This window comes from Lathyrus oleraceus, chromosome 2 (assembly GCF_024323335.1).
Source record: "Lathyrus oleraceus cultivar Zhongwan6 chromosome 2, CAAS_Psat_ZW6_1.0, whole genome shotgun sequence".
Taxonomy (NCBI): domain Eukaryota; kingdom Viridiplantae; phylum Streptophyta; class Magnoliopsida; order Fabales; family Fabaceae; genus Lathyrus; species Lathyrus oleraceus.
In genome coordinates, this window is record NC_066580.1 from 187,615,662 (window position 1) to 187,759,840 (window position 144,179).

Sequence of the window (144,179 nt, forward strand, 5' to 3'; positions counted from 1 at the left end):
CAAAAAATTCCCTAATGAATGTAGTTGTGAAATTACTTCTCCTATAGGTACTACATTTATTTATTTTGTCTTGAGATAATGAAAATAGTCTTTTTTTTATGACATGTGTGAATTAGAAACTCTTCATTAGTCTCTCGAGGTTATATATATATATATATATATATATATATATATATATATATATATATATATATATATATATATATATATATATTATTTTCTTTCTTTCTTATATATTTTCGCCTTCTTGTTTTTCTATGAACATTGAAATTTATTCTCATTAAAATTTTTCCTTAATCACTCAATGTTTGCTTCTTTGTTGCTTGAGGTGATATATTCCTTCCGGTGAATTTCTTTTATCTTGTATTTTAAGCATGACATTGATTTTCTTCTTTTTCTTCTTCGTAAGAAAAATTGGTTTTTCTAAAGAATTTGGTATTTTATGTTTTTCCTATAATTAGGGTTTTAGATTTATGGGTAAATGTTCATGCTCCCTTTATTAGACTATGAGTGTGAAGTTGTTTGACTCATGAGAGATAATGTAAGAAACTTCATGAAATTTTTTTTATAAGAAATTTTCAATTGACATACTCTTTTTTGGGACAAAGATCATGGATGACTCTCTATGATTTCCTTATGATCGTTTCATCATCCTTGAAAAATTGGATCACTTAGGAGCTAGTATAAATAAAATATACATAGGGTGTTAGTGTATTTATTTAGGTCATGGTAGTTTGCGCCATTTTGACTCTCGGGTCTCATCGATGAGTCATAGTATGGGGCTATGGTGCTTCTCAATTCCATATGTATGATATAACTTTCAAGGATTATAGATTTCTCAACCCTTTTATCTTGTTTAAATGTTTGTTGTTGTCAAATCTGATATTGGATCCCTCTATGATCTTCTGTCCTTCCTGGAATTACATTTGATATTTTCAACATTTGTGTTTCTAAATTCAATTAAGGCCTAAGGTTGCGGTATTTTATTCAACCTTTCAAATTATGTGGGAATTCTTTGGTAACTGATAAGCCCTCTGAGAAAGAGACAACTTCGTGTCTGAAGCAGACTCGGATCAATGTGTAGGAGTAAGTTCATGACCATTGAGCTATTGGTTAACTCAACGTCAATAAAACCAGAGTTGCCACCGCGCTTTTATTGTTTCCAAAGGAAATGGGAAAAAGAACGAACAAACCCAAAGATAAGAAATTTTCGAATCAAAAATAATAAAATGTCAGAGATTACAGGTAAGGGGGTTGGTTACACAGAGGGAATGTATTAGCACCCAAAGTGTCTTAGGTACTCCTAGGGAGCCCTTTTTGTGTGTAAGTGTTTTGGTTGAAAAAGATGTTTGTTTTAAATCAGAATGAGGGGATGAGAAAATAATTCATTATTTACATTTTTTTGTTTGGTAAGACTTTTGGTCTTATGCCTACATGGCAACATAAAATGAGGGATAAAAACCTCGTAGTTCATGGTAAAAATTTCAAAGATGGGTGGATTGATTTCAAAAAAGCTTAAAGATCTTTTGTTATAAATGGGAGAATACTCAACCAAACATCCATCGATAATGAGGGCTTTACAACATTTAAGAGGGAGGACTCCAACTTGGATTAAATCAACAAGTATGCCACTAACCCCTAGTAAAAGGAAAGTCTTACACTCAACATATCAAGGAATGGGAGAATTATATCTCAACCAAGGATAACTCAAATCTAAATGCTTTCGTTTTGAAAAGTTTAAAGTAAAAAGGCACAAAGTGGCCAAAATGGTTAGATGAGGTTGTTAGTTCTTTTTGGGTATTTTTAAAAATAAAGTCAATATGGTTAAGTCTTTTTACAAATTTGATTAAGAAAATAGGTTGAAAATCAATGGCATAAGGCCAAAGTTTCTACTCATTAAAACAAGTCTATATTGAAAACAACAAGCAAAGAAGTTTTGAAAATGAGAGGGAAATTTTGAAATTAAAGAAGAGGGAGGAGATGAATGGACTATCCTATACAAGATTTAAAATTTCAAAGTTGAAAAGATCTAACCCACGGAAAGCAGTCACAAGACAATAATTTCATATAGAAACCCATTTCCTTTGGATTGACAAGCAAGCAACAAATTCATAATCATCCAAGCAATGATAAGAAACCCAATGGTATGAAATAAAGATAACCAAACATCCAAGCTAGCACTCCAAAGCAAGAAATCTCCAATTTCCTCTAGATGTATCAGGTGAAAAGTCCCTTGAAACACACTCAAAGAGAAACTATCAAATAGTGACAATAAGATCAAAATAACAGTTCAGACAAAGAGCAAGAATGTATCAGATAAACCCATAGGAATCTCTCTAGCTTGTATCAGATGAATGACATTGGCTAAGTTTCTTCCATAGCTTAGGGATGTTGCCTATTCTAAGTCCATTGGTCCAAATCAAGTCACAGACAAAGATCCAACAGTCCACCAATGTTTTTTTAATGTTTTTGTTTTTATTAAGTGTTTTAAGGTCCTAAGACCATAAACAAAACAATATCACAAGCACAAAAATATAACAAGCACCAAAGTAATGGCTCAAGTGAGAAAAGTGAAAATAACTAAAGCATAAACATAGGCCAAAGTGGGCAAAGAGCAAATATGATATGAGATGCTAAAATAAAAGCATAAAGTAAATAACAAGGAATAAAAACATGAAGTAAATGATATTAAAGTAAAGCTAATATAAAGTGATATTAGTGAATGTTAGTGGAGGAAGAACATATGTTTTAATCATTTTTGGGAGAACACTCAACCATCCACTCACAAGCATGAAATTATGAACCTATACATCATTTACGAGAAGGGATCCAACTTGGATAAAATCAACAAGTATGCCCTAGCTCTCACAAATGAAAAGGAGAAAAAAAATCACACAATACCATGAGGAATAAGAGACTTACAATCTCACTTACAAATACCATATTGCCTTTGGAATAAATTTTGCGCTATGTTAAGCAATCGTAATTGGACTTATGTAGAATTCACAACTAGAGACAAGGTATACAAGACCAAGCTCATAAAGCATACCACACACAAAAATAAGAGGGAATATGCTTAACTCAATCAAACTTATGTTGATTCATTTGACATAAGGTCATTGATGAATCAAGTAGCACATGATCCATGAGAAGTCATTGGCCAAGAAAGGATTGAGGAAGAAATGAGATGAAGATGGAGAGATGAAATGGAAGAGATCCCAAATTGATCAAGGGATGAACCTCACTTGATCAATACCATTCATTCATCTTGAGGGATGAAGTTCAAACTTCATCAACCCCCTAAACCTAGTGGTATTGACCATGTCAAGGTCCAATTGAACCAAGACCAAGGCCAAAGAAAAGTGAGGTCAACACAAAGTCATTACAAAAACTCAACAAAGCAATAAATCAATTAAAAAAATTTAAAGCATTTTAAAAATGAAGAAAACAAATTTTCAAACCATCAAAAACCTAAAATCCCTTCAAAACACCGAAGAAACGGCTAAGGGATTTATCGTAGGTCAAGTAAGGTCAAAGGACCATTGACTATTATTTTTGGCATTTTGAAAAAGTCAAAAGCAATTAAAAATCAATTAAAACAAGTTAAAAATCACAAAATTCACCAAAAATATCAAACTTAATCCAAAAATTAATTTTAAATCAAAAACGGGAAGAAGAAAATATTTGTGAATTTTTGGTGTTGGTCCCATAATTTTTGGATTAAAAATGAAATTATAATGAATTTTGGAAGAAAATGCTAATTAAAAATCAATTTAGAAAATAAAACAAATCAAAAATAAAAAGGGCCATAAGATCTCCCTCATTAATTGAGGTGGTAGGTCTGATGGCCACACATGTGCGCTCCACCAATGCCTCAGCCAATGCATACACACGCTTGGTAATTAAAAACAAGGGTCAAGATTAAAACATGGAATCAAGATCTGAAGGTGAGGGACACGCCACAACACCACCAGAGCCCTAGCTTCGGTCATCTTCTCTGACGAGGGCCACCGGACTAGTCAGACCAAAAGTCTCCAGAAATTCATGGATGATATATGAATTTAAAGAGAAAAATACAAGGATCACGATTATCACCTCCATTTCTTACGTCTCTCACTCTATGATCAGAAAAATGGAGATAAAAATTAAGGTGTTCAACCTGAGTTGCTTCGATTCAAGCTCTAAACAACTCAAGAACATCGCCTACATTAGTAAGACTTCAACCATCACAAAATTGAGTCCAGATCTTGAGAAATGGGGGAGAATCGATGAGATGAAAATTGAGAAAAATCACCTTCAGATAACTACTTTTGAGCTTGATTCTTGATGAAATTCCACTTGATTTCTCTTCCTCTTGCTTGCATAAGTCCAATGGAATGAAAATGGCAATGAATCCTTGGAGTTTTTATTCACAATCTTGAGTTGAATAAAAACTTGATTTCAAAGAAATCCTTAAGGTATTCTCTATTCTGAGGTTATGGAATTTATTGGCAAAGCTAGGGCAAGGTTCCTCCTCCATTCTGAGGCAATGTCAATGTATTTATAAGCCATGCATTTGATTTCCACACCTTTCCAATTTTGAACCAAAAATAGTAATTCATGGTGCATGGGTGCATGCGCACGTGTTCAGGCCCAAATAATCATTGCAATCCACTCCAAATCGTCCCAAAAAGCTACCGAGGTCATTAGATGAGGCCATGCAAAGCTGTACCAAGTTTGGAGTTTGATACTTGCTAAATTAAGCCAATGAAAGAACTCATGTGCAATTCCTTCAATTCTTGTCCAAATGGTGTGATATTGGACTTTTTAGAAATCCCTAAATATAAAGAACAACTTTGATGTTAGGACCGTCTCAATTTGAATCTTGGAACATGGTGAATTATGTCCTTCAAGTTGGTGGTATCAAACATACTTAGAGATTTTCTAAGTTATAAGTCAAATGACCCTCTTTTCCACCTTGAATAACTTTTGATGCGAGCTTCAAATGACTTTGGTTGCTTCTAAAAAGTTGTATCCATTTAATTATATTCACTTTGATAACAAATTTGACACCATTTGGAATTTGTATGATGGAGTTATGGATTTTAGAAGTTGAGGAAAATTGCTTGTTCAATGATGAGGACCAAAATGGACCTATAATGTTTCCTCATGGCACATGACCTTGGAAGTATAATTTGACCTTTCTAAAAGAATAAATGTTGAATAAGACATCTTGAAATTGATCATGAAACTTGGATCATTATCATATCATAAAAATTGAGTAAGTTATGACTCTTGGAAGTTAACCTTCTATCTAGGGCACAAAACAAAATGACCTATAATCCTTCACCATAAAAAATGACTTTCCAAGAAAAATTAGCTCTTGATGCCAACATGATAGTTGCTTATAATGTCATAAGGAGTAACGTTTCTATTGGAATAATTTTCATATGACAAAAATTATAGGAGATAGGGTCTAGGGAACCCTAGATTTGACTAGTTGACTTTTCTGGTCAACTTCCTTGAATCAACTTGAACACTTGAAGTAACTTTGCTCTTAGGGGCTCATGGAGGATCATATATGCTTATGATGATGTAAAATGAAGTATCTCTTGATATCTTTGACCATTTGTTTAAGAAACTTGTTGAGGAAGGCACACAAGATACCTAGATGAATTAGGGCTTCCTTGACAAACAAGCTTCAAACTTTTGATGAATTCTTGATCAAAATGACAAATAAAGAACATGGGGATCCATATATGATGTTTATAACCAATGTAGAAATTTGATTTCTTGATCTCTTGCATTTAGAGCCTTAAACCCTAGGTGTGGACTTGGTGAGGCATAAATGGACACACACACACTACCTACAAAAGAAACAAAGCTATAAAAGACATATTTTTGTATTTTGGTTAGTAAAAAAATAAAATAAAGTCTGATTCAATCAAATATACTTGGTGATATCTCTCAATTCAAACCCAATGAATGAAATGCGAGGAGAATACCAAAGTGTGATCTCAATGCCAATGCAAAGCTATAAGATGGCATGAGGGATCTTAGATGTCAAAATTGGGGTCTTACATAATGGTTCCATAGAAGCTGATAAGAGTTTTGAGATTTCCTCATTTGAAGAATGATTTTTCAGTTTAGTGCCTCATTGAACCCTACCCTTCCTCCATATCCATAACAATATGTGTTTTGGCCCCTGAAGTATATTCCTCTTAGGTTGCTGATTTATAGCCTCTCGTTCATTAATCAGTATTATAAAAATCTATTCCGATTATGGCCAAATTGATAATTTTTTATTTTTCATTTACTTGACCTTGATGGAACTCAAACATTGAGGAAGAATCAAGTTCATGTTTAGTTGGAGCAAACTAGGTCCAAAGTCTAGGTAAATATTGACACGATTCACCATCATTTTCAACTAAGCCTTTATGTATTAAGTTGATAAATTTGTTATTACTTCTTGGGGTAGATCAACATTGGTAACCAAAATCACGGTAGGAGATCATCATATAAAGGAGGAGGAGTGAGAGCCTTGATTTACGGGGGTCATTAGTGTAGTGGTAAATTCATGATCATCGAGTTATGGATAAGCTAGACATCAATTAAACAAGAGTCGCCACCGTGCTTTTCTTGTTACCAAGGGAAAAGAGAAAAGTACGAATAAAACCCAAGAATAAGAAGTTTTCAAATCAAAACTAATAAAATGTCAGAGATTATAAGTAAGGGGGTTGGTTACATAGAGAGAAGGTGTTAACACCCAAAGTGTCCTAGGTACTCCTAGGGAGCCCTTTTTTTGTGTGCATATGTATTTTTGTACAAATGATGTTTGCAATAAATAGAATGAGGGGATGAGAAAAGAATTCATTAATTACACTTTTGTGTTTGACAAGACCTTCAGACTTGTGCCTACGTACCAACATAAAAATGAGGGATCAAAACCTCGTAGTTCATGGTATCAATTTCAAAGTGAGTGCATTGCTTTTAACAAAAATTTAAGTTTGAAAGGCAAAAAGGCCTAAAAATGGTTTGAATGAGTGTTAGTTCTTTTTGGCTTTTGAAATTTTTTAAGTCAAGTATATTTAAGTTCATATACAACTTTGAATAAGAAAATGAGTTTGAAAATGCAATGGCATAAGGCCAAAGTTTATAGTTTGCAAAGATGGTCAAAGTTTAGAAATCAACAAACAACAAATAAGACTTTTAAAAGGAGGGAGAGATTTTGAAATTAAAGAAGCGGGGAGGAGATGAAGAGACTAATCCTAAGCATAAAATTTAAAAGTTGAGAGTTGAAAAGATCTGACCAATGGGCTGCAATCCAATAGACAAGAATGTCATATAGAAACCCAAATTTCCCTTGGACTTTTGAATCAAGCAACAAACAATATACAAATAGCAAGTTGATTATAAAGGCATCAAATAAAGATAGCAACATCCAAGCTTAGCAACTCCATGATCTTCATCAAGTTTGCCCATGTAACAGATGAATTTCAAGATGGCACAAATCACAGGTTCAATATAACAGCTTCACCATGATCATGTTGCAGATGAACTCAAATGGATCTTTAATGATGTATCAGATGGAGTTTCAAATTTCAAGCACTTGGTTACATGAAAATTGGCATTGGCGAAGTCCTTTGCATAGGGAGTGTTGCCTAAATTCTAAGTCCAATTCCATTAGATCAAACCAACTGTCTACACAAGATATTTTTTTAGGGTTTTTTGTTCTTATTATGTACATTAATGGTCAAAGACCACACAAAAAAATAAAATATACACAAACAAAATATATCACAAAATATGGTCCAAGTGGACAAAGGGAAAATGACATTAAAGTAAACAACTTGAATGGTATGAATAATGGCAAATGAGTAAGGCTTAAAATTAAAGTGCATTAAGAGTAAATGACTTGAAATTAAATGTTAGTTGTTAGTCGATTAGAAGTTAGTATTGCTTTTGCTTTGCTTTTGTTTTAAGTCATTCTTTGGAGAACACTCAACCCACTTATCACAAGCATGGATCCTTGAACCAAGACATCTTCCAAAGGAAGGAAAAATGCCAAGTTTCCACACAATACTATGAAAGAGGGGAGACTTATAATCTCACTAACTAGAATGTTATGCCTTTTGTGACAAAATTTAGAGCTATGTTAAGCAATCGTAATTGGACTTATGTAGAAGTCACAACTATTTGAGGTCGGGCAATAGAGTTTTGGTGTTAATGCATGTAAGAGACATAGTATAATTGACTATGCTCATGAAACATACCACACACAAAAATAATATGCAAAGTGGGGGAACTAATCTCATCCATACTTATGTTGATTTTGCAATCAACTAGCCTTAAGATATAGAGATATCGTAGGTCCATGACATGAATGAATAAAGAAGGGGAATGAGATGAAGAGGGAGGGGATATGGATCAAACACAAATTGGTCAAAGGAGGACTTTTACCAAATTAACATCATTCATTCATTTTGGGAGATGGAATGTACATTCCATCAATCCCCTAAATCCAATGATCTTAATCTAGCAAAGTCAAATCTACCTTGACCAAGGCCCAACAACACAAGTTAAACTCACAAAGTCAATTAAAATGGCTCTACACAATTAATTTGGTATTTAACCAATTAAAAATATTTAAAATAATGCATTAAATTAAATATGGTTGGTCAAATTCCTAAAACCTCATCAAAACACCAAAGAAATGGCAATGAGATTTATCATAGGTCAAATAAGGTCAAAGGACCTTGAAGAATTTTTTTCAGAATTTTTGGAAACTTAAAAGTATTTTTAAATAATTAAAAATATTCACAAAAGCAATTAAATCATGAAAAATGTTAATAATGATCCAAAAAATAATTTTAATTCAGAAAATGAAAGAGGATTTTATTTAAATTTTTTTGGTGAAACTCTCATATTGTTTTGGATTAATATTAAAATTAATATGAATTAATGAAAAACAAAGGAATAAAAATAAAAATCAGATAATCAAAAAAACATGGACCACTTGATCTCCCTCATTAATTGAGGTGGCAGATCAAGTGGTGGAGAGCGCGCGTTCCATGGTGCGTGCTAGTCAACATTCCACACGCTTGGTAATCACAATGAGCGCTTCAGATTAAAACGTTTTAAATCAAATGAATGGCTCTGAACACTTCCAACTAATCGCCGGGCCAAAGGCCGGTCATCTTCTCCGATGAACCTGGTCGGACTGGTTCACTCATCACCATATCATAAATGAAAAAGGAGGACATGATTTTAAAGAAAAAATGGCGTAGATCACGAATATCACCTCAATTTAACCTAACTCCAAATATATAGAGAGATACATGGAGATGAATTTTGAGGTGTTTCAACTGAGTTGCTTTGATTTAACCTCAAAGTAACTCAATCTTCTTGTCTACATTGGTAGGACTTCAAATAACCAAGGATCTAAGATAATTGATGAGAATTGAGAGAGAATCAAAGAGAAGAGAAATCTGAAAAAATACCTTCTATGTTGTGCAGAAATGGATCTCTCTTGCTTCAATTCTTGCTTGATCTTGCTTATGGAGCTTGGAGAAGTGGATTAAGAAGGATGCAAAGCTTTGGATCTTGGAGTTTTTGAATGTCCAAACAGTGAGATTCAAACTTAAATTTCAATTGAAATTTATCAGCTTTTCTTTTGAATGGTGAGGGTTTGGAGCTAGGGATTCAAAGTTGGCGCGCAAGGTCCTTGAAACTGAAGCATTAGACCTATATTTATAGCAAAAGATGTGTTTTATTTGCACACTTGAAAATACTTCCAAAATTGGCAATGCAATGTACATGCTTGCATGGGCGTGTGCAGGCCCATGAAGCAACTCTACTAGGTCCATAATCAACTGAAATGAGGTCTGAATGAAGCTTGGATTGCAAGACAAATAAATTTGAATGTTTGAAGCGTGATTCTTACCAACTGATACAACCCTGTTTAAGCCATGTGCAAACCCCTCAAACTTTATCCAAAATTAATGAATTAGAACTCTTTGGAAAGCTTAGATCAAGAGGAACACATCTTATGTTGAGCACTTTTCCATTTAGAACTTGTATCATGGTGAATTTTGAGGTGGAAGTTTGGAAATTTCAACATGTTAAAATATTTTCGAAGTGTCAAGCCACATGTTCAATTATTCCACCTTGCCTAACTTTTTATGTGAGCTCCAAATGAGAAAAGTGTCTCCATAAAAGTTGTAGCTCTTTCAAAAACCTTCAAAATGGTCACAAATTTGACATCATTTGGATTTGTTATGAGTGAGTTATGCATTTTTGAATTTGAGGAAAAACACTTGTACAATGGTATTGGTCCAAAATGACCTATAATGTATCCTCATATCACATGCTCATAAAAGTTGAATTAGCTCTTACTAAACATAAAAGTTGTAATAGACACATTGAATTTGATTGTGCAACTTGGAAATATTTAATCTCATAAAAGTTGAGCAAGTTATGGCCTTGGGAAATTGACTTTCAAATTAGAGTTTAGACAAAATGACCTATAATGTTTTAACATAGAAAATGACTTTCCAAGCAAAGTTATCTCTAGACTTCAACATGAAAGTTATTTGGAATGTCATTTAGAGTAACATTTTTATTGTAATCATTTTAATATGATAAAAATTGTAGGAGATAGGGTCTAGGGGGACCCAATTTTGATTAGTGAATTCATCTGGCCAACCACCATCAACCAACTTGCTAACTTGTATTTCTCTTGACTTTTTAGGCTCATGGTAGATCATATATGAATAAGATGATGAAATTTGAAGTTTCCCTTGATAAATTTGATCAATTGGTGAAGAAGCTTATTGACGAAGTTACTCAAGATACCCAGATGAACTAGGGTTTCCAAGGTAAACTAACTCAAAACTCTTGAAGAAATCTTGATCAAAATAACATGTAGAGATCATAGGGACTCATATATAATGCATAGAGCCATTATGGATCATTCCTTGGGTGTGCTCTTAGTAATGAGGGTCTTAAACCCTAAATGTGAACTTGATAGATCAATAGTGATCATGCCCTACCTACAAAAGAGTTAGGAAAATACAAAGACATATTTTTGGTTTTGTGGTCAGTGAAATGATAAAATGCAAGTACGATACAATCACATGGTGCTTGGTGATCTCTCACAAAACAAACCCAATGAAAGAGGGGTAAGGAGGATGCTAAGGTGTGATCCCAATGCTAATGCATATGATGAGATAGCATGAGGGATCTTAGGGTCAAAATTGGGGTCTTACAGCTGCTCCTATTTAAGGACATTCTAACTGAGGAGGTGAAGGTTAAAATCTTCGTATCGACTTAGTAGAATGGGCTTAAATAAAAATATATAGAAAAAATTTGGTCCCTATGAGACCTCATGATGCTTATGATATGGATCTAAAAGCAAATCTTTATGGAGAAATATTGCCACAGAGGAAAAAAAGTCAGGGAGACCGAAGGTCCGCAGGAGCATGTGATGCATTCCATAAGGAAAAACTCGCTGGAAAGACAAAGCCTTTTAGGGGATAAAAGAGGTTGTGCATAGGCCAGGCTACAACTTAAAAACTGTTGGGAGACTAGAGGAATTCCATGAAAATGGAAAGACTCAGCTAGAGAAACAAAAGACCTATGTAGGGGAAACATGTATATCAGAATAAAACTAAAATACTCGAATCATGCAGGAAAAGGGATTTCACCAAGGAAATACATACTCAACTCTTTTGGGGAAGTAATAAACTTCAACGCAGGAGGAGCAGAAACCTATTATCCACTACCTGTTATTGGGTAAGGAGATAATAAAATCTGATCAGAGAGGACACCCGTTACCGGTTAGGGTAAACATATCAAGGATGACTCACCGAGGGCCACCAGGAAGTGCATTCATTACCAGTTGCTGGGTAAGAATAAACTTGCTGGGGAAAAACTGCAGAAATAGGATTTACAACTACCTGTTACTAGGCAGAAGACCAAAGACGAGAATATCTGTCACCGGTTAAAGTGATCATATCAAGGATAGATTCAAAGGAAAGAGAATCCGTCATTGGTTAAGATGAACATATCAAGGATAATCTTGCCTGGGAATTATTAAGGAGGATATTCGTCATCGGTTAGGATGAACATATCAAGGATAAACCACTTGAACAAAAAGTAGGAATTACATCTATCGAACGCTGGATAGAATACCACAGAGAGGATATCCGTCACCGGTTAAAGTGAACATATCAAGGATAAACTCTGCAAAGGGAGAAAATTAGGATTTACATCTATCGGTTACTAGGACGAAGACCACAAAGAGAAGGAAACCTATCATCAGTTAGGATGAACATATCAAGGATTAACTCTCTGGGGAATAAGTAGGGATTACAACTACCTTTTACTGGGAAGAATACCAAAGATGAGAATATCCATCATCGGTTAGGATGAACATATCAAGGAGAGACTCAAAACAGGGGAAGAAAATATCTGTCACCAGTTAGGATGAACATATCAAGGATAATCTTCCTGGGGAAACATGAAAATGAATCCACTAGGAGAAAAAAATTACTTTTGCCGGGTATTGGGCAAAAAGTAGCAAACTACAACCTCAGAAGAACATTACCAGTTACTGGGTCATAAACTCTTAGAGGACCTAAAGCATCGATCTAGGTAAGATATAGAAAGAAAACAGTCAATCAAGACTCAACCAAATGAGGATATAACTCAAGGGGAGTAGTTCCATCTAGATAATCAACTAGGGAGGAAGTTGAAAAAAATCATCATCCACGAGGAAATAACTCAATGGGGAAAGGAGAAAGGTTAAAGTCTTTCTGCTTAAGGGGATGACACTCTACAATTGAAGGAGGACAGACACCAAACTTGTATGAGGATAAAGTACCACCGTAACAGAGAATTAAAATCACAAGAATGAATCAACAAGTGCGATGATGCAATAATAAAATTATATGAGTGTATATGTATATGTGTATGTATATATGATGATTATGCTGACAACACGATCACGAAGGATACAAAGATGTCGCAAATTTGAATCATCGATACAATTTTCGGCCAATCCACAAAAGAGGGAAAAAACTGCTGGAGAAAAGTGAAATCAATATCCCGAAGGCTCGACCCTAGCTGGGGAAGGAGGGGATCTGCTGAGGAAAACCATTATCAAGTCTGCGGGGAATTTTAGGTCAACATCATATCAAATAGGAGACAACTAAGAAGAGGATAAACACAACTAATTGCCCATAAACCAGGAGGAAACTCTGACTAGGAGCGAATCTGATGGCGACTGGTGGGGAAACCAAAGTCCTATCAGAACCACGCAAACTGCTGCGAAGAACCGTTCTTACTCTGCTGGAGACCAAATATAAACTCGGCTAGGGAATACATACCAAACTTCGCAGGGGATTAACCAACCAACTCAGCTGAGACGACGAAGAAGAAATAATCGTCTTGAGAAAACAACCAACACCAAGTGCTGAACAATGTTGTCAGGGATGAAAGAGAAATTGCGCTTACTATTCAGGGAGAACCATTAATGCTCCATACTTAGGGCTTACTACTTTCGAACCATTGTTGATATTCCTCTTAAATGAAATCGATTGCGTAAAATTCATGCTTTTATATGTTTAAGAAAAATGATTTTGATAAAAAAAATTAATTTCAAAAGTGAGCATAATAAAATTTAAATCTATTCGGCTGAATTAAACAAGATTAGAAACAATTGGATAAAAGTTCAACTTTATTTAATAGAATGATAGTCAGTAAATGACAAGACTCCATAGATCTTTACAAAGTTGAGAATTGTAATTTACATGAAAAGGCGTTACATCGAATACAATGATCACTAATCCTTCCACCAACTCTTGATATCCACTATGCTCTTGGCTGCTACTGGGGATCACAATTCAACCGTTGTTCTCAAGAACGTCCTTAAAACTAAAGATCAGCAGGATGCAGTTACTTGCCAGAATCCCTAATTTTGCATAAATTTCCCCAAAGCGGGGTACTCAATTTATCGGGATAATTCTTTCTGTTTTATGTCTCTAATTTTTGCCTGGATCGCCCTTTCAGGTATGCAATCCACCGAGACGCTCATTTTTGCCTAAGCCTCCCTTTCGGGTTTCTAACTTAGTGAGCTGTTCTTTTTTTAGGCGAAGTATTTCTTGACTGCATCTGCGTTCACAGGACGAGTGAACTCTTCACAATCCATAGTTGTAAGAATCAAAGCGCCGCCTGAAAAGGCTCTCTTAACAACATATGAGCCTTCATAATTAGGAGTTTATTTTCCCCTACAATCTGTTTTGAAAGATAGAATCTTCTTGAGCACAAGGTGACCTTCTATGAACACACGAGGTATAACCTTCTTTTCGTAAGATTTCTTTATTCTCTGCGGGTATAACTGACCATGACACATGGCAGTCAACCTCTTCTCTTCAATTAAATTCAGCTAGTTATATCTGGTCTGGCACCATTCAGCCTCAGTCAACTTGGCTTCAAACAAGACACGTAATGATGGGATATCAACCTCTACTTGGAGCACAACTTCCATACCATATACAAGAAAGAAAGGGGTTGCCCCAGTTGAAGTGCGGATGGATGTACGATACCCGTGCAAAGCAAATGAGAGCATCTCATACGAATCCTTATACGTTACAACCATCTTCTGAATAATCTTCTTTATTTTCTTGTTTGCAGCTTCAACAACCCCATTCATCTTGGGTCTGTAGGGAGAAGAATTATGAAGTGAAATCTTGAAGTCTTTGCAAAGAGATTCCACCATATTATTATTTAAGTTTGATTCATTATCAGTAATGGTCTTACTTGGCACACCATAACGACATATAATTTGGTTCTTGATAAACCTCACAACAACTTGCTTGGTTACATTTGCATACGATGCCGGTTCAGCCCACTTTGTGAAGTAATCAATAGCCACCAAATGAAACGATGTCCATTCGACACTTTAGACTCAATCATGCCAATAATATCAATTCACCACATGGATAAGGGCCATTGAGAGGAAATGATGTTCAATAGTCTCGAAGGAACATGAATCTTATCTGCATATATTTGACACTTGTGGAATTTCTTCATAAACTTGCAACAGTCAGATTCCATTGTCTGCCAATAGTAACCTGCTCGCAACATCTTTTCCGCCATTGCATGTCTAATGGAATGAGTACCAAAGGAACCTTCATGGACTTCAGTCATCAATAGGTCTGCTTCATGTCTATACACACAACTGAGTAGAACCATATCGAAATTTCTCTTATATAACACATCACCATTCATGTAGAAATTACCGGCTAATCTTCTCAAAGTCTTCTTATCTTTCAACGATGCCCAGACGGGTAAATCTGACTTTGGAGGAAACACTTGATATTATAATACCAAGGCTTTTCGTCTTTGATCTCTTCAATAACAAACACATGAGATGACCTATCAAGACGCCTCACAGTCAAATTGGGAACCTCATTCCAATATTTCACCATAATCATGGAAGCCAACGTTGCAAGAGAATCTGCCATCCGGTTTTCATCTCGAGGGATATGATGAAATTCAAACTTTGTAAAGAAAGTTGAAATCCTCCTCACATAATCTCTATATGGTATCAAACCGGGTTGATTCGTCTCCCATTCACCTTTGATCTGATTAACAACCAAAGCTGAATCTCCATAGACATCTAAATACTTGATTCTGAGATCAATGGCCTCTTCAAGCCCCATAATGCAAGCTTCATATTCTGCCATATTGTTTGTACACTTGAAGGTCAATCTAGCTGTAAATGGAAAATGTGTGTCTTGAGGAGTAATAATCACCGCCCCAATGCCATTACCATATTGATTAACAACTCCATCAAATACCATGGCCCAACGGGAACCAGGTTCTGGCCCTTCTTCAAGCAATGGTTCATCACAATCCTTCATTTTCAAGTACAAGATCTCTTCATTGAGAAAATCATGTTGCACTGACTGGTAATCTTCAATCGGTTGGTGAGCCAAATGGTCAGCCGAGATACTACCTTCATCATTTTCTGAGATCGGTATTCAATATCATACTCTGATAACAACATCTGCCAACGGGCAATCCTCCCAATGAAAGTAGGTTTCTCAAATATATACTTGATTGGATCCATTTTGGATATTAACCAAGTGGCATGATTCAACATGTGTTGACACAGACGCTTAGTAGCCCAAGCCAATGCGCAACGAGTCTTCTCTAGCATAGAATACCGAGTCTCACAGTCGGCGAATTTCTTACTAAGGTAGTAAATTGCCAATTCTTTCTTTCCAGTTTCATCTTGCTGACCAAGAACATAACCCATACTCTCTTCAAGCAGAAACAAATACATGATCAATGGTTTTCCTTCAACAGGTGGAGACAAAATCAGAGGCTCAAGCAGATATTCTTTGATACTATCAAAAGCTTTCTGGAAGTCTTCGGTCCAATCACAAGACTGATCTTTCCGAAGAAGCTTGAATATAGGCGCACATGTGGCAGTCATGTGTGAAATGAATCTTGAGATATAATTCAAGCGGCTAAGAAAACCTCTGACTTGCTTCTCAGTTTTGAGCGCATGCATCTCTTGTAATGATTTGACCTTGGTAGGATCAACTTCAATACCTTTCTCGCTGACAATAAAGCCCAACAACTTACCAGAACAAAAACCAAAAGTACATTTATTGGGATTCAAGCGGAGTTTATACTTCATCAAATGTTGGAATAGCTTCAACAAATGCTCAACACGTTCTTCTTCATCACTTGATTTGGCAATCATATCATCAACATAGACTTCAATCTCTTTATGCACCATATCATGAAAAAGAGTACTGATTGCTCTTTGGTAAGTTGCACCAGTATTCTTCAAACCGAAAGGAATCACTCTATAACAGAATGTTCCCTAAGGTGTAATGAATGTGGTCTTCTCCATATCTTTGGGTGCCATCTTGATCTGATTGTATCCGCAAAATCCGTCCATAAACGAAAAGGCTTTGAATTTAGTTGTATTGTCTACCAACATATCAATTCATGGCAGAGGGAAATCATATTTCCGACCGACTTTATTCAAATCTCGGTAATTAACACACATACAAACGTTTCCATCCTTCTTCAGAATAGGCACAATATTGGCCACCCATTACGCATACTCAGCAGTCACAAGAAAACCAACATCAATCTGTTTCTGCACTTCTTCCTTGATCTTCACTGCCATATCAGGATGAGTTCTTCTCAACTTCTGCTTGACTGCTGGGCATGCTGGCTTCAACGACAATCTATCAATGTAGGCAAGAAGATTGAGTTGCTTTGAGGTCAAATCGAAGCAACTCAGTTCATGATCCTCAAAATTCAAATCTCTGTATCTTTTTATATACATGGAATTGGACAAAATTGAGGCCATATTCGAGCTCCTGAGCATTTTTTCTTTAAATTCATGTCTTTTTTTTTCATTTTGGTGATGGTTGATGGTGGACCATTCCGGTGAGGTCCACCGGAGAAAAAGACCGAACCCCTAGCTCCGATGATATGTTGTCATGCATCTCAGCAATATGATCTAACTAAATTGTTCTAATCTTTTGCGTTGCTTTTGATTTCCACGTGTCTGGGATAGTTGACTGGTGCACATGTGGAACGCGTGTTTCCATCCATCTGATCTGCCACCTCAATTAATGAGGGAGATCAGATGGCTCTCCTTTTTTTGCATTTCTGAATATTTTATTTAATCCATTATTTTTAATTAATTCATATCAATTTCATTTTTAATCCAAAAAATATGGGACTTTCACCAAAAAATTTCAAACATTTTCCTCTTTCATATTTTGAATTTAAATTATTTTCTGGATTAATTTTGATATTTTTCAAGAATTAATTATTTTTATGCATATTTTTAATTGTTTAAAAATACTTCTGACTTTTAAAAATTATGAATTTTTTTATCCAAGGTCCTTTGACCTTGTTTGACCTATGATAAATCTCTTGGCCATTTATTTGTTGTTTTGAAGAGGTTTTAGGTTTTTGATCAAACATAATTTAAGTTAAATGCATTTTAATTTAATTTTTAATTGATTAATTGTGTAGAAATTGTGTTGAGCCATTTTTATTAGCTTGTGAAGTTTGACTATGTGTTTGGGCCTTGGTCAAGATTGATTTGACTTTTGTTGGATTAAAATCATTGGATTTAGGGGATTGATGAAATGTACATTTCATATTCCAAAATGAATGAATGATTTTAATTTGATAAAATTCCTCCCATGACCAATTTGTGTTTGTCTCATCTCCCTCCCCTCTTCACCTTCAATCCCATTCAATCCCATCCCTTTCATTGACCAATGAAGTCCCAATATCCTAAGGCTAATCGATTCATCAATAACTTCATGTTAGATGAACCAATACAAGTATGGATGAGATTAGGTCCATCCTTTAATCATTTTATTTTTTTGTGTGGTATGTTTTAGGAGTATCGTTCCTCATACCATATCTCTAACATGCATTAACACCAAAATTTCTATTAGCCGACCTCAGATAGTTTTGACTTCTACTCAAGTCCAATTACGATTGCTTAACATAGTGCTAAATTTTGACCCAAAGGCATAACATTCTAGTAATTGAGATTGTAAGTCTCCCCTTTTCATGGTATTATGTGGAAACTTGGCCTTTTTTCCTTCCTTTGGAAGATGTCTTGGTTCAAGGATTCATGCTTGTGAATAGAGGGTTAAGTGTTCTCCAAAGAATGACTTAATCAATTGAAAAGAAAAACTTCACAAACATCTAATAAACTAACATTTGAATAACCTTTATTACTTTTTTTTAATTTCAAGCCATTTACTTTATGCAATTTAAATTCAAGCCATTTACCATTCCATTTGCAATTTTACATATCATTTAACTTGTTTATGTTTATGCCATTTTCACATTGCTCACTTAAGCCATATTTTTGTGATTTTAGATATTTGTTTGTGTATCTTATTTGTGTTTGTGGTCTTAGGACCTTAAAATACCTAATAAACAACAAAAAGCCTAAAAAATGTTTGTGTGGACTGTTGGATTCCCTATGCAAAAGGACTTGGCCAATGCCAACATTTCTTAAACCAAGTTATTGTGATTAGAGCTTTCATCTAATACAAGTATTGGGATCCACTTGAGTTCATCTGCTACATGATCTTGATGCAAATGCTACCTTGAACATGTGTCTAATGTCTTATTCTGAGCCAATCAAGGAGTAGTTCATCTGATACATGGGAAGATCAAGAAGAAGACTATGGAGTTGCTAGCTTGGATGTAGCTATCTTTATTTGATGCCTTACTCTTCATCTTGATACTTGTTTATTGATATTTCTTGATTCTAAAATCCAAATATAAAGTGGGTTTCTATATGACATTTCTGTCTATTGGATTGCATCCCATTGGTCAGATCTTTTCAACTCTCAACTTTTAATTTTATGCTTAGGGTTAGTCTCTTCATCTCCTCCCATTTCTTAAATTTCAAATATCTCCCCCTTTTAAAAAACTTTCTTTGCTTGTGATTTCTAAACTTATACTTCATTGCAAATTAGAAACTTTGGCTTTATGCCATTGCATTTTTAAACTCTTTTCTTAAATCAAACTTGTAAATGAACTTAACCATATTGACTTAAAAATTTCAAAAGACAAAAGAAACTAACACTCATTCAAACTCTTTTAGGCCTTTTGTGCCTCTTTTTAAAATTTAAATTTTGTTAAAAGTAATTCACTCACTTTGAAATTGTTACCACGAACTACGAGGTTTTCATCCCTCATTCTTATGTTGGTACGTAGGCACAAGTCCGAAGATCTTGTTAAAAACAAAAAATATAATTAATGAATTCTTTTCTCATCCCCACACTCTATTTATGGCAAACATCATTTTATACCAAAAGACATGCACACATAAAAAAGGGCTCCCTAGGAGTACCTAGGAACTTTGGGTGCTAACACCTTCCCTCTGTGTAACCAACCCCCTTACCTGTAATCTCTGGCATTTTATTAGTTTTTGTTTGAAAACTTCTTATCTTTGGGTTTTGTTCGTACTTTTCCCTTTTTCTTTGGAAACAATAAAAGCGCAGTGGCGACTCTAGTCTTATTGACGTTAAGTTTACCCATAGCTTAATGGTCATGAATTTACTGCTACAGAAATTAAGTGGCGACTCTGCTGGGGAGTAGTCCTCCGTGGGTTTAGCCTACTTTTTTATGTGTATATAATTGTATGTTTGATGTTTGCATACTTGTTTGTATGATATAATCTGCTTGTTATGCTTGGTGATCTCTGAGTGGTGAGATAAGTTCTAACCTGAACTTGAGGGCAATTAAGATAGGAGGATGGTATAGTCATGTTTGACTTGTGTGGAGTAGTCCTTAACAAGTTGGCTTGAGATCCATCTGCTCAGTGGATACCTTTTTGAAGTTATGAATACCACACAAGTTATTTGTGGTTAGGCATTAATTTCTCTGATTTGGGGTCCGAGAAGCTGAGGACCATAAAACATTTAACCCAACTTGGCCTATTTAGGACGTAGTGCGAAGACTGCTCAAGTGTATACTTGATAACAGTTGTTATGCGATACTACACTCAGACGAGTTTCTCTTGAGAATATTATGGGTTGATGAGTCAGTCATCCTAACCTGTAATATTCGATAGATGAAATTAAGACTCTTGGAACTTTTTAGAACATGATCTACAGGTTTTTATCCTTAGTACACTCCTTTGGGATGGTTCTTAACCTGCCTCCATGCTCGTGACTCACAACAAACCCTTGATTCTTTGTTGATCCAATCAAGTCTTGTCAATATCAATGGAACTTGGGTGTTGAAAAGGTGAAAACCATAATCCACCAAAATGGGTGATTGATCTTGACAATGACTTGATTCATCCCTTGACCTTTGTTTGTTTTCCTTGTGTGTGATCCCTTATTTGTAATTGTTGCATTCATGCATTCATGCGCATCATGATATTTATCACACGAAAATAATTTCAAGGAACTGAGGTTTTATTTGCAAATATTTTTAGACCATGTGTAACGGTAAATTCATGATCATCAAGTTATGGATAAGCTAGACATCAAATAACTAGAGTCGCCACCGCGCTTTTATTGTTTCCAAGGGAAAAGGGAAAAAAGTACGAACAAAACCCAAAAGTAAGAAGTTTTCAAATCATAACTAATAAAATGTCAGAGATTACAGGTAAGGGGGTTGGTTACACAGAGGGAAGGTGTTAGCACCCAAAGTGTCCTAGGTACTCCCAGAGAGCCCTTTTTGTGTGCATATGTATTTGGTACAAAAATGATGTTTACAAACAAATAGAATGGGGGGATGAGAAAAGAATTCAATTAATTATATTTTTGTGTTTGACAAGACCTTCAGACTTGTGCCTACGTACCAACATAAAAATGAGGGATCAAAACCTCGTAGTTCGTGATACAAATTTCAAAGTAGATGCATTCCTTTTATCAAAAATTAAGTTTGAAAGGCACAAAGGCCTGAAAATGGTTTGAATGAGTTAGTTCTTTTTGGATTTTTGAAAGTTTAAGTCAAGTATACTTAAGTTTATTTACAAGTTTGATTTAAGAAAAGAAGTTTGAAAATGTAATGGCATAAGGCCAAAGTTTCTATCTTTTTGCAAAGTGGTCAAAGTTTAGAACAAAATAAGTTCAAACAAAGAAAATTATAAAAAGGAGGGAGATATTTTTAAATTAAAGAAATGGGAAGAAGATGAAGAGACTAATCCTTTGCATAAAATTAAAAGTTAAGAGTTGAAAAGATCTGACCGATGGGTAGCAATCAAATAGGCAAGAATGCCATATAGAAACCCCAAATTCCCTTGGACATTTAGATTTAAGCAACACACTGTAGTGGGGTATTCGTTACCATTAGAGATATTGACTAAATCCAAGGTAAATCATACAAGTCGAGTCGCCACCGCACTTTTATTTATCCAAAGGAATGGTTAGAAAGCGAACAAAAACCTAATAGTTTTAACAAATCAAAAGTTCCTCAATGTATCTTGTGTCTTTTACTTTGGATGAGCATGGCAATGGTCCTTCAATTAAGCTCAAGTTGGAACTCCTAGCACAAGGACACACACATCAAAAGTTCCATGAAGTAAATCAAGAATGGACAAGAGTGGGCTTAGAGATTTGGTCCTTCTAATCCATCTTCATCATTAAGATCCATTTACTCCAATTTTGCATAAGGAAGGTCCTAGAATCTAAGTCCAATTCTCCATTCTTTGGATAGGGAAAGTCCTAGAAACTAAGTCCATTTCTTTGCATTTGGTTCACAACAATCAAAACAAAACACAAGCATAACAATATATATATACAATTATGTGCTTCAGTGAGCAAAAGGCAAATGGCATTAACATAAACATGGGCTCAAGTGAGCAAAGAGAAAAGCAAATGGATAATATGTGCAAGAATAGTAAATTACATAAAAGTAAAGAGCAAAAAGTAAATGTTAATTGTCAATAGTTAGTGTTAGTAGTTAGTGTGCCGTGAGGCAAATTTAGCGCTATGTTAAGCAATCGTAATTGGACTTATGTAGAAGTCACAACTATCTAAGGCCAGTCAATAATAATGTAGGCAACAACACAAGTTAGAAGTCTTGATTAGTGAACCAAGTTCCAACAACTTGCCATGCCAAAAGAAAAAGAGAAATGATCTTGTATTGGTTTAAGCCTTTTGCATGATTTAGAAAACAACCTATCCTTAATGCAAAGCCATTCACTTGATCAATTGATCAAGATGAATTAGATTTGGATCAAGGAAGATTAAGTCTCCCTAATCAATGCTAACTTATCAACCTTCAACTCATTGATCAAAAAGAAAAATAGGAAGAAGAAGAAGGAGATGGAGAATGGATAATGAAAATGGAAAGATCAAAATGCCTAAAGTGAAATAAGATGTACCAATCCATATGTATTGACCAAATGACATTGAAAGTCAAAGTCAAACAATGAAAAATCAGAAGTGAGATGAAGATTGGAAATCAAACAATAAGCAAAATATTTTTGGTATTTTTAATATTAAAATAAACTTGAATTAAAAAGAAAAGAAAGGTCAAACTTCAAAATCACTTCAAATCAACCTTGAAAGGTCCAAGTGATTTATCCCAAGTTCAACAAGGTCAAACAAAGTTTGACAAAAAATTTCAGCATTTTTAAAAGTCAAAAACTATTTTTAATCAATTAAAAATGAATAAAAATAACCTAATTGAACTAAAATCTCAAATAAATCTCAAATCAATTTAAAAATTGATGAGAATATTTTTCATAGATCCATCATCATTCAAATAGGTTAGGAAAATATTTTTGTATTTTTTGAATATAAAAAACTATTTAAAATGAATTAAAAACAACCAGAAAAGAGAAAATTCAAAAAAAATATCAAATGATGAAATAAAAAATATTAAAAATCAGAAATAGAAACTAGAATTTATTTGGAGACTAATGCAATTGGTCCCATAATTTTTGGATTAAAAATGAGAGAGATATTGATTTTTGAAATAAAAGGGAATAAACAGAATAAAATCAGAAATTAGAAAATGTGGAAAATCCTGGCGCGTTAGATCTCCTTTCATTAAATGACGTGGACGATCTGAAGGCAATGGCATGCGCGCGCATCATAGGACCAAGTCAATGCAACCACACACAGATTAAATAGAAGTCATAACAATCAAAGGCCAAGATCAAATCTGGAAAATGAATCCAAGGGTCCACAATGCATCTGGCAATAGGACAGCCACCAGAGCCACCGTCTTCTCCGGTGAGCTTGGATTTTCCGGCCAAAATTGCAGAGATTCAAACCTTAATGAAAATGCACGATCCATACATCTTTAGAAAGCTGGGATGATGTACATCATCACTGTGCCACTCAATTCCACTCTAGATCTCTATATTGAGAGAAATCAGAGATGGAAGTTTTGTGGTGTTCATCATGAACTCAATGGATTTCAAAAATTAAATGCATAATCATGATGCCTCTATTGAGAGGACTTCAGCCAACACAAGATCCAAGCAAATAGGTCAATGGATGATGAGGTTCAAAGAAAATACCAGTTGAAGAGTAAGCTTGAATTCTGGAAACTTGAGCTCGATTTCTTGCTTGCTTTGCCAAAACAGAAGACCAATGAACTAAATGATGAAGGTTTAGAAGCTTTAGATCCAAAGATTCAACCAGATGTAGTCGAATTTTGGATCTGAAAAATTTGAAGAAAATGAAATTGCTTCTTTGGTGAGAGGTTAGGTTTTGATTTCTGCAGCAATTCAGGTTGAATCAGGTGTCCATTTTGAATGAATAGAAGCATATATTTATAGCTGAACTTGAAGCAAGGCAAGGCAAAACTCGTGTGCATGGAATTTGAACCCTTCATGCATGGGCCTGTACAGGCGCGTGCAAAGCCCAAAAGTTGATGCAAATGAATGCTGAACACCAACCAAGTTGAATTAGACGTGTAATTTGAATGGCAATTGCTTGTGTATCAAGATTTCATGTGCATTCCATAATTTGAACTAAACATTCACCTCTTCGAAAGTCCCAATTGGAAAGTCCAAACATGATCATGTGAGTAATGGTTGGAAAGGTCTTGATGTTAGGAAAAATTGTTATGTTGGGCAAAAATCCATTTGAAGTGTGGAAATTTATGAAATTTGAGTTTAAAGTGCAAGGTGCATGACATGTCAAAGCAAGGTTTCTAAATTTGGCCAATTTTCAAGCCCTTCTGTTTCGATGATGCAAGCCTCAAATGGAAAACCCTCCAAAATCAAAGTTGTAGATCTTTTCAAGACAATAAAAATGGACTTAAATTTTGAATCATTTGGATTTTTTTATGAAGAAGTTATGGGCACTTGAAGTTGGACTTTTTTGCCTTTTAATGCATTTGGCCCAAAATGACCTATAATGTCTTGCATTATCACATGTATTTCCTTTGAGATTTTGAAATTTTGTCCAACATAACATTTGAAGTAGACATATTAAGATTTCCAATTCATTTGATCCCACCTCAAAATCATAAAAAATGAATGAGTTATGTCCTTGGGAAGTTGACCCAAAATTAGGGTTTCAGTCAAAATGACCTATAATGTATTGGAATGGGAGATGGCCTTCCAAGCTTCAAATCAATTTTTGATGAACATGAAAGTTGTTCATATTGTCCTTAAGAACATATTTTCTTTTGGAACCATCTCCATTTGACCAACACATAAAACGTTAGGTCTCAGTGCATTTCAAAATAGTCAGATGAATTGACTGAGCAACTTCTCAAGTCCATGACTCATATCTTGATGAATTGATGATTGAGGATACTCAAATAAGTTCAAATATGCAGGAAATGATGAATTAAAGAACTTCCCTTGATTGTATTTGATCATGGGCTGAGGTTGCTTCAAGAGCAAGGCATTATAGTGCATAGATGAATTAGGGTTTCTTTGGGACACAAACCTCAATCCCTTTAACTTGATTTGATAAAAATGATGAATTGAGATGCTAGGGAGGCATATTTGATGGATGAGAGCTTTGGGAACCATTACCATGCTTGCTTTCATCTCCTCTTGGCCTTATCATTGCACAAATGACCTCCTATCACCTTTGACCTTGTGATTGCTTAAGCTATAAACAAAAGATGTTAGTGACATATTTTTGTAATTTTGGTTAGTAAACAAAATAAGAAGAGCAATGATATACAATTCAAGCATGCTTGGTAATCTCAAACCACTCACAAGAGGTCCCACCCAAAGGCAAAGGGAACCAAGATGCTAATGATCCTTGAGGCAATGCAAAATGCAATGTTATGATGCCATGAGGGATCTTAGGGACAAAATTGGGGTCTTATAGATGCCCCTATTTAAGGTCATTCTAGCCGGAGAAGTGAAGGTTAAAATCTTTGTCTCGACGGGGTAGAATGGGCTTAAATAATAACAAAGAGACGAATTTTGGTCCCTAAGAGACCTCAGGATGCAGATGTATGCATGCAAATGGTAAAACTCTGTGGGGATATGCGTCCACAAAAGAAAAGAAATCCGGAGAAACTAAAAAACCCAAAGGAGTAATACACTCACTAGGGAGACAGAGACTCTACCGGGGAGTAAAGGGCTGAAAATGCGTGAGCAGGTCACGACTTGAGACTTTTTGAGAGACACAGAGAGAATCCATGAAATAAATCAATGGAAGGACTCGAGCTGACTCGAAGATGCATGTATTGGGGAATATGCCAATACAGCAGAAAACGTATCCGCAACGGATACTTCGGATAAAAATACGGACTCAGGTGGAGAAATCCAGTAAGGACTCAGCTGAGAAGAGCTCCCAACATAACTCTCCTGGGGAAGCAACGGGGTGAGGTATTACTGGTTACTGGGTAATAAGCTCAAAGAGACGTGTGATCTGAACACCGGTATAAGGGTGAGAGAACAACATGCTCGGGAAGAATGAGTATCTAAGACCGGTATAAGGGTGAGAGATATCAATCAACCAAATCATCTGAGGAAGACCTAAAAAGGTACATTTAAACTCAGGAAAATCTGACTCCACAGGGGACAAAAAGTCATAATAAGGAGCAGAAGGAAGGAACACCAGGGATGCCGGTTACTGGGCATATAATAGGTGACCAACCAAAGCGTGAATTGGGGAATATTCCCAAAACACTCATCATCCGAAAGAGGGCAAAAAGCAAACTAGATTATGGGATGGACATTCTTTTCCAAAACAGGGATACCTATATTCATTTTTTTTTCATGTCTCTAACTTTTGCATGAACCGCCCTTTCGGGTTTTCAATCCACCGAGACACTCATTTTTGCCTAAGCCGCCCTTTAGGATTTTCAACTTAGCGAGCTATTGTGTTTTTATTATTAGGCGATGTATTTCTTGACTGCATCTGAATTCACAAGATGAGTGAAATCCTCCCCATCCATAGTTGTAAGTGTCAAAGCGCCGCCTGAAAAGGCTCTCTTAACAACATATGGACCTTCGTAGTTTGGAGTCCACTTGCCCCTGGAATCGGGCGCGAAAGACAAGACTTTCTTGAGCACAAGGTCACCTTCTCGGAACACACGAGGCTTGACCTTCTTATCAAAAGCTTTCTTCATTCTCTGCTGATATAACTGACCATGGCACATGGCAGTCAATCTTTTCTCTTCAATCAAATTCAGTTGGTCATAACGACTCTGAACCCATTCAGCGTCGGTCAACTTGGCCTCCATCAAGACTCTCATTGATGGGATCTCCACCTCTACTGGGAGTACAACTTCCATGCCATAAACAAGAGAGAAAGGGGTTGCCCCTGTTGAAGTGCGGACAGACGTGCGATATCCATGTAAAGCAAATGGCAACATCTCATGCCAATCCTTGTACGTGACAACCATCTTCTGGATAATTTTCTTGATATTCTTATTAGCAGCTTCAACAACCCCATTCATCTTGGGTCTGTAAGGAAAAGAATTATGATGGGCGATCTTGAACTCACTACACAGCTCTTTCATCATTTTGTTGTTCAAGTTAGATCCATTATCAGTAATGATCTTATCTGGCACACCATAACGGCATATGAGTTGATTCTTGATAAACTTCACGACCACCTGCCTTGTCACATTTGCATACGATGCCGCTTCAACCCACTTGGTGAAGTAATCAATTGTTACGAGAATAAATCTGTGTCCATTGGACGCTTTCGGTTTTATCATGCCAATCATGTCAATTTCCCACATAGAGAAAGGCCATGGTGATGAAATCACATTCAGAAGTGTCGGAGGAATATGGATCTTATCCGCATAAATCTGACACTTGTGGCATTTCTTCACATATTTGCAGCAGTCAGACTCCATTGTCAGCCAATAGTAGCCTGCTCTCAACATTTTTCTAGCCATGGCATGTCCATTGGAATGAGTACCAAATGAACCCTCGTGGATCTCAGTCATCAACAGGTCTGCTTCGTGTCTATCCACGCATCTGAGCAGCACCATGTCAAAATTTCTCTTATAAAGCACATCACCATTGAGGTAGAAACTTCCTGACAATCTCCTCAGAGTCTTCCTATCTTTCACAGATGCCCCAGGCGGATAAAGCTGGTTCTGAAGGAAGCACTTGATATCATGATACCATGGCTTATCATCTTTCACTTCTTCTACTGCAAACACATGTGTTGGTCTGTCCAAGCGCATCACAGTGATATTGGGAACTTCATTCCAAAGTTTAACCACAATCATCGAAGCCAGTGTAGCAAGAGCATCTGCCATCCGATTCTCATCTCGAGGAATATGATGGAAGTCAACCTCAGTAAAGAATGTTAAAATCCTCCTCGCATAATCCCTATATGGAATGAGACCAGGCTGATTCGTTTCCCATTCCCCTTAATCTGATTGACAACGAGGGCCGAATCACCATAAACATCAAGATGCTTGATCCTTAGATCAATGCATTCCTCCAATCCCATAATGCAGGCCTCATACTCAGCCATATTATTCGTGCACTTGAAAGTTAGCCTTGTTGTAAAAGGAATACGTGTGCCCTGAGGAGTAATAATCACTGCCCCAATACCATTTCCAAACTGATTTACAGTGCCATCAAATACCATACTCCATCTGAAACCAGGCTCTGGCCCTTCATCGAGTGTGGGCTCATAACAATCTTTCATTTTCAAATACAGAATCTCCTCATCTGGGAAATCATACTGAACTGACTGATAATCCTCGATTGGCTGATGTGCCAAGTGGTCAACCAAGATACTACCTTTAATAGCCTTCTGAGCTCGATACTCAATATCATACTCAGATAACAACATTTGCCAACGGGGAATTCTCCCTGTTAAAGCAGGCTTCTCGAAGATATACTTGATTGGATCCATTCTGGATATCAACCAAGTCGTATGATTTATCATATACTGGCGTAAACGCTTAGCAGCCCAAGCCAAAGCGCAACATGTCTTCTCAAGCATTGAGTATCGAGAATCACAATCAATGAACTTCTTGCTCAGGTAGTAAATATCATATTCTTTCTTTCCTGATTCGTCTTGCTGACCAAGGACACAACCCATTGAATCTTCAAGAACAGTTAAGTACATAATCAAAGGTCTCCCTTCCACAGGCGGAGACAGAATCGAAGGTTCGGACAGATACTCTTTAATACTATCAAAAGCTTTCTGGCAATCCTCGGCCCAATCATGGGACTGATCTTTCCGGAGGAGCTTGAATATCGGCGCACACGTGGCAGTCATGTGGGATATGAATCTGGAAATATAATTCAAGCGACCAAGAAAACCTCGGACTTTCTTCTCAGTTTTGGGTGCATGCATCTCTTGTATTGCTTTGACCTTTGCAGGATCAACTTCAATACCTCTTTCACTGACGATAAAGCTCAATAACTTGCCGGAACGGACTCCAAATGTACACTTGTTGGGATTCAGACGAAGCTTGTACTTTCTCAAACACCGAAAAAGCTTCAACAAATGCTCTACATGTTCAACTTTCGTTCTTGACTTGGCGATCATATCATCAACATATACCTCGATCTCTTTGTGCATCATACCATGAAACAAGGTGGTCATAGCGCGTTGATACGTGGCTCCGGCGTTCTTCAAACCGAAGAGCATCACTCGATAACAAAATGTTCCCCAAGGCGTGATGAATGTTGTCTTCTCCATATCCTCGGGTGCTATTCTGATCTGATTATATCCGGAAAATCCGTCCATAAATGAAAAGACATTGAATTTAGCTGTATTGTCTACCAACATATCAATGTGTGGTAGAGGAAAATCATCTTTCGGACTAGCTTTATTCAAGTCTCTATAGTCCACACACATCCGGACTTTTCCATCTTTCTTAGGCACGGGCACAATATTGGCCACCCATTGAGGATATGTAGAAGTCACCAGAAACCCTGCATCAATTTTCTTCTAAACCTCCTCTTTGATCTTTACTGCCATATTAGGATGAATTCTTCTGAGCTTCTGCTTCACAGGCACGCACTCAGGCTTCAAGGGTAAGAAATGTTGCACAATATCAGTATCTAGACCTGGCATATCTTCATACGACCAAGCAAAGACGTCGACATATTCTCGTAGCAATTCAATCAACCCCTTCTTAACAGACTCTTCAAGGAGTGCCCCAATCTTCACTTCTCGCACACAATCCTCGGACCCCAAGTTGACCGTTTCTAGATTCTCAAGATGCGGCTGAATGATCTTCTCTTCATGCTCAAGTAAACGAGTAATCTCATCAGGAATCTCTTCAACATCATCTTTTTCTGCCTCAAATACAGGGAAATCAAAATTGGGAGATGGTGTTGGATCATTATGTTCAATGGGTTTGATTAACCTGCATAATGATTTTGGATATGAAAAGCTTTAGAATTCAAACAAGGCAATCATTATGCAGATGAAATGATTGATTTTATTCTATTTTTTAGGTTTTATGTGATCACCAATTTCATGCAAAAAAGCGAAAAGGGAAAATAATTTGGAAAAACAAACATTTAACATGAATTTATTGAATGAAAATATCATCGTATTACTGCGCCAACAATGTCATCACTCCTCCTTTTGGCATGGGAGGAGGGTTTTCTAAACACAATGAACATTACTTTGACTTATGGATGACTGTTGGAATATCCACGGCGACCCAATTATTGCAGATTCCCCCAGGGATGACGAAGTTTCCAGAATCCTCTTCGTCCTCTTCCAGAATGGCAGTAGCTTCCTCATCTTGACCGGCGTGGATAAACCCTCCACTCTTGAACATCCCTTGCACATTGGAAACCCCAAAAGAATAACCTATGCCAGCCCGAGACTTGTTGTCTTCTAGCTCGATCAGCTTCCCTAAACCAGCAGTTGCACCACACTCAATGGCCAACTTCGCATCTTTATAGGAATCAAATGAAGGAGTTCTCTTCTCAAGAAGCTCAGCAATAGATAAAGCTTGGAAAGGAGTTCCAACTTCATCCTCAGCATCTATGTATGAGAAGGAAGACAAGTGGCTAACCAGGAGAGCCTTTTCTCCCCCTACCACCACCAGTTTCTTGTTCTTCACGAATTTTAGTTTTTGGTGTAGGGTGGATGTCACGGCGCCTGCCTCGTGAATCCATGGTCTGCCTAAGAGACAGCTATACGACGGGAAAATATCCATAACCTGGAAGGTAATTTGGAAATCACTTGGTCCGATTTTGACTGGGAGATCAACTTCCCCAATCACAGTTTTGCGAGACCCATCGAAAGCCTTCACAACTACTCTACTCTGCATCATGGGAAGCCCTTGATACGATAGTTTCGAGAGAGTGGACTTTGGAAATACGTTCAATGATAACCCAGTGTCCACCAGCACATTGGACATGGCGTCGTCTTTGCAATTTATAGATATATGTAATGCCAAGTTGTGGTCTCTTCCCTCCTCGGGGAGATCAGAGTCACAGAAACTCAGGTTGTTACAAGCGGTGATATTTGCAACAATACTATCAAATTGTTCTATCGTGACATCATGATCTACATATGCCACATCCAAAACCTTCTATAGAGCCTCTCGGTGTGGTTCTGAATTCAAAAGTAATGATAGCACGGATATTTTGGATGGCGTTTGTAGAAGCTGGTCTACAACATTGTACTCACTTCTCTTGATGAGCCTCAGCATCTCATCACAGTCTTCTTTCATATTGCCGCTTGGGCCAACAGAAGCAGGAGTTATCAATGTAGAGGAAGGCTTAACAACAGGTGCCGGATTCGGAGTGCTCACAGCATTCCCAATCGGGCGTTCAACAGAATCGACACTAGCTTGGGGCTTTGGAGGTGCTGAAAACACACGACCGCTGCGGGTCAAACCACTAACATCTGCAATGTTAACAACAGAGGAAGATGGTAAGGACACTTCTCTCCCATTTTCTACCGCAACAGCGTTGTAGCGATAGGGAATTGCTTTCTCAGAAGATTATGGCACTGGTCCGGCCGGCTTGATGGTCAGGGCAGGAGAAACCTTCTGCTTTCTACTGTCATACTTGATAATAACGGGCTCGGGGATTCGAAACACTGGAGAAATTACGTTGACCTCGTTAGCATCTTCGTCAACATTTCTGTTTTGAAGGATCTCAATAACTCCTTCATCCAGCATTTCCTGAACATCTTTGCGCACCTGGCGACAACCTCTTTGATTAACAGAACAAACTCGGCATCTATCATGGTCATGCTCATAATGACTATACTCACATAGCAATCGATGCATCTCGACCAGAGATTGTCGAATATGACTGACATATTTGACTTTGTATTTGCCAGGGCAGCCCTGGACCATGTTAACAGATTTCCCATGCTCGGTCAATGGGTTTTTCTTCACATTAGGACCTACGTCATCGAAACACAGAATGCCACACTTCACAAGGTCTTGAACCTTGGTCTTCAAAGGGTAACAATTCTCCACATCGTGGTCGGGAGCACCAGAATGGTAAACACAGTGTAATTCGGGCTTATACCACCACTGGGGGTTAGATGGTATAGCTGGTGGGTCTCTCGGAGTAATCAACTTCCTTTCTATCAAAGAGGGATATAATTCTGCATATGTCATTGGAATAGGATCGAAGGTGACCCTTTTCCTCTCGTAACTCGTGCTAGTTTGATTACTGTTTCAAGGCTGGTAGGCCTACTGTTACGGACGGTGCTGCTGATGTTGATATTGCGGATGTGGTTGCTGATTGTTGTTATGTTGCTGGTACTGCTGATTGTCTCTAAAGATAGGTGCTATGTGAGCCACCTGGTGCTATTTACCGGCAGGACGCACGGTCTTCCTCCTCACAGAGGGTCTTCTTGGTTTCACATGGGAGGTCACAGCATGTGCCTCTCCATCTTTCTTCTTCGCAAACGCCCCATATCGTTTGGCAGAAGAGCCTTCTTCTTTGGTTAGACGTCCTTCTCTAATCCCTTCTTCTAGACGCATCCCCATATTCACCATCTCGGTGAAGTCAGAAGGAGCGCTAGCATTCATCCGCTCATAAAAGAACTCAAGGTCTTCAAAAAGATCTTAGTCATTTCTTTCTCTTCTAGCGGAGGCACGATCTGTGTTGCTAGCTCTCGCCACCTCTGGGCGTACTCTTTAAACGTTTCCTTGTCCTTCTGGGACATGGCCCTCAAATGATCCCTATCGGGAGCCATATCCACATTATACTTGTATTTCTTGACGAAGGCCTCGCTAAGGTCGTTGAAGGATCAGATGTTTGCACTGTCTAAACCCATGTACCAACGCAGAGCGGCACCGGATAGACTGTCCTGAAAGTAGTGGATGAGTAATTGGTCATTATCGGTCTGAGTTGACATTTTCCTGGCATACATGACCAGGTGTCTGAGAGGACAAGTATTTCCCTTGTATTTTTCAAAGTCAGGGACCTTGAATTTCACAGGGATCTTCACATTAGGAACCAAGCAGAGTTCGGCATCAGACTTGCCGAAAAGATCCTTTCCTCTGAGAGTTTTCAATTCCTTGTGAAGCTCAAGAAATTGATCATTCATAGCGTCCATCTTCTCATAGACATCTGGGCCCTCAGACGGCTCAGAATGCTAGATGGTGTCGTCTACCCTGGGAAAAGTATGCACGACAGGAGGAGGAACATCAAGGACCGGGCTAGATGCCGGCATAGAAGCAAAGGTAGGAGCAGGACCCTCGGGCATAAAATTGGGAGGCATCCCCCACGGGAATCCGGCTGGCATGGTCGTTGGAGCAAAGTGCGCACTGGCTGCAGGCACAGTCGAGGAGACAATCTCAGAGATGACTGTCCTTTGGGGAGGAGTTGAAAGTGTTGGAGAAGACTGGCTCTGGGCAGCCAAGAATGATTTCATCAAGGCACTCAATCTGGCCACTTCCTCTTTCAGCTCGCGGTTCTCTTGTTCTAGATGATCCATCAGTCTTGAAATGTTGGTTCTGGTGTAGTACCAGTGAGTCAGCTTGTCTTCAAAATAAATGAAGAACACAGAGTTAGACCACAGGGCAAGAAGCCGGGAACAAAACCTGCTTATGCACATGATGCATGTAATGCTCGTGCATATGATTTGTTTTTTATTTTCAAAGTAACTTTTAGGGTTCTATTTGCAAATTTTGGAAATATTAAACATTTATCACATATGGAAATATCTTATCAAATACTATCGGGGAAGAGAAGTACAGCATTGTCAATCATATACAAGAGAAAATGAAAATAATCATCCTAAGGATCCCTAGAAACAATCATCCAAAGCTCGGGACACAGGAAGATAGGATGCACGAAGCCTCTTCACTTCCTTCTCGTAGGCTGCCTCCATATCTGCCTTCTCCTTGGCGAGTCGATCATACTTCCTCTTCCAAAACTTGGAAGACTGAGGAAGTAGAGAAGTCCATTCATCATCAGGATCATCGATAACCTGATGTTCGAGGAACTCTATCAAAGCATCCTTCTCCTTGATTTGCTGAAGCAACTCTTCTCGTTCACGGATCCAAGCACGTGAATGGTCTTCGTCTCTCAACTCCTCTACTCCTTGGTCAAGGAGGGTTGAAGGCCCAACCATAACCAAAGGTGTAGGTCTCGGATACTCGTAAGGCATGAGATACTCAGACGCTCTCTTCCTAACCCAAGCGGTGTAAGGCTCCATAGCAACACAATTCTTAGGACCTAACTCCTTCCTTCCTTTCCTATGAATCTTGCGCCAAGCGCGGACCATTCTGCTCTTCATGCCTTGGGGATCTTTACCCTCCTGAAAGAACACACCCACTAACAGAATGCTATTAGGTTTATCCTTTAGGGGGAACCCAAGCTAACAACGTGCCAAAACAGGGTTGTAGTTAATCCCACCACATGTACCAAGAAGAGGTACATTGGAGAATTCACCCCAAGAGTTGATAATCTGCACACCATTATACACACGGTTGTACCAAGAGATATCATCATTAGTGAGAGACATGAGTCTCGTGGACCACCGTAGACATCCCTTGTTCTCCTTGAAGGCGACCGTTTACGGTAAGTGAGAAATAAACCACTTATACAACAAAGGCAAACAACACACAATGGCACCACCACCCTTTGCATTCCTCATATGCAAAGAGAAATAGGCATCACCCAACAGAGTCGGAACGGGATTAAGAGTAGAGAAAATCCTAATAGTGTTCACGTCCACCAACTTGTCGATGTTGGGGAACAATACCAATCCGTAGATGAGAAGTACAAATATGGCCTCAAAGGCATCCTCACTCATGGCCTTCCCATACATAGTAGCTTGAGCAATGAGGAACTCAGAAGGGAGACCTTGAATTCCACCTTTGGTAGTCATATGAGCACCAACCAAAGATTCATCTATGTGTAACATGTCAGCTATCTCTTGAGAAGTAGGAATACTCTCCATGCCACTGAACGGCAACTGGTCTAGGATCGGTATACCCACAATATAGGCATATTCCTCGGGGGTAGGTAAAAGCTGAAAATCCGGAAACGTGAAGCAACGATACAAGGGATCATAAAACTGCACCAATACACTCATCAACCCTTCGTCCACATGAGTGGTCAGAAGAGGAAGGAGCTTCCCAAAACGAGCCTTGAAACCCAAAGGATCTAATACATAGGATGTCAAGTTCCTTAACTCTTTCAAATCTGATTGTCTGAAACTGTACTTCTTTGTATTTCTTCTTTGTCTTTCCATGTCTGAAAATTTTGCAAATAAACCCCTTAAGTTCCTTAAAAATTTTCTTCATTAATGATGATATGGATGCAAATGAGTGCATGAATGCATGAATGCAACAATCACACTCAAGGATCAAGCAAATCACACCAAACAAAGGTCATGGGATAGATCATATCATCCTTAATATCAATCATCCATTTTGGTGGATTATGGTTTACACCTTATCAACACCCAAGTTCCATTGATATTAAGGATATATGAACAGATCAACCATGAATCAAGGGTTTGTTGCAAGTCACGAGCATGGAGTCTCGGTTAAAAACCACCCAAAAGGGAAGGTACTAGGGTTTAAACCTGCCAAACATGTTCTACAAGAGGTTCCCATAGTCATCATCCCATCTTTCGGATATTATCGGAGAAACGACTACTCGTATTCCAAAAATATTCTCAAGAGAGACTCTTATGAGTGTAGTATCGCGTAACAATCGTATCAAATCTTACACTTGAACGACTTTCGCACTACATCCTAAAAATAGGCCAAGATGGGTTTGGTAAACTAAGGTCCTTGGCTTCTAAGGTCTATATTGGAAAGAGTAATGTCTAACCACAACTACTTGTGTGACATTATTGATCCCAACATGACCTCCACCAAGTGAATGGGCTTGCAAGTCAACTTGCTAAGGAATAACTCCACACAAGTGAACAAGACTACGCCATTCTCCTATCCTAAGTGCACTCGAGTCCGGGTATAGAACTCATCTCACAAAGATCACCATGCATACAAGGAATTAATATCAAGCAATTCAATCATTACATACAATACAGTAATCCCAAATTGCATAAAAATATGTCACAAAACAATGTAATACAACAAGCATGAAAAGTAGGCAAAACCCACTAGGCAGTTTATCCCCAGCAGAGTCGCCACTTTTCTGTAGCGGGGTATTCGTTACCATTAGAGATATTGACTAAATCCAAGGTAAATCATACAAGTCGAGTCGCCACCGCACTTCTATTTATCCAAAGGAATGGTTAGAAAGCAAACAAAAACCTAATAGTTTTAACAAAAACTAGTAAAAGAAAACATAGATCTGAGTAAGGGGGTTGGTTATGTAATGGGAAGGTGCCAAACCACAAATTTGTTTGTGTAAACATGATTGAAGAGATGAGAAGAGAATATACAAGTTATTTACATTTTTGTGTTTGGATGGATAAACCCATTGCCTACGTACCATCTTATAAAAAGATTAGGATCAAAACCTCGTAGTTCGGGGTAAAAATCTCAAAATAAGTTGGTGAATTAATTGGTCCAAAAGCCTTAAGGTCTTTTGTTATCAAAGGGAGAAAACTCAACCAAACCACAAATCCACCACGTGAGGATAGCTTCAACATGCTAGTGAGGGGGTTAACCCTATAATAAGCATGAAAGACTCATTGTCCATCACTAAGGATATAGGTGAGTATTATATCTACCACAAGGATAACTCAAACCTAATAGCTAAAGGTTATGAAAGATTTGATTAAGAAAGTGGCTATTGGAACCACAAAAGACATTTGACTGGGTTATATTTTCCAATTAGAAGTATGTACAGAAATGGTCAAAGTTGATTTAAAGGTTCAATTAAAAATAAGTGTTATGAAAAGAAACTTTGAAAATCAAAAGCATAAGGCTTAGGTTTCTAATGTTGAAAACAAATGTTAAATGTTTGCACAAAGAGTTTTGGCTTGGGTTAGAGTGGAGAGAAGAAGAAGAAGGGCTAAGTCCTAAGTAAAACAAAAAGAGAAAGGATGAAGAAACAAAACCACAATGGAGTCCCTCTCTTGATATCATATTGATGATCCAAGTAGCTCCCATCCTTTGGAATAAGCAATCACAATAAAGCATAAGCAATCATCAAACAAGCCTCTTAAGAGTTCCTCAATGAATCTTGTGTCTTTCACTTTGGATGAGCATGGCAATGGTCCTTCAATTAAGCTCAAGTTGGAACTCCTAGCACAAGGACACACACATCAAAAGTTCCATGAAGTAAATCAAGAATGGACAAGAGTGGGCTTAGATATTTGGTCCTTCTAATTCATCTTCATCATTAAGATCCATTTACTCCAATTTTGCACAAGGAAGGTCCTAGAATCTAAGTCCAATTCTCCATTCTTTGCATAGGGAAAGTCCTAGAAACTAAGTCCATTTCTTTGCATTTGGTTCACAACAATCAAAACAAAACACAAGTATAACAATATATATATACAATTATGTGCTCCAGTGAGCAAAAGGGAAATGGCATTAACATAAACATGGGCTCAAGTGAGCAAAGAGAAAAGCAAATGGATAATATGTGCAAGAATAGTAAATTGCATAAAAGTAAAGAGCAAAAAGTAAATGTTAATTGTCAATAGTTAGTGTTAGTAGTTAGTGTGCCATGAGGCAAATTTAGCGCTATGTTAAGCAATCGTAATTGGACTTATGTAGAAGTCACAACTATCTGAGGCCGGTCAATGATAATGTAGGCAACAACACAAGTTAGAAGTCTTGATTAGTGAACCAAGTTCCAATAACTTGCCATGCCAAAAGAAAAAGAGAAATGATCTTGTATTGGTTTAAGCCTTTTGCATGATTTAGAAAACAACCTATCCTTAATGCAAAGCCATTCACTTGATCAATTGATCAAGATGAATTAGATTTGGATCAAGGAAGATTAAGTCTCCCTAATCAATGCTAACTTATCAACCTTCAACTCATTGATCAAAAAGAAAAATAGGAAGAAGAAGAAGGAGATGGAGAATGGATAATGAAAATGGAAAGATCAAAATGCCTAAAGTGAAATAAGATGTACCAATCCATATGTATTGACCAAATGACATTGAAAGTCAAAGTCAAACAATGAAAAATCAGAAGTGAGATGAAGATTGGAAATCAAACAATAAGCAAAATATTTTTGGAATTTTAAATATTAAAATAAACTTGAATTAAAAATAAAAGAAAGGTCAAACTTCAAAATCACTTCAAATCAACCTTGAAAGGTCCAAGTGATTTATCCCAAGTTCAACAAGGTCAATAAAAAGTTTAACAAAAAATTTCAGCATTTTTAAAAGTCAGAAACTATTTTTAATCAATTAAAAATGAATAAAAATAACCTAATTGAACTAAAATCTCAAATAAATCTCAAATCAATTTAAAAATTGATGAGAATATTTTTCATAGATCCATCATCATTCAAATAGGTTAGGAAAATATTTTTGTATTTTTTGAATATCAAAAACTATTTAAAATGAATTAAAAACAACCCGAAAAGAGAAAATTCCTAAAAAATATCAAATGATGAAATAAAAAATATGAAAAATCAGAAATAGAAACTAGAATTTATTTGGAGACTAATGCAATTGGTCCCATAATTTTTGGATTAAAAATGAGAGAGATATTGATTTTTGAAATAAAAAGGAATAAACAAAATAAAATTAGAAATTAGAAAATGTGGAAAATCCTGGCGCGTTAGATCTCCTTTCATTAAATGACATGGACGATCTGAAGGCAATGGCATGCGCGCGCATCATAGGACCAAGTCAATGCAACCACACACATATTAAATAAAAGTCATAACAATCAAAGGCCAAGATCAAATCTGGAAAATGAATCCTAGGGTCCACAATGCATCTGGCAATAGGACAGCCACCGGAGCCACCATCTTCTCCGGTGAGCTTGGATTTTCTGGCCAAAATTGCAGAGATTCAAACCTTAATGAAAATGCACGATCCATACATCTTTAGAAAGCTGGGTTGATGTACATCATCCCTGTGCCACTCAATTCCACTCTAGATCTCTATATTGAGAGAAATCAGAGATGGAAGTTTTGTGGTGTTCATCATGAACTCAATGGATTTCAAAAATTAAATGCATAATCATGATGCCTCTATTGAGAGGAATTCAGCCAACACAAGATCCAAGCAAATAGGTCAATGGATGATGAGATTCGAAGAAAATACCAATTGAAGAGTAAGCATGAATTCTGGAAACTTGAGCTCGATTTCTTGCTTGCTTTGCCAAAACAGAAGACCAATGTGTAAGAAAAAAAATAGTTCTACAACAGATTCCAAGATTTTGATGATAACAAAGGATGAAACCAAAAATGGCACTCTAACGAAAAGTTCTAAAATGTGCAGGACTCTAAACAAGAAGAAAGGAATCTGATCACGTCATCAGATACAGAATCAAATCAGATACAAACTACAAGAAGATCAGAAGCATCTGAAGTAGAAACGCGCTCTAGAAGCTCTGACTCTGAGCAACAACATATCAGAATATCAGAAGCATCTGAAGAAGAAGCGCGCTCTAGAAGCTCTGACTCTGAGCAACGGTATATCAGAATTCCAGAAGTTCTCAATGTCATCTGAAGACAACATCAGAATTCAAAAGGGATCAGAACTCTCAGAAGCTCTGAAGCAATATCTCAAGATCTCAGATTAAGAGAGTAACACAGACTCTGTTAATGGATTTCCTTATCCAGAAAGAATAACGGCAACTTCAACTTCAAATGGAAAGAACTATATTTGGAAAGAAGTTATTCAGGGAGACAAACTTGTTTCGGCAAGAAACAACGAAGTAATGGCATTTAACTCTCATCAAGATAAAATCTCTGCCATCACTACAAACGGTCGTTTTTCACCTCTATATAAAGAACGGCAAACCTCTTTGAGAGAAACACCTGAACGCACAAAATTACTCTACTCTCTCTCTAATCTTTCACGAGCTTTTGCTCATAACGTGAAATTTCTTATCTGCTCTAATTGTTGTAATATTTGCTTTATCCTAGAAGCACTCTAGATTACAAATTCTGTTTTTACCTCAAGTGACTCTGCGCAGTTTGTATACTTGAGAGGACTAAGAGATCTTTCTCATAGACGTTGGTTGTAATAATCTTTCAAGATTAGTGGATTAAGTCCTTGTTGAAGGCGAAATCACCTTGGCCGGGTGGACTGGAGTAGCTTTGTGTCATAAGCGAACTAGTATAAAATCCTGTGTGATTTTATTTTGCAAAAACGCTTATTTTCCAAAACAATTCAAACCCCCATTTCTTGTTTTTCTCACCTTCAATTGGTATCAGAGCTTCGGCTCTGTTATTGATTTTCCAATCAAACACTTAACCGTGTAGAGAGATCCAGAACGAGAAAAACTATGGCCTAGACAAACGAAAGAGACAGTTACAATGCTAAGCCTCCTGTCTTTGATGGAGAGAAATTCGATTACTGGAAAGATAGAATTGAAAGTTTCTTTCTAGGCTATGACGCTGATCTCTGGGACATTGTCACAGATGGATACACACCTCTTGTAACTAATGCTGGAGTTAAAGTTCCCAGAAGTAAGATGACAGAGGATCAGAAGCGCGTATTCAAGAATCATCACAAAGCCAGAACGATACTTCTCAATGCCATATCCTATAATGAGTATGAAAAAATCACCAACAGGGAAACAACTAAAGATATACTTGATTCTCTAAAGATGACTCATGAAGGAAACTCTCAAGTCAAAGAAACAAAGGCTCTGGCTCTAATCCAGAAGTATGAAGCCTTCAAAATGGAGGATGACGAAGCCATATAGGTAATGTTCTCTAGATTCCAAACTCTTATTGCAGGTCTCAAAGTTCTAGACAAAGGATACACAACTGCAGACCACGTCAAAAAGATAGTCAGAAGCTTTCCAAAGAAGTGGAGACCCATGGTCACTGCTCTGAAGCTGTCAAAAGATCTGAACAACATCAGTCTTGAAGAGCTTGTCAGTTCCCTTAGAAGCCATGAGATAGAACTAGAGGAAGATGAGCCTCAGAAGAAGAACAAGTCTGTAGCATTAAAGTCCAGATCTGAAAGACGCAAATCTGACAGAAACAAAGCATTTCAGGCTGAAACAGAAGATGCGGATGACTCTGAACAGGAAGATTCTGATGATGAAGAAGAATTATCCCTCCTGACCAGAAGAGTTAAACAACTCTGGAAAAAGAGGAACAACAACTTCAGAAGACCAAGACCCAGAGGGGATCGATCAGAATCAACCTCAAAAGGTAAAACTAACAAAGATGTTACTTGTTATGAATGTAAAGAAACAGGTCACTACAGGAATGAATGCCCCAAGCTAAAGAAAGACAGCTCCAGAAAAGAAATCTTCAAGAAAAATTCCCTCAGAACCAAGAAGGGATTAATGGCTACCTGGGATGATAGTGAATCTGACTCATCAGAATCTGACGTTGATGAACAGGCCAATGTGGCGTTCATGGCCACCACATCCAGGAACAGTTCAGATGAAGAATCTGAATCAGAAGAGGTATTCACTGAACTCTCTCGATCTGATTTAGAATCATGCTTGTCTGAAACTCTTAACTCATATCAGAAACTAAAACAAAAATTTAAAGCAATAAAAGGCTGTCTTGAAGAAAAATTTGAAGAATGTGGCAAACTTGAGATGACAATTCTAGAACTCAAAGATGAAAACAAAGTTTTAACATCACTAAAAGAGGCAACAAAGAAAAATTGCTTAAAACTAGAAGAAGCGTTATCTCAAGCGCCACAAACTTTAAATACAATAATTTATAAATACGAAAAAGCCTTTCAAAAAATACTGAAAATGGGATAGGAAGGAGTGTAATGGCATCCATGATTTATGGAGTCAGTCAGAACAATATAAAAGGAATTGGGTATGATCCTAAAGAAGATAAAACTTCTACTAGTGACCAACTTAAATCTCCATTTTCATATCACTATACACACACACAAGAGCAAAAATTTGAAAATGCTAGAAAACCCAAAGTGATAAGAAACTTTGGGAAAACTAATCAGAAAGGACCCAAGAGACTCTGGGTACCAAAAGATAAGATTGTTTATGTTGCAGATATCTTATGCAGCAAAGTTCAAACACCAGTCATGGTACCTGGACTCTGGATGCTCGCGACACATGACGGGAAGAAAGTCTATGTTCCAAAGCCTGGAACTTAAAGACGCTGGATTCGTAGGCTTCGGAGGAGATCAGAAAGGAAGGATCAGAGGCTCCGGAACTATTGGTAATGGTACTCTTCCCTCTATATCTGATGTCCTTTACGTAGAAGGATTAATGCATAATCTGTTATCCATAAGTAAATTAAGTGATAATGGTTATGATGTAATCTTTAATCAAAAAACATGTAAAGCCATAAATCAAAACAATGGTTCTATCCTATTCACAGGCAAGAGGAAAAACAATATTTATAAAATTAATCTCTCTGATTTAAAAGAACAAAATGTGAAATGTCTGATGTCTGTTCACGAAGAGCAATGGGTATGGCATAGACGCTTGGGCCACATTAGCATGAGGAAACTATCTCATCTAAATAAACTCGAGTTAGTCAGAGGCCTACCTAAACTGAACTTCTCTTCAGATGATCTATGTGAAGCATGTCAGAAAGGAAAATTTTCAAAAACTTCTTTCAAAAAGAAAACTATTGTTACTACCTCTAAGCCTCTGGAACTTCTTCACATTGATTTATTTGGTCCTGTAAAAACAGCATCAGTCAATGGAAAGAAGTACGGACTAGTCATTGTTAATGATTTCAGTCGCTGGACATGGGTGAAATTCCTTAAACACAAGAGTGAGTCTCACTCTGTATTCACTAGTTTCTGCTCCAAAGTGCAAAAAGAATTTGACTCTAAAATCATCAGAGTCAGAAGTGATCATGGTGGGGAATTCGAAAATAAATCCTTTGAGGAATTATTTGACTCTAATGGAATATCCCATGATTTATCCTTCCCTAGAACTCCACAACAAAATGGAGTTGTAGAGAGGAAGAATAGGACACTCCAAGAGATGGCCAGAACTATGATCAACGAAACTAATGTGGCTAAGCACTTTTGGGCCGAAGCTGTAAATACAACGTGTTACATTCAGAATAGAATCTCCATAAGACCTATTCTGGAAAAGACTCCCTATGAACTGTGTAAAGGAAGAAAACCAAACATTTCATATTTCCATCCATTTGGATGTTCTTGCTTTATTTTAAACACTAAAGAACATCTGAACAAGTTTAATTCCAAAGCACAGAAAGGTATTATGTTAGGATACTCAGAACGCTCTAAAGGCTACAGAGTATACAATACAGAAACCAAAATTGTGGAAGAATCAATTCATGTCAGATTTGACGATAAGCTTGACCCTGAAAAGTCAAAGCTAGTTGAAAATTTTGCAGATTTAGAAATCACTCTTGCAGGATCTGACAAAGCTTCAGAAGCCACTACCACTCAGAATTCTGAGGAAATTAATCCTCCATTAATCCCCAAGAAAGCTAAAAGTCGCACCAACATATCTGAAGAATTGATTCTGGGCAACAAAGACGAACCTGTCAGAACCAGATCTACCTTCAAGACCTCTGAAGAGACTCCTCTGGGACTAGTGTACATCTCAGATTTTAGATTGAGCGATCTGCCAGAATCAGCTCCAGATTTTGTGAGGTTTAAAAGAAGTCCATCTGAGAAGGCATCCAAGGCGAAGAAAGCGAAGCTAGGGGAAACTTCTGAATCAAGACCTCCAGCACCTCTGCAAGAGTCTTCTGATAAGTCTGCCTCTACTGCTCCCTCTATACAGCAAGTTGCTTCTTCTACTCCTCTACCAACACCCATCTACACCACATCTGAAACCCCTCTTTCAACAACCAGAACCTCTCAACCACTACCAAAATTCAATCTTGCCAACACCTCACTACCACTATCCGAAGCTGATGAAATGAATCAAACCACTTCCTCATCCTCGGCCCTAGAATCACCTCCCTACTTTGTCATTTCCTCTGACACAGAACCCTCTGACCCCGCTTCTCCCACTCTAGCCCAACTCCAAACTCTGAACCATAATTCACAACAACCACAACAATCTCCACCTGAACCTGAAGTAACTTCACCACCCACAGAACAACCAACCGTCACTACATCTGAAATTCAACCCTCTGACATTTCCCCTCCAAACACTTCCGCTGAACCTCCAACTCTCAACCTAAGCCCTCCAAACTCTCCACCTCAACCATCTGAACCAGAACATTCCCTGCCAACCCTAGAGGAAGCAATTATGCTGTTTGCAGGAGCATCAGTTGAAAAGGTCAAGTCTCTGACCATCAACTCTGGTATCAATCATGATCCTGACTCTGTTAGGACACACTGGAACAGAGTCATTGGCTGGATGACATCTGAGGCCTTTAAGCTGAAGCACATCTCTGAGCAAGTCAAAAACGACTTCATCAGAGATGCTGAGGCAAGACTACAGGAGCGCTTGGCCAGAGAAGCTGAAGAAGAAGCCAGAAGGATAGAAGAAGAAAGAGCAAGACAAGAAGAACTTCAAAGAGTACGGGAAGCTGAAGCCAAAGCTCTAGCTGACGCTGCTGCTGCTGCTGCTGAAGCTGAAGTAAAGGCTGCTGCTGAAGCTAAAGCAAAGGCTGCTGCTGAAGCTGAAGCTAAAGCCGCTGAAGAACAGAATGCTCTGACTCAGGGGGAGTCCTCTACCTTTGCCCCTCTGGTTCTCAAGACCCTTGAAGAGCTTCAGAAAGAGCAGAAGGAAGTCCGAGCCAGATTGGATCAACAGGACTCAGTCAACGCCAACATTCAGAACCTGCTAACTCAATTGCTTCAGAGAATGCCTCCTCCTCCCAACCCTTAGGCACTTAGGATTTTTTGCTTGTTGTTTTTGCTTGGCTTTGTCTCTGATGTTTCTTTTCTCTTATCTGGATCTATATATATATATTTTTCTTCCTGCTTTATTTTCTATGTCTTTTTGATTCTGACAAAAAGGGGGAGAAATCAAATAGCTCTGATGAAAAATTGCCTAAAGCCTTAAGCACTCTGCAAACATATTATTCCATAAAATAAATCTATCTAATACTTGACTTAAGAAATTGCAGAAAGGTATCGAGAAACTTCATTGCTTGGAAGCTCTGGTAAGAACTTCTAAACTCTCTAGCCTATCTTAGGGGGGAGCTCACTTCTATCTGATCTGATAAACTCTTAATTTTTGAATGTTTCATCTGACATTTGAGTTTGTTTTGTCATCGTCTAAAAGGGGGAGATTGTAAGAACAAAAATAGTTCTACAACAGATTCCAAGATTTTGATGATAACAAAGGATGAAACCAAAAATGGCACTCTAACGAAAAGTTCTAAAATGTGCAGGACTCTAAACAAGAAGAAAGGAATCTGATCACGTCATCAGATACAGAATCAAATCAGATACAAATTACAAGAAGATCAGAAGCATCTGAAGTAGAAACGCGCTCTAGAAGCTCTGACTCTGAGCAACAGCATATCAGAATATCAGAAGCATCTGAAGAAGAAGCGCGCTTTAGAAGCTCTGACTTTGAGCAACGGTATATCAGAATTCCAGAAGTTCTCAATGTCATCTGAAGACAACATTAGAATTCAAAAGGGATCAGAACTCTCAGAAGCTCTGAAGCAATATCTCAAGATCTCAGATTAAGAGAGTAACACAGACTCTGTTAATGGATTTCCTTATCCAGAAAGAATAACGGCAACTTCAACTTCAAATGGAAAGAACTATATTTGGAAAGAAGTTATTCAGGGAGACAAACTTATTTTGGCAAGAAACAACGAAGTAATGGCATTTAACTCTCATCAAGACTAAATCTCTGCCATCACTACAAACGGTCGGTTTTCACCTCTATATAAAGAACGACAAACCTCTTTGAGAGAAACACCTGAACGCACAGAATTACTCTACTCTCTCTAATCTTTCACGAGCTTTTGCTCATAACGTGAAATTTCTTATCTGCTCTAATTGTTGTAATACTTGCTTTATCCTAGAAGCACTCTAGATTACAAATTATGTTTTTACCTCAATTGTTTAATTCCTCAAGTGACTCTGCGCAGTCTGTATACTTGAGAGGACTAAGAGATCTTTATCTTAGACGTTGGTTGTAATAATCTTTCAAGATTAGTGGATTAAGTCCTTGTTGAAGGCGAAATCACCTTGGTCGGGTGGACTGGAGTAGCTTTGTGTTATAAGCGAACCAGTATAAAATCCTGTGTGATTTTATTTTGCAAAAACGCTTATTTTCCAAAACAATTCAAACCCCCCTTTCTTGTTTTTCTCACCTTCACAATGAACTAAATGATGAAGGTTTAGAAGCTTTAGATCCAAAGATTCAACCAGATGTAGTCGAATTTTGGATCTGAAAAATTTGAAGAAAATGAAATTGCTTATTTGGTGAGAGGTTGGGTTTTGATTTCTGCAGCAATTCAGGTTGAATCAGGTGTCCATTTTGAATGAATAGAAGCATGTATTTATAGCTGAACTTGAAGCAAGGCAAGGCAAAACTCGTGTGCATGGAATTTGAACCCTTCATGCATGGGCCTGTACAGGTGCGTGCAAAGCCCAAAAGTTGATGCAAATGAATGTTGAACACCAACCAAGTTGAATTGGACGTGTAATTTGAATGGCAATTGCTTGTGTATCAAGATTTCATGTGCATTCCATAATTTGACCTAAACATTCACCTCTTCGAAAGTCCCAATTGGAAAGTCCAAACATGATCATGTGAGTAATGGTTGGAAAGGTCTTGATGTAAGGAACAATTGTTATGTTGGGCAAAAATCCATTTGAAGTGTGGAAATTTATGAAATTTGAGTTTAAAGTGCAAGGTGCATGACATGTCAAAGCAAGGTTTCTAAATTTGGCCAATTTTCAAGCCCTTCTGTTTCGATGATGCAAGCCTCAAATGGAAAAACCTCCAACATCAAAGTTGTAGAGATTTTGATGAAGAAGTTATGGGCACTTGAAGTTGGACTTTTTTGCCTTTTAATGCATTTGGCCCAAAATGACCTATAATGTCTTGCATTATCACATGTATTTCCTTCGAGATTTTGAAATTTTGTCCAACATAACATTTGAAGTAGACATCTTAAGCTTTCCAATGCATTTGATCCCACCTCAAAATCATAAAGAAATGAATGAGTTATGTCCTTGGGAAGTTGACCTAAAATTAGGGTTTCAGTCAAAATGACCTATAATGTATTAGAATGGGAGATGGCTTTCCAAGCTTCAAATCAATTTTTGATGAACATGAAAGTTGTTCATATTGTCCTTAAGAACATTTTTGATTTTGGAACCATCTCCATTTGACCAACACATAAAAATTTAGGTCTCAGTGCATTTCAAAATAGTCAGATGAATTGACTGATCAACTTCTCAAGTCCATGACCCATATCTTGATGAATTGATGATTGAGGATACTCAAATAAGTTCAAATATTCATGAAATGATGAATTAAAGAACTTCCCTTGATTGTATTTAATCATGGGCTGAGGTTGCTTCAAGAGCATGGCATTGTAGTGCACAGATGAATTAGGGTTTCTTTGGGACACAAACCTCAAACCCTTCAACTTGATTTGATCAAAATGATGAATTGAGATGCTAGGGAGGCATATTTGATGGATGAGAGCTTTGGGAACCATTACCATGCTTTCTTTCATCTCCTCTTGGCCTTATCATTGCACAGATGACCTCCTATCACCTTTGACCTTGTGATTGCTTAAGCTATAAACAAAAGATGTTAGTGACATATTTTTGTGCTTTTGGTTAGTAAACAAAATAAGAAGAGCAATGATATACAATTCAAGCATGCTTGGTAATCTCAAACCACTCACAAGAGGTCCCACCCAAAGGCAAAGGGAACCAAGATGCTAATGATCCTTGAGGCAATGCAAAATGCAATGTTATGATGCCATGAGGGATCTTAGGGAGAAAATTGGGGTCTTACAAATGCCCCTATTTAGGGACAAAAATAATTTTAATTCAGAATATGAAAGAGGAAATTATTTGAAATTTTTTGGTGAAACTCTCATATTTTTTGGATCAATATTAAAATTAATTAGAATTAATGAAAATAAAACATTTAAAATGAAATTCAAATAATAAAAAAAAAACGTGGACCACTTGATCTCCCTCATTAATTGAGGTGGTAGATCAAGTGCCCATCAGCGCTCTTTCCACCATATTCATGAGTCAATGCGTAACAAAAGTGGTAATTAGAAGCAACGCGTGAGATTAAAATGTTTCAAGTGAGACCAATGGCTCAGAACCTGTTTAGCACACCACCGGCGTTGGACCTCCGGTCACGTTCTCAGGTGAGGTCCACCAGACTAGTTCACTCATCACCATCAAGAAAATGAAAAAGGAGGACATGATCTGAAAGAAAAAATGGCGTAGCGCACGAATCTGACCTCAATTTCAACTAACTCCAAATATATAAAGAGATATGAGGAGTTTAATTTTGAGGTGTGTCAACTGAGTTGCTTTGATTTGACCTCTAAGCAACTCAATCTTCTTGCCTACATTGGTAGGACTTCACACAACCAAAGATCCAAGAGAATTGAGTAGAATTGTGTGAGAATCGAAGAGATGAAGTTTTCCGAAAATTACCTTCAATGCTATGCAGTTCTTGATGTGGCTCGCTCCAAACACGATATGATCACACTTGAGAAGCTAGCAGGAAGTGATTAAAGAGGTTGCAAGGCTTTGGATCCTATAGTTCTTGAATCTCCAACAGTTGAGATTCAAACTCAAATTTCAAATTGAAATTTCTCAGGTTTTCCTTTAGAATGAGAGGGTTTCAATGGGGGAAAAGCTGGCGCACAAAGTGTTGTTCAAATGAGCTCAGAGGCCTTCTATTTATAGCCAAAGGGAATGATATTTGCACACTTCAAAAATTTGTCCAAAATTAGCAATGTTGATGGCAGGAGTGCATGGGCATGTACATGCCCATGATGCAATGCAAAAAGGTCCAAAATGATTCCAAATGAAGGATGAATGGCAAGGCATTGTGAACTGAAATTTGTGCAATTGATTCTTTTCAATGATGCATCCCTGTTAAAGCCATGTGCAGACCTAGCAAACCTCATCCAAAATGCATGAACTTGGGTTCTTTGGAAATCTTGGATCAAGGGGAACAAGTTTGATGTTCAACACTTTTTCATTTGGAGCTTGGAACATGGGGAATTTTGAGGTGGAAGTTTGGAAATTTCAACATGTTGAAAATTTTATTAAGTGTTAAGCCATATATCTCAATATTCCACCTCACTTAACTTTTTATGTGAGCTTCAAATGAGAAAAGTGTATTCATCAAAGTTGTATCTCTTTCAAATAACTTCAAAATGGTCACCAATTTCATGTCATTTGGATTTAGAATGATAGAGTTATGCATTTTTGAAGTTTGGAAAAATCACTTATTCAATGGTATAGGTCAAAAATGACCTATAATGTAACCTCATATCACATGCTCATAAAAGTTGAATTAGCTATCACTCCAAACATAAAAGTTGAAGTAGATATCTTGAATTTGATTCTTCAACTTGGAAATATTTCATATCATATAAAATGAACAAGTTATGGCCTTGGGAAGTTGACTTTCAAATTAGGGTTCAAACAAAATGACCTATAATGTTTCAACATAGAAAATGATTTTTCAAGCAAAAATAGCTCTAGGTATCAACATGAAAGTTGTTTGGGATGTCATTTAGAGTAACGTTTCTCTTAGAGTCATTTTCATATGGTGAAAATTGTAGGAGATAGGGTCTTGGGAGACCCAATTTTGATCAGATGAATTCATCTGGCCAACCACCATCAACCAACTTGCTAACCTTCAATTATTTTGAATTTATTGGCTCATGGTAGATCATATATGCATAAGATGATGACTTTTGAAGTGTCCCTTGAAAAATTTGATCTTTTGTTGAGATAGCTTATTGGAGAAGTTACTCAAGATACCCAGTCAAACTAGGGTTTCTAAGGCAAATCACCCTCAAACACTTGAAGAAAACTTGATCAATATAACATGTAGGAATCAATGGAACTCATATATGATGCTCATAACCATTCTTGGATCAATTCATGGTTGTGCTATTTGTCACGAGGGTCTCAAACCCTAGATATGAACTTGATAGACCAATGGAGATCATGCCCTACCTACAAAGGAGTTATGCAAATGCAAAGACATATTTTTGTATTTTAGTTAGTAAAATGATGATATACAAGTATGATACAATCACATAGTGCTTGGTGATCTCTCCCAAAACAAACCCAATGAAAGAGGGGTATGGAGGATGCCAAGGTATGGTCCCAATGCTAATGCTTATGATGAAATTGCATGAGGGATCTTAGGGTCAAAATTGGGGTCTTACAGCTGCCCCTATTTAAGGAAATTCTAACTGAGGAGGCGAAGGTTAAAATCTTCATGTCGACTTAGTAGAATGGGCTTAAATAACAACATATATAAACAAATTTTGGTCCCTAAGAGACCTCAAGATGCATGACAGGAATGCATAAGTAAATTCTTTGTGGGGAAATACAGCCACAAAGGAAAAGAAATCAGAGACCGAAAGTCTGCAGGAGTATAATGCATTCCGTAAGGAACACTCACTGGGGAGACAGAGACTCTGGGGGATAAAGGGGTTATGCGTAGGCCAGGCTACGACTTAAAACTACTGAGGGACTAGAGGAATTCCATATAAAATGGAAAGACTCAGCCGGGAAAACAACAACATCTGCAGGGGATACGAGTAAGTCATGATAGAGAGGAGATAATAAAGATCTGATAGAGAGGACATCCGTCATCGATTAGGATGAACATATCAAGGATGACTCACTGGGAACTGCTAGGAGGGAGTATTCATTACCGGTGACTAAGTAAGAATAACCTTGCTGGTGAAAACTGCAGAAAAATAGGATTTATAACTACCAGTTACTGGGCAGAAGACCAAAGGTGAGAATATCCATCATCAATTAGGATGATAATATCAAGGATAAACTCGACAAGGAAGAGAATCCGTTATCGGTTAAAATGATCATATCAAGGATAGACTTGCCTGGGATTGTCAAGGAGGAAATTCGTCATCGGTTAAGATGAACATATCAAGGATAAACCAACTGAACAAAAAGTAGGAATTACATCTATTGAATGCTGGATAGAAGACCATCAAAGAGAAAATTTGTCACCGGTTAGGATGAACATATCAAGGATAGACTCTGTGAGGGGAGAAAATAGGGATTACATCTATCAGTTACCGGATAGAATACCATCGAAGAGAAAATCCGTCACTGGTTAGGATGAACATATCAAGGATAGACTTTGTGAGAAAAAGTAGGGTTTACAACTATCGGTTACTGGGTAGAATACCACAAAGAGAAGGAAACCCGTCATCGGTTAGGATGAACATATCAAGGATTAACTCTCTGGGGAACACAATAGGGATAACAACTACCTTTTTACTGGATAGAATACCCAGGATGAGAATATTCGTCATCGGTTAGGATGAACACATCAAGGATAAACTCAGGCAGGGGAGAGAAAGATATCGGTAACTGGTTAGGGTGAACATATCAAGGATATAATTCCCGGGGAATCAGAAACGAATGAATCTACTGGGAACTCCACTGTTGGGGAAAACAGGGGTACTTATGCTGGGTATTGGGCAAAAAGTAACAAACTGCAAACTAAGAAGAATATTAGCAGTTACTGGGTAATAAGCTCTTAGGAGACTCAAAACATCTATCTAGGTAAGAGCTAGAAAGAAACAGTCAATCAAGACTCAACTTATTGAGGACATAACTTAAGGAGAATGATTCCATCCAGATAACCAACTAGGAAGGAAACTGAAGTAATAACCATCCACGAGGAAACAACTCAGTGGGGAAGAGGAGAAAGGTTAAAGTCTTTCTGCCTAAGGGGCTGACACTCTACAATTGAGGGAGGACAGACACCGAACTCGTATGGGGATAAAGTACCGCCATAACAAAGAATGAGAATCTCAAACCAACAAGTTAATCAGATATGATGGTGCCAATATGCAAATTATGAAATTATATGAGTGTACATGTATATGTATATATATGATGATTATGCTGACAACACGATCACGAAGGATATAAAGGTGTCGCAAAGAATTTGAATCATCGGTACAATCCTCGGACAATCCACAAAAAGAGGGAGATAACTGCTGGAGAATAGAGAAATCAACAAACCAAAGGCTCAAATCTAGCCGAGGGAGGAGATCCGCTGAGGAGAGGAGAAGTTATCGAGTCTGCAGGGAATTTTAGGTCAACACCATATCAAATGGGAGACAACCATACAGAAGATAAACACAAAACAACTGCTCAGAAACCAGGAGGAAACTCTGACTGGGAATGAGTTGGATGGTGACTGGTGGGGAAACCAATGTGATCTACTGGGGAGAACATCTTACTCTGCTTAAGATTATCCCTACTGAAGAAATATGATCTCCGTTGGGGAACAAAGAAACGCTGTCGGGAAATAACGCGCCGCAAGGTACTAAATCAACCAACTTATCTGGGGAAAGGAATTGGAACTCTGCTAGGGAACAAACACTTCGCAGGGGAACCAGATCAACACAAACAACTAGGGATACCCGAAGGGTTAACTGCTTGGGGAACCTCTGATGTTTTGCACTTAAGGACTTGTTGTTCTTTGAAGTGTTGTTGATACTTCCTTTTAATTGCTTTGAAAATTTCTTGTTTTTATATGTTTTGAGAAAAAATGATTTTGATTAAAAAATTTAAATTTCCAAAATGATGAAAATAAAATTTAAACTATTGGCTGAAGTAAATAAGAGTAGAAACAATTGGACAAAAGCTCAACTTTATTTAATGGGATGGTAGTCTGTAAATGACAAGACTCCATAGGTTTTTACAAAGTAAAAAATGGTAATTTACATGGAAAAGGGTTACATTGAATACAAATGTCCTAAATCCTTCTACCAACTCTTGATATCCGCTGTGCTCTTAACCGTTGCTGGGATGATGAAACGACGTCACCCTTGTGCTCAAAGTTCTCCAAAATTTGAAGATCAGTAAAATGCAGTTACTTGCCATAATCCCTAATTTTTGCCTAAGTTGTCCCAAGGTGAGGTACCTAACTTATCAGGATTTTTTTTTGTTTTTATGTCTCTAATTTTTGCCTGGACTGTCCTTTTGGGTTTTCAATCCACCAAGACACTCTTTTTTGCCTAACCCACCCTTTCGGGTTTTCAACTTAGCGAGCTGTTCTTTTCTTTTTAGGAGAAGTCTTTCTTGACTGCATCCGCGTTCACAGGGCGGGTGAACTCTTCACCATCCATAGTTGTAAGAATCAAAGCACCGCCTGAAAAGGCTCTCTTAACAACATATGGGCCTTCATACTTAGGAGTCCATTTTCCCCTAGAATTTGGTTTGAACGACAAGATCTTCTTGAGCACAAGGTCACCTTTTCTGAACACATGAGGGTTGACCTTCTTATCAAAAGATTTCTTCATTCTCTGCTGATATAACTGACCATGACACATGGCAATCAATCTCTTCTCTCCGATCAAATTCAACTGGTCAAACCTAGTCTGAAACCATTCAGCCTTAGTCAACTTGGCTTCCATGAGCACACATAATGAAGGAATCTCAACCTCTACAAAGGGCACTGCTTCCATACCATATACAAGAGAGAAAGGGGTTTCCCCTGTTGAAGTGCGGATGGATGTACGATACCCGTGCAAAGCAAATGGGAGCATCTCATGCCAATCCTTATATGTGACAACCATCTTCAAAATAATCTTCTTAATGTTCTTATTTGCAGCTTCAACAACCCCATTCATCTTAGGTCTGTAGGGAGAAGAATTATGATGTGCAATCTTGAAATCTTTGCAAAGGGCTTCTATCATATAGTTATTCAAGTTCGATCCATTATCAGTAATAATCTTGTTTGGCACACCATAATGACATATGATCTGATTCTTGATAAACCTTATAACAACTTGCTTGGTTACATTTGCATACGATGCCGCTTCAACCCATTTGGTGAAGTAATCAATTGCCACCAGAATGAAATGATGTCCATTCAAAGCTTTGGGCTCAATCATCCCAATCATATCAATTCCCCACATGGAGAAGGGCCATGGGGAAGAAATAACATTTAATAGTGTCGGAGGAACATGAATCTTATCAGCATAAATTTGACACTTGTGGCACTTCATCACAAACTTGCAACAGTCAGATTCCATTGTCAGCCAATAGTAACCTGCTTGCAACATATTCTTCGCCATTGCATGTCCATTGGAATGAGTACCAAAGGAACCTTCATGCACTTCAGTCATCAACAAGTCCGCTTTGTGTCTATCCACACATCTCAGCAAAACCATGTCGAAGTTTCTCTTGTACAGTATATCACCATTCAAGTAGAAATTGCCAGCTAATCTTCTCAAAGTCTTCTTATCTTTCAAAGATGCCCCAAGCTGGTAAATCTGACTTTGGAGGAAACATTTGATATCGTAATACCACGACTTCTCGTCTTTGATTTCTTCAACAGCAAACATATGAGTTGGCCTATCAAGACGCATCACAGACAAATTGGGAACTCTATTCCAATACTCAACCTTTATAAAGAAAGTTGAAATCCTCCTCGCATAATCTCTATATGGTATTAAACCGGGTTGATTTGTCTCCCATTCACCTTTGATCTGATTCACAACCAAATCTAAATCTCCAAAGACATCCAAATACTTGATTCTGAGATTCATGGCCTCTTCAAGCCCGATAATGTAAGCTTCATATTCTACGATGTTGTTTCTACACTTGAAAGTCAATCTAGTTGTAAATGGTATATGCGTGCCTTGAATTGTAATGATCACTGCCCCAATGCCATTACCATACTGATTAATAGCTCCATCAAATACCATGCCCCAACGGGAACCAGGTTCTGGCCCTTCTTCAAGCAATGGTTCATCACAATCTTTCATTTTCAAGTACAAGATCTCTTCATCAGGAAAATCATACGTCACTGACTGGTAATCTTCAATTGGTTGGTGAGCCAAATGGTCAGCCAAGATACTACCTTTGATCGCTTTCTGAGATCGGTATTCGATATCATCCTATGATAACAACATCTGCCAACGGGCAATCCTCCCAGTTAGAGCATGCTTCTCAAATATATACTTGATTGGATCCATTTTGGATATCAACCAAGTGGTATGATTCAACATATATTGACGCAAACACTTAGCAGCCCAAGCCAATGCGCAATAAGTTTTCTTAAGCATAGAATACCGAGTCTCACAGTCGGTGAACTTCTTACCGAGGTAGTAAATTGCAAATTCTTTCTTTCCAGTTTTATCTTGTTGACCAAGAACACAACCCATACTATCTTCAAGCACAATCAAATATATGATCAATGGTCTTCCTTCAACAGGTGGAGATCAAATTAGAGGTTCAAGCAAATAATCCTTGATACTGTCAAAAGCTTTCTGGCAGTCTTCAGTACAATCCCAAGACTGATCTTTCCGAAGAAGATTGAATATAGGTGCACATGTGGCAGTCATGTGGGAAATGAATCTGGAAATATAATTCAAGCGGCCGAGAAAACCTCTGACCTGCTTCTCAGTTTTGGGGGCATGCATCTCTTGTATTGTGCTGACCTTGGCAGGATCAACTTCAATACCTTTCTCGCTGACAATAAAGCCCAACAACTTACCAGAACGAACACCAAAAGTACACTTATTGGGACTCAAGCAGAGTTTATACTTCCTCAAACGCTGGAATAGCTTCAACAAATGCTCAACATGTTCCTCTTCATCAATCAATTTAGCATTAATGACATCGACATAAACCTCAATCTCTTTATGCATCATATCATGAAAAAGAGTGGTCATTGCTCTCTGGTATGTTGCACCAACATTCTTTAAGCCGAAAGGCATCACTCTATAACAGAATGTTCCCTAAGGTGTAATGAATATGGTCTTCTCCATATCTTCAGGTGCCATCTTGATCTGATTATATCCGGAAAATCCATCCATAAACGAAAAGACTTTGAATTTAGCAGTATTGTCTACCAACATATCAATGTGTGGCAGAGGGAAATCATCTTTCGGACTGGCTTTATTCAAATCTCTAGAGTCAACACACATGCGGACTTTTCCATCCTTCTTTGACACAGGGACAATATTGGCCACCCATTGAGGATACTCAGCGGTTACAAGGAAACTGGCATCAATCTATTTCTGCACTTCGTCTTTGATCTTCACATCAATATCAGGATGCGTTCTTCTCAACTTCTACTTGACTGAAGGGCATTCTGGCTTCAACGGCAATCTGTGCTCCACAATCTCAGAATCCAAACCAGGCATGTCTTGATAGGACTAAGAAAACACATCTGAATACTCTCGAAGAAGATCAATCAGCCCCTTCTTGACATCTGGACATAGGCGAGACCAAATCTTGACTTCCTTCACATCCTCCTTGGAACCCAAGTTGACTAATTCAATCTGCTCTTTGAACGACTGAATGGTCTTTTCATGTTGCTCAAGAAGACGAGATAATTCATCACTCACTTCTACATTACTTTCCTCCTCGACTTCAAACACAGGGAATTCAAAATTTGGAGAAGGAGAAGGATCATTGTATTCAATGGGGTTAGGAACCAACCTGCATAATGATATGATATTTTGATTTTAGAGAAGTGAATTTGTGACCAAATACTATGCATATGGATAATTATATTGTTTATTTATGTTTTTTGTGATTACCATTTTCAGAATAGAGCAAAAAGTAAAAACAAGACATCATAGATGTGGATGAATAAAATTAAATTTATTAATGATCAATTTTAAAATGCCCAACAACGTTCACTTCTCCCTTAGGCATAGGAGAAGGATTTTAAAAGTATATAAAAGCAATTACTTAGATCGATGCAAAATAACAAGAATATCAACAGCGGTCCAATTATTGCAAGCCTTTCCATGCGTCACAAAATTGGTGTAGTCTTCCTCTTCGCCATCTTCTAGCACAACAGCTACGTGTTGTTCATTGCCATGAATGAACCCTCCGCTATGGAAGCTAAGTTGCAATCTTCAGACCTTGCGGTTGATGAACCTCGCTGGAACCCCAAACCAGTTCTGCCTTTATTGTCGGAGACCTCAACCACGCGCCCCCACTGATCAACATCGCCTTCTTCCACAATCTTCTTGGCATCTTTCAATGAGGACATAGGTGCCACAACTCTCTTTTCAACAGCAATAGATAAGGCTTGGAACGGAGTTCAACCTCATCCTCTGCTTCAACATAAGATAAAGATGACACGTGGCTAACCAACAACGCCTTTTCCCCGCCAACGATCACAAGCTTTCAATTCTTGACAAATTTGAGCTTCTGGTGCAAAGTGGAGGTAACAGCTCCTGCCTCATGAATCCATGGCCTTCCTAATAAACAACTATAGGGCGGGTGGATATCCATTACTTGAAAAGTAATTTGAAAATCACTCAGACCTATCTTAACTAGAAGGTCCACTTCACCAATAACCATTTTACGTGAACCGTCAAAAGCTTTGACGATTATACCGCTATACTTCATAGGCGCTCCTTGGTACGACAACTTTGACAGAGATGACTTTGGAAGAACATTCAATGACGACCCGGTGTCAACAAGCACATTTTACAAAGCATCTTCTTTGCAATTCATGGAGACGTGCAAAGCCAGATTATGATTTTTGCCCTCCTCGGGGAGTTCTTCATCACAAAAGCTAAGATTATTGCAAGAAGTGATGTTAGCCACGATATGATCGAATTGATCTACTATAACATCATGTTCTACAAAAGCTTGTTCTAGAACTCTCTACAGTGCTTCTCTGTGCGCTTCAGAATTCATGAGCAGAGACAACGCTGAGATTTTCGAGGGAGTTTGGAGCAACTGCTCCACCATATTAAACACACTCCTTTTGATTAACCAAAGTACCTCATCATCATTGTTAGCCTTCAAATCTCTAGATTCACCAGACTTACCCTTTGAAGCACCAACTGGATCTACAATAGGCACTTCCACCTTCTTCCCAACAACTGTTTCTTCTTTACCCTTTGGGAACACTGGCCCAAACACACGACCACTACGGCTCACCTTGGTAACATCATCTATACTCACAATAGAACTAGTCGTAGGCAAAGGAACCTCTTGACCATTCTCTAACATGGTAACATTGTACTGATACGGCACAACTTTATCAAATGAATACGGGACTGGGCCCACTAATTGTAGGACCCCAATTTTGACCCTAAGATCCCTCATGCAATTTCATCATAAGAATTAGCATTGGGATCATACCTTGGCATCCTCCTTACCCCTCTTTCATTGGGTTTGTTTTGGGAGAGATCACCAAGCACTTTGTGATTATATCATACTTGTATTTTTACTAACCAAAATAACAAAAATGTGTCTTTGTAGCTATCTAACTCTTTTGTAGGAAGGGCATGATCTCCTTGATTCATTGATCACATCTAGGGTTTGAGACCCTCATGAGAAAAGAGCACAACCAAGAATTAATCCAAGAATGGTTATGAGCATCATATATGAGTCCCAATGTTCTCTGCATGCTATATTGATCAAGTTTGCTTCAAGAGTTTAAGGGTGATTTGCCTTGGAAACCCTAGTTTAACTAGGTATCTTGAGTAACTTCTCCAACAAGCTACCTAACCAATTGATCAAATTTCTCAAGGTAAACTTCAAAACTCATCATCTTATGTATATATGATCTACCATGAGCCAAGAAAGTCAAGAGAATTGGAAGTTAGCAAGTTGGTTGATGGTGGTTGGCCAGATGAATTCATTTGATCAAAACTGGGTCTCCCTAGACCCTATGTCCTACAATCTTCACCATATGAAAATTATTCCAAGATAAAACTTACTCTAAATGACATTATGAACAACTTTCATGTTGAGACCTAGAGCTAGTTTTGCTTGGAAAATCATTTTCTATGTTGAAACATTATAGGTCATTTTGTCTAAACCCTAATTTGAAAGTCAACTTCCCAAGGCCATAACTTGCTCAATTTTTATGAGATGAAAGATTTCCAAGTTTTAAAATCAAATGCAATGTGTCTATTTCAACTTTTATGTTTGGAGTGCGAGCTAATTTAACTTTTTTGAGCATGTGATATGAGGCTACATTATAGGTCACTTTTGACCTATACCATTGATCAAGTGATTTTGCCAAATTTAAAAAATGCATAACTCTATCATTTCAAATTGAAATGACATAAAATTGGTGACCACTTTGAAGGTCTTTGAGATAGCTACAACTTTTATGAAGACAATTTTCTCATTTGAAGCTCTTATAAAAAGTTAAGTAAGGTGGAATATTTAGACATATGGCTTGACACTTAGAAAATGTTTGATATGTCAAAATTTTCCAAACATCCACCTCAAATATCTCAAAGTTCCAAGCTCCAAATGAAAAAGTGTTCAACATCAAACTTGTTCCTCTTGATCTCACCTTTCCAAAGAGCTAAAGTTCATGCATTTTGGATGAGAAATGCATAGGCTGCACATGGCTTAAACAGGCTGATATCATTTGGCATGGATCAAACTTCAAATGACAATGCTCAATTGCCTTGCAATCCAATCCATCTGCAAAACATCTGAAATTCATTTTGGACTTTCAAACAATCATTTCATGGGCCTATGTGCGCCCATGCACCATGCTTTCATCATTTGCCAATTTTGGAAAGTAAAAGTCAGTGTGCAAATATCATCCAATTCCCCTATAAATACAGTTGCTTATGCTTAGAATTAACACACACTGCGCCAACTTTGAATCTCCATTAAAAACCCTTCACATTAAGAGGATAAACCTGAAAAATTCAGTTGAATTTGAGCTTGAATCTCCACTGTTTTGGAATTCAATTCTCCAGGAGTCCATTGATTCTAAGCCTTTCCATTCCTCTTCTGCAAGCAATTGAAGTGAAGCAAAGCACGATTCAGATCAAGATCTAGCAAGCTCAGCCCTCCATTGAAGGTAATTTGCAGAATATTTGATCTCTTCGATTCTCCTTGATTCTTGCTCAATTCCATTGATTCTTCTGTTGTGTGAAGTCCTACCAATGTAGGCAAGGTGTTTGAGTTGCTTTGAGGTCAAATCGAATCAACTCAGATCATGAACCTCATTTTTCAATTCCACATATCTCTCAATATAGTTGGAATTGGAAGAAATGGAGGTGATATTCTTGCTTAGTGATGTTTTCTCTTTAAAATCATGTCCTTGTTTGAAATTTTGGTGATGGTTCATGATGACCAGTCCGACGAAGCTCGTCGGAGAAGACAACCGGAGCTCTGGCTCCGGTGATGATGTGTCTTTGGTCTGAACCGTGTGATCCAACCTCCATGCTTGACTAAGGTGTTGGTGGAACACGCATTGTGGATCATCAGATATGCCACCTCAATTAATGAGGGAGATCTGATGGTCCACGCATTTTAGCATTTTATGAATTTCCATTTAATTTCATTTTCTTCAATAATTCATAATAAATTTAATTATGATCCAAAAAATATGGGACTTTCACCAAAAAATTTTAAATATTTTTGTATTTAATATTCTGAATTAAAATAATTTTTTGGATCATTATTAATATTTTTCATGAATTAATTGATTTTTCATTTGTTTTTAATTATTTTAAAATATTTTGAAGTGTCTAAAAATTGTGAATTTTTTTATCCAAGGTCCTTTGACCTTGTTTGAACTATGATAAATCACATGGCTATTTATTTGGTGTTTTGATGTGATTTTAGGATTTGGACAAAAAATATTTGAATTTAATGCATTATTTTAATATTTTTTAATTGATCAAATGCCATTTTAATTGTGTTGACCATTTGGATTGACTTATTTGAGTTTCTCATTTGTTGTTGGGCCTTGGTCAAGGTTGATTTGACTTTGTCAAGTTAATATTATTGGATTTAGGGGATTGATGGAATGTACATTCCATCTCCCAAAATGAATGAATAATATTAATTTGGTAAAAGTCCTCCTTTGACCAATTTGTGATCTCATTCGTCCCTTTCCCTCTTCATCTAATTCCCCTTCTTCATCCATTAATTTCAATTGGCCAGTGACATCTCAAGGTCCTAATGCTAGTTGATTGAAAAATTAACATGAGTATGGATGAGATTAGGCCACACCTTTGCATATTTTATGTATCTGGTATGTTTAATGAGCATAGTTCTTAATAATATGTGTCCAACATGCATTAACACCAAAAGTGTATTGCCCAGCCTCAAATAGTTGTGACTTCTACATAAGTCCAATTACGATTGCTTAACATAGCGCTAAATTTGTGACACAAAAGGCATAAGCATTCTAGTTAGTGAGATTGTAAGTCTCCCCTCTTCCATGGTATTGTGTGGAAACTTGGCCGTCTTTCCTTCCTTTGGAAGATGTTTTGGTTCAAGGATCCATGCTTGTGACAAGTGGGTTGAGTGTTCTCCAAAGAATGTCTTGAAATCAAAAAAGCAAAATATAACTAACTATTAACTTACTAACCATTAACTTTTACTTTCAAGCTTTTACTTTTAATGCAATTTACTTTTATTGTTCTATTATCATTTTTCATTGTACATACCATTCTAATTGTTTATGTTTATGCAATTTTCACTTTGTCCACTTGGACCATATTGTGTGATATACTTTGTTGCTTTGTTTGTTTCATTGGTCTTTGACCATTAATCTACATAATAATAACAAAAACCCTAAAGGACATTTGAGTGGATTGTTGGTTTGATCTTGCCCAATTGGACTTAGAACTTAGACAACATTCCTTTGCTAATAGACTTGGCCAATGCCAATTTGTTGAAGAACCAAGAGCTTGCAAGTTCGAATTCATCTGATACATCATTCAAGACCTTTCCAGATTCATCTATCACATTGATCATTGTTAAGCTGTTATGTTGAACCTGTGACTTGTGAAATTCATCTACTACATAAGCTATTTTGGAGAAGATCATTGAAGTGGATAAGCTTGGATGAGGCCATCTTTATTTGATGCGTTTGCTATTCAAGATTGATATAATTGTGCATTTCTGTGTTGCTTGATTCTAAAAGTCCAAGGAAATTCTGGATTTCTATTGACATACTTGTCTATTGGACTTCTCCCATTTGGTCAGATCTTTTTAACTTTAAACTTTTAATTTTTGTGCATAGTGTAGTCTCTTCATCTTCTCCCCATTTCTTTAATTTCAAAATCTCTCCCTCCATTTTTAAAACATTCTTTGTGTGAACTACTTTTATTCTAAACTTTGACCACTTTAAAAAAGGTAGAAACTTTGGCCTTATGCCATTGCATTTTCAAATTTATTTTCTTAAATCAAACTTGTAAATAAACTTAACTATACTTGACTTTAAATTTCAAAAATCCAAAAAGAACTAACTCATTCAAAACATTTTAGACCTTTGTGTCTTTCAAGCTTAATTTTTGTTAAAACCAACATACTTACTTTGAAATTTCTAGCACGAACTACGAGGTTTTGATCCCTCATTTTTATGTTGGTACGTAGGCACAAGACCGAAGGTCTTGTCAAACACAAAAATATAATTAATGAATTCTTTTGTCATCCCCCCATTCTATTTGTTTGTAAACATCACTTTGTACAAAATACATATGCACACAAAAAGGGCTCCCTAGGAGTACCTAAGACACTTTGGGTGCTAACATCTTCCCTTTGTGTAACCAACCCCCTTACGTGTGATCTCTGACTTTTATTAGTTTTATTTGAAAACTTCTTACTATTTGGATTTTGTTCGTACTTTTCCCTTTTCCCTTGGAAACAATAAAAATGCAGTGGCGACTCTTGTTAATTGATCTCTAGCTTGTCAATAGCTTGATGATCATGAATTTCCCGCTACAGAAATTAAGTGGCGACTCTGCTGGGGAGTAGTCTCCAGTGGGTTTAGCCTACTTTTTATGGGAATATATTTGTATATATATGATGTTTGTATATATGTATGTGTGATATAATCTGCTTGTTGTGCTTGGTGATCTCTGAGTGGTGAGATAAGTTCTAACCCGAACTTGAGTGCAATTAAGATAGGAGGATGGTATAGTCATGTTCGACTTGTATGGAGTAGTCCTTAACAAGTTGGCTTGAGATCCATCTACTCAGTGGAGACTCCTTTGGATTTGGAAGTGTCACACAAGTATTTGTGGTTAGGCATTGCTATTTCTAATTGGGTCTGAGAAGCTGAGGACCTTAGAACACCTAACCCATCTTGGCCTATTTAGGAAGTAGTGCAGAAACTGTTTAAGTGTAGAGTTGATAACAGTTGTTACGTGATACTACACTCAGGCGAGTTTCTCTTGAGAATATAATGGGTCGATGAGTCAGTCATCTTAACCTGTAATATCCGATAGATGGAAATAAGACTCTACGAACTTTTTAGAACATGATCTACAAGTTTTTATCCTTAGTTCACTCCTTTAGGATGGTTTTTACCGAGACTCCATGCTCGTGACTTGCAACAAACCCTTGATTCTTGGTTGATCCAATCAAGTCTTGTCAATATCAATGGAACTTGGGTGTTGATAAGGTGTAAACCATAATCCACCAAAATGGATGATTGATCTTGACACTGACCTGATTCATCCCTTGACCTTTGTTTGCCTTGTGTGTGATCCCTTACTTGTGATTGTTGCATCCATGCATTTCATGCGCATCATAACATTCATCACACAAAATTTCAAGGAACTAAGGTATCATTTGCAAATATTTTCAGACCATGGATTATGGACGAAGGAACACTAAGAATTATAGTTTCAAATGTCCCAACTAGAAAGAGTTAAGGAAGCTAGCATCTTTTGTATTAGATCCCTTGGACTTCAAACAACGTCATGGGAAGCTTCTGTCCATCTTGTCTGCTGATGTAGTGGAAGGATTATTGAGCGTATTGGTGCAGTTCTATGATCCTCTCTACCATTGTTTCACTTTCCCAGATTTTCAGCTACCTTGGAGGAGTATTCTTATCTTTTGGGGATACCTGTTTCTAGTAGAGTACCCTTTAGTGGATTGGAGGAGATTCCCCGATATAGTATTATTGCCGAAGCTCTTCACTTGAAGAAGTCTGAGATAGAGGCTTATTGGGTGAAGAAAGGAGGGTTATTTGGATTGCCATTTGTTTTCCTCATCAAGGAAGCTACAACTTTTGCTCAAGCTGGTAGTGTGGATGCTTTTGAAGCTATCTTTGTGTTGCTTATCTAGGGATTAGCTTTGTTCCCTAACATTGACGATTTTGTTGATGTTAACGCCATTAGACTTTTCTTGATTGGGAATCATGTGCCTACTCTGTTGCATTCCTCTTCTGTACAAGTGGTTTATTTCGCACTTGCCTCATACGCCTACTTTTATGGAGAACAAACAATGTCTAACGTGGTCTCAAAGACTTATGTCTCTCACTAATGATGATATAATTTGGTATGTTCGGTCTTTAAGTAGTTTCGAGATTATTGATAGTTGTGGTGAATTCTCTAATGTGCCTATCATTGGCACACAAGGAGGAATTAATTACAACCCTGCTTTGGCTCTTCGTCAACTTGGGTTCCCCTTGAGAGATAAACCTAATATGAGGTACTCCGACTGATCAAGAGATAAGTCTGGTGAATCTAGAAATTTGAAATCCAATAGTGATGATGATGAGGTACTCCGACTGATCAAGAGGAGTGAATTCAACGTGGTTGAGCAGTTGCTCCAAACCCCCTCAAAAATTTTCGTGCTGTCTCTACTTTTAAATTCTGAAGCGCACAGAGAAGCACTCCAGAGAATTCTTGAACAGGCATACGTGGAGCAAGATGTTATTGTGGCTCAATTTGATCATATTGTAGCTAACATCACTTCATGCAATAATTTGAGCTTTTGCGATGAAGAACTCTCTGAGGAGGGAAGCAATCATAATCTAGCTTTGCATATTTCGATCAATTGCAAAGAAGATGCTTTGTCAAACATGCTAGTTGACATTGGTTCATCACTCAATGTGCTTCAGAAATCAACATTGTCAAAGTTATCTTATCAAGGAGCTCCCATGAGGTATAGTGGAGTAATTGTCAAAGCCTTCGATGGCTCATGCAAGACAGTCATTGGAGAAGTGGACCTTCCAATCAAGATAGGTCCGAGTGATTTTCATATTACTTTCCAGGTAATGGATATTCACCCAACCTATAGCTGTTTGTTGGGAAGGCCATGGATTCATGAAGCAGGAGCTGTTACTTCCACTCTGCACCAAAAGTTCAAATTTGTCAAGAATGGAAATTTGGTGATTGTGGGAGGTGAGAAAGCACTGTTGGTCAGCCATCTGTCATCTTTCTCATATGTAGAAGCTAAGGATGAGGTTGGAACTCCAATCCAAGCCTTATCTATTGCTGCTGAGAAGAGAGTTGGAGCACCCATGTCCTCTCTGAAAGATGCGCAGAAGATCGTTGAAGAAGGCCCTGTTGATCAGTGGGGGCATGTGGTAGAGGTCGTCGACAACAAAGGAAGAACTGGTTTGGGGTTCCATAAGGGCTCGTCAACCGTTAGATCTAAAGAGATGCAACTCAGTTTCTGTAGCGGAGGGTTCATTCATGGGAATGAACAACACTTAGCTGCTGTACTAGAGGACAGTGAAGAGGAAGATTGCACCAACTTTGTGACGCATGGACATACATGCAACAATTGAACTGCTGTTGATATTCCTGTTATTTTGCATCAATCTAAGTAATTGCTTTTTATATTTTAAAATCCTTCTCCTATGCATAAGGGAGAAGTGAACATTGTTTGGGCATTTTAAATTGATCATCAATAAAATTAATTCTATTCATCCACATCTTCGATGTTTATTTTTATTTTTTGCTTATTTCTGAAAATGGTAATCACAAAAAACATAAATAAACAATATAATTGTCCATCTGCATAATATTTGGTCACAAATTCACTTCTCTAAAATCAAAATATCAAATCATTATGCAGGTTGGTTCCTAACCCGATTGAATATAATGATCCTTCTCCTTCTTCAAATTTTGAATTCCCTGTGTTTAAAGCGGAGGAGGAAAGTAATGTAGAAGTGAGTGATGAATTGTCTCGTCTTCTTGAACAAGATGAGAAGATTATTCATCCGTTTGAAGAGCAGATTGAGCTAGTCAACTTGGATTCCGAAGATGATGTGAAGGAAGTCAAGATTGGGTCCCGTCTGTGTCCAGGTGCTAAGAAGGGGTTGATTGATCTTCTTCGAGAGTATTCAGATGTGTTTGCTTGGTCCTATCAAGATATGCCTGGTTTGGATTCTGATATTGTGGAGCATAGATTGCCGTCGAAGCCAGAATGCCCGCCAGTCAAGCAGAAGTTGAGAAGAACGCTTCCTGATATGGCTGTGAAGATCAAAGAGGAAGTCCAAAAGCAGATTGATGTCGATTTCCTTGTGACTGCTGAGTATCCGCAATTGGTGGCCAATATTGTACCTGTGTGTTGATTATAGAGATTTAAATAAAGTCATTCCGAAAGATGATTTCCCTCAGCCACACATTGATATGTTGGTAGACAATACAGCAAAATTCAAAGTCTTTTTGTTTATCGATGGATTTTCTGGATATAATCAGATTAAGATGGCACCCGAGGATATGGAGAAGACCACATTCATTACACCATAGGGAACATTCTGTTATAGAGTGACGCCTTTCGGTCTAAAGAATGCTGGTGCAACTTACCAGAGAGCAATGACTACTCTTTTTCATGATATGATGCATAAAGAGATTGAAGTATATGTCGATGACATGATTTCTAAATCAATTAATGAAGAGGAACATGTTCAGCATTTGTTGGAGCTATTCCAGCGTTTGAGGAAGTATAAACTCTGCTTGAATCCCAATAAGTGTACTTTTGGTGTTCATTCTGGTAAGTTGTTGGGCTTTATTGTCAGTGAGAAGGGTATTGAAGTTGATCCTGCCAAGGTCAAAGCAATACGAGAGATGCCTGCACCCAAAACTGAGAAGCAAGTCAGAGGTTTTCTCGGCCGCTTGAATTATATTTCCAGATTCATTTCCCACATGACTGCCACATGTGCGCCTATATTCAAGCTTCTTTGGAAAGATCAGTCTTGTGATTGGACCGAAGATTGCCAGAAAGCATTTGATAGTATCAAGGAATATCTGCTTGAGCTTCCAATTTTGTCTCCACCTGTTGAAGGAAGATCGTTGATCATGTATTTGACTGTGCTCGAAGATAGTATAGGTTGTGTTCTTGGTCAGCAAGATGAGACTAGGAAGAAATAATTTGCAATCTACTACCTCAGTAAGAAGTTCACCGATTGTGAGACTCGGTATTCGATGCTTGAGAAAACTTGTTGCGCATTGGCTTGGGCTGCTAAGCATTTACATCAGTATATGTTGAATCATACCACTTGGTTGATACCCAAAATGGATCCAATCAAGTATAAATTTGAGAAGCCTGCTTTAACTGGGAGAATTGCCCGTTTGCATATGTTGTTATCAGAGTATGATATCGAATACCGATCTCAGAAAGCGACCAAAGGTAGTATCTTGGCTGACCATTTGGCTCACCAACCGATTGAAGATTACCAGTCAGTGTAGTATGATTTTCCTGATGAAGAGATTTTGTACTTGAAAATGAAGGATTGTGATGAACCATTGCTAGAAGAAGGGCCAGAACATGGTTCCCGTTGGGGCATGGTATTTGATGGAGCTGTTAGTCAATATGGAAATGGCATTGGGGAAGTGATCATCACTCCTCAAGGCACGCATCTACCATTTACAGCTAGATTGACTTTCAAGTGTACAAACAACATGGCGGAATATGAAGCTTGCATTATGGGGCTTGAAGAGGCCATGAATCTCAGAATCAAATATTTGGATGTCTTCGGTAATTCAGCTTTAGTAGTGAATCAGATCAAAGGAGAATGGGAGATGAATCAATCCGGTTTAATACCATACAGAGATTATGCGAGGAGGATTTCAACTTTCTTTACCAAGGTTGAGTTTCATAATATCCCTCGAGATGAAAACCGGATGGCAGACGCTCTTGCAACGTTGGCATCAATGATTGTAGTGAAGTCTTGGATTGAAGTTCCCAACTTGCCTGTGATGCGTCTTGATAGGCCAGCTCATGTGTTTACCGTTGAAGAGGTTAAAGAGGAGAAGTCGTGGTATTACGACATTAAATGTTTCCTCCAAAGTCATATTTATCCTCCTAGGGCATCTTTGAAAGATAAGAAGACTTTGAGAAGATTAGCCGGTAATTTCTACTTAAATAGTGAAATACTGTACAAGAGAAACTCCGACATGGTTTTGCTCAGATGCGTGGATAGACACGAAGCAGACTTGTTGATGACCGAAGTGCATAAAGGTTCCTTTGGTACTCATTCTAATGGACATGCGATGGAAAAGAAGATGTTGCGAGCATGTTACTATTGGCTGACAATGGAATCTGACTGTTGCAAGTTTGTGAAGAAGTGCCACAAGTGTCAAATCTATGCTGATAAGATTCATGTTCCTCCGACACTATTGAATGTTATTTCTTCCCCATGGCCCTTCTCCACGTGGGGAATTGAAATGATTGGGATGATTGAGCCCAAAGCTTTGAATGGACATCGTTTCATTTTAGTGGCAATTGACTACTTCATAAAATGGGTTGAAGCGACATTGTATGCAAATGTGACGAAGCAAGATGTTGTAAGGTTTATCAAGAATCAGATCATATGCCGTTATGGTGTGCCAAGTAAGATCATTACTGATAATGGATCGAACTTGAATAACAATATGGTAGAAGCTATTTGCAAAGACTTCAAGATTGCACATCATATTTCTTCTCCCTGCAGACCCAAGATGAATGGGGTTGTTGAAACTGCGAACAAGAACATCAAGAAGATTATTCAGAAGATGGTTGTCACATATAAGGATTGGCATGAGATGCTCCCGTTTGCTTTACATGGGTATCGTACATCCATTCGCACTTCAACAGGGGCCACCCCTTTCTCTCTTGTATATGGTATGGAAGCAGTGCTCCCCGTAGAGGTTGAGATTCCTTCGTTGCGTGTCCTCATGGAAGCCAAGTTAACTGAAGCTGAATGGTGTCAGACTAGGTTTAACCAGCTGAATTTGATTGAAGAGAAGAGGTTAACTGCCATGTGTCATGTTCAATTATATCAGTAGAGGATGAAGAAAGCTTTTGATAAGAAGGTAAAACCTCGTTTGTTCAGAGAAGGTGACCTTGCGCTCAAGAAGATTTTATCATTCAAGCCAGATTCCAGAGGAAAATGGACTCCCAATTATGAAGGCCCATATGTTGTCAAGAGAGCCTTTTCAGGCGGTGCATTGATTCTTACAACTATGGATGGTAAAGAGTTCACTCGTCCTGTGAACGCAGATGCAATCAAGAAATACTTCACCTAAAAAGAAAAGAACAACTCGCTAAGTTGAAAACCCGAAAGGGCGGCTTAGGCAAAAATGAGCGTCTTAGTGGATTGAAAACCCGAAAGGGCGATCCAGGACAAAGATAGAGACATAAAATAGAAAGCATTTCCCGATAAGTTGAGTACCCCATCTTGGGGCAACTTATGCAGAAATTCGGTATTATGGCAAGTAACTGCATCCTGCTGATCTTTAGTGATTTTGAAGACTTTGTTTGAGCACAAGGATTGACGTCGATTCATCTCTAGCAGCAGTCAAGAGCACAGCAAATATCAAGATTTGGTAGAAGGATTAAGGGTCATTTGTATTCAATGTAACCCTTTTCAATGTAAATTACCATTTTCAACTTTGTAAAATCTATGGAGTCTTGTCATTTACAGACTACCATTCTATTAAATAAAGTTGAGCCTTTATCCAATTGTTTCTTCTCTTATTTACTTCAGCCAATAGTTTTAAATTTTATTACGATCATTTTTGAAATTAAATTTTGTAGATGTTTGATTGGCTGCATTTTATGTTAAAACACTAGCTGGATTCTAATGTCTTGACTGATGTCATGACCTGCTTTGGAGATGTTTGATTAACTGCATTTTATGTTAGATCATCTAACTGTACTCTGATGTCTTGACTGATGTCATGACATACTTGAGTAGTATGCTGCAGGTTTAGCTAATAGAGGAATTATAGAATGTCAAACTAGATGTTATGACATTCATTCCTGACAGCAGATACTGAGGCATATAACAGTTGGTTGTCTGCTATAACTCAGTATGTAATTTCAGTCTGTTTATCAAGGGAATAATAGACCTGGCATAAGGCCTACTGTCTGAATGTCAAACTGGATGTTATGACATTCATCATTGACAGCATATGCTGAATAATAGGCAGGTTAGTTTTCTGCTACAGTTCAACATGTATCTCAGTCTATTCTTCAGGAGAACAACAGACCATGGCATAAGGCTCTATGTGTAAATGTCAAATTGGATGTTTTGACATTTATTAATGTAAGCTGATACTGAAGTATGAACGGGTTGGTCCTCTATAGTACAACAAATTTGTACAGTCTGTTTTCAGGAGAATAACAGGCTTAGCACATGGTTTATGATCTGGACGTCAAACTGAATGTTGTGACATTCATTCGTGACAGCATATGCTATATTGTAGGTTGGTTAGTTTTTCTGTTTCAGCAGTTTTCTCAGGCTATTCTTCAGGAATCCAATAGATGAGCTAAAATACAGGAAACTAACAACTAAGCTACAATTAATGAACCTAACAAATAGCCTATTTGTTAGTACCCTAATATGTGATAATTAGGTTAACTTGCTTGACCTTAATTTTAGGAAATACAAGTACAAGGCCCAAGTGCTGCAATATAAAAGGATGGCAGTCCTTCATTCAGAACTCGGGGATTTTAGGCGTGAAGATTTTAGTGGTTCATCATACTTCACTGTTGTATTTTTGTGTGTCTTGTATTAGGTGTATCTTGTGAGCCAAGCAATTATCTCCTAGATGATTGCATTGGACTAGGGTGTTCATTGAGTTGTAAGTGTTGTGTCACTCTAAGCTTTTAAGCGTGAGTGCTGTGTATCTTGATTAAAGCTGTTAAGCACAATCAAGAGTTGTTTGAAGTGTGACTTCACCATTTACTTTAATCTAATTAAAGGTTGTAATCACTGAGGTGATTGAGGGGGAGTGAGTAGGAACTCTGATCTTAGTGTAAGATTGAGATTGCATTGGGTAGGTATTAAGTGATAGGATTAAACAGTTGGTTTAAGGTCTAAATTAATACTACTAATAGTGGATTTCCTCCCTGGCTTTGTAGCCCCCAGACGTAGGTGTGTATGACACCGAACTGGGTAAACAATTCCTTGTGTTATTTACTGCACTTACTTTTTAAGTTCCGCATAATTCTTGTCTGCGCATAATTGGATGTCATAACATCCCGTGTGACATCGAAAGTCTGTTAACTAGAATTTCAAATTTTTTAATCAAAATCATTTTCTTAGACATATAAAAGCAAGAATTTTTCAGAGGCAGTTTTAAAGCAATATCAACAGCATTTCGAAAAACAGCAAGTCTTAAGTGTGGAGCTCTATGGGTCCCCCAAGCAGTAACTCTTCGGGTATCTCTAGGCATCAGTGTTGATTCATTTCCTCAGTAGTTTAAAATTTTTAATCAAATCAAGTTTGCTTAAATATATAAAAGCAAAAACCTTTCAAAAGCAAGTAACAGTAATATCAACAACATTTCAGTGAAAAGCAAGTCCTTAAGTGTGAAGCATCCGAGGTTCCCCAAGCAGTAACTCTTCGGGTATCTCTAGGCATCAGTGTTGATTCATTTCCTCAGTAGAGTGTTGTTGTCCTCAGCTAGCGAATTCAGTTCCCCGATGGAGTGTTTGATACACCAGTGGAGTTTCTTTCTGTTCCCCAACTGAGTTGATGAATTCAAATCCCCAGCGGCGTGTCCTTGTCCCCAACAAAGTTTCGATCTTCCCAGCGGAGTTCGTTCTTCCTCATCAGGTAGATCATCATCAGATGATGTTTGATCTCTCCCCACTAGATCGCTTTAGTGTCTCTACCAATCGTCGTATCTTGGCTCCTAGTCAGAGTTTCCTCCTGGTTTTTGAGCAGCTTTTTGATTTCTTCCCCAGCAGGGTTGTCTCCCATTTTTAAGGTGTTGACCTAAAATTCCCTACGGTTTGGATGTTTTTATCCTCAGCAGATCTCCTCTTTCCCCAACAAGGGTTGCCCTTGGATGTTGATCTCTCTATTCTCCAGCAGTTTGTCTCCATGATTTTTGTGGATTGACCAAGGATTGTACCGATGGTTCAACTTCTTTGCGACACCTTTGTATCCTTCGTGATCGTTTTGTCAGCATAATCACCATATATGCATACGCATATACATTCATATAAATTCATGATTTGTATATCCTGCTTCACATTTGATTGGTTTGAGATTTTCTTTCTCTGTTATGGAGGTACTTTATCCCCATACCAAATATAGTGTCTGTCCTCCTTCAATTGTAGAGTGTCAGCCCCGTAAGCAGTAAAGACTTTAACCTTTTTGTGTTTCCCCATTGAGTTTGTTTTCTCGTGGATGATTGTTATTTCAGTTTCCTTTCAAGCAAATTTTCTGGATGGAATTACTCCCCTTTTTTCTCCCCAGTGGAGTCCTAAGAGTCTATTACCCAGTAACTGGTAATATTCTTCTTAGTTTGCAGTTTGTTACTTCTTGCCCAATACCCGACAAAGGTACCCCTTTTCTCCCCAGTGGAGTCCCCGGAAGTATATCCTTGATATGTTCATCTTAACCAGGTGACGAATATCTTTCTTTTCCCCACAAGAGTCTATCCTTGATATGTTCACTTTAACCAGTGACGGATATTCTCTTCTTTGGTATTCTACCCAGTAAAAAGGTAGTTGTAATCCCTATTTTGGTTCCTCAGAGAGTTAATCCTTCATATGTTCATCTTAGTCAATGACGGGTTTTCTTCTCCTTGTTGGTCTTCTACCCAGTAACCGGTAGTTGTAAATCCTATTGTTCCCCTTTAGCGGAGTCTATCCTTGATATGGTCACTTTAATCGGTGACGGATTTTCTCTTCTTTGGTTTTCTATCCAGTAACATATAGATGTAATCCTATTTTCTCCCCTTTCAGAGTCTATCCTTGATATGTTCACTTTAACTGGTGACAGATTTTCTCTTTGATTGGTCTTCTATCCAGTAACCGGTAGTTGTAAATCCTACTTTGTCCTCTCGCAGAGTTAATCCTTAATATGTTCACTTTAACCGGTGACGGATTTTCTCTCCAACGGTTTTCTATCCAGCTTTCGGTAGATGTAATTCCCCTTTTTTTTTGTTCAGTTGGTATATCCTTGATATGTTCATCCTAACCGATGACGGGTATCCTCCTTAACATCCCAAGGAAAGTCTATCCTTGATATGTTCATCTTAACTGGTGATGGATTTTCTTCCCTGTCGAGTTTAACCTTGATATGTTCATCTTAACCGATGACAGATACTCTCACCCTTGGTTTTCTACCCAGTAACTGGTAATTGTAAATCCTATTTTTCTGCAGTTTTCCCCAGCAAGGCTATTCTTACCCAGTAACCGGTAATGAATATTCCCCCCTGGTTTTTCTCAACGAGTCATCCTTGATATGTTCATCCTAACCGATTTACGGATGTTCTCCCTGTCAGATCTTTATTATCTCCTTACCCAGTAACAAGTAGTAGATAATAAATTTATGCTCCTCCTATGTTGAAATTTTATTTTCTCCCCAGTAGAGTTGAGTGCGTTTTCCTTAGTGAAATCGTGTTTCTCCCCTACATGAGTAGAATATTTCAGTGTTATCCTGACTTATTCGTATCTCCCTGCAAAAAAAAATTTGTTTCCCCGGCTGAGTCTTTCCATTTTGTATGGAATTCCTCGAATCCCCCAGTAGTTTTAAGTGGTAGCCTGGCCTACAAATAAGTCCCTTTTATCCCCTCAGAGTCTCTGTCTCCCCAGCGAGTTTTCCTTACGGAATGCATTATACTCCCACGGACTTTCGGTCTCTCTGATTTCTTTTCCTTTGTGGCAATATTTTCCCACAGAGCATTAGCTTTGCATTCATATCATATGCATCATGAGGCCTCTTAGGGACCAAAATTTGTTTCTCTATGTTGTTATTTAAGCCCATTCTACTGAGTCGACATGAAGATTTTAACCTTCACCTCCTCAGTTAGAATGTCCTTAAATAGGGGCAGCTGTAAGACCCTAATTTTGACTCTAAGATCCCTCATGCAATTTCATCATCAGCATTAGCATTGGGATCATACCTTGGCATCCTCCTTACCCCCCTTTCATTGGGTTTATTTTGGGAGAGATCACCAAGCACTTTGTGATTATATCATACTTGTGTTTTATCATTTTACTAACCAAAATACCAAAAATATGTCTTTGTATCTATCTAACTCTTTTGTAGGAAGGGCATGATCTCCTTGATTCATTGATCACATCTAGGGTTTGAGACCCTCATGAACAAAGAGCACAACCAAGAATTGATCCAAGAATGGTTGTGTGCATCATATATGAGTCCCAATGTTTTCTACATGCTATATTGATCAAGTTTGCTTCAAGAGTTTGAGGGTGATTTGCCTTGGAAACCGTAGTTTGACTGGGTATCTTGAGTAACTTCTCCAACAAGCTATCTCACCAATTGATCAAATTTATCAAGGGACACTTCAAAATTCATCATATTATGCATATATGATCTACCATGACCCAGAAAGTCAAGAGAATTGGAAGTTAGCAAGTTGGTTGATGGTGGTTGGCCAGATGAATTCATCTGATCAAAACTGGGTCTCCCTAGACCCTATATCCTACAATTTTCACCATATTAAAATGATTCCAAGAGAAAATTTACTCTAAATAACATTATAAACAACTTTCATGTTGAGACCTAGAGCTAGTTTTTCTTGGAAAATCATTTTCTATGTTGAAACATTATAGGTCATTTTGTCTAAACCCTAATTTGAAAGTCAACTTCCCAAGGCCATAACTTGCTCAATTTTTATGAGATGAAATATTTCTAAGTTGAACAATAAAATTCGATGTGTCTACTTCAACTTTTATGTTTGCAGTGGGAGCTAATTCAACTTTTTTGAGCATGTGATATGAGGCTACATTATAGGTCAGTTTTGACCTATACCATTGATCAAGTGATTTTTCCAAACTTCAAAAATGCATAACTCTATCATTTCAAATTCAAATGACATCAAATTGGTGGCCATTTTGAAGGTCTTTGAGATATCTACAACTTTTATGAAGACACGTTTCTTATTTGAAGCTCCTATAAAAAGTTAAGCAAGGTTGAATATTGAGACATATGGCTTGACACTTAGAAAAAATTTGATATGTCAAATTTTTCCAAACTTCCACCTCAATTACCTCCAAGTTCAAATCTCCAAATTAAAAAGTGTTCAAAATAAAACTTGTTCCTCTTAATCTCACCTTTCCAAAAAGCTAAAGTTTATGCATTTTGGATGATAAATGCATAGGTTGCGTATGGCTTAAACAGGCTGATATCATTTGGCATGGATCAAACTTCAAATGACAATGCTCAATTTCCTTGCAATCCAATCCATCTCCAAAGCATATGAACTTCATTTTGGAATTTCAAACAATCATTTCATGGGCCTATGCGTGCCCATGCACAATGCTTTCATCATTTGCCAATTTTGGAAAGTAAAAGTGAGTGTGCAAATATCATCCAATTCCCATATAAATACAGTTGCTTATGCTCAAAATAAACACACACTGCGCCAGCTTTGAATCTCCATTGAAAACACTTCACATTAAGAGGATAAACTTGAAAAATTCAGTTGAATTTGAGCTTGAATCTCCACTATTTTGGAATTCAATTCTTCAGGAGTCCATTGATTCTAAGCCTTTCCATTCCTCTTCTTAAAGCAATTAAAGTGAAGCAAGGCACAACTCAGATTAAGATCTAGTAAGCTCAGACCTCCATTGATGGTAATTTGCAGAAAATATGATCTCTTTGATTCTCCTTGATTCTTGCTCAATTCCATTTATTCTTGTGTTGTGTGAAGTCCTACCAATGTAGGCAGGGTGTTTGAGTTGCTTTGAGGTCAAATCGAAGCAACTCAGATCATGAACCTCATTTTTCAATTCCACATATCTCTAAATATAGTTGAAATTGGAAGAAATGGAGGTGATATTCGTGCTCAATGATGTTTTCTCTTTAAAATCATGTCCCTGTTGGAAATTTTGGTGATGGTTCATGATGACCAGTCCGAGGAAGCTCGCCGGAGAAGACAACCGGAGCTCTGGCTCCGGTGGTGATGTCTCTTTGGTCTAAACCGTGTGATCCAACCTCCACATTTTAATCCCATCCATTCTTTTTGATTACCATGTTTGCAACACGCTTGACTAAGGTGTTCGGGGAACGCGCGTTGTGGATTATCATATTCGCCACCTCAATTAATGAGGAAGATCTGATGGTCCACGTATTTTAGCATTTTCTGAATTTCCATTTAATTTCATTTTCTTCAATAATTCATAATAAATTTAATATTGATCCAAAAAATATGGGACTTTCACCAAAAAAATTCAAATATTTTTCTCTTTCATATTTTGAATTAAAAATATTTTTTGGATCATTATTAATATTTTTCATGAATTAATTGATTTTTCATTTTTTTTAATTGTTTTAAAATATTTTTAAGTGTCCAAAAATTATGAAATTTTTATCCAATGTCTTTTGACCTTGTTTGACCTATGATAAATCACATGACAATTTATTTGGTGTTTTGATGTGATTTTAGGATTTGGACAAAACATATTTGAATTTAATGCATTATTTTAATATTTTTTAATTGAATAAATGCCATTTTAATTGTGTTGACCATTTGGATTTACTTATTTGATTTTCTCATTTGTTGTTGGGCCTTGGTCAAGGTTGATTTGACATTGTCAAGTTAATATTATTGGATTTAGGAGATTGATGGAATGTACATTCCATCTCCCAAAATGAATGAATAATATTAATTTGGTAAAAGTCCTCCTTTGACCAATTTGTAATCTGATTCATCCCTTTCCCTCTTCATCTAATTCCCCTTCTTCATCCATTCATTTCAATTGGCCAATGACATCTCAAGGTCCTAATGCTAGTTGATTGAAAAATTAAAATGAGTATGGATGAGATTAGGCCACACCTTTGCATATTTTTTGTGTGTGGTATGTTTAATGAGCATAGTTCTTAATACTATGTCTCCAACATGCATTAACACCAAAAGTTTATTGACCGGCCTCAAATAGTTGTGACTTCTACATAAGTCCAATTATGATTGCTTAGCATAGCACTAAATTTGTGACACAAAAGGCATAAGCATTCTAGTTAGTGAGATTGTAAGTCTCCCCTCTTCCATGGTACTGTGTGGAAACTTGGCCTTCTTTCCTTCCTTTGGAAGATGCTTTGTCCAAGGATCCATGCTTGTGGCAAGTGGGTTGAGTGTTCTCTAAAGAATGTCTTGAAATCAAAAAAGAAAAAGAAAACCAACTATTAACTTACTAACCATTAACTCTTACTTTCAAGCTTTTACTTTTAATGCAATTTACTTTTATTGTTCTATTATCATTTGTCATTGTACATATCATTCTAATTGTTTATGTTTATGCAATTTTCACTTTGTCCACTTGGACCATATTGTGTGATATACTTTGTTGCTTTGTTTGTTTGATTGGTCTTTGACCATTAATGTACATAATAATAACAAAAACCCTAAAAGACATTTGAGTGGATTGTTGGTTTGATCTTGCCCAATTGGACTTAGAACTTAGACAACATTCCTTTGCTAATGGACTTGGCCAATGCCAATTTGTTGAAGAACCAAGAGCTTGCAAGTTTGAATTCATCTGATACATCATTCAAGACCTTGCCAGATTCATCTATAACATTGATCATTGTTAAGCTGTTATGTTGAACCTGTGACTTGTAAAATTCATCTGCTACATATGCTATTTTGGAGAAGATCATTGAAGTGGATAAGCTTGGACGAGGCCATCTTTATTTGATGCCTTTTCTCTTCAAGATTGATATAATTGTGCATTTGTGTGTTGCTTGATTCTAAAATTCCAAGGGAACTCTGAGTTTCTATTGACATACTTGTCTATTGGATTGCTCCCATTTGGTCAGATCTTTTCAACTTTAAACTTTTAATTTCTGTGCATAGGATAGTCTCTTCATCTTCTCCCCATTTCTTTAGTTTCAAAATCTCTCCCTCCATTTTCAAAACCTTCTTTGTGTGAACTAATTTTATTCTAAATCTGACCATTTTAAAAAAGGTATAAACCTTGGCCTTATGCCATTGCATTTTCAAATTTATTTTCTTAAATCAAACTTGTAAATAAACTTAACTATACTGGACTTAAACTTTCAAAAAGCCAAAAAGAACTAATTCATTCAAACCATTTTAGACCTTTGTGTCTTTCAAGCTTAATTTTTGTTAAAACCAACATACTCACTTTGAAATTTCTAGCACAGACTACGAGGTTTTGATCCCTCATTTTTATATTGGTACGTAGGCACAAAACCAAAGGTCTTGTCAAACACAAAAATATAATTAATGAATTCTTTTTTCATCCCCCATTCTATTTGTTTGTAAACATCACTTTGTACAAAATACATATGCACACAAAAAGGGCTCCCTAGGAGTACCTAGGAAACTTTGGGTGCTAACACCTTCCCAATGTGTAACCAACCCCCTTACCTGTGATCTCTGATTTTTATTAATTTTATTTGAAAACTTCTTACTATTTGGGTTTTGTTCGTACTTTTTCCCTTTTCCCTTGGAAACAACAAAAGCGCGGTGGCGGCTCTTGTTAATTAATCTCTAGCTTGTCAATTGCTTGATGATCATGAATTTCCCGCTACACTAACCGTATAACCAACGACGATATTGATCTATTGTTGACATTGTTACTGTTGCTGCTGTCGTTATGGATTATCAATCTCTCTGGCTGCTTGAAAATGGGCACTATGACATTTGCATCGTCATCTATATGACGGGATTGAACAATCTGAATCATACCTTTATCCATCAGTTGCTGGATGTCCCTTTTCACAACTTCGCAACCCCACAGGTTAACACTACAGATAACACAACTGTCATGGTCGTGTTCAGAATCACTCACCAAACAAATATCCTTATGCATCTGCACCAAGGATCTCCGGATAAAACACACATCAAAAACCTTAAACTCACTAGGGCAACCATCCACCATATTCACAGAAGAGTTCCCATGGGTGGGTAACAAATTTGCTTTCACATTCGGCGCATGGTCCTCGAAGGACACCATTCCACTCTTCATCAGCTTTTGAACCTCATACTTGAGTGGGTAACAATTCTCTATATCGTGTCCGGGTGCTCCATGATGAAAAGCACAACGGAGCTCAGGCTTGTACCACCACGAAAGTGGTTCTGGAATTTGCGGTGGGTTCCTCGGTTGGATTAAGTTCTTGAGAGTTAAAGAGGGATATGATTCTGCATAAGACATAGGAATTGGGTCGAAAGAGACCTTCTTCCTCTAAAAGTTTTGTTGATGATGATTGTTGTTGGTATTGTTGTTGTTGTAGTTGTTTGTTCGTTGTTGCGGTTGTTGACGTTGGGCACTTTGAACTTCACCGGGATCTTGACGTTGGGCACTAAACACAACTCAACAACACTCTTTCCAAACAAGTCCTTACCCCTTAGCATCTTCAATTCCTTGCGCAGCTCAAGAAACTGATCTTTCATTTAATCCATTTTCTCATAGACATTCAGACCCTCACACGCCTCGAAGTGATAAATGGTATCCTCTACACGAGGTAAGGTGTGCACAACGGGAGGTGGCACAGACAAGACCGAGCTAGATGTCGGCATGGAAGCAAAAGTAGGCGCAAAGCCTTCAGGCATAAAGTTGGACGACATTCCCCATGGGAATTCGGCAGGCATAGTGGGCGCAAAATGAGCGGTAGTAGCAGGAATGGTAGAGGTAGCCACCTCTGAAATAATTGTCCTCTAAGGAGGAGGAGTTGTAGGTGTTGGAGAAGCTTGACTCTAAGCGGCAAAAACTGACTCCATCATGGCAGTCAGGCGGGCAATCTCGTCCATCAACTCTCTGTTCTCTTGCTCTAGATGCTCCATAATTCTCAGATGATTGGCGCATGTGTTTTACGGATGAGTCAGCTTGGCTAAAGCACAGAAGAAACATCAATGAGACATCTGGCGAAAGAGAAACCTGCTTATGCACATGATGCATGAAATGCAATGCTTGTTTATTTTTATTTTTTTTCAAGGAACTTACTATATCATTTACAAATATATATATATATATATATATATATATATATATATATATATATATATATATATATACACACACACATATATATATATATATATATATATATATATATATATATATATATAAACAATGAACCTGCTTATGCACATGATGCATGAAATGCAATGCTTGTTTATTTTTTTTTTTCAAGGAACTTACTATATCATTTACAAATATATATATATATATATATATATATATATATATATATATATATATATATATATATATATATATATATATATATATATATATATATATATATATATATATATATATATAAACAATGGCAATAATTTTTTATATGACCAAAAAAATCTCTTTTCATTTATAATTGGAAGGATTACACTGAGTACAATTTCAGAAATCAAATGAAAAATACAAGAGAAAAGGAGACTAGTCATCCTAAGAATCCCTAACAACAATGTCAGAAGCCCTAGCTGAAGGCACGTACTTCCTTCGAATGCGACGGATCTTAGCCTCAAAAGAAGTCTTCATTTGAGTCTTCTCGAGGACAAGTTGATCAACAATCTTCCAAGAAACGGAAGGCTAAGGCATGCTAGAAGATGAAACGGAAGGCTCTCTCGGTCTCTTCGCCACTCGGTCTTCAAGTAGCTCAATAAGTGCATATTTGTCCTTAGACTCCAACTCCAACTCTTCATGCTTCTTGCTCAAAGCACGGAAACGCTCTTCGCACATATCCTTCTCTTGCTTTATCTTGATGAACACGTATTCCAACTCCTCTACATCTTGGTTAGGGAGAGTTAATGGCTCAACTACAACCATAGACATAGGTCATTCACAAGGATAAGGCATCTTCAACTCCAAAGCTCTCTTCCTCACCCAAAGAGTGTAAGCTTCCAAAGCTACACCATTGCACGGACCAAGCTCAGATCTTCCCTTCCTATGCACATTATGCCAAGCATACAAAATCTTCCCTTCCTATGCACATTATGCCAAGCTTACAAAATCTTCTACTTCAGATGTTGGGGATCTTTACCCTCTTGATAGAAAAGACCTTCTAACAAAGTGTTATTAGGTTTGTCTCTCAAGGGGAACCCGGGGTGACGACGAGCCAAAGCAGGGTTGTAGTTAATTCCTCCTTGTGCACCAATGAGAGGCATATTAGAGAATTCACCATAACTATCAATAATGTCCAAACTGCCCAAAGAAGGATCATACCAAACAATATCATCATTAGTGAGAGACATAAGTCTCTGAGACCACCGTAGACATTGTTTGTTCTCCATAAAAGCAGGTGTCTGAGGCAAGTGCGAAATAAACCACTTGTACAAAAGAGGAATGCAACAGACAATAGTTCCACCACCCTTAGAATTCCATAGATGCAAAGAGAAATACATAGCACCCAACAAAGTAGGCACAGGATTCCTAATCAAGAAAAGTCTAATGGCGTTAACATCAACAAAACTGTCAAGGTTAGGGAACAAAGCTAATCCATAAATGAGCAACACAAAGATAGCTTCAAAAGCATCCATGCTACCGGCTTGAGCAAAAGTAGTAGCTTCCTTGATGAGGAAATCAGATGGCAACCCAAATAATCCTCCTTTCTTCACCCAATGAGCCTTTATCTCAGATTTCTTCAAGTGAAGAGCTTCAGCAATAAGATTAGATCGGGGAATCTCCTCTAATCCAGTAAAAGGAACTCTACTAGAAATAGGTATCCCCAAAAGATGAGAATACTCCTCCAAGGTAGGCACAAGCTGAAAATCTGGGAAAGTGAAACAGCGGTAAAGAGGATCATAAAATTGCACTAGCACACTCAGAAGTCCTTCAACCACATCAGCAGACAAGATGGACAAAAGCTTCAGAGATGACAGTCCTCGCGGGAGGAGTTGCAGGAGTTGGAGAAGCTTGGCTCTGGGCAGCAAGAATTGACTCCATCATGGAAGTCAGTCGGGCAATCTCCTCTTTCAAGTCTCGGTTCTCTTGCTCAAGTTGTTCCATGATCTTTGGACGATTGGGGAGTGTTATACTTGTGAGTCAGCTTGGCTTAGGCACAGAAGAACACCAATCAGACACCTGGCAAAAACCTGCTTATGCAAATGATGCATGAAATGCAATGTTTGATTTTTTTCCAAGGAACTTACTATATCATTTGCAAATATATAAAAATTGAAATGGAAATTGTAATAATTTGATATGACCAAAAATCTCTTTTCATTTATATAAATTGGAAGGATTACACTGAGTACAATTTCAGAAACCAAAATAAAAGATACAAGAGAAAAGGAGACTAGTCATCCTAAGGATCCCTAACAATAGTGTCAGCAGATCTGGCTGAAGGCGCGTACTTCCTTTGAATACGACGAATCTATGTCTCAAAAGAAGCCTTCATCTGAGTCTTATCCAGGACAAGCTGGTCAACAATCTTCTTCCAAGCAACGGAAGGCTAAGGCATGCTAGAATATGAAACCTCTGGCTCTCTCTGTCTCTTCGTCACTCGGTCTTCAAGTAGCTCAATCAGTGCATCTTTGTCCTTAGACTCCAACTGCAACTCTTCATGCTTCTTGCTGAAAGCATGGAAACGCTCTTCCCACATATCCTTCTGTTGCTTCATCTTGATGAGTGCGTCTTCCAACTCCTCTACATCTTGGTTAGGGAGAGTTAATGGCTCAACCACAACCATAGACATAGGTCTCTCACAAGGATAAGGCATCTTCAATTCCAAAGCTCTCTTCTTCACGTAAAGAGTGTAAGCTTCCCAAGCTACATAATTGTGCGGACCAAGCTCGGATATTCCTTTCCTATGCATATTATGCCAAGCATGCACAATCTTCTGCTTCAAATGTTGGGGATCGTTACCCTCTTAATAGAAAAGACCTTCTAACAAAGTGTTATTAGGTTTGTCTCTCAAGGGGAACCCAAGTTGACGATGAGCCAAAGCAGGATTGTAGTTAATTCCTCCTTGTGTACCAATGAGAGGCACATTAGAGAATTAACCACAACTATCAATAATCTCCAAACTGCTTAAAGACGGATCATACCAAACTATACCATCATTAGTGGGAGACATAAGTCTCTGAGACCACCTTAGACATTGTTTGTTCTCCATAAAAGCAGGCGTCTGAGGGAAGTGCAAAATAAACCACTTGTACAGAAGAGGAATGCAACATACAATCGTTCCACCACCCTTAGAATTCCTTAGATGCAAAGAGAAATACATATCACCCAACAGAGTAGTCACAAGATTCCCAATCAAGAAAAGTCTAATGGCGTTAACATCAACAAAATCGTCAATGTTAGGGAACAAAGCTAATCCATAGATGAGCAACACAAAGGCAGCTTCAAAAGCATCCACACTACCAGTTTGAGCAAAGGTGGTAGCTTCCTTGATGAGGAAAACAGATGGCAATCCAAATAACCCTCCTTTCTTCACCCAATGAGCCTCTATCTCAGACTTCTTCAAGTGAAGAGCTTCAACAATAATACTAGATCGGGGAATCTCCTCCAATCCACTAAAGGGTACTCTACTAGAAACAGGTATCCCCAAAAGATGAGAATACTCCTCCAAGGTAGGCACAAGCTAAAAATCTGGGAAAGTGAAACAATGGTAGAGAGGATCATAGAACTGCACCAATATGCTCAAAATTCCTTCAACTACATCAGCAAACAAGTTTGACTGAAGCTTCCCATGACGTTGTTTAAAGTCTAAGGGATCTAATACAAAAGACGCTAGCTTCCTTAACTCTTTCAAGTCGGGACATCTGAAATTGTACTTCTTAGTGTTCCTTCGTCCACAATCCATGAATGCAACAATCATGAAAAACTATACCATCATTAGTGGGAGACATAAGTCTCTGAGACCACCTTAGACATTGTTTGTTCTCCATAAAAGCAGGCGTCTGAGGGAAGTGCAAAATAAACCACTTGTACAGAAGAGGAATGCAACATACAATCGTTCCACCACCCTTAGAATTCCTTAGATGCAAAGAGAAATACATATCACCCAACAGAGTAGTCACAAGATTCCCAATCAAGAAAAGTCTAATGGCGTTAACATCAACAAAATCGTTAATGTTAGGGAACAAAGCTAATCCATAGATGAGCAACACAAAGGCAGCTTCAAAAGCATCCACACTACCAGTTTGAGCAAAGGTGGTAGCTTCCTTGATGAGGAAAACAGATGGCAATCCAAATAACCCTCCTTTCTTCACCCAATGAGCCTCTATCTCAGACTTCTTCAAGTGAAGAGCTTCAACAATAATACTAGATCGGGGAATCTCCTCCAATCCACTAAAGGGTACTCTACTAGAAACAGGTATCCCCAAAAGATGAGAATACTCCTCCAAGGTAGGCACAAGCTAAAAATCTGGGAAAGTGAAACAATGGTAGAGAGGATCATAGAACTGCACCAATATGCTCAAAATTCCTTCAACTACATCAGCAAACAAGTTTGACTGAAGCTTCCCATGACGTTGTTTAAAGTCTAAGGGATCTAATACAAAAGACGCTAGCTTCCTTAACTCTTTCAAGTCGGGACATCTGAAATTGTACTTCTTAGTGTTCCTTCGTCCACAATCCATGGTCTGAAAATTGTACTTCCTTAGTTCAATCCACAAATAAGGGATCACACACAAGGCAAGCAAACAAATGTCAAGGGATGAATCAAGTCATTGTCAATATCAATCATCCATTTTTGTGGATTATGGTTTACACCTTATCAACACCCAAGTTCCATTGATATTGACAAGACTTGATTGGATAAACCGAGAATCAAGGGTTTGTTGTAAGTCACGGGCATGAAGTCTGGGTAAGAACCATCCCAAAGGAGTGAACTAAGGATAAAAACTTGTAGATCATGTTCTAAAAAATTCCCAGAGTCTTAATTCCATCTGGCGGATATTACAGGTTAAGATGATTGACTCATCGACCCATAATATTCTCAAGAGAAACTCGTTTGAGTGTAGTATCACATAACAACTGTTATTAGGTCTACACTTGAACACTCTCCGCACTACGTCCTAAATAGGCCAAGAGGGGGTAAATGTTCTAAGGACCTCAGTTTCTTGGACCCAAATTAGAGATAGTAATGCCTAACCACAAATACTTGTGTGACATTTCCAAATCCAAAAGAGTCTCCACTGAGCAGATGGATCTCAAGCCAACTTGTTAAGGACTACTCCACACAAGTCGAACATGACTATACCATCCTCCTATCTTAATTGCACTCAAGTTCGGGTTAAAACATATCTCACCACTCAGAGATCACCAAGCACAACAAGCATATTATATCACACATACATATATACAAATATATACACATAAAAAGTAGGCTAAACCCACTGGAGACTACTCCCTAGCAGAGTCGCCACCGCGCTTTTATTATTTCAAAGGGAAAAAGGAAAAAGGTACGAACAAAACCCAAAAGCAAGAAGTTTTCAAATCAAAACTAATAAAATGTCAGAGATTACAGGTAAGGGGGTTGGTTACACAGAGGGAAGGTGTTAGCACCCAAAGTGTTCTAGGTACTCCTAGGGAGCCCTTTTTGTGTTCATATGTATTCGGTACAAAAATGATGTTTACAAACAAATAGAATGGGGGGATGAGAAAAGAATTCAATTAATTATATTTTTGTGTTTAACAAGACCTTCAAACTTGTGCCTACGTACCAACATAAAAATGAGGGATCAAAACCTCGTAGTTCGTGATACAAATTTCAAAGTGGATGCATTGCTTTTATCAAAAATTAAGTTTGAAAGGCACAAAGGCCTGAAAATGGTTTGAATGAGTTAGTTCTTTTTGGCGTTTTGAAAGTTTAAGTCAAGTATACTTAAGTTTATATACAAGTTTGATTTAAGAAAAGAAGTTTGAAAATGCAATGGCATAAGGCCAAAGTTTCTATCTTTTTGCAAAGTGGTCAAAGTTTATAATAAAATAAGTTCAAACAAAGAACATTTTAAAAAGGAGGGAGAGATTTTGAAATTAAAGAAATGGGGAGAAGATGAAGAGACTAATCCTATGCACAAAATTAAAAGTTAAGAGTTGAAAAGATCTGACTGATGGGTAGCAATCAAATAGGTAAGAATGCCATATAGAAACCCCAAATTCCCTTGGACATTTAGATTTAAGCAAAACACAAATGCACAATTATATCAATCTTGAAGAGCAAAGGCATCAAATAAAGATAGCCACATCCCAATTTAGCCACTCCATAATCTTCTTCAAATTGGCCTATGTAGCAGATGAAATCCACAAGTCACAGGTTTAAAATAACAGCTTCACAATGATCATGTTGCAGATGAACTCAGATGGATCTTCAATGATGTATCAGATGAAGTTTCAAATTTCAAGCACTTGGTTACCCTAAAGTTGGAATTGGCCAAGTCCTTTAGTATAGGAATGTTGCCTAAATTCTAAGTCCATTTGTCCAAGATCAAGCCAAGAGTCCACACAAAAGTTTTTTTTAGGGTTTTTGTTGTTATTATGTACATTAATGGTCAAAGACCACACAAACAAGCAAAGTATACACAAACAAGATATATCACACAATATGGTCCAAATGGACAAAGTGAAAATTGCATTAACATAAACAATTAGAATGGTATGAATAATGACAAATGAATAAAGGCTAAAATTAAATGACATTAAAGTAAATGGCTTTAAATTTAAAGTTAGTTGTTAATATGTTAGAAGTTAGTATTGTTTTGCTTTTGCTTTCATTTTTTAAGTCATTCTTTGGAGAACACTCAATACCATGAAAGAAAAAAGGAAGGAAAAAAGGCCAAGTTTCCACAAAATACCATGAAAGAGGGGAGACTTACAATCTCACTAACTAGAATGTTATGCCTTTTGTGTCATAAATTTAGCGTTATGTTAAGCAATTGTAATTGGACTTATGTAGAAGTCACAATTATTTGAGGTCGGGCAATAGAATTTTTGGTGTTAATGCATGTTAGAGACATAGTATAATGGACTATGCTCATGAAACATACAACACATAAAAAGAATATGCAAAAGAGGTGGCCTAATCTCATCCATACTCATGTTGATTTTTCATTCAACTAGCCTTAGGACTTTGAGATATCATAGGCCAAATGAGATGAATGCATAAAGAATGGGAATGAGATGAAGAGGGAAGGAAATGGATCAAAACTCAAATTGGTCAAAGGAGGACTTTTACCAAATTAATATCATCCATTCATTTTGGGAGATGGAATGTATATTCCATCAATCCCCTAAATCCAATGATATTAACTTGACAAAGTCAAATCAACCTTGACCAAGGCCCAACAATAAGAGTCAAACTTAAACAAGTCATCACAATTGGTCAACAAAATTAATTGGCATTTATTAAAATTAAAAAAGACTAAAATAATACATTTAAATTAAATATGGTTTGCCAAATTCCTAATCCTCATCAAAACACCAAAGAAATGGGCATGAGATTTATCATAGGTCAAACAAGGTCAAAGGACCTTGGAGAAAAATTTTCAAAATTTTTAAAGACTTCAAAGTATTTTTAAACAATTAAAAACAAATGCAAAATCAATTAAATTATGAAAAATATTAATAATGATCGAAAAACTAATTTTAATTCAGAATATGAAAGAGGAAATTATTTGAAATTTTTTGGTGAAACTCTCATATTTCTTTGATCAATATTAAAATTAATATGAATTAATGAAAATAAAACAATTAAAATGAAATTCAAATAATCAGAGAAAATGTGGACCACTTGATCTCCCTCATTAATTGAGGTGGAAAATCAAGTGGCCATCAGGGCACTTTCCACCATAGTCACGAGTCAACGCGTAACACAAATGGTAATTACAAGCAACGCGTGAGATTAAAATGTTTCAAGTGAGATCAATGGTTAAGAACCTATCCAGCACACCACCGACGCTGGACCTCCAGTCACCTTCTCAGGCGAGGTCCAACGGACTGGATCACTCATCACCATCAAGAAAATGAAAAATGAGGACATGATCTGAAAGAAGAAATGCCGTAGAGCATGAATCTGACCTCAATTTCAACTAACTCCAAATATATAAAAAGATATGAGGAGTTGAATTTTGAGGTGTGTCAACTGAGTTGCTTTGATTTGACCTCTAAGCAACTCAATCTTCTTGCCTACATTGGTAGGACTTCAGACAACCAAAGATCCAAGAGAATTGAGTAGAATTGAGTGAGAATCAAAGAGATGAAGTTTTCTGGAAAATACCTTCAATGTTATGCAGTTCTTGATGTGGCTCACTCCAAACACGATATGATCACACTTGAGAAGCTAGCAGGAAGTGATTAAAGAGGTTGCAAGGCTTTGGATCCTGGAGTTCTTGAATCTCCAACAATTGAGATTCAAACTCAAATTTCAAATTGATATTTCTCAGGTTTTCCTTTAGAATGAGAGGGTTTCAATTGGGGGAAAAGCTGGCGCGCAAAGTGTTATTCAAATGAGCTCAGAGGCTTTCTATTTATAGCAAAAGGGAATGATATTTGCACACTTCAAAAATCTATCCAAAATTAGCAATGTAGATGGCACGAGTGCATGGGCATCTACAGGCCCATGATGCAATGAAAAAAGGTCCAAAATGATTCCAAATGAAGGCTGAATGAAGCTTGAATGGCAAGGCATTGTGAACTGAAATTTGTGCAATTGATTCTTTTCAATGATGCAGCCATGTTAAAGCCATGCGCAGACCTAGCAAACCTTATCCAAAATACATGAACTTAGGTTCTTTGGAAAGCTTGGATCAAGGGGAACAAGTTTTATGTTCAACACTTTTTCATTTAGAGCTTGGAACATTGAGAATTTTGAGGTGGAAGTTTGAAAATTTCAACATGTTGAAAAAGTTTCTAAGTGTCAAGCCATATATCTCAATATTCCACCTTACTTAACTTTTTATGTGAGCTTCAAATGAGAAATGTGTCTTCATCAAAGTTGTATCTCTTTCAAAGACCTTAAAAATGGTCACCAATTTCTTGTCATTTTGATTTAGAATAATAGAGTTATGCATTTTTGAAATTTGGAAAAATCACTTGTTCAATGGTATAGGTTAAAAATGACCTCTCATGTAACCTCATATCACATGCTTATAAAAGTTGAATTAGCTCTCACTCCAAACATAAAGGTTTAAGTAGATATATTGAATTTGATTGTACAACTTGGAAATCTTTCATCTCCTAAAAAATGAACAAGTTATGACCTTGGGAAGTCGACTTTCAAATTAGGGTTTGGACAAAATGACCTATAATGTTTCAACATAAAAAATGATTTTCCAAGAAAAACTAGCACTAGGAATCAACATGAAAGTTGTTTGAGATGTCATTTAGAGTAACTTTTCTCTTAGAATCATTTTCATATGGTGAAAATTGCAGGAGATATGGTCCAGGGAGACCCAGTTTTGATCAGATGAATTCATCTAGCCAACCACCATCAACCAACTTGCTAACCTTCAATTATTTTGAATTTATTGGCTCATGGTAGATCATATATGCATAATGTGATGAATTTTGAAGTGTCCCTTGAGAAATTTGATCAATTATTGAGATATCTTGTTGGAGAAGTTACTCACGATACCTAGTCAAACTAGGGTTTCCAAGGCAAATCACCCTCAAACTCTTAAAGAAAACTTGATCAATATAACATTTAGGAATCAATGGAACTCATATATGATACTCATAACCATTCTTGGATCAATTCATGGTTGTGCTCTTTTTCATGAGGGTCTCAAACCCTAGATATAAACTTGATAGATCAATGGATACCATGCCCTACCTACAAAGGAGTTAGGCAAGTGCAAAGACATATTTTTGTATTTTGGTTAGTAAAATGATGATATACAAGTATTATACAATCACATAGTGCTTGGTGATCTCTCCCAAAACAAACCCAATGCAAGAGGGGTAAGGAGGATGCCAAGGTATGATCCCAATGCTAATGCTTATGATGAAATTGCATGAGGGATCTTAAGGTCAAATTTGGGGTCTTACACCAAGAATTATGGACGAAGGAACACTAAGAAGTACAGTTTCAGATGTCCCGACTTAAAAGAGTTAAGGAAGTTGTCATCCTTTGTATTAGATCCCTTGGACTTCAAGCAACGTCATGGGAAGCTTTTGTCTGTGTTATTTGCTGATGTAGTGGAAGGGCTCTTGAGTGTGTTGGTTCAGTTTTATGACCCTCTCTATCGTTGCTTCACTTTTCTCGATTATCAACTTATGCCTATGTTAGAGGAGTATGCCCATCTCTTGGGAATACCCGTTTCTGACAAAGTTCCCTTTAGTGGATTGGAGGAGATTCCCATATCTCATATTATAGCTGAAGCTCTTCATATAAAAAAGTATGAGATTGAGGATCATTGGGTGAAGAAATGAGGTATGTTTGGATTGACTTCTGAGTTCCTTATTGGGAAAGCCATTTCCTTTGCTAAAGCCGATAGTGTGGATGCTTTTGAAGCCATCTTTGGGTTGCTCATCTACGGTTAGGCTTTGTTCCCTAACATTGACGGGTTTTGTTGATGTTAACACCATTAAAATCTTCTTGATTGGGAATCATGTTCCAACTTTGTTGGGTGATATGTATTTCTCTTTGCATTTAAGGAATTCTAAAGGTGGCGAAACTATTGTGTGTTGTGTTCCTCTTTTGTACAAGTGGTTTATTTCGCACTTGCCTCAGACACCTGCTTTTGTGGAGAACAAGCAATGTCTATGGTGGTCTCAGAGATTTATGTCCCTCACTAATGATGATATTGTTTGGTATGATTCTTCATTGAGTAGCTTGGATATTATTGACAGTTGTGGTGAATTCTCTAATATGCCTCTCATTGGTACACAAGGAGGAATCAACTACAACCCTGCTTTGGCTCGTTGTCAACTTGGGTTCCCCTTGAGAGACAAACCTAATAACACTCAGTTAGAAGATCTTTTCTATCAAGAGGGTAAAGATCCCCAACATTTGAAGCAAAAGATGGTACATGCTTGGCATAACATGTATAGGAAAGGAAGATTCGACCTTGGTTCGTGCAACTGTGTAACTTTGGAGGCTTATACTACTTGGGTGAAGAAGAGAGATTTGGAGTTGAAGATGCCTTATGCTTGTGAAAGACCTATGTCTATGGTTGTGGCTGAGCCATCAACTCTCCCTAACCAAGATGTAGAGGAGTTGGAAGACGCACTTACCAAGTTGAAGCAAGAGAGATATATGTGGGAAGATCGGTTCCATGCTTTGAGCCGAAAGCATGAGGAGTTGCAGCTTGAGTCTAAGGATAAAGATACACTTATTGAACTTATTGAAGACCGAGCAGCAAAGAGACAGAGAGAGCCAGTGGGTCCATCTTCCTCTAGTATGCCTCATCCTTCCGGTGCTTGGAAGAAGATTGTTGATCAGCTTGTCCTTGAGAAGGCTCAGATGAAGACTTCTTTTGAGTCTGAGATTCGACGCATCCGAAGGAAGTACGCACCTACTGCCAGATCATTCGATACTATTGTTAGGGGATCCATAGGATGATTAGTTTCCTTTTCTCTTGTATTTGTATTTTGGTTTCATAAATTGTATTCAGTGTAATCCTTCCAAATTTTATGAATAAAAGAGATTTGTATGGTCAACCAAATTGTTACTATTGTTATTATATATTTGCAAATAAAATAGTACGATCCTAGAAAACAAAAATAAACAAAAATATTGCATTTAATGCATCATTTGCATAACATGTGTTTTCCGCTAGATGTCTTATCGGTTATTCTTCTGTGTTTCAGCCAAGCTGACTCACCAATACAACACTCATGCCAATCAACCGAGAGTCATGGAACATTTGGAACAAGAGAACCGAGATATGAAGTATGAGATTGCTCGTCTAACTGCTATGATGGAGTCTGTTCTAGCCGCTTAGAATCAATCCTCTCCAACTCCTACAACTCCTCCTCTTTAGAGGACTATCATTTCCGAGGTTGCTGCCTCACATGTGCTTGTGGCTACTACTCAATCTGGTCCAACTATGCCTGCTAGATTCCTGTGGGGAATGCCACCAAATTTCATGCCTGAAGGGTTCGCACCCACCTTTGCTTCTATGTCGGCATCTAGTCTGGTCATGTCTGTACCGCCTCCAGTCATTCGCAGTGTGATTCATGTTGAAGACATCATCTACCATTCCGAGCCGTCTGAGGGTACGGATGTTTATGAGAAGATGGATGAGATAAAGGATAAGTTCCTTGAGCTGCAATATGAATTGAAGACATTGAGAGGAAAGGACTTGTTCGGTAAGAGTGCTGCTGAACTTTGCTTAGTGCCGAAAGTCAAGATCGCAATGAAGTACAAAGTCCCTAGCTTTGAAAAGCATAAGGGAAATGCTTGTCCACTTAGCCATCTCGGCATCTATGCCAGGAAAATGTCAATGCAAACTAATAATGATCAATTATTGATTCACAACTTCCAAGTCAGTCTGACTGGTGCCACTTTAAGGTGGTACATGGGGCTGGATAGTGCAAGTGTTCGCACGTTCAATGATTTAGGTGAAGCTTTTGTGAAACAATATAAGTACAATGTGGACATGGCGCCTGATAGAGACCAGCTGAGGTCTATGTGTCAGAAGGACAAAGAGACATTCAAAGAGTATGCCCAGAGGTGGAGAGAGCTTGCTGCTCAAATCAATCCTCCGTTGGAAGAGAAGGAAATTCCCAAGATTTTCCTTAAGACCCTGAGTTCATTTTATTACGAATGAATGATTGCTAGTACCCCTAGTGATTTTACCGAAATGGTGAACATGGTATGAAGTTGGAAGAAGGAGTCCGAGAGGTACGTCTGTCTAAGGAAGAGTTGTCATCGAGCAAGATGTATGGAAGCAGTTTCCCTAGAAAGAAGGAAGGTGAAACCAATGCAGTGTTAGTAGGGAGGCAGAGGAGGCCTCATGTCAATAGAAATCTGCAACCGCTTCAGCGTCATCACCAAGTCTCATAAGTTATTCCAGTATTATCAAAAAATCCAAACAATCAATTAGTACCAATTCAACAACAGTGTTAACAACAACCACAACAAAGAACAAGCAACTACAACAACAACAACATCAATAATTAACAACAACCAAACTTCGAGAGGAAGAAGGTCTCTTTCGAACCTATTCCTATGTCATATGCCAAACTTTATCCGTCTTTGGTTCTCAAGAACCTACTCCAGCCAAGAAATCCTCCTCAAATTCCAGAACCACTTCCATGGTGGTATAAGCCCGAACTCCGTTGTGCCTTTCATCAAGGAGCTCCCGGACATGATATCAAAAAATGTTACCCACTGAAGTATGAGGTCCAGAAACTGGTAAAAAGTGGGATGGTGTCCTTTGAGGACCGTGCGCCGAATGTGAAAGCTAACCCATTGCCTGCTTATGGAAATTCCTCTGTTAATATGGTAGAGGGTTGTCCATGAAGCTTTTGAGTCTTTGATGTACAATGTATTCGTAGGTTCTTGGTGAAGATGCATAGGACCCTGTGTACCATCAGTGATTATGAGCACGACCATGATGGTTGTGCAATTTGCAGTGTAAACCCCCGTGGGTGTTTGATCGTCAAGAGAGATATCCAGAAGTTGATGGATGAGAATGTAATCCAGATTCAACAGTCGAGGGATATATATGATGTAAATGTGATTGTTCCAGTGTTTAGAACCCTAGAGTGGGTAGTAATTCAATTTGATAGTAGCAGTAGCAACAACGTCAATAGATCAGTATTGTTGTTAGTAATACGGTTAGCGGCCCCATCCTGTATGCATCCAATAGAGTTGTTCCGTATTAGTATAATGCTACCATGGTAGAGAATGGTCAAGAGGTTCCATTGCCTACAACCACTTCTACTATGAACATTGTCGATATTGCGAAAGTGACCCGTAGCGGTCGTGTTTTTGGACCTGTCTTTTCGAAAGAGGTGATAGAAGATGTGTTTGTGAGTAAAAAGGTTGATGTACCTGAAGTAAACCCAGTTAGTGCTCCAATAGGTCAGTCTGGTGAATCTAGAAAATTGAAGCCTAATGATGACGATGAAGTGTTGAGATTAATTAAGAAAAGTGAATTTAATGTGGTGGAGCAGCTGCTCCAAAATCCTTCAAAAATTTCAGTGTTGTCTCTGCTCATGAACTCTGAAGCGCACAGATAAGCATTGCGAAGAGTGTTTGAGCAAGCCTATGTAGAGCATGATGTAATTATGGATCCGTTTGACCATATTATGGCTAACATTACTTCCTGCAACAACTTGAGCTTTTGTGGTGAAGAACTTCCTGAGGAAGGAAGAAATCATAATCTAGCACTACATATATCAATGAACTGTAAGGAGGATGCACTGTCAAATGTGTTGGTTGATACCAGATCTTCTTTAAACGTACTCCCCAAGTCAACCCTATCCAGATTATACTATCAAGGCACCCGATGAGGTATAACAGTGTAATTGTCAAAGCATTTGATGGTTCTCGCAAGACTGTTCTAGAAGAGGTGGACCTTCTAATAAAGATAGGTCCGAGTGATTTTCAGATTACTTTTCAAGTAATGGATATCCACTCGGCCTATAGCTTCTTGTAGGGAAGGCCATGGATCCATGAGGCTGGAGCTGTGACGTCTACTCTGCACCAAAAATTGAAATTTGTGAAGAATGGCAAGCTTGTCATTGTGGGTGGAGAGAAAGTGTTGTTGGTGAGCCATTTGTCGTCTTTTTCATATGAGGAAGCTGAGGAGGAGTTTGGAACTCCGTTCCAAGCTCTATCTATTGTTGAAGTGAAGAAAACAGGGGCATCCATGTCCTTTTTCAGAGATGCGTAGAAAATTATTGAAGATAGCAGTACTAATCAGTGGGGTCGTATGGTAGAGGTCGCTGAGAACAAGAATAGAGCCGGATTGGGATTTCAGCGAGGGTCATCTCATGTAAAAACTGAAGATATGAAACCATGTTTCCGTAGTGGAGGGTTCATCCATGGTAATGAACAACACTCAGCTGCTGTGATCGAGGGTGATGAAGATGAAGACTGCGCCAATTTTGTAATGCATGTAAAGGCTTGCAACAATTGGGTTGCTGTGGATGTTCCTATTATTGTCCATTGCTCTAAGTAATTCGTTTTTTCATTATTTTAAGAAAATCCTTCTCCTATGCCTAAGGGAGAAGTGAACATTGTTGGGCATTTTCAATTTTATCATCAATAAAATGTAATTCTATTCATCCACATCTATGATGTTTTTATTTTTACTTTTTGCTTTTTTGAAAATGGTAATCACATAAAACATAAATAAATAAATAAATAATTGTCCATCTGCATAATATTTGGTCACAATTTACTTATCTAAAATCAAAACATCAAATCATTATGCAAGTTGGTTTCTAAACCCATTGAATACAATGACCCTACTCCCTCTCCAAACTTTGATTTCCCTGTGTTTGAGGCTGAGGAAGAAAGTGATGAAGAAGTGTCTGATGAATTATCTTGTCTACTTGAGCACGAGGAAAAATCCATTCAGCCATTCGAAGAGCATATTGAGTTAGTCAACTAGGTTTCGGAATATGATCTGAAAGAAGTCAAGATTGGATCTCAACTGAGTCCCGATGTTAAGAAGGGGTTGATTGATCTTCTTCGAGAATATTCAGATGTGTTTGCTTGGTCCTATCAAGACATGCCTGGTTTGGATTCTGAGATTGTGGAGCATATATTGCCGTTAAAGCCAGAATGCCCGCTAGTCAAGCAGAAGTTGAGGAGGACTCATCCTGATATGGAAATGAAGATCAAAGAAGAAGTTCAAAAGTAGATCGATGTCGGTGAAGTTCTGGTATCAGATATGAGATGTCGAAGGTAATGTCACGACACTAATATCTGAACAATACAAATAGGATAAAATATACAGTACAGTAATGCAAGAGACACAAGCAATTGTTAACCCAGTTCAGTGCAAACTCACCTACGTCTGGGGGCTACCAAGCCAGGAAGGAAATCCACTAAATAGAATCAGTTCAAAGACTCTCAGTCAACAACTTCAAGTTACAGTCTTTTCACCTAATCTCTACCCATGTGACTTCTACCTAAGAACTCCTAGATATGAGATCTTACTCACTCCCCCTCAATCATAGCAGTGATATAAAACAAGAATTACAATGAAAAGAAGACACTCTTCAAAGACACATACTTGATCTTACTTAAAAGCTTCAATCAAGTAAACACACACTCATGCTTCAAAGTTTAGAGTGACAAATTACAACTCAAAAATCAGACCAATTCAATCATCTATGGATGAATTGAATGGCTTACAATTCATACGACCGCACAAGACTAAAACCCTTATTCTCTCTCAATATTTCGTTCGTTATTTCTTGTGTATCAAATCAAGTTTTCCATGCCCTTTTTATAGAAGCATTTGGCTGGGCTTGGACATCATAAAACCCTAAAACTATTTTCCATTCATATCTTCTCATGATAGTTGATTATATCTCTTTGGAAAATAAGTTAATCTCGTTGTTATTACTGATTGATGGCGTGTTCAATCATCTCATCAATCATACACAGATTTGCATTAAAAACGCAATCACATAATACATAACATTCAGAATGAATGTTCTGTATACAGATGTCATGACATCGGGTTTGACATCTTAGTAAAATTCTGCATAATCACATTTTAAACATCCTGCAGGTACATGATATCTTACGTCAAGACAACACATGTGACAACTTGTGAACATTCTAGGTTTTACCAATATTCCTGCCAACACAAGAACTAACATACTCCCCCTTTGGCAAAATTTGGCTAAAACATATATCAGTCCAGTTGTTCACAAGAGTAAAAACATATCAGCAGTTAAGCAGGAGCAGAAGCAATAAACCACACATTTACTAGCTATAATAGCAACTAGTATTAAATACACCATAAACACATAAGTGCTTCTTCTCCCCCTAAGTCTGTTCAACACATACATCTCCTTCAACAACAACAACAACAACACCTGTAGGAGCATTCAGAACCACCCATTTGACATCTCCTTCAACATCACCTGTGCAACACAGAACATCATTTTGTTCATCATTAGCCTAGCTACTTCAACACATATTAACTGCAGCTCTCCACACATTAACTACAGCTCTCCACATTAACTTCTCCCCCTTTTTAGTCAAATTAGACCAAAGAGACCAATTAGACAAAATAAATGTCAATTAGTCCAACAGAGAATGTCACATAGAATTTTACAACATATAAAATGTTAAAACAAATTGTCAGGTGTTACATAACCATAATTATACACAACTATATGAGCTGAGATAAAAACAAATCCAGAGAACTCACAAAAAGAACCCAAAAATTACATAATGCCATCAAACAAGACTGCCCAAAAAACAACAAGCATCAAACAGCAAATATTAATGCATCCAAAACATCATCATAACAGAGGGACCATCTTCACCACAACTCAGTATGAGGAGCTAGCATCTTCTTCACCTTCAGATCCAGAACTTCCACTAGATTTATCTTGAGATTCAGACCTCTCACTTGAGGTGTGGGCATCTGTTTCCTTCGCTTCACCAACATTATCCATATCTCCTTGCTCCAAGCTATTAATTAGAACCTCTAAAGCTTCTTTCCTAGCCTTAGCCACCCTAATCCCGGTCTTCAATTCCTTACAGGTCTCTTTCAGTTCAGCAATTAGGCCACCTTGAGAGGCTAGCTTCTTCATAGTAGATGTCATGACAATGTCATTGACATGACTGCCTTCAAGTAACTTGTAATGAACTGACAATGGAGGTTTTCTTCTACTAGGGATATCACTTGTGCTCAAAATACCAGGTTGCTGGCTTAGGATTATCCCACAGATTATTGAGGGAAAAGCAATTGGCAGTTTCACTGCATTTGTGGAAGCATGTTTGACAATTTGTTCAAACATGAACCTTCCATAATCAAAGTTAAGCTTGGTTCCAATGGCAAATATGATCCTTCCAAGAGCATTAGAGATTGTTGAGATGTGGTTTGTTGGTACTCAGTTGGATGACCCTATCTTATGCAAGATAACATATTTTACAGTTAATTTTCCAGCAGAGAGATGCTTTTTGCTTGGCCATTCCTTGACTTGTCCAACAGTTATTGTCCTATGAACTTCATTGTCTGTGGCCTCTAATTCAACAGCTCCTTCTGTTCCTCTTCCTAGGAACTTATTGATCACAGCTGGAGAGAACCTTACACACCTTCCTCTAATAAACACTTTGCAAAACTCTTTGTTGTTCTTGTCAGCAATATCCTCCGGGATGTTCACCAAAAACTCCTTGACAAGACCTTCAAAACATTGGGGTAATCCACTAACTGTTTTCATTAGACCAACAGACTTGATCAAATCCATAACCTCCTTCACTTCCACAACATCCTTTCCTAGTTCCCTTTCCACAACTACTCTACTCTGTATTACAAATTTCCACTTGGCTGCACCATCTTCCAGATGGAAGGAAGTGTTATCCAAATGTACAACAACAACCTTAGCAGGAGATTTTCTAATAGTTTGCTTTTTGACAGGAGAGATATTTGGGACATCGTCTTCAACATCATCCTCTGAATCTGGGTATCTTGTGTGACTTCTTCAACAAGTTTCTTCAATAATTGATCAAATATTTCAAGGGATATTTCACATTAAACCATCTTATGAATATATGATCCTCCATGAGTCCCAAAAGTCAAGAGAATATCAAGCTAGCAAGATGCTTCATCGTGGTTGACCAGGGAAAGTCAACTCGTCAAAACTGGGGTTCCCTAGACCCTATCTCCTAAAATTTTTTTCATATTAAAATTATTCCAAGATAAACGTTATTCAAAATTATATTCCAAACAACTTTCATGTTGAAGTCTAAAGCTGGTTTTACTTGGAAAGTCATTTTTTATGGTGAAAGATTGTAGGTTATTTTGTCTGAACCTTAGTTTGGAGGTCAACTTCCCAAGACCATAACTTGCTCATTTTTTATAAGATGGAAGTGTAAGACCCCAATTTAGAACCTAAGACCCCTCATGCTATCTCATCACATGCATTAGCATTAGGATCACAACTTGGCATCCTCCTAATCCCTCATTCACTAGGTTTGCATTGGGAGAGATCACCAAGCACATTTGATGTATCATACTTTGTTTTTCATTATTTACTAACCAAAATACCAAAAATATGTCAATGTATAGTTTGTTGCTTTTGTAGGTAGTGTGTATGCTCGCATATGCTCTATCAAGCTCATATCTAGGGTTTAAGACCCTCAATGCAAGGAGCATAATCAATAATTGGTTTACATTTGCTCTAAGCATCATATATAGATCCCCATGATCTTCAAATGTTATTTTGATCAAGAAATCATCAAGAGTTTGGATTTGGTTTCCCTTGGAAACCCTAATTCATCTAGGTATCTTGTGTGACTTCTTCAACAAGTTTCTTCAACAATTGATCAAATATTTCAAGGGATACTTCATATTACACCATCTTATGAATATATGATCCTCCATGAGTCCCAAAAGTCAAGAGAATATATAGCTAGCAACATGGTTCATGGTGGTTGAACAGAGAAAGTCAACTCGTCAAAACTGGGGTTCCCTAGACCCTATCTCCTACAATTTTTGTCATATTAAAATGGTTCCAAGATAAACGTTATTCAAAATTATATTCCAAACAACTTTCATGTTGAAGTCTAAAGCTGGTTTTACCTGGAAAGTCATTTTTTATGGTGAAAGATTAATGGTCATTTTGTCTGAATCTTAGTTTGGAGGTCAACTTCCCAAGACCATAACTTGCTCATTTCTTATAAGATGGAAGTGTAAGACCCCAATTTAGACCCTAAGACCCCTCATGCTATCTCATTATATGCATTAGCATTAGGATCACAACTTGGCATCCTCCTAACCCCTCATTCACTAGGTTTGTATTGGGAGAGATCACCAAGCACATTTGATGTATCATACTTTGTTTTTCATTATTTACTAACCAAAATACCAAAAATATGTCAATGTATAGTATGTTGTTGTTGCAGGTAGTGTGTGTGCTCGCCTATTCCCTATCAAGCTTATATTTAGGGTTTGAGACCCTCAATGCGATTAGCTTAATCAAGAAATGGTTGAAATTGGATATAAGTATCACATATGGATCCCCATGTTCTTCACATATTATTTTGATCAAGAAATCATCAAGAGTTTGGAGTTGGTTGCCTTGGAAACCCTAATTCATCTGGGTATCTTGTGTGACTTCTTCAACACAAAAGTCACATTACATCATATTACATCATCTTATGCATATATGATCCTCCATGAGTCCCAAAAGTCATGATAATATCAAGCTAGCAAGTTGGTTCATGGTGGTTGATCAGAGAAAGTCAACTGGTCAAAATTGGGGTTCCCTAGACCCTATCTCATACACTTTTTGTCATATGAAAATGATATCAACAGAAACTTTACTCTAAATGACATTAAAAACAAATTTTATGTTTAAGTCTAGACCTAGTTTTGCTTGGAAAGTCATTTTTTATGGTGAAAGATTATAGGTCATTTTGTCTGAACACTAGTTTGGAGGTCAACTTCCCATGACCATAACTTGCACAAGTTTTATGATATGAAAGCCATTAAAATCCAATTATCAAATTAAAGATGTCTAATTCAACTTTTATGTTTGGATGAAGTGCAAATTCAACTTGAAAATGCATGTGCCAAGAGGAAACATTATAGGTCATTTTGGGCCAATACCATTGAACAGGTGATTTTCCTCAACTTCTAAAATGCATAACTCCTTCATTACAAATCCAAATGAGGTCAAATTTATGACAAAATTGAATATATTTGAAATATATACAACTTTTATGAAGGAATGTTTCTCATTTGAAGTCCATAGAAAAAGTTATTCAAGGTGGAAGAAGTGAACATTTGACTTGGGACTTAGAAAATTTTCAAATATATTTGATTTCCCAAACTTCCACCTCGAAATTCATCATGATCCAAGCTTCAAATTAAAAAGTGTTCAACATGAAAGTTGTCCTCCTTGATCTCACCTTTCCAAAAAATCCAAGACCATCTCATTTAGCCCAAGTATGAGGGATTTAAGCCTGGGTGTAAGCTAATGGACCATTTGGATAATTTCAACTTCCATTTGCATGGACTTCTAACATGATTTCAACATGATGCACATTGAATTTTAGATCAGATCACATCATCTCATAGGCCTTGTGCACGCCCATGTATTCATGCAAGGGAAAATTCCATTTTTTTCCAAAATTGGAAGTGTGTGAAAATCAATCTCATGGCCTATAAATAAGACCCTATTTTCTCAGAATTGAGGACGTCATGCCCAAGCTTTGAAAGCAAGATCGTGCCAATCTGAAGCTCCATCGAAGGTGATTTTTCATAATTTTCATCTCTTCGACTCTCCCTCAGTTCTCCATCATTCTTGTTGATTTTTGGTTGCCTGAAGTCCTAACAATGTAGGCAAGAAGATTGAGTTGCTTTGAGGTCAAATCGAAGCAACTCAGTTCATGATCCTCAAAATTCAAATCCCTGTATCTTTTTATACACTTGAAATTGGACAAAATTGAGGCCATATTCGAGCTCCTGAACATTTTTTTCTTTAAATCCATGTCTTGACTTTTTATTTTGGTGATGGTTGATGATGGACCTGTCCGGTGAGGTCCACCGGAGAAGAGACCGGAGCCCTAGCTTCGGTGATGTGTTGTCATGCATCTCATCCATCGGATCCAACTGAATTGTTGCTTTTGATTACCACGTGTGTGGGATAATTGACTGAAGCGCGTGTGGAACACGTGTTTCCATCCATCTGATCTGCCACCTCAATTAATGAGGGAGATCAGATGGCTCTCCTTTTTTTGAATTTCTGAATATTTCATTTAATTGCTTATTTTTAATTAAATCATATTAATTTCATTTTTAATCCAAAAAATAGGGGACTTTCACAAAACATTTTCAAAAATTTTCCTCTTTTATTTTCTGAATTAAAATTGTTTTTGGATTAATTTTGATATTTTCCATGAATTAATTGTTTTTGTGCATATTTTTAATTATTTAAAAATACTTCTGACATTTCAAAAATTATGAAATTTTTGTCCAAGGTCCTTTGACCTTGTTTGACCCATGATAAATCTCTTGGCCATTTATTTGGTGTTTTGAAGAGGTTTTAGGTTTTTGATCAAACACAATTTAATTTAAATGCATTTTAATTTAATTTTTAGTTGTTTAATTGTGTAGAAATTATGTTGAGCCATTTTTATACACTTGTGATGTTTGACTATGTGTTTGGGCCTTGGTCGAGGTTGATTTCACTTTTCTTGGATTAAACTCATTGGATTTAGGGGATTGATGAAATGTACATTTCATCTCCCAAAATGAATGAATGATTTTAATTTGATAAAATTCCTCCCATGACCAATTTGTGTTTGTCTCATCTCCCCTCCCTCTTAATCTTCAAACCCATTATATCTCATTCCTCACATTGACCAATGAGGTCTCAATATCCTAAGGCTAATTGGTTCATCAATAACTTCATGTTAGATGAACCAATATAAGTATGGATGAGATGAGGTTCATCCTTTGATCATTTTATTTTTTGTGTGTGGTATATTTTAGGAGTATGGTTCATTATACCATATCTCTAACAAGCATTAACACCAAAAAAATTATTGCCCGACCTCAGATAGTTGTGACTTCTACATATGTCCAATTACAATTGCTTAACATAGCACTAAATTTTGATCCAAAAGGCATAGAATTCTAGTAAGTGAGATTGTAAGTCTCCCCCCTTTCATGGTATTGTGTGAAAACTTGGCCTTTTTTCCTTCCTTTGGAAGATGTATTGGTTCAAGGATCCATGCTTGTGAATAGAGGGTTGAGTGTTCTCCAAAGAATGACTTAATCAATTGAAAAGAAAAACCCAACTAACATCTAATCAACTAACCTTTGACTAACTTTTATTATTATTGCTTTTAATTTTAAGTCATTTACCATTTCATTTGCCATTTTACATATCATTTAACTTGTTTATGTTTATGCCATTTTTACTTTGCTCACTTGAGTCATATATTGTGATTTTATATATTTGTTTGTGTACCTTGTTTATGGTCTTAGGAGCTTAAAATACTTAATAAACAACAAAAACCCTTAAAAACTGTTTGTGTGGACCGTTGGATTTGATTTGCGCCTTGGACTTAGAATTAGGCAACATTTCCTATGCAAAAGGAATTGGCCAATGCCAACACCTCTGAAACCAAGTCATTGTGAATTGAGCTTTCATCTAATGCAAATATTAAGATCCACTTGAGTTCATCTGCTACATGGTCTTGATGCAAAGGTAACTTTGAACCTGGATCTAATGACTTATTATGAGCCATTCAAGTAGTATGTCATCTGATACATGGGAAGATTAAAAAGAAGACTATTAAGTTGCTAGCTTGGATGTGGCTATCTTTATTTGATGTCTTGTTCTTCATCTTGCTACTTATTTATTGATATTACTTGATTCTAAAGTCCAAAGGATAAGTGGGTTTCTATGTGACATGCTTGTCTATTGAATTGCATCCCATTGGTCATATCTTTTCAACTCTTAACTTTTAAATTTTATGCTTAGGATTAGTCTCTTCATCTTTTCCCATTTCTTAAATTTCAAATCATTCCCCCCTTTTCAAAATATTCTTTGCTTGTGATTTCTAACATAGACTCTTTATTGCAAATTAGAAACCTTGACCCTATGCCATTGCATTTTTACACTTTTTTCTTAATCAAACTTGTAAATGAACTTAACCATATTGACTTAAAATTTCAAAAGACAAAAAGAATTAACACTCATGCAAACTCTTTTAGGCCCTTTGTGCCTCTTTAAAATTTAAATTTTTGTTAAAAGCAATTAACTCACTTTGAAATTGATACCACAAACTACGAGGTTTTGATCCCTCATTTTTATGTTGGTACGTAGGCACAAGTCCGAAGGTCTTGTGAAACACAAAAATATAACTAATGAATTATTTTCTCATCCCCACACTTTATTTATTACAAACATCATTTTATACCAAAACACATACACACATAAAAAAGGACTCCCTAGGAGTACCTAGGACACTTTGGATGCTAACACCTTCCCTCTGTGTAACCAACCCCCTTACCTGTAATCTATGGCATTTTATTAGTTTTCATTTGAAAACTTCTTAGGTTTGGGTTTTGTTCATACTTTTCCGTTTTCCTTTGGAAACTATAAAAGCATGGTGGCGACACTGGTTTTATTGACGTTAAGTTTATCCATAGCTTAATGGTCTTGAATTTACCGCTATAGAAATTAAGTGGCGAATCTGATGGGGAGTAGCCCTCAGTGGAATTAGCCTACTTTTTGTGTGTATATATTTGTATATTTGATGCTTTGTTTGTGTGATATGATCTTCTTGTTGTTCTTGGTAATCTCTGAGTGGTGAGATAAGTTCTAACCCGAACTTGAGTGCAATTAAGATAGGAGGATGGTATAGTCATGTTCGACTTGTGTGGAGTAGTCCTTAACAAGTTGGCTTGAAACCCATCTACTCAGTGGAGACCCTTTTGGAGCTATTGATGTCATACAAGTTATTTGTGGTTACGCATTAATTTCTCTAATTTGGGGTCCAAGAAGCTGAGGACCGTAGAACATTTAACCCAACTTGACCTATTTAGAACGTAGTGCAGAGACTGTTCAGGTGTAGACTTGATAACAGTTGTTACACGATACTACACTCAGACGAGTTTCTCTTGAGAATAGTATGGGTTGATGAGTCAGTCATCCTAACCTATAATATCTGATGGATGGAATTAAGACTCTGGGAACGTTTTAGAACATGATCTACAGGTTTTATCCTTAGTACACTCCTTTGGGATGGTTCTTAACCTGACTCCATGCTCGTGTCTCACAACGAACCCTTGATTCTTGGTTGATGCAATCAAGTCTTGTCAATATCAATGGAACTTTGGTGTCGATAAGGTGAAAACCATAATCCACCAAAACGGATGATGGATCTTGACAATGACTTGATTCATCCCTTGACCTTTATTTGGTTGCCTTGTGTGTGATCCTTTATTTGGGATGTCGCATTCATGCATTCATGCGCATCATAACATTCATCACACGAAAAGTAACTCCGAGGAACTGAGGTTTTATTTTCAAATATTTTCAAACCATGGATTATGGACGAAGGAACACTAAGAAGTACAGTTCCAGATGTCCCGATTTGGAAGAGCTAAGGAAGTTATCATCTTTTGTATTAGGTCCCTTGGACTTCAAGCAGCGTCATGGAAAGCTTCTATCTGTATTGTCTACTGGTGTGGTTGAAGGACTCTTGAGTGTGATATGTACTTCTCTTTGCATTTTAGGAATTCTAAAGGTGGTGGAACTATTGTTTAATGTGTTCCTCTCTTGTACAAGTGGTTTATTTCGCACTTGTTTCAGACGCCTGCTTTTGTGGAGAACAAATAATGCCTATGGTGGTCTCAAAGACTTATGTCTCTCACTAATGATGATATTGTTTGGTATGATTCTATGATGAGTAGCTTGGATATTATTGATAGTTATGGTGAATTCTCTAATGTGCCTCTCATTAGTACATAAGGAGGAATCAACTACAACCCTGCTTTGACTCGTCGTCAACATGGGTTCCCCTAGAGGGACAAACCTTATAAAACTCAATAAGAAGGTCTTTTCTATTAAAAGGGTAAAGAACCCCAACATTTGAAGCAGAAGATGATACATGCTTGGCATAATGTGCATATCAAAGGAAGATCCGAGCTTGGTCCGTGCAACTGTGTAGCTTTGGAAGCTTACACTGCTTGGGTGAAGAAGAGAGCTTTGGAGTTAAAGATGTTGTATGCTTGTGAGAGACCTATGTCTATGGTTGTGGTTGAGCCATTAACTCTCCCTAACGAAGATATAAAGGAGTTGGAAGACGCACTTGCTAAGATGAAACAAGAGAAGGATGTATGGGAAGAGCAGTTCCATGCTTTAAGCTGAAAGCATGAGGACTTGCAGCTTCAGTCTAAGGACAAAGATGTGCTTATTGAACTTCTTAAAGACCGAGCAGTGAAGAGACAGAGAGAGCCAGAGGGTCCATCATCCTCTAGTATGCCTCAACCTTCCGGTGCTTGGAAGAAGATTTTTGACCAACTTGTCCTTGAGAAGGATTAAATGAAGACTTCTTTTGAGTCTGAGATTCGACGCATCCGAAGGAAGTACGCGCTAGCAGCTAGATCATCTGACATTGTTGTTAGGGGATCCTTAGCATGATTAGTTTCCTTTTCTCTTGTATTTTTATTTTGGTCTCTGAAATTGTACTCAGTGTAATCCTTCCAAAATTTATATGAATGAAAGAGATTTTTTATGGTCAAGTCAAATTGTTACTATTATTTAATATTTGCAAACATAAATTTGTATGTTCCTTGAAGTTGAAAATAAACAAACAAAAACATTGCATTTCATACATCATTTGCACAAACAGGTTTCTCCTGCAGATGTCTTATCGGTTATTCTTTTGTGCTTCAGCCAAGCTGACTCACCGATACAACACTCACGCCAATCAACCGGGAATCATTAGACATTTGGGACAAGAGAACCGAGAGTTAAAAAATGAGATTGGTCGTCTAACTGCTACGATGGAGTCTGTTCTAGCTGCTCAAAATCAGTCTTCTCCAACTCCTATAACTCCTCCTCTTCAGAGGACTGTCATCTCAGAGGTTACTACCTTAACCATTTATGTGGCTGCTACTCAACCTGGTTCGACTATTCCTGTCGGATTCCCGTGGGGAATTCCACTGAATTTCATGCTTGAAGGGTTTGCACCCACATTTGCTTTTATGCCGACATCTAGCCCGGTCATGTCTGTTCCACCTCCAGTTGTTCACACTCTGCCTCGTGTTGAGGACACCGTCTATCATTCTGAGTCGTCTGAAGGCCCCGATGTTTATGAGAAGATGGACGAAATGAAGGATCAGTTCCTTGAGCTGCGAAAGGAATTGAAGACATTTAGAGGAAAGGACTTGTTCGGTAAGAGTGCTGCTGAACTTTGCTTAGTGTCGAATGTCAAGATCCCGATGAAGTTCAAAGTCCCTGACTTTGAAAAGTATAAGGGAACTACTTTTCCACTTAGCCATCTTGTCATGTATGCCAGGAAAATGTCAACGCAAACTGATAATGATAAGTTATTAATTCACTAATTCCAAGAATTCTGACTGGTGTCGCTTTGAGGTGGTATATGGGGTTAGATAGTGCAATTGTTCGCACATTTAATGATTTGGGTGAAGCTTTTTTGAAGCAACATAAGTACAATGTGCACATGGCGCCTTATAGAGACCAGCTAAGGTCTATGTCTCAGAAGGACAAAAAGACATTCAAAGAGTATGCCCAGAGGTGGAGAGAGCTTGCTGCTTAGATCAGTCCTCTGTTGGAAGAGAAAGAGATGACAAAGATTTTCCTTAAGACCCTAAGTTCGTTTTAATATGAGCGCATTATTGCTAGTGCCCCCAGTGATTTTACCGAAATGTTAAACATGGGGATGAGGTTAGAGGAAGGAGTCCGAGAGGGACGTCTGTCTAAAGAAGAGGTGTCATAAAGCAAGAAGTATGAAAGCAGTTTCGCTAGAAAGAAGGAAGGTGAAACTAATGCAGTGTTAGTAGGAAGGCAAAGGAGGCCTCATGTCAAAAGAAATCTACAACCACGTCAGCATCATCATCAAGTTTCATCAATTATTCCAATATTTTCAAACAATCAATCAATGCCAGTTCAACAACAACATCAACAACAGTCGTGACAAAGAAGCAACAACTACAAGAACAACACCAATAATCAACAACAACAACATAATTTCGAGAGGAAGAAGGTCTTTTTAGACCATATACCTATGTCATACGTCGAACTGTATCCATATTTATTTCTCTAGAACCTACTCCAACCAAGGAATTTGCCGCAAATTCCAGAACCACTTCCATGGTGGTATAAGCCAGAACTCTATTGCCCCTTTCATCAATGAGCTCTCGGTCATGATATCAAAACTGTTACCCATTGAAGTATGAGGTCCATAAGCTAGTGAAAAGTGTGATGGTGTCCTTTGAGGACCGTGCGCCGAATGTAAAAGCTAACCCATTGCCTGCTCATGGTAATTCCTCTGTTAATATGGTAGATGGTTGTCCAGGATGTTTCCGAGTGTTCGATGTGCGACGTATTCATCGGTCCTTGGTAGAGATGCATAAGACCCTGTGTACCATCAGTGATTGTGAGCACGCCTATGATGGTTGTGCAATTTGCAGTGTAAACCCTCGTGGGTGTTTGATCATCAAGAGAGATATCCAGAATTTGATGGATGAGAATGTAATCCAGATTCAACAGTCGAGGGATATAGATGATGTGAATGTTATAGTACTAGTGTTTAGGACCCCGGAGCGGGTAGTGATTCCATTTGAAAGTAACAGCAGCAACAACATCAACAGATCGGTATCTTCGTTAGTGATACGGTTAGTGGGCCCCGTGCCGTATGCATCCGATAGAGTTGTTCCTTACCAGTATAATGTTACCATGATAGAGAACGGTCAAGAGGTTTCGTTGCCTACGACCAATTCTGTTGTAAACATTATTGATATTGCGAAGGTGACCCGTAGCGGTCGTGTGTTTGGTCCAGTCTTTCCAAAGGATGTAGAAGAGGTTGTAGTCAGTAAGAAGGTTGAGGTACCTGCAGCGAACCTAGTTAGTGCTCCAAAATATCAGTCTGGTGAATCCAGAAAATTGAAGCCTAATGATGATGATGAGGTACTAAAATTAATCAAGAAAAGTGAATCTAATGTGGTGGAGCAGCTGATCCAAAACTCCTTCAAAAATTCCAGTGTTGTCTCTGCTCATGAATTTTGAAGCGCACAGAGAAGCATTGCAAAGAGTGTTGGAGCAAGCTTACGTCGAGCATGATGCAACTGTGGATCAATTTGACCACATTGTGGCTAACATTACTTCCTGTAACAACTTGAGCTTTTGTGATGAAGAACTTCCTAAAGAAGGCAGAAATCACAATCTAGCACTGCATATATCGATGAACTGTAAGGAGGATGCATTATCAAATGTATTGGTTGATACCGGTTCTTCTTTGAATGAACTCCCCAAATCAACTTTGTCCAAATTATCCTATCAAGGCACCCCGATGAGGTATAGAGGTGTGATTGTCAAGGCATTTGATGGTTCTCGCAAGACTGTTATAGGAGAAGTGGACCTTTTAGTAAAGATAGGTCAGAGTGATTTTCATATTACTTTTCAAGTAATGGATATCCACCCGGCCTATAGCTTCTTGTTGTGAAGGCCATGGATCCATGAGGCTGGAGCTGTGACGTCTACTCTGCACCAAAAATTGAAATTTGTGAAGAATGGCAAGCTTGTCATTGTGGGTGGAGAGAAAGCGTTGTTGGTAATCCATCAGTCGTATTTTTCATATGTTGAAGCTGAAGAGGAGGTTGGAACTCTGTTCCAAGCTCTATCTATTGTTGAAGTGAAGAAAATTGGGGCACCCATGTCCTCTTTCAAAGATGCGCAGAAAATTATTGAAGATGGCAGTACTGATCAATGGGGTTGTATGGTAGAAGTCGCCGAGAACAAGAATAGAGCTAGTACGGGATTCCAGCAAGGGATGGCTAATGTTAAAGTTGAAGATATGCAACCGAGTTTCCGTAGCGGAGGGTTCATCCATGGTAATGAACAACACTCAGCTGCTGTGATAGAGGGTGATGAAGATGAAGACTGCGCCAATTTTGTGACGCAGGAAAGGCTTGCAACAATTGTGTTGTTGTTGATGTTCCTGTTATTGTCCATCGCTCTAAGTAATTTGTTTTTTCATTATTTTGAAAAAAATCTTTCTCCTATGCCTAAGGGAGAAGTGAACATTGTTGGGCATTTTTCAAATTTTATCATCAATAAAATGCAATTTTATTCGTCCACATCTATGATGTTTTATTTTTACTTTTTACTTTTTTGAAAATGGTAATCACAAAAAACATGATTAAATATATAACAAATTATCCATCTGCATAATATTTGTTGACAATTCACTTCTCTAAAATCAAAATATCAAATCATTATGCAGGTTGGTTTCTAAACCCATTGAATACACTGATCTTACTCCTTCTCCAAACTTTGAATTCCCTGTGTTTGAGGTCGAGGAAGAAAGGGATGAAGAAGTTTCTGATGAATTGTCTTGTCTACTTAAGCACGAGGAAAAAGTTATTAAGCCATTCGAATAGCAAATTGAGTTAGTCAACTTGCATTCTGAAGATGATGTGAAGGAAGTCAAGATTGGGTCTCAATTGTGTCCCGAGGTTAAGAAGGGCTTGATTGATCTTCTTCGAGAGTATTCAGATGTGTTTGCTTGGTCCTATCAAGACATGCCTGGTTTGGATTCTGAGATTGTGGATCATAGATTACCTTTGAAGCCAGAATGCCCGCTAGTCAAGCAAAAGTTGAGAAGGACTCATCCTGATATGGTAGCGAAGATCAAAGAAGAAGTGCAAAAGCATATCGATGTCGGTTTCCTTGTTACTGCTAAGTATTCCCAGTGGGTGGTAAATATTTTGCATGTTCCTAAGAAGGATGGAAAAGTCTGCATGTGTGTCAATTATAGAGATTTGAACAAAGCTAGTCCGAAAGATGATTTTCCTCTGCCACACATTGATATGTTGGTAGATAATACAGCTACATTCAAAGTCTTTTCATTTATGGATGGATTTTCTGCTTATAATCAGATCAAAATGGCACCCGAAGATATGGAGAAAACCACATTCATTACACCATAGGAAACATTCTGTTATAAAGTGATGCCTTTCGCTTTAAAGAATGTTGGTGCAACATACCAGAGAGCTATGACTACTCTTTTTCATGATATGATGCATAAAGAGATCGAAGTCTATGTTGATGATATGATTGCCAAATCTAGTGATCAAGAAGAACATGTTGAGCATTTGTTGAAGCTATTCCAGCATTTGAGGAAGTACAAACTCCATTTGAATCCCAATAAATGTACTTTTGGTGTTCTTTCTGGTAAGTTGTTGGGCTTTATCGTCAGCGAAATGGGTATTGAAGTTGATCCTACTAAGGTCAAATCAATACAAGACATGCCTGCGCCCAAAACCGAGAAGAAAGTCAGAGGTTTTCTCGGTCGTTTGAATTATATCTCAAGATTCATATCGCATAAGACTGCCACATATGCGCCTATATTCAAGCTTCTTTGGAAATATCAGTCTTGTGATTGGATCGAAGATTGCTAGAAAGCTTTTGATAGTATCAAAGAATATCTGCTCGAACCTCCAATTCTATCACCGCCTGTTGAAGGGAGACCATTGATCATGTATTTGATTGTGGTTGAATAGAGTATAGGTTGTGTTCTAGGTCAACAAGATGAAACTGGAAAGAAAGAATATGCAATTTACTACCTTAGTAAGAAATTCATCGACTGTGAGACTCGATATTCTATGCTTGAAAAGACTTGTCGCCATTGGCTTGGGCTGCTAAGCGTCTGCGTCAGTATATGTTGAATCATACTACTTGGTTGATATCCAAATGGATCCAATTACGTATATTTTTTAGAAGCCTCCTTTAACTAGGAGGATTTCCCGTTGGCAGATGTTGTTATATGAGTATGATATTGAATACCAATCTCAAAAAGCTATCAAAGGTAGTGTCTTGGCTGACCATTTGGCTCACCAACCTATTAAAGACTATCAGTCAATGAAGTATGATTTTCCCGACGAAGATATCTTGTACCTGAAGATGAAAGATTGCGATAAACCATTGCTTTAAGAAGGGCCAGAACCTGGTTCCCGTTGGGGCATTGTATTTGATGGAGTTGTTAATCAGTATGGTAATGGCATTGGGGCAGTGATTATTACTCCTCAAGGCACCCATTTTCCGATTACAACTAGATTGACTTTCAAGTGTACAAATAATATGGCTGAGTATGAAGCTTGCATTATGGGGCAGGAAGAGGCCATTGATCTCAGAATCAAATATCTTGACGTTTATGGAGATTTAGCTTTGGTTGTGAATCAAATCAAAGGTGAATGGGAGACGAATCAACCATGTTTGATACCATATAGAGATTATGCGAGGAGGATTTCAACTTTCTTTACAAAGGTTGAGTTTCATCATATCCCTCAAGATGAAAACCAGATGGAAGATGCTCTTGCAACATTGGCTTCAATGATTATGGTAAAATTCTAGAATGAAGTTCCTAAGTTGACTGTGATGCATCTTGATAGGCTAGCTCATGTGTTTGCTGTTGAAGAAATCAAAGATGAAAGGTCGTGGTATTTTGATATCAAGTGTTTTCTCCAAAGACAGATTTACCCGCCTAGGGCATCTTTGAAAGATAAGAAGACCTTGAGGAGATTAGCTGGCAACTTCTACCTGAATGGTAATGGGTTGTACAAGAGAAATTTCAATATGGTTCTGCTCATATGTGTGGATAGACACGAAGTAGACCTGTTGATGACTGAAGTCCATGAAGGTTCCTTTGGTACTCATTCCAATGGACATGCTATGGCTAAGAAGATGTTGAGAGCAGGTTACTATTGGCGGACAATGGAATCTGACTGTTGTAAGTTTATGAAGAAATGCCATAAGTGTCAAATATATGAAGATTAGGTTCATGTTCCTCTGACACTATTGAATGTCATTTCCTCTCCATGGCCCTTCTCCATGTGGGGAATTGATATGATTGAGCCTAAATATTCGAACGAACATCGTTTCATTCTGGTGGCTATTGATTACCTCACAAAATAGGTTGAAGAATCAGATTATATGCCGTTATGGTGTGCCAAGTAAGATCATTACTGATAATGGGTCGAACTTGAATAATAATATGGTGGAAGCTCTTTGCAAAGACTTTAAGATTGCACATCATAATTCTTCTCCCTACAAGCCTAAGATGAATGGGGTTGTTGAAGCTGCAAGAAAGAATATCAAGAAGATCATTCAGAAAATCGTTGTGACATACAAAGATTGGCAAGAGATTCTTCCATTTGCTTTGCACGGGTATCGTACATCCATCTGCACTTCAACAGGGGCAACCCCTTTCTCACTTGTTTATGGAATGGAAGTTGTGCTCCCAGTGGAGGTTGAGATCCCATCATTACGTGTCTTGATGGAAGCTAAGTTGACAGAAGCTGAATGGTGTCAGACCAGGTATGACCAGCAGAATTTAATTGAGAAGAAGAGGTTGACTGCCATGTGTCATGGTCAGTTACACCAGCAGAGAATGAAGAAAGCTTTTGATAAGAAGGTCAAACCTCGCGTGTTCAGAGAATGTGACCTTGTTCTCAAGAAGATTTTATCTTTCAAACCCGATGCTAGGGGCAAATGGACTCCTAATTATGAAGGAGCATATGTTGCTAAGAGAGCCTTTTCAGGTGGTGCTTTGATTCTTACAACTATGGATGGTGAAAAGTTCACTCGTCCTGTAAATGCCGATGCATTCAAGAAATACTTCGCCTAAAAAGAAAAGAACAACTCGCTAAGTTGAAAACCTGAAAGGGCGGCTTAGGCAAAAATGAACGTCTCGGTGGATTCAAAACCTGAAAGGGTGATCCAGGCAAAAATTAGAGACATAAAACAGAAAATCTATCCCGATAAATTGAGTACCCCACCTTGGGGAAATTTATGCAAAAATGAGGGATTATGGCAAGTAATTGCATCCTGTTGATCTTCAGTTTCGAAGACATTCTTGAGCATGTCATTGGGTTCTGATTCGTCATCTTCAACTGAAGCCAAGAGCATAATGGTTATCAAAGTTGGTAGAAGGATTAGTGATCATTCTATTCAATGTAGCCCTTTTCCATGTAAATTACCATTTTTCAACTTTTGTAAAGATCTATGGATTCTTGTCATTCATAGACTACCATTCTATTAAATAAAGTTGAGCTTTTTATCCAATTGTTTCTACTCTTGTTTATTTCAGCTAAATAGAATAAAATTGTATGATGATCATTTTGAGATTGAATTTAAAAATTAAAATCATGTTTTTCTTAAATAATAAAAGAAATTACTTTATAAGAGCAATCGATTTCATTTAAGGAATATCAACATAGTCTGAGAACAGGTAAGTCCTAAAAGGCGAAACATGGTTGGTTTTCCCTAAGCAGCTGGTTTGGTCATATCTTTCTGAACGACAACTCCACATCTCCAACTGAGTTTTGTTGGTTTCCCCATCCGAGAGTGTAATTGCCTCCCTTGAGTTGTAGGCGCGTTATCTCAGCAATTTGCATAGATTCAACACAGATTGTTACTCCCTTCAGGTCGTCAATAGAGTTTATGCCTGATCCCTGTTAGCACTAATTCTTGAGCAATATTTATGGTCCTCTACAAGGTTGTCTCCCATTTGATATGGTGTTGACCTAAAATTCCCCGCAGAGTTGATGATGCAGATCCCCAACAAATTTTTCCTCTTTCCCCTAGCCAGGGTCGAGCCTTTGAGAAGAATGATTCACGTTCATATGATTCATCTCTTTCTCTAGTTGTTGCTTCCCTCCTATTGGTATTGGTGGAGTCTGGTATCGATGATTCATATCAGTGACATTCATATCCTTTGTGATTGTTTTGTCAGCATAAACATCATCTATACATATACATAAACATTCATAAATTTCATCATTTGCGTTATTATTGCATTTTTATGATTCATCCTTTTTCTGATCCTCTACTATGATGGTATCCTTTTTCCCCACGCAGATTCGACGTGTCTGTCCTCTTTCAAATGTAGAGTGTCAGCCCCTTAAGCAGAAAGAATTTAACCTTTCTCATTCTCCACCGAGTTACTTCCTCGTGGATGATTATTATTTCAGCTTCCTCCCCAGTTGATTGTCTGGATGGAACCACTCCCCCTGAGTTATATCATCATTGGGTTGAGTCTTTGATCAACCTTTTCTTTCTAGCTCTTACCTAGATAGATGCATTTGGTCCCCCGAGAGTATATTACCCAGTAACTGGCAATATTCTTCTCGATTTGTGAGTACTATACCTTTGCCCAATACCCGGTAAAAGTAATTTACTTCCTTTATTTTTTCCCAGCGGATTTGTTCTCATGTTTCCCCATGAAGTCTATCCTTGATACGTTCATCTTAACCGATGATGGATATTCTTTCCCTTTTGAGTATATCCTCGATATGTTCATCTTAATCGATGACGAATATTCTCGTTTTGGTTTTCTTCCTAGTAAAAAGGTATTTTTAATCCCTATTTCATTCCCTAGAGGGCTAATCCTTGATATGTTCATCCTAACCAATGACGGGTTTCCTCCTCTTTATGGTCTTCTGCCCAGCAGCCGATAATTGTAAATCCTACTTCCCCCTTTGCGGAGTTTATCCTCGATATATTCGTCTTAACCGGTGAGAAATATTCTCTTTTTGGTTTTCTATCCAGTAACTGATAGATATAATTCCTATTTCTCCCCTCGGAGTCTATCCTTGATATGTTCATCTTAACCGATAACGGATATTCTGTTTTCGATATTCTATCCAGTAACTGATAGATGTAATTCCTACTTTTTCCCGGTATTTTATCCTTGATATGTTCATCTCAACTGATGACGGATATTCTTCCCTTTGATTTTATCGATATGTTCACTTTAACCAATGACGGATATTCTCCTCTTTGCGGTCTTCTACCCAGTGACCTGTAGTTGTAAACCCTATTTGGCTTTTCCCCAACTAGTTATTCTTGCCCAGTAACTGGTAATGAATACACCTAATCGGTAACGGATGTCCTCTCTGTCAGATTATGTTATCTCCTTACCCAGTAGCCGGTAATCGATATTATACTTCTGTTACTCCTGTGTCGAAGATCTTTTCTTCCCCAGTTGAGTTCGAGTGCGTATTTCCTCATTGAAATCGCTATTTCCTGTTTGGTTCAAGCATTTCAGCTTTGTTCTGATTTACCTGTTTCCCCTGCAGATTTTCCCTTTTATCCCTGACTGAGTCTTTCCATTGATTTATTTTCATTGAATCCCTCGTGTCCACCAGCAGTTTTAAGTCGTGGCCTGGCCTACGCACAACCTTTTATCCCTCAAAGTCTATGTCTCCCTAGTGAGTTTTCCTTACGGAATGCATTATACTCCTGTGGACTTTCAGTCTCTCTAGATTCTTTTCCTTTATGGCAACATTTTCGCCACATAGATTATTTTTAGCATTCATATCATATGCATCATGAGGTCCCTTATGGACCAAATTTTGTTTTTATATGTCGCTATTTAAGTCCATTCTACTGAGTCGATACGAAGATTTTAACCTTCATCTCCTCAACTAGAACATCCTTAAATAGGGGCAGCTGTAAGACCCCAATTTTGACCCTGAGACCCCTCATGCTATCTCATCATATGCATATATGATCCTCCATGATTCCCAAAAGTCAAGAGAATCTCAAGCTAGCAAGTTGGTTCATGGTGGTTGATAAGAGAAAGTCAACTAGTCAAACTTGGGGTTCCCTAGACCATATCTCCTACAATATTTGTCATATGAAAATTATTCTTAGAGAAATGTTACTCTAAGTTACATTCCAAACAACTTTCGTGTTAAAGTCTAGAGCTAGTTTTGCTTGTAAAGTCATTTTTTATGGTGAAAGATTATAGGTCTCTTTGTCTGAACCCAAATTAGAGCTCCTGAGCATTTTTTCTTTAAATCCATGTCTTTGTTTTTCATTTTGGTGATGGTTGATGGTGGACCAATCCAGTGAGGTCCGCCGGAGAAGAAGACCGGAGCCCTAGCTCCGATGATGTGTTGTCATGCATCTCAGCCATAGGATCCAGCTGAATTATTCTAATCTTGTGCGTTGCTTTTGATTACCACGTGTGTGGGATAGTTGACTGAAGCGCATGTGGAACACACATTTCCATCCATCAGATATTCCACCTCAATTGATGAGGGAGATCAGATGGCTCTCCTTTTTTTAAATTTCAGAATATTTCATTTAATTGCTTATTTTTAATTAATTCATATTAATTTCATTTTTAATCCAAAAAATATGGGACTTTCACAAAAAAAAATCAAATATTTTCCTCTTTCATTTTCTGAATTAAAATTATTTTTTGGATTAATTTTGATATTTTCCATGAATTAATTGTTTTTGTGCATATTTTTAATTGGTTAAAAATACTTCTGACTTTTCAAAAACTATGAAATTTTTTGTCCAAGGTCCTTTGACCTTGTTTGACCCATGCTAAATCTCTTGGCCATTTAGTTGGTGTTTTGAAGAGGTTTTAGGTTTTTGATCAAACATAATTTAATTTAAATGCATTTTAATTTGATTTTTAGTTGTTTAATTATGTAGAAATTATGTTGAGCCATTTTTATTGACTTGTGAAGTTTGAATATGTGTTTGGGCCTTGGTCAAGGTTGATTTGATTTTTGTTGGATTAAACTCATTGGATTTAGGGGATTGATAAAATGTACATTTCATCTCCCAAAATGAATGAATGATTTTAATTTGATAAAATTTCTCCCATGACCAATTTATGTTTGTCCCATCTCCCCTACCTTTTCATCTCCAATCCCATTCTATCCCATTCCTATCATTGGCCAATGAAGTCTCAATATCCTAAGGTTAATTGGTTCATCAATAACTTCATGTTAGATGAACCAATATAAGTATGGATGGGATTAGGTCCATCCTTTGATCATTTTTTGTGTGTGTGGTATGTTTTAGGACTATGGTTCATTATACCATATCTCTAACATGCATTAATACCAAAAAAATTATTGCTCGGCCTCTGATGGTTGTGACTTTTACATAAGTCCAATTACGATTGCTTAACATAACGCTAAATTTTGACCCAAAAGGCATAGCATTCTAGTAAGTGAAATTGTAAGTCTCCCCCCTTTCATGGTATTGTATGGAAACTTGACCTTTTTTCCTTCCTTTGGAAGATGTGTTGGTTCAAGGATACATGCTTGTGAATAGAGGGTTGAGTGTTCTCCAAAGAATGACTTAATCAATTGAAAAGCAAAACCCCACTAACATCTAATCAACTAACATTTGACTAACTTTTATTATTATTGCTTTTAATTTCAAGTCATTTTCCATTTTACATATAACTTAACTTGTTTATGTTTATGCCATTTTTACTTTGCTCACTTGAGCCATATATTGTGATTGTATATATTTTTTTTGTACCTTGTTTGTGGTCTTAGGACCTTAAAATACTTCATAAACAACAAAAAAGCCCTAAAAAAATGTTTGTGTGGACTGTTGGATTTGATCTGAGCCTTTGACTTAGAATTAGGCAACATTCCCTATGCAAAAGGACTTGGCCAATGCCAACATCTCTGAAACCAAGTCATTAAATTGAGCTTTCATCTGATGCAAATATTAAGATCCACTTGAGTTCATCTGCTACATGGTCTTGATGCAAAGGTAACTTTGAACTTGGATTTAATGCCTTATTATGAGCCATTCAAGGAGTATGTTATCTGATACATGAGAATATTAAAAAGAAGACTATGAAGTTGCTGGCTTGGATGTGGCTATCTTTATTTGATGCCTTACTCTCTACCTTGCTACTTATTTATTGATATTTCTTGATTCTAAAGTCCAAAGGAAAAGTGGGTTTCTATATCATATTCTTGTCTATTGGATTGCATCTCATTGGTCATATCTTTTCAACTCTTAACTTTCAAAATTTATGCTTAGGATTAGTCTTTTCATCTCCTCCCATTTCTTAAATTTCAAATCTCTCCCCCCCCCCCCTTTTCAAAACCTTCTTTGCTTGTGATTTCAAACTTAGACTCTTTATTGCAAATTAGAAACCTTGGCCCTATGTCATTGCATTTTTACACTCCTTTCTTAATCAAAATTGTGAATGAACTTAACCATATTGACTTAAAATTTCAAAATAATAAAAGAATTAACACTCATGCAAACTCTTTTAGGCCCTTTGTGCCTCATTAAAATATAAATTTTTGTTAAAAGCAATCAACTCACTTTGAAATTGATACCATGAACTACGAGATTTTGATCCCTCATTTTTATGTTGGTACGTAAGCACAAGTCCGAAGGTCTTGTGAAAAACAAAAATATAATTAATGAATTTTTTTCTCATCCCCACACTTTATTTATTGCAAACATCATTTTATACCAAAACACATACACACATAAAAAAGGGCTCCCTAGGAGTACCTAGGAAACTTTGGGTGCTAACACCTTCCCTCTGTGTAACCAACCCCTTACCTGTAATCTCTGGAATTTTATTAGTTTTGATTTGAAAACTTCTTATCTTTGGTTTTTGTTCGTACTTTTCCCTTTTCCTTTGGAAACAATAAAAGCGCGGTGACGACTCGGGTTTTATTGACGTTAAGTTTATCCTTAGCTTAATGGTCTTCAATTTACCGCTACAGGAAGCCATTCAAACTGCATGATCAAATTTAAGATGTCTACTTCAACTTTGGTGTTTGGAGGAAGTGCAAATGCAACTTGCAAATGCATGTGCCAAGAGGAAACATTATAGGTCATTTTGGGCCAATACCATTGAACAAGTGATTTTCCTCAACTTCTAAAATGCATAACTCCTTCATGCCAAATCCAAAAGAGGTCAAATTTGTGACTAAATTGAATAGGTTTTAAAAACCTACAACTTTAGTTAAGGAACGTTTCTCATCTGAAGTCCATAGAAAAAGTTATTAAAGCTGGAAGAAGTGAACATTTAACTTGGGACGTAGAAAATTTTGAAATGTGTTTGATTTCCCAAATTTCCACCTTAAAATTCATCATGATCCAAGCTTCAAATGAGAAAGTGTTCAACATAAAAGTTGTTCCCATTGATCTGACCTTTCCAAAAAGTTCAAAATCATCTCATTTCAGCAAAGTATGAGGGACTTGCGCATGGGTGTAAGTTAAAGGACCATTTGGATAATTTCAACTTCCATTTTTCATGCACATTTGCATGGACTTCTAACATGATTTCAGCATGATGTACATTGAATTATGGATCAGATCACATCATCGCATGGGCCTAGTGCACACCCATGCATGCATGCAAGGGAGAATTTCAAATTTTGCCAAAATTGGAAGTGTGCAAAATTCAATCTCATGGCCTATAAATAAGACCATCATTGCTCAAAATTAAGGACCTCATGCCCAAGCTTTGATCTTGCAACCATAAACCTCCACCATTGAAGGATAAACTTGAGGATTTTCTTTGAAAATCGAGTTTCAATTCTCCATTTGTTTTGAGATTGAAACTCCAAGAGTCCATCCCTTTCCTTGATCCATTTCTCTTCCACCAAGCATCTGAAGTAAGGCCAAGCATAATAGAAAGCAAGATCGTGCCAATCTGAAGCTCCATTGAAGGTGATTTTTCAGAATTTTTATCTCTTCGATTCTCCCTCAATTCTCCACCATTCTTGTTTATTTTTGGTTGTCTGAAGTCCTATCAATGTAGGCAAGAAGATTGAGTTTCTTTGAGGTCAAATCGAAGTACCTCAGTTCATGATCCTCAAAATTCAAATCTCTGTATCTTTTTATATACTTGGAATTGGATAAAATTGAGGCCAAATTAGAGCTCCTGAGCATTTTTTCTTTAAATCCATGTCTTTGTTTTTCATTTTAGTGATGGTTGATGGTGGACCAATCCGGTGTGGTCCGCCGGAGAAGAAGACCGGAGCCCTAGCTCCGGTGATGTGTTGTCATGCATCTCAGCCATAGGATCCAACTGAATTGTTCTAATCTTATGCGTTGCTTTTGATTACCACGTGTGTAGGACAGTTGATTGAAGCGCATGTGGAACGCGTGTTTCCAACCATCTGATATGCCACCTCAATTAATGAGGGAGATCAGATGGCTCTCCTTTTTTTGAATTTCTGAATATTTCATTTAATCCATTATTTTTAATTAACTCATATCAATTTCATTTTTAATCCAAAAAAATAGGGGACTTTCACCAAAAAAATTCAAACATTTCCCTCTTTCATTTTCTGAATTAAAATTATTTTTTGGATTAATTTTGATATCTTTCATAAATTAATTGTTTTTGTGCATATTTTTAATTGTTTAAAAATACTTCTGACTTTTCAAAAATTATGAAATCGTTTGTCCAAGGTCCTTTGAACTTGTTTGACCTGTGATAAATCTCTTGGCCATTTATTTGGTGTTTTGAATAGGTTTTAGGTTTTTGATCAAACATAATTTAATTTAAATGCATTTTAATTTGATTTTTAATTGATTAATTGTGTAGAAATTATGTTGAGCCATTTTTATTGACTTGTGAAGTTTGACTGTGTGTTTGGGCCTTGGTCAATGTTGATTTGACTTTTGTTGGATTAAAATCATTGGATTTAGGGGATTGGTGAAATGTATATTTCATCTCCCAAAATGAATGAATGATTTTAATTTGATAAAATTCCACCCATGACCAATATGTGTTTGTCTCATCTCCCCTCCCTCTTCATATTCAATCCCATGATATCTCATCCCTTTCATTGACCAATGAAGTCTCAATATCCTAAGGCTAATTGGTTCATCAATAACTTCATGTTAGATAAACCAATATAAATATGGATGAGATTAGGTTCATTCTTTGATAATTTTCTTTTTGTGTGTGGTATGTTTTAGGAGTATGGTTCCTCATACCATATCTCTAACATGCATTAACACCAAAATTTATATTGTCCGACCTCAGATAGTTGTGACTTCTACATAAGTCCAATTACGATTTCTTAACATCAAGCTAAATTTTGACCCAAAGGCATAGCATTCTAGTAAGTGAGATTGTAAGTCTCCCCCCTTTCATGGTATTTTGTGGAAACTTGGTCTTTTTCCCTTCCTTTGGAAGATGTCTTGGTTCAAGGATCCTTGCTTATGAATAGAGGATTGAGTGCTCTCCAAAGAATGACTTAATCAATTGAAAAGCAAAATTTCACTAACATCTAATCAACTAACATTTGACTAACCTTTATTATTATTTCTTTTTTATTTTTAAGCCATTTACTTTATGCAATTTAAATTCAAGCCATTTACCTTTCCATTTGCCATTTTACATATCATTTAACTTGTTTATGTTTATGCCATTTTCACTTTTCTCACTTGAGCCATATTTTTGTGATTGTATATATTTGTTTGTGTATCTTATTTGTGTTTGTGGTCTTAGGACCTTAAAATACCTAATAAACAACAAAAACCCTAAAAAATGTTTGTGTGGGCTGTTGGGTTTGATCTGAGCTTTGGACTTAGAATTAGGCAACATTCCCTATGCAAAAGGACTTAGCCAATCCCAACATCTCTGAAACTAAGTTATTATGATTAGAGCTTTCATCTGATACAAGTATTGGGATCCACTTGAGTTCATCTGTTACATGGTCTTGATGCAAATCTTACCTTGAACCTGTGTCTAATGTCTTAATCTAAGCCAATCAAGTTGTAGTTCATCTGATACATGGGAAGATTAAGAAGAAGACTATGGAGTTGCTAGCTTGGATGTGGCTATCTTTATTTGATGCCTTACTCTTCCTCTTTCTACTTGTTTATTGATATTGCTTGATTCTAAAGTCCAAAGGAAAAGTGGGTTTCTATATTACATTCTTGTCTATTGGATTGCATCTCATTGGTCAGATCTTTTCAACTCTCAACTTTTAATTTTATGCTTAGGATTAGTCTTTTCATCTCCTCCCATTTCTTAAATTTCAAATCCCCCCCCCCCTTTCAAAAACCTTCTTTGCTTGTGATTTCTAAACTTAGACTTTATTGCAAATTAGAAACTTTGGCCTTATGGCATTGCATTTTTAAACTCTTTTCATAAATCAAACTTGTAAATGAACTTAACCATATTGACTTAAAATTTCAAAAGACAAAAAGAACTAACACTCATTCAAACTCTTTTAGGCCCTTTGTGCGTCTTTTTAAAATTTAAATTTTGTTAAAAGTAATTTACTCACTTTGAAATTGTTACCACGAACTATGAGGTTTTGATCCCTTATTCTTATGTTGGTACGTAGGCAACATTTGACAACTATGAGAACAGGAAAGAAAACAATACACATTATAACATCAACTTCTCATTTCATTCAAAAATATTCAATTGAGTACAAGATTCTGAAAAAGAGAGTACAATAAATCAAACTGCATTTTCTTCTTGGACCTTCTTTAATAGCTCTAATTCATCCTTGAGATTTTTCATCATATTCTGACAGAATGTAATGAAATCGAAGATCGTTAGAGGGACATTATCGTTTGTCATATCCTCAAAGGCATCTCTTAAGGTTAGAGGAAAAGTGTGCAGAATATCATTGGCAAGTCTAACTACTTCAACACACTTTTCATACCACTTTCCAGCTTCTAGACGCGCATTGAAGGTATATCTTCTTTTTTGTTGTAGCTTTCCCTATAAGATAAGGATTCTTTCTCGACGCTTCTTGTAGGTTGCCTTAAGGTCTTGTATGTGAACTCCAAGGGATCTCAAATCAGCCCAGGCTTTTCTCAGCTCACGATGGGGGTCTCTGATATGTTCGAGCTCTTCTCGACGCTGAGTCTCTCGAGCTGTGTATGCTTGGGATTATTGTAGTAGCTCGGGGATTTCTCGGATTCGAGCCTCATATCTTATCCTCATATCTTTATGGCTTTCCAAGGATTGATTCCACTGAACTTACCACACAGCATTGCTTCGCCTCCAACCATTGATCGGTTGATTTTTACTGCCGATATGGCATTCTACTCCTGATATGTGTGAGTGGAAATTTTGTTAAATGTGTTTTGTATGATGTCAAGACTAGGATAGTTTAGCATTAATGTATATTGGATGGTATGCTCTGACTCTCTATGTGCATATTAGCATTAGGAAGCATAAAAGTATTTGCAAACAACTTGGAAAAGGTCTCATGCATCAAACATGCATGAAAAATAAACTTTTATGAAAAATGGCATTATAGGTTGACATGTATGTTGTAGTATTATAGCCTATATCTTATATCTCATGTGCCAACTCTTCAGGTCGACACATAGGGAGAACATAATAGTCATAAATCAACACATGACTTTAGAAAGGTTGACTTATGCATCGAACAGGTCGACACATGACTTTTATAGGTCGACCTATCCGATGAATTTTTTCAAAAATTCATATTTTTCTCAAGTCATGTATGTGCATTCCTTTTTACGTTGTATCACCCATGCATATAAATACTTCATACATGCATCATTTTCAAGTAAGGTTTCTTGAGTGAGTAAAACCCACATGAATCAAGGATTTCAAAGTATTCTCGTTATCTTCAACTCCATCTATGCATACACATAATCAACCTACACATAATCATTTTTAATTGGGTGTCATCTAGATTAGGGTTGATAAAGTCCAATTAGGTTTGTTATATCCAGAATATTGTATTGATAACTTTGGGGGATTCAATTCAGAAAACCAAGTTGGGGTTTTCCTTCAAGATCTTTTAGGTTTTGAATATTTTGGACACGATTGTACAATTTGGATCCGATCGAGTGAAAGCCTTGGGACAAGGGGTGCCTTGCAATGGAGTAGCTTGAGACGGTGGATCGTGTTGGCAAATCTTGGGTTTCAACAAGTGTGCGCTTGGGATGAATTCAGTCAGGTGAAAGTCTTGGGACAAGGAATTCCTTGAATGGAAGTAGGAAGAATAGGTGAATTGAAGCGGCATTGTTGGGTACTTGATAAATCTTTGATCAAGTGTTTTGCAGGTGGTAGAGTCAACATCAAACTTATCGTTTGAAAAGTTCGATTTCTTCATCTCTTGTATACACACATTTTGCAAAGTAAGATTTATTACAATATCTCAATTCGAATTTGAATTAAGGGCAAACATACCCATAGCAAGGTCCATCAGGGAACTACCTAAACAAATCTGTGTGTACTCTCTCTCTCTCTCTCTCTCTCTCTCTCTCTCTCTCTCTCTCTATATATATATATATATATATATATATATATATATATATATATATATATATATATATATATATATATATATATATATATATATTTTCAATTTACGGTTTGAAAATTAACGATTACATAGATCATTCGATCAATATTGTTTTGATCATAATTTTAAATGCATTTTGAAATTTGTGTTATTCTGTGGATCACAAATCATTTGGTTTTGATTGGATTTCTGAGAACAACAAATCCTACTTAAAGTTATAAACATTGTTGATTGCACACTAAGTGTTCAACGAATTACTTGACTTAAATCTTTGTGTATCCCTTCTGATGCCATACAATACCTCATAGCAGTTTATCATCAGGTTTGTACAACATTAGGTAGCCAAGATGCCTCATAGCCAAAGATGGGTTGTAATTTATGAAACCCTTAGAGTCGATAAGTGGGACGTTTGGGAAATCCCCGCAATTATATGTTACACTTTCTCTATTCAGCATTAGAGGATACCAACGGATGTATTTTTCTATGAGTGTAACTAGATGCTCAGACCAAACTTGCCATCCATTTTCTCTACCATGAACATATCCTTAAACAGGTGAGAGATGAGCCACTGATATAACAAAGGAATGCAGCACAACAGCAAGCCTTTCTTCTTCTCATGACACAAATGGAGAGTATGACACACGTCTTTCAAGAGTTGTGTTATTCTGTGGATCACAAATCATTTGGTTTTGATTGGATTTCTGAGAACAACAAATCCTAGTTAAAGTTCTAAACATTTTTTATCGCACACTAAGTGTTCAATGAATTACTTGACTTAACTCTTTGTGTATCCCTTATGATGCCATACAAAACCTCATAGCAGTTTATCATCAGGTTCGTACAACATTAGGTAGCCAAGATGCCTCATAGCCAAAGATGGGTTGTAATTTATGAAACCCTTAGAGTCGATAAGTGGGACGTTTGAGAAATCCCCGCAGTTATATGTTACACTTTCTCTATTCAGCATCAGAGGATACCAAAGGATGGATTTCTATATATATATATATATATATATATATATATATATATATATATATATATATAATATATATATATATATATATATATATATATATATATATATATATATTATATATATATATATATATATATATATCTCAATTTACGGTTTGCAAATTATCGATTACATAGATCATTCGATCAATATTGTTTTGATCATAATTTTGAATGCATTTTGAAATTTGTGTTATTCTGTGGATCACAAATCATTTGGTTTTGATTGGATTTCTGAGAACAACAAAGCCTACTTAAAGTTCTAAACATTTTTGATCGCACACTAACTGTTCAACGAATTACTTGACTTAACTCTTTGTGTATCCCTTCTGATGCCATACAATACCTCATAGCAGTTTATCATCAGGTTTGTACAACATTAGGTAGCCAAGATGCCTCATAGCCAAAGATGGGTTGTAATTTATGAAACCCTTAGAGTCGATAAGTGGGACGTTTGGGAAATCCCCGCAATTATATGTCAGACTTTCTCTATTCAGCATCAGAGGATACCAAAGGATGGATTTTTCTATGAGTGTAACTAGATTCTTAGACCAAACTTGCCATCCATTTTCTCTACCATGAACATATCCTTAAACAGATGAGAGATGAGCCACTGATATAACAAAGGAATGCAGCACAACAACAAGCCTTTCTTCTTCTCATGACACAAATGGAGAGTATGACACACATCTTTCAAGAGTGCGGGCACCAATACTTCCTTTTTAACTTTAACTGCCCAAAATACGATGATAGCTTCCATATATACCAAATCTTATATATTTGGGAAGAGCACCGATCTGAAGATGGGTAGAGCCATGATAGTCTCATAAGGTTCCAACTTCTGAGCTTTAGTAAATTCTTGAGATTTCTTTTCCAAGAACTCCTTAGAAATTCCTTGAACATCTCCCTATGTCTTAATGTTATGCTCTAGATCTGAGAATGGAATACCCAAAACTTCAGAAAGATCCTAAGTCATTGGGAATTTCCCCAACTCTTTATAGAGTCCCTTCTTCACATTAGGGGAACTCAAAATTCGTCCAAATTCTTCTAAAGTTCCCGCAAGTTGAAAAATAGAAAAAGGAAACTCCTCAACGACGAATCGTAGAATTGAGCTAAGGCAATAATAGCTTCTTTATGCACAAGGACAATCAAGAGATTAAGGATGTACCAAACTTGTGGTCAAAGTCTTCTCTTCTGATGTTGGTCAAACCTTCCTTGAAAGTGATCAAGCTTTGCATAACAGGCACTTTAACTTTGATCTGAATTGTCTTCCTTGTCTCTGAATTCACCACTTCTTAAATGCCCAACAACACTTTTAACTTCTTTGGATTCCCTTAAAAGAAATGAAGTATGAATGATTTGTATGCATGTGAAATTCAATGTTTATGCAAATGCAAAGGGTTAAGGGATTCAAACATCTTAAAGGGTAGGCACCCTAGGACAGGTTTTACGTACTCCAACCTTGATAGTGATAGCTTTAGGGTTATGTTTTTCAAAGGAAACAACCTAAAGTCATGGACTTTTCAGAAATTTCCACGAAATGGTGGGCTAGCCACATCATGAGGAAGTGTCCCATAAGTATACTCTAGATAGGGTATTCGTGTTGTTCCAATGAGATGTAAACCCTGTTGGTGTAATCCCTAGAGGTTAATACTTTTGGTACTTGTATCGAATTATTTATTAATAATAAAAGGTTTTTTCTTTATTATGTTTGTTTAATAAAGTCCCTAGAATAGCTAGTTCGTTTAATGTATCAAGTGTGACTTAATCATGAGATCCCATTAAACATAAGGACACTATTCTTAAAGTATCCTTAGTTGAGCTTTATTGTGAAGTGGGATAACATTAAATAATAAGATTGTTATGTATATAGACTGATGATCACATCTCATGGATCATGGATAAGGAGTTATCAAGTCTTAAGCATAGGTAGGAATATTAGGAGTAATATTTATACTGGATTGACCCGCTATGAGAATACTATATAGAATGTTATGCAGAGTATTATAAGTTATTCTCATGGTGATAATGGTATGTACCACCTTTCGACCTGAAACCATTATGGACCCTACATGTAGAGTTGAGTGCCTTATTGTTGATCAGACGTTGTTCGTAATTGGATGACCATAAAGACAGTTGATGGGTACTCCACGAAGCATGTTGAGGGACATGAGTGACCTAGATGGAATTTTCCCATCCTGCATAACAGGATAAATGTCTGCGGGCCCAAAATTGAACTGGACAAGGATGACACGATTTATGCCTTGTGTTCAATATAGACATAAGCGCAAAAGGGTAATTGTACACATAAGTATTATCACAAAAGGACTTGTCAGATCACATGACATTTTCATATCTTGGGTAGAAGTGATGTGTTGCTAGATACCACTCACTATTTATTATGTTAAATATATGATTTAATACAATTGTTAATGTCACGAAAGCCTACATGGTCACACACAAAAGAACAGATTGATGAGAGACAAAGTAAATAAGGAACACCTTAAGGTATGGTGTACTTAAGTGAATTGTAGAACATCGTAAGTTATGGTGTACTTAAGTAGAATACGAAATATGGTAACGTACCACGCGCTTAAGTGATTTTGGCATATCATAAGATATGGGCCACATACACTTAAGTGGGCTTTTTAGCTTGCAGCCCACACAAGTGGTTTTATAAATAGAACCTTTGTGCAGAAGCATTTGTGCAGTTGTAATTTCATTTCTCTCTCTCTCTCTCTCTCTCTCTCTCTCTCTCTCTCTCTCACTCACTCACTCAAAGCCTTCATTCGTAGCAGTTAGCACTGAGATTGAAGGAATTTGTTCGTGTGGACTGAGTAGAGGCGTTGTCACCATTCAATGTTCGTGATCGCTCCGTAGATCTGCATAAAAGGTTTCAATTGCCACAAGAGGTAACGATTCTATCACTGATCATGCCCATTCATAAGGATCACTAAAGGAGAAAATTTTTAAATTCCGCTGCATTTTGGATCGCTCTTTCCTTCAAACCCCTTGGTTCAATACGAGGCCATTTCCCTCAAAACGATTCTTGGATCTAAACACGGCTCCTAGAGTCACAAACCTTATTGGAACTTCAATACAATGGTGGGCTAGCCGCATCATGAGGAAGATTCCTAAGAGATTTACTTTGGTGGAGTCTTCGTATCATTCCAACAAGGTGTTAACCCCTCGGTCCGATACTACGTGACTTCCAACCTTAATAACATGTTTTTAGTTTAGGTAAGGTTCCTAGAGTCATATACCTTATCTGAATTTTCAACACAATGGTGGGCTAGCCACATGATGATAAAAATACAAAACTGGTCTACTCTAGGTGCGATGTTCATATCGTTCTGACAAGTTGTAAACCCCTTGGGCCAATACGACACCACCAATTCTAAGGTTCTTCTTGAAGCTTAGGTGAAGATTCTTCTCAACAGATCCCAACCCCGCAGAGCATGGATAAAATAGCAAGGCAATATAATAGAAAATCAATAAAACACGAGAAGAAAACAAGACAAAGCCAACAAACATAAACACAGAATAACCTAATTAGGGTTGACTTTCATTAGGGAACCAGAGTCCCTAGAAGAGTCTCCATTTGTCGCACCTCGAAAAAAGAATATGACGCTCGTGAAGCGCAATCACACGCTTACGGGATAGACTAACAAATTTGCCACTGAACTTTATTTATTTCCAAAGTGGGTAAGGGAAAATATAGATAAAACCCCTAAAAGAAAGACAATGGTTATGGTCGTCGCAACCAAATCAGAGTTCAGGAGTCAATTACGCAAGGGGAAAATATTAGCACCCCTCATGTCTTTGTACTCAACGGGGACTGTTTGGTTAGTTATGCACGTTAGTGTTAACTTAGAAATGATAGGATTTTTGAGTTATTGAAAGGAAAAAGAATAGGACAAAGAGGTTTATTTTTTATTAAGGTGCCTGACGAGACTTTGAGTCCCACTCCTACGTGTCTCCAAGTGCGATGGAGAACTCAAGGCTACATAGTTCTAGATAGAAAATGTTTCTTTGTTGGTCGATTTTAGCGAAAAATATTTTGTCTCAATCGACTGAAATACATTGCATGCTTACCCAAAAAAAGTGGAGAAGGGAACATTTGCATCATGATAGAATGGATTTCCAAATCAACAATCACGGGAGATGACGGTAGTATCTTTCGTTGGTGAAAAGTGGTTTGAAAATCATTGCATGACAGCGAGGAAAGAGTTTGATGTGTTGGATTGTTTTTAGGAGGATGTTGCATATTCGAGCAACAAAACGTAAGCCCACCAACCGATTATCCGAGGATCAATAAAGTGTAAAACACTCATTCCCTTTTGTCCAAGTTATTTTAGGAAAAGTTATTGGTTGAACTTAGGTATTTTACTCAAATGACAACACATTAAGCAATATGTCGTAACCCACTGGTTCAATCATTCGAGGAACAGGAAAGTGTAAACCTCCCATCCCTTTTTCCCGATTTTTATTAAGAAAAATGATTTAAACTCTTTGGACAAGCGAGATAGAAAAGATCGATGTTGATCGAGGGTTCACCGTATTAGTGAAAAATGGTTTAAGGGTTTTCACATGATTTTGAAAATAGCTTGATGTAGGATCAAGCATTGGACTTGTATTGCAAAATTGTTTGAAAATAGTTTTTAAAGGTTAGAAATGATGGATACAAATAGTATTGCAAAGGGTGCGAATTGGATTGCAAAGGGTGTGAGTTCAAACGTCGTGAAGTGAACTCAAGCACAAGGCGTAAATCAAACATCACAAGAATCAAATTGAATATACATAAAAGCATTCAACATGATAAAGGGATAAAAGAGTATACATAGTATTTACATCACACATCCATAATAAGCGAATCGAAAATGTAAAATGAAAGAAAACAAGCATTAACTAAAATTATGATGCAAAGACACGAATCAAAGTCGCGTATGTGAAGACATATAAAGGCTACGGAAAGAAATTAAATTTGACTTAAACATAACGACATAGGATCATTGTTATTAGCGCAAATCGAAACATGCAAGTTGCTAACGCGTAAGCGGTCATGGCAAATCGAATAGAGAAGCAACAAGATAATAAAAATAAAAAAGAAAGCACAAAGTCATAAATTGATACGTGAATTGGTAGGAGCGCACAAAATGGGATTGTCACTATGCTAACAATCCGATGCGTGTATAAAATCTAAAAGTGATGGTAATCAATTAAAGTATCACACATAAACCGATAAAATCAACTAGTAGCTTGCTACACTTAACATGATCATCGCAATATGGATAAAAATCGTGCAGATCTAAATTTATCAATAAGAAATGCAAAGCAAAAGAAAATTTAACGCGTTGGGCAAAAAAACGATGTTGCTAACGCAAGAATGCGATCATCACAACCGGATCGAACTAACACAAATGTCACGCATCATGCACACATATTTGCAATCAGCGTATCAACATGATTCGATACGAACAACATAATCAAAGCCAAAATAAAATAGTAGCAACTCATGCAGATTATATTCATTATTTGACAATGTTACAATATTTTACATCAGATCAACATAATCGAAATAGAAAAACAAAATGACACATACACACATTCAACAAAATTCTATATTGTTACCGAATAGGAAAATAAAACTTTAAAAGAAACAACAAATTATAGACAACAATTGGAACAGATGGGTTGGAGAAAAACTGAAAGAAAAGGTGAGTTGCAGGAGAAAACAAAAACAAGTTATGCTTCTTCTTTCGTTTCTAACTCTTTTCTCTCTTTCTATTAGGATTTTTCTAAACAAATGCAAATAATACCTTTGATTTTAAATTTGCCTCGTTTGTGTAGTGATTCTCGTCAACATCACTAATATATATGCATGTCACTTTAGGATTTTTAATAATTTTGACAATCTACAAATGCCCTTTTATATTGATTTTAGTGATTAAAAATAGTTTAGAAATAAATACTTCAAATAAAATTCAAACGTTTTTAAATAGTCAAAGTAAAATAAAATCAAAAATATAGATAATTCTATTTAGTAATTTCTTATATTTTGACCCCAAAAAACAAAAACAGAAGACTCAAAATAAATAATAATCGTGCAAAAAAATGCTCGAAAAATTAAAATGAATGCACCAAAATAATCAGCCTGAAATAAACTTCTAGAAAACAAACAGGATTTGAAAAAACTTTGAAGTAAAAAATGATTGATTAAAAGGTTCAGGATGATCAAAGTGCAACCGCAAATAGAGTCAAAAAAATAAAACAAGTATGCCATGTTAAACTAAGTGAACCGTAGACTAATAAAAGTGACGTTTGCAAGCTCAATTTCGAAAAAAATTGTCCGCTAATTTTATGTACATTTTAAAATTGACTCAACTGGGTTGTATATAGGTATGAAAACTTATTCTGGTCGACATTTTAGGCATTATGCGAGATAAAATGCATGTTATACTATATAGGTGAGGCGACTGTCATAATGAATGTATTGATTCGATGATTTACGGTCAAAATTGGGGTGTGACACATACTCCTTTCCTTTTTCTCTCAACATCTAGTGAATCACTTCACTTGCCTAATTTGTTTCAATTTTGGTTGCAATCGGTTGAGTGAGAATATGGACAAATCCTTTTCCTTTATGAAAAATCCAACAAAAATTTAGCTCCCATAAATGAAATTAGAGATTTTAAGAAGCGCAAAAGAAAAAATATAAAAACAAGAGCGCTTTGAAGCATCTCATTGATCTAAACCAACTGAACGAATACATGATGTTACTAAGTACTTGATTGATTCTAATGCATGTCAATCATAAGACAACCAAAGTCGCTTTAAATAAAGCGATTTAAAAACTCCTTACATAGATGTTTTATCAAAGCATAATTGGCTTCATGACGATTCAATAAGATTGATACATCACATACCTAAGTGTAAGACCCCAATTTTGACCTTAAGATCCCTCATGCAATTTCATCATAAGCATTAGCATTGGGATCATACCTAGGCATTCTCCTTACCCCTCCTTCATTGGGTTTGTTTTGGGAGATATCATACTTGTATATTATCATTTTACTCACCAAAATACCAAAAATATGTCTTTGCATTTGCCTAACTCTTTTGTAGGTAGGGTATGATCTCCATTGATCTATCAAGTTCATATCTAGGGTTTAAGACCCTCATGACAAAGAGCACAACCATGAACTGATCCAAGAATGGTGATGAGCATCATATATGAGTTCCATTGATTCCTACATGGTATGTGGATCAAATTTTCTTCAAGAGTTTGAGGGTGATTTGCCTTGGAAACCCTTGTTTGACTGGGTGTCTTGAATAACTTCTCCAACAAGCTATCTTACCATTTGATCAAATCTATCAAGGGACACTTTAAAATCCATCTTATTATGCATATATGATCTACCATGAGCCAAGAAAGTCTAAATATTTGAAGGTTAGCAAGTTGGTTGATGGTGGTTGGCAAGATGAATTCATCTGATCAAAACTAGGTCTCCCTAGACCCTATCTCCTACACTTTTCACCATATGAAAATTATTCCAAGAGAAACGTTACTCTAAATGACATTCCAAATAACTTTCATGTTGATATCTAGATCTAGTTTTGCTTGGAAGATCATTTTCTATGTTGAAACATTATAGGTCATTATGTCTAAACCCTAATTTGAAAGTCGACTTCCCAAGGCCATAACTTGCTCAATTTTTATGATATGAAATATTTCCAAGTTGAAAAATCAAATTCAAGATGTCTAATTCAACTTTGATGTTTGGAGTGAGAGCTAATTCAACTTTTATGAGCATGTGATATGACGTTACATTATAGGACATTTTTTACCTATACCATTGAACAAGTGATTTTTCCAAACTTCAAAAATGCATAACTCTATCATTCCAAATCCAAATGACATGAAATTGGTGACCATTTTGAATTTCTTTGAAATAGATACAATTTTGATGAAGACACTTTTCTCATTTGAAGCTCACATAAAACGTTAAGCAAGGTGGAATATTGAGATATATGGATTGACACTTAGGAAAAATTTCAACATGTTGAAATTTCCAAACTTCCACCTCAAAATTATCCATGTTCCAAGCTCCAAATGAAAAAGTGTTGAACATCAAACTTGTTCCCCTTGATCTAAGCTTTCCAAAGAACCCAAGTTCATGCATTTGGATGAGGTTTGCTAGGTCTGCGCATGACTTTAACAGAGATGCATCTTTGGCAAGAATCAAGCTTCAAAACTTCAGTTGCCTTGCCAATCAAGCTTCCATTCACACTTCATTTGGGTTAATTTTGGACCTTTTTGCATTGCATCATGGGCCTGCACATGCCCATACACTCGTGCCATCAACATTGCTAAATTTGGACAAAATTTGAAGTGTGAAAATATCATTCATCCATCCTATAAATAAATGCTCTCTGTGCTCATTTGAATCTCACCTTGCCCGCCAACTTTGCCCCCCCCCCCATTGAAACCCTCTCATTCCAAAGGAAAACCTGATAAATTTCAACTTGAAATTTGAGTTTGGATCTCAATTGTTGGAGATTCAAAAACTCTAGGATCCAAAGCCTTGCAACCTCATTAATCACTTCCTGCTAGCTTCTCAAGTGTGATCAGATCGTGTTTGGAGCAAGCAACATCAGGAACTGCATAGTATTGAAGGTAATTTTCAGAAAACTTCATCTCTTTGATTCTCTCTCAATTCTACTCAATTCTCTTGGATCTTTGGTTGTTTGAAGTCCTACCAATGTAGGCAAGAAGATTGAGTCGCTTAGAGGTCAAATCGAAGCAACTTAGTTGAAACGCCTCAAAATTCAACTCCTCATATCTTTCTATATGTGTGGAGTTAGTTAAAATTAAGGTCAGATTTGTGCTCTACGCCATTTTTTCTTTCAGATCATGTCCTCCTTTTTCATTTTGGTGATGGTGATGAGTGAACTAGCCCGGTTAGGATCACCGGAGAAGATGATCGGCCTCTGGACTCCGGCGATGCGCTGGAAGCGTTTAGAGCCATTAATCTATTTTAAAATGTTTTAATCTCATGTGTTGGTTCTGATTACCATCCTTGTGGCGCATTGACTTAAGTCCACGGTGGAAAGCGCGCTGAGGACCACTTGATCTGCCACCTCAATTAATTAGGGAGATCAAGTGGTCCACGTTTTTTTGCTATTTTCTGATTTACTTTTATTCCTTTTATTTTCATTAATTCATATTAATTTTAATATTGAACCAAAAAATATGAGAATTTCACCAAATAATTTCAAATAATTTCCTCTTTCATATTTCTGAATTAAAATTATTTTTTGGATCATTATTAATATTTTTCATGATTTAGTTGATTTTTTTATTATTTTTAATTGTTTAAAAATACTTTTAAGTCTTTAAAAATTCTGAAATTTTTTCTCCAAGGTCCTTTGACCTTGTTTGACCTATGATAAATCTCATGGCCATTTCTTTGGTGTTTTGAGGAGGTTTTAGGAATTTGACAAACCATACTTAATTTAAATGCCTTATTTTAGTATTTTTAATTTGAATAAATGCCAAATAATTTTATTGACCAATTGTGATGACTTGTTTGAGTTTGACTTTTGTTGTTGGGCCATGGTCAAGGTTGATTTGACTTTGTCAAGTTAATATCATTGGATTTAGGGGATTGATGGAATGTACATTCCATCTCCCAAAATGAATGGGTGATATTAATTTGATGAATGTCCTCCTTTGATCAATTTGAGTTTTGATCCATTCCCTTCCCTCTTCATCTCATTCCCCTTCTTTATGCAATCATCTCATTTGTCCTATGATATCTCAAAGTCCTAAAGCTAGTTGATTGAAAAATAACATGAGTATGGATGAGATTAGGCCACCTCTTTTAAATATTTATTTTTGTGTGCGGTATGTTTCATGAGCATTGTCCACTATACTATGTCTCGAACATGCATTAACACCAAAATTCTATTGCCCAACCTCAAATAGTTGTGACTTCTACATAAGTCCAATTACGATTGATTAACATAGAGCTAAATTTGTAACACAAAAGACATAGCATTCTAGTTAGTGAGATTGTAAGTCTCCCCTCTTTCATAGTATTGTGTGGAAACTTGGCCTTTTTTCATTCCTTTGGAAGATGTCTTGGCTCAAGGATCCATGCTTGTGATAAGTGGGTTGAGTGTTCTCCAAAGAATGTCTTAAAATGAAAAGCAAAAGCAAGACAATACTAACTTCTAATTCATTAACCACTAACTTTTAATTTCAAGTCATTTACTTTAATGTCATTTAATTTTAGCTTTTATTCAATTGACATTATTCATACCATTCTAATTTTTTATGTTAATGCAATTTTCACTTTGTCCACTTGGACCATATTGTGTGATATATCTTGTTTGTGTATAATTTGCTTATTTTGTGTGGTCTTTGACCATTAATGTACTTAATAACAACAAAAAACCCTAAAAAACTTTTCTGTGGACTGTTGGCTTGATCTTGGACAAATGGACTTAGAACTTAGACAATATTCCTATGCTAAAGGACTTGGCCAATGCCAACTTTTTGTGAAACCAAGTGCTTGCAATTTGAAACTTCATCTGATACATCATTCGAGATCCCTCTAAGTTCATCTCCAACATGATCATTGTGAAGTTGTTACTTTGAACCTGTGACTTATGGAATTCATCTGTTTATGGGCTAATCTGAAGAATATCATGGAGTGACTAAAGCTTGGTTGTGGCTATCTTTATTTGATGCATATGCTCTTCAAGATAATATAATTGTGCATTTGTGTGTTGCTTGATTCTAAATGTCCAAGGGAAATCTAGGTTTCTATTGACATTCTTATCTATTGGATTGCTACCCATTTGGTCAGATCTTTTCAACTCGTAACTTTTAATTTTGTCCAAAGGATTAGTCTCTTCATCTTCTCCCCATTTCTTTAATTTTAAAATCTCTCCCTCCCTTTTCAAAATCTTCTTTGATTGAACTTATTTTGTTCTAAACTTTGACCACTTTTGCAAAAAGATAGAAACTTTGGCCTTATGCCATTGTATTTTCAAACTTCTTTTCTTAAATCAAACTTGTAAATAAACTTAACTATACTTGACTTAAACTTTCAAAAAGCCAAAAAGAACTAACTCATTCAAACCATTTTTAGGCCTTTGTGCCTTTCAAACTTAATTTTTGTTAAAATCAATGCATCCATTTTGAAATTTGTATCACGAACTACGAGGTTTTGATCCCTCATTTTTATGGTGGTACGTAGGCACAAGTCCGAAGGTCTCGTCAAACACAAAAATATAATTAATGAATTCTTTTCTCATCCCCCCATTCTATTTGTTTTAAAACATCATTTTTGTACCTAATACATATGCTCACAGAAAGGGCTCCCTAGGAGTACCTAGGACACTTTGGGTGCTAACACCTTCCCTCTGTGTAACCAACCCACTTACCTGTGATGGTCAAGATTTCCCGCGCCAATCATCTCAAAATTATGGAGCATCTAGAGCAAGAGAACAGAGAGTTGATGGTCAAGATTTCCCGCCTGACTGCCATGATGGAGTCAGTTCTTGCCACTTAGAGCCAATCTTCTCCAACGCCTACAACTCCTCCTACGAGGACAGTTATTTTAGAGGTGGCTACCTCTACCATGCATGCTTCTACCGCTCATTTTGCGCCCATTATGCCTGCTAGATTCCCCTGGGGAATGTCGTCCAACTTTATGCCTGAAGGCTTTGCGCCTACTTTTGCTTCCATGCCGGCATCTAGCCCGGTCATGTCCGTGCCACCTCCCGTTGTGCACACCTTACCTCGTGTAGAGGACACCATTTATCACTCTGAACCGTCTGAGGGTCCAGATGTCTACAAGAAAATAGATGAAATGAAGGATCAGTTTCTTGAGCTGCGCAAGTGTAGCGGGAAGTTCATGATCATCAAGCTATTGACAAGCTAGAGATCAAATAACAAGAGTCGCCACCGCGCTTTTATTGTTTCCAAGGGAAAAGGGAAAAAGTATGAACAAAACCCAAAAGTAAGAAGTTTTTAAATCAAAACTAATAAAAAGTCAGAGATCACAGGTAAGGGGGCTGGTTACACAGAGGGAAGGTGTTAGCACCCAAAGTGTCCTAGGTACTCCTAGGGAGCCCTTTTTGTGTGCATATGTATTTTGTACAAAATGATGTTTACAAACAAATAGAATGGGGGGATGAGAAAAGAATTCATTATTTATATTTTTGTGTTTGACAAGATCTTCGGTCTTGTGCCTACGTACCAACATAAAAATGAGGGATCAAAACCTCGTAGTTCGTGATACAAACTTCAAAATGGATGCATTACTTTTAACAAAAATTAAGTTTGAATGGCACAAAGGCCTAAAAATGGTTTGAATGAGTTAGTTCTTTTTGGCTTTTTAAAATTTTAAGTCAAGTATAGTTAAGTTTATTTACAAGTTTGATTTAAGAAAAGAAGTTTGAAAATGCAATGACATAAGGCCAAAGTTACTATCTTTTCGCAAAAGTGATCAAAGTTTAAAACAAAAGTAGTTCACACAAAGAATATTTTGAAAAAAAAAATGGAGGGAGTTGTTTTGAAATTAAAGAAATGGGGAGAAGATGAAGAGACTATCCTATGCACAAAATTAAAAGTTTAGAGTTGAAAAGATCTGACCAAATGGGTAGCAATCCAATAGACAAGAATGTCAATAGAAACCCAGAATTCCCTTGGACTTTTTGAATCAAGCAACACACAAATGCACAATTATATTATCTTGAAGAGCAAGGCATCAATTAAAGATGGCCACATCCAAGCTTATCCACTCCATGATCTTCTCCAAGTAGCTCATGTAACAGATGAATTCCACAAGTCACAGGTTCAAAATAACAGCTCCATAATGATCATGTTGCAGATGAACTTAGAGAGGTCTTCAAAGATGTATCAGATGAAATTCAAATTGCAAGCACTTGATTTCTCAATAAATTGGCATTGGCCAAGTCCTTTAGCATAGGAAGGTTGCCTAGATTCTAAGTCCATTTGTACAAGATCAAGCCAACAGTCCAAACAAAAGTCTTTTAGGGTTTTTGTTATTATTATGTACATTAATGGTCAAGGACCACACAAACAAGCAAAGTATACACAAACAAAATATATCACACAATATGGTCCAAATGGACAAAGTGAAATTGCATTAACATAAACAATTAGAATGACATGAACAATGGCAAATGAAATAGAGTGCTAAAAGTATATTGCATTAAAGTAAAGGCTTGAAATTAAAAGTTAGTAGTTAATAGGTTAGAAGTTAGTATTGTTTTCCTTTTGCTTTTCATCTTAAGACATTCTTTGGAGAATACTCAACCCACTTATCACAAGCATGAATCCTTGAGCCAAAACATCTTCCAAAGGAAGGAAAGAAGGCCAAGTTTCCACACAATACCATGAAAGAGGGGAGACTTACAATCTCACTAACTAGAATGCTTATGCCTTTTATGTCACAAATTTAGCGCTATGTTAAGCAATCGTAATTGGACTTATGTAGAAGTCGCAACTATTTGAGGCCGGGCAATAGAATTTTGGTGTTAATGCATGTTAGAGACATAGTATAATGAACTATGCTCATGAAACATACCACACACAAAAAGAATATGCAAAAGGTGTGGCTTAATCTCATCCATACTAATGTCAACTTTTCAATCAACTAGCATTAGGACTTTGAGATGTCATAGGCCAAATGGAATGAATGAATGAAGAAGAGGAATGAGATGAAAAGGGAGGGGAATGGATCACAACACAAATTGGTCAAAGGAGGACTTTTACCAAATTAATATCATCCATTCATTTTGGGAGATGGAATGTACATTCCATCAATCCTCTAAGTCCAATGATATTAATTTGATAAAGTCAAATCAACCTTGACCAAGGCCCAACAACAAGAGTTAAACATAAACAAGTCTTCACAATTGGTCAACAAATTTATTTGGCATTTATTCAAATTAAAAATACTAAAATAGTGAATTTAAACAAAATATGGTTTGTCCAATTCCTAAAATCTCATCAAAATACCAAAGAAATGGCCATGGGATTTATCATAGGTCATACAAGGTCAAAGGACCTTGGAGAAAAAAATTCATAATTTTTGGACATTTAAAAATATTTTTAAACAATTAAAAACAAATGCAAAATCAATTAATTCGTGAAAAATATTAATAATGATCCAAAAGATAATTTTAATTCAAAATATGAAACAGAAAAATATTTGAAAATTTTTTGGTGAAAGTCCCATGTTTTTTGGATCAATATTGAATTTAATAAGAATTATTGAAAATAATGCAATTAAAATGAAAATTAAAATATCAGAAAAAACGTGGACCACTTGATCTCCCTCATTAATTGAGGTGGCAGATCAAGTGGCCAGAAACGCACGTTCCACCATGGACATTAGTCAGCGCGCTGCACAATTGGTATTTAAAAGGGACGCACGAGATTAAAACAAAATACATGGATCGTGTGGTTGTGAGGCATGTCGGCGCATGACCGAAGCTGTAGCTCTGGTCTTCTTCTCTGGTGGACCTCATCGGACCTGTCCACCATCAACCATCACCAAAATTAAAAACAAGGACATGATTTTAAAGTAAAAATGGCACTGAGCTCGAATCTGGACTCAATTCACTCTAACTCCAAGTATATTGAGAGATACATGGAGTTGAAATTTGAGGTACATGAACTGAGTTGCTTCGATTTGGCCTCAAAGCAACTCAAACTTCTTGCCTACATTGGTAGGACTTCAGACAACCAAAGAATCAATGGAATTGAGAAAGAATTTGAGAGAATCGAAGAGATCAAAATTTCTGGAAAATACCTTCAATCAAGGTCTGGATTCAACTGATCTTGATCTTTCTTGTGCTTGATCTCACTCCACTTGCTTGCAGAAGAAGGATTGGATGCTTACAAGGTTGTGGATTCCTGGAGATTTGAATTTCAAAACAGTAGAAATTCAACCTCAAATTCAAATTAGTTTCGCAGGTTTATCCTTTGCAAAGTGAGGGTTTGAGATGGGGGATCAAAGTTGGCGCGAATGTCTGTGAAATGTTGAGCATATGAGGCTCTATTTATAGCTGAATCCATTGCTTTTTGCATACTTGAATTCACTTTCCAATTTTGGCAAATGGTGATACATGGGTGCATGGGCGTGTACAGGCCCATGAGATCATTACTTGAGGTCCATAAATGAATGTTAGATAGTCCGAATTCAGCTCGGATTGAGGGGCAAGTGTGCATTTGAATTTGAAGTTTGATCCTTGCCAAGTGATGTCATCATGTTCATGCCATTCGCAGCCTATGTATTCCTTGTCCAAAATGAATGACTCTGAGCTCTTTGGAAGGTGAGATCAAGAGGAACAACTTTCATGTTCAAAATATTTTCATTTGGAGCTTGGAACTTGGAGAAATTTGAGGTGGAAGTTTGGAAATTTTTGACATATCAAAATTTTTCTAAGTGTCAAGCCATATGTCTCAATATTCCATCTTGCTTAACTTTTTATATGGGCTTCAAATGAGAAAAGTGTATTCTTCAAAGTTGTATATCTCTCAAATACCTTCAAAATGGTAACCAATTTCATGTCATTTGGATTTAAAATGATAGAGTTATGCATTTTTGAAGTTTGGAAAAATCACTTGATCAATGGTATAGGTCTAAAGTGACCTATAATGTAACCTCATATCACATGCTCAAAAAAGTTGAATTAGCTTCCACTCCAAACATCAAAGTTGAATTAGACACATTGAATTTTATTGTGAAACTTGGAAATATTTCATCTCATAAAAATTGAGCAAGTTATGGCTTTGGGAAGTTGACTTTCAAATTAGGGTTTAGACAAAATGACCTATAATGTTTCAACATCAAACATGATTTTACAAGCAAAACTAGCTCTAGGTATCAACATGAAAGTTGTTTGGAATGTCAATTAGAGGACGTTTTCTCTTCAAATAATTTTCATATGGTGAAAAGTGTAGGAGATAGGGTCTATGGAGACCCAGTTTTGATTAGATGAATCCATCTGGCCAACCACCATCAACCAACTTGCTAACTTCCAATTCTTTTGACTTTCTTGATTCATGGTAGATCATATATGCATAAGATGATTAAATTAGAAGTGTCCCTTGATAAATTTGACCAATTAGTGAGATAGCTTGTTGGAGAAGTTACTCAAGATACCTAGTCAAACTAGGGTAAATCACCCTCAAACTCTTGAAGAAAACTTGATCAATATAACATGTAGAGAACATTGGGACTCATATATGATGATCATAACCATTCTTGGATCAATTATTGGTTGTGCTCTTTGTTCATGAGGGTCTCAAACCCTAGATGTGAACTTAATGAATCAATGGAATCATGCCCTTCCTACAAAAGAGTTAGACAAATGCAAAGACATATTTTTGGTATTTTGGTTAGTGAAATGATAAAATACAAGTATGATACAATCACAAAATGCTTGGTGATCTCTCCCAAAACAAACCCAATGAAAGAGGGGTAAGGAGGATGCCAAGGTATGATCCCAATGCTAGTGCTTATGATGAAATTGCATGAGGGGTCTTAGGGTCAAAATTGGGGTCTTACAGCAAGGAATTGAAGATGCTAAGGGGTAAGGACTTGTTTGTAAAGAGTGTTGCTGAGTTGTGTTTAGTGCCCAACATCAAGATCCCGGTGAAGTTCAAAGTGCCTGACTTTGAAAAGTATAAGGGGAATACTTGTCCGCTCAGTCATCTAGTGATGTATGCTCGCAAGATGTCCACTTAGATCGATAATGATCAACTGTTGGTTCATTATTTCCAGGACAGTTTGACCGGTGCTGCGCTCCGTTGGTATATGGGGTTGGATAGTGCTAGCATTCTTACTTTTAATGACTTGGGAGAGGCTTTTGTAAATCAGTATAAGTACAATGTGGATATGGCGCCTGATAGAGACCAGTTGAGGTCTATGTCTCGGAAAGATAAAGAGACTTTTAAAGAGTATGCGCAAAGATGGAGGGAATTGGCTGCCAAGATCACTCCTCCTTTGGAGGAAAAAGAGATGACAAAGATCTTTCTAAAGACCTTGAGTTCATTTTATTATGAACGAATGATTGCTAGTGCCCCCAGTGACTTTACCGAGATGGTAAACATGGGGATGAGGTTTGAGGAAGGAGTCTGAGAGGGACGTTTGTCGAAAGATGAGGCATCAACGAGCAAGAGGTATGGCAGCAATTTCAGCAAGAAGAAGGACAACGAAGCGAATGCAATAAGCAGTGGGAGGCAGAGGAGGCCTCAGATCAGAAGGAATCAATCATCCCGTTAACATCATCATCAAGTATCTTCCGTTATCCCGGTATTTTCTAATCAACAATCAACACCAGTTCAACAACCACAACGTCTACAACAACAACCGCAACAACGAACAAACACCTACAACAACAACAATACTACCAACAATCATCATCAATAAAACTTTGAGAGGGAAAAGGTCTCTTTCGACCCGATTCCTATGTATTATGCAGAATTGTATCCATCCTTGGTTCTTAAGAACCTAATCCAACCAAGAAA